Source organism: Lingula anatina, chromosome 9 (genome assembly GCF_051362555.1).
Source record: "Lingula anatina isolate TDL-2025a chromosome 9, LinAna3.0, whole genome shotgun sequence".
NCBI lineage: Eukaryota > Metazoa > Brachiopoda > Lingulata > Lingulida > Lingulidae > Lingula > Lingula anatina.
The window spans coordinates 15,579,401-15,685,571 of NC_141775.1; the positions used below are offsets into that span (position 1 = coordinate 15,579,401).

Consider the following 106,171-nt stretch of genomic DNA (forward strand, 5'->3'; position numbering starts at 1 on the left):
TATACAATCCCCGTATATAATTTGGAACATATAGATGACATTCCGAACGAGTCTATTACCTTCATTATTGATGACTCGCTCTTTTTTTAAACTCTTTTAATGGAAATTAAAGGCGCGACTATATCTCCTACAGAAATAAGCAAGCCTGTAAACTCGAAAATGGTTTGGAAAACTCGATAAATGAACTGGAAACTAATCCTCAATCCCAAGATATTTCAGATCTATTGGAAGCAAAAAAGACAGAATTGAAAAACATCAGACAGAAGAAACTAAAAGGTATCCTTTTGCGAGCAAAAGCAAGGTGGGTGGAAGAAGGCGAGAAGCCGACAAAATACTTCTGTTTTCTAGAATCTAGACATTACGTGAACAAAACTATACAAAATCGAGAACTGCAAGACGGTTCTGTTATTTTTGATCAAAAGGAAATACTTAATGAAGCTAAATTATGTTATGAACGTCTGTATTCCTCAAAAAAAGAATTTGTAGAAAAAACTGATCTTCGAGTCCTTCTTGACCAATTAAACGTGCCTAAATTAAATGATACCGAAAAAGAACTGCTACAGGGAGAAATCTCCAAGACAGAACTTCTTACAGTCCTAAAGAAAATGAAGAATAACAAATCTCCGGGTTCCGACGGTTTTACAACTGAGTTTTACAAATTTTTTTGGTCAGACTTGAAAGAATTTATGATCAGAACGGTAAATGAAGTATTTCGTAAAGAAAGGTTACCAACTAGCCAGAAACTCGGCATTATTACTTGTATCCCGAAAGGGGACAAGAATAGAAAATTTTTACAAAATTGGCGACCTATAACATTATTAAATGTATTTTATAAACTAATATCCGGATGTATAGCTGAACGAATGAAAACTGTATTAGACAAACTAATTTCCCCCTTCTCAATCTGGGTTTTAAGCTGGCCGCTATATAGGAGAAAACACACGGTTGATATATGACCTAATGCACATCACGGAAAAACGAAATATTCCAGGCTTGCTTGTTTTGATTGATTTTGAAAAAGGTTTTCGATTCGGTTGACTGGGATTTTATAATTAATGTACTGGACTTCTTCAATTTTGGTGACGCAATTAAAAAATGGTTCGGAAGACTAAATTTCGACTGCAGCGCCTCCATTAGTCAGTGCGGTCATTTATCTGAATACTTCAGAATCTCAAGAGGATGCCGTCAGGGTGACCCCCTCTCCCCATACATTTTTATTTTATGTGCTGAAATACTTTCGTTACTGATCAAGAATAATAGTGATATTACTGGTATAGAGATAGAGAATACAGAATTTAGAATATCAGGATATGCTGACGACACTACCCTCATTCTCAACGGCAGCAGACTCTCATTTCTTGCAGCATTTAATACACTTGATTTCTTTTCAAAAATGTCAGGTTTGGCGATAAATAAGAGTAAGACTAAACTAATTTGGATTGGCGCAAAAAAGTTTAGCAAGGAGGTTTTTCACCATGTAAGTTGGAAGATGAATTGGGTTTATGACAGTTTTAATTTGTTAGGTATTGAATTTACATTGAATTTGCAGGATATGATAAAAATTAATTTTGAACAATACATCGTAAAAATTAAAAGAATGTTGCAACAATGGGAAAGGAGACCTTTGACGCCCATTGGCAAAATCACTGTACTGAAAACCCTTGTTGTACCCATGTTAAACCACCTATTCATTTCCCTTCCCAATCCAGATGAAACATTCATGAAAATACTAAACACAATGTTCTTTCAATTTATATGGGGCAAAAAGACGGAAAAAGTGAAAAGGAGTGTAATAACTGGTAACTATGATCAAGGTGGTCTTAAGATGTTAGATTTATTTGACTTTATTGCTTCTCTTAAATGTACTTGGATTAGACGAATTTATCAGACAGACAACATATATGCTCCACTTCTCCAAGCTATTTTTGATCGAGATGGAATAAGTTATATATTTGCTTTTGGGAATGCGTATTTAGACAAGCTTATTAAGGATTGTAGTAACTGTTTTTGGAAAGATGTTCTGGTTTCCTGGAAATTAGTGATAACACGCTTACTAGAAAGAAAAAATATAATATCTGTGGAGCCGATTTGGTATAATGATACTTTTAAGATTGGGGGCAAGCCTGTGTTTATAAGAAAATGGTTTAACAAAGGCGTCAAAACTTGTTGGCGATTTTCTTGAAAATAACAGAATTTTTACAAAGGAAGAATTTGAACAAAAAATTAGCCTACAAAACTGTGGTGCGCTTACATTTTATGGTATACGAAATTCTATTAAGCACAGGCTTATGAATAAAACACTTAACGATGTCCTTGAGATCACCTCTCACCCTTTTTTGCCTCAAGCAATAGAGCTTCTTATCAAACATAGTACAGGCTGTAGAGACTTTTACCAAACTCTCTACAAGCCAGCTACACGAATGATAAATGAAAAAAAAAAAAAAAATGGAATGCAAAGTCAAATTTTGATGTACATTGGAAAGATGTCTATAAGAACTGTTTCGAAACAACAAAGAACACTAAACTGCAGTGGTTCCAATACCGCATAATACATAGGCTCCTGCCTGTTAAATCATATCTAAAAACTATAGGGATTGAGAATGATGACGTTTGTTCTCTTTGTGGTGTTGCCATGGAAGATATTCCGCATACTTTCTTCCAATGCGCGTATAGTAAAAAAATTTGGGAAGAACTGAAAGCTTAAATCTTTAACAGTACGAATAAAAACATTACCTTTAATGAAAAATGCATCCTTTTCGGCTATCCAACAAACCCAAACAGCCCAATTAATTTTGTTATTCTATGTACGAAATTTTATATTTACAAAAGTTTCAAAAAGAAAGAATGTATGCGTCTTTCTTCACTCATAAATTACATAAAGGATCAATTTATAATAGAAAGATTCAATGCATTAAAAAAGCTAAATTTAACAAACTTTGAAAAAAAATGGGAAAATTGGTCAGACATGTTTGAATTTAATTAGCTTCAGCAAAGTAATATATTGCACTTTTTTTTCTTGTTTAATAATATATTGTAGTGATGGATGAATACATTGTGGTATCGATCTTTATTATTATTATTATTATTATTATTATTATTATTATTACACCTATTGTTCATGAGATTATAAACCTATATTCGTGTGTGTGAGAGAGAGAGTGTGTGTAAGAGAGAGAGTGAGTGTGCAGTGTGCATTTACCATACTTGGGTATATGTACTTTCTTATACTGAAATTTTCAATTAAAAAAAAAATTAATAAAACTGTTGAGGCTCAAATTTTTTCATGAGTGTTTAACTATACCATGTCTACAAATCATTCACCAAATACCAATTTCTTTCTCTAAACAATATTTTTAAAAAAGATTTTGGTTTTAATTTATAAAAAATCCGTAAAATATGACCTCTTGTGACCTTTGACCTATTATCAATGACCCTTGACTTACTGTCATGCATAAATGATTTATGAAATTAATTGTCCCATCCCTTACCTCCAAAAAGATATATAAGACATTGATATATCTCTAACCATATTGATGTAGCAAGGATTTTCTTTCCCCTACCCCAACTTTCAGAGATGGCATATTTTGGTGATTAGGTTCACATTCTTTTACATAATTTTCTGAAATAAGACAGCTGAGGCTCCAAACTTTGCTCATAAGCATAAGACTATACCATCTTTACAAATCATTCACCAAATACCATATTCTTACTTAAATAATGATTTTAAAAAAACTTTTTTCTTTTAATTTATGAAAAATCCCCAAAAATGATCTCCTGTGACCTTTGACCCATTATCAATGACCCTTGACTAATTGTCATGCATTCAGGACTTTTGAAATAAATTGTCCCATCCCTTGCCTCCATAAGGATATACAATTTATTGATATACCTGTTACCATATAGATAAAGTAAGTACTTTCTCTCCCCTACCCCCATCTTGAAAAAGTCCTTGCTGCTGCAGGGGTGAGGTTATATAAGGTGTAATAGCACACAAAAAGCTACCAGTATGAGAAGGCTATCACACATTTTTGGACACTAAAAATCACTATGAGAATTCGACCCTTTTTTGGTACCAATGGCTGAAAATCAGGGGTCTCGCTCATGGACTAAAAACATCATGTACATAAATCAAATTTTACCCAGAGTGGACCTTTTCCTAGCAAAAGGGGCGGTTCTTTCTAACCCCCCGAACCTCCCCCGGATACGGGCCTGTGAAGTATCTGGATTCAGGTTTGATTATAGTACTCTTGGGTTCTAAATCTCAGTGACTGTAACTGTTTTTGATTTGGAATTGATGCGCCGGTAGCACGTGCTAGATACATGTAGGTAAGAGACGCAGATTTTGGTTTTCTGCTGGGCGCATATTTTGCTCCTACCCAGATTTCTGCCCTGCAGAGATTTGAGTGGTATCTTAATTTCCGTCAATGGGGAACTTGGTGCTTTAGCTTCTGTCGCTACTATATAGGGGGGGGGGGGAACCAAGGTTAATGTTTAGTACTGTAGAGGAGCGGAGTAGAAGAATGGTTGTTTTACAGTTAGTTTTAGATTTATGCAATTAGGGCCTTATATAGTTTAGATTGAAGTTTGGACAAGAACATTTTCAGTCGTTAGAAAAAAATGAAGAAGACTTACAACTGATAGATAGTTGCATCATTCGTTTTATTTCATTTTCCGATTGTGTTCCGAACAATTACATAAAGAAACACAACAATACCTTAGTCGTACTAGAGGCGGAATGAACCAGTATTCTAGCTGAATATTTCAAAAACTCAAACGATGGTATGCTCTGTGCCGTAAGTGAATATCCCATTGTTATATAGGCTTAAACTTTTAAAATAAGCCTTGAATGTGATTCACTTACTAAGAAAATTTAATTAAAACCCATGTATTTATATACTTTGAAGCTGAACTTTTATAACGAGTCTGAGTCACTTACTTATTGACATCCGCTGTCGCTTGCGTGTCAGCCTCCTGGTTGAACTCCTAAACGATGTTAAAAGTTCTTAACGTTAAATACTATAGTGAAAATGAAAACATTTCCTTGTCCTTGAAATATATTAAACATGAAGCAATAAATGCACGCCACCCCCAGTTAGATCCCATTTGTTCTGGTAGTACATAACGGTGGTTGTATTATCAACCAGCCGATGAACTTGTGTGGAATCGAAGCCGTGTAATCCTTTGTCAGTTCCAAATACAGACTTGACATTTAATATGGAATATTTCAGTTTCGAAGGTATACCTAGGTAAAAATACGTTCTTTTTTCAAATAACTCCAATCTCATATAAGATTTGTGAATGTAAAAGTGTGCAGTCAGGTGTGTCACTACCAATTAACTGACTTTCATGCCTGTAGCGCTGCTGCATTATGTAATGTGCAGTGATGTAATTGGGTAGTGTTCCTTTGGGCTGATCAAAGCTTGGCTTAGGCAAAGCTTGGTTCTGTCAAAAAAGTATCCATATTTCGGCAACTACTGCATAGAAGAATTTGAAATTTTGCATGCAAGCGGTCAGTTTTGCAGTGCGTAAGATGAGTCAAGTAGTGCATTACACATTTGTTAATCTAAGGCAGAATGGCGCGAAAAAGCCAGACATAACCAGACAGATCATAGCGCCAAACGGAAAGGTTCCCACAGTTTTATAGAGTAATGCCCAGACTGATGTACCTACACAGAGGTCACCCCCAGTGTATCAAAATTTTACCTACAGGGTACAGGACCCACTGTCTATCGGGATACGCTGCTGCAACTAAACAAAAAACATTTAGTCCGTTCAGAACGAGGGGTAAATTGCCACTAAAATGCGTTTTTCAAAGCCCTTAGCGAACACCAAACTGGTTTTAGCAGGTAAGAACACCAAATGACCTCCGAGGTACCCACTGTATACAGCAAAACATCGTCGTCTGTTTCTCTCATGAATTGGGGGCCATGAACGATTCTGGGTAGAACACTGAAACTGCGTGGCTTTCTTTATTGAGGTCAGATTTCACCTGTACCGCCCAATTAGTCAAAACAGAGTTTACAGATATCCAGAAGAGGCCTACGACGAAGCATATGCCGGGTCTAAAGTGACAAGGGTGATTGACAGCGTCAATATTTGGAGTAGATTCCACATTGGTGCCAAAACACCAATATTAGTCATCGACGAAAACCTGAACCAGATCAAATAAAGGAATAATCTCGGAACCACTTGACTATCATTTGATAGGGGGCACCTTAGGAACAAGTCTAAGTTGCACGATGAGGTTGATGGTTCACACAGAGCACTATTAATAGCAGATAACTTACAGAACCAAGGGAATGAGCAGCTACCCTGGTCATCAAAATCGCCACATTTGAACCACATAGACAATATTTCGGTAGACCATTATTCACCAATCAACTGCCTACATGTCCTACAACAAAACTGGACCAGATTGGACAATTTTAGACCGATGCCTGGAATGCTATTCCAGATTGAACTCTAAAAACCTACCCCCAAGAAATGCCTTGCCGCTTGAGAGCGCTGGCAACAGCCACGAAGAGGCCAGGCGTAACATCGAGCATTACTGTGACTAGCAACTGACATGAGGGTCTTTTGTGGAGCGTATTACCCTTTTACAGACGATAATTTGGAAAATATGGAGATCCAAAATATCTCTTTCAATGGGAGTCGTATGACATAGAACAGGCAATGTGTTTTTGTTTGCTTCTCTGGCGAATTCCATTAATGAACTGATGTCACAATGACATCAAAGAGATAATTTAAAGTTATTAAAACACGATATTAATCCTTATTTTCATTTATCAGTCAGCAAAATAAGAAAAAACTGATAAAAAATTATTTCGAAAAAAATATTCCATATTAAATGTCAAGTCTGTAGTTTGAAATGACAGAAAAAGTGTCTTTTGCATTCATTTCTAACAAAATCATCTAGCATTAGCTAATTATTTTTTCATAGATGCAATATTCCCTATGCATATCAAAGCCGTCGAATAAATGCACCTGCTACCAGCTGTCAGTGTTTTAGAGAAGGTGATCATGTACTGTAACTATCGCTTACGTAATTTATAAAGGAAAATAACTGCTACTTTTGAAATATACTCTTTTCTATTTATTTACTTAACTTATTTGATTTATTGGTTATACTGCATTTTATACTTTTTTGGTACTGCGTCTATGCCATCCCTAATAGTAAATAATTATAATTTTCAATAATTTCAGTCGCTGCAATGTCTTCAAGTTGGAACAATAGCAGCTGTGGATTGACTGGTTCAACAGTACCACTTAGCATGATTGAACTAGAATATTTGACAGCTCTTAGTAGGTTTTGTAAAAATAAAGATAAAAAACGGGTATATCAATTGTTGCCTTAAAAAATTATGAAAATAAACAAAAAAAAATCAATTCTATATTGAAAATGTAATTTGCTGTTTCTAAGATAGTTGTAACGGTAAAATTCATAATACAAAATTATTCAATAAATTAAAAAAAATCATTCGGAGGTGGTGCTGCTGATGAAAATGATATATCAAGTGACAGCCCAGCAGCAAAACAGCAACAACATCACCACCAACAACAACAACAGCTAGTACCAGGGGCCGGTTTCACAAAGCAGTAGTTAGTTAGCGATCGTTAGTTAGCCTCTCGCTAGTTATATTGCCGTTTCACGAAGCAGTCGCTAGTTCTCTCGCTCGTTATTGTCTCGTTGTTGCCTTGGATATTTAACAACTGGTCAGACCAGTCGCTAGCTCTAGAGTTTCATCGTACGCATGCGTAATGAGTGAAATAAAAAGGTTGCTTAGTTACCGTTGTCTGTTGTTTGTCTTTGTAAACAATATGGTGGCTACTTTTCTTGCTGTCCGTACCGCCAAACGGCAACGTAGACTACGACGTTTTCATGAAAGGCAGCATCTATTAGAATATACACACGATGATGCAATTTACGAGAGGTTGCGCCTAGCTGTGACAAAAAGAGCGGCAAAAAGGTGGTGGAGATCCTTTACGACGACCTCAAAGCAGACGTACTTATGCATTTTCAGCCACCAAAAATTGGAGAGTTGGTGCTTTCGTAACACTTTTACGCAAGAGTTCCACTTGCGGCAGACGGTTTCGACACTACGGTGAGTAACGAGAGAACTAACGACCGAACTTTACGACTGAACGTAGCGATGAGTTAACGACTGCTTCGTGAAACACCCCTCGAAAATCGCTAAGTTTGCTCGTTAGCGAGGTAGTTCAGTAGTTAGTTGTTCTAACTAACTACTGCTTTGTGAAACCGGCCCCAGGACTGCTGTTACAAAGCCATCCACAACAACATCATGCACAGTAGTAGCAGAGGCAGTATAAAAAGTACGTGTGCGGAATAAAAACTGAACATTAACATATTAATAGAAAATATCACAGTTTAGCAAATATTGCAAAATTAAATTTGTTTGAAAGGCATATTTTTTCATTCTCATTGTAAATATTTATTCACAAAAAAAAAAAAAAAAAACAACAAAAAAAAAAAAAAAAAAAAACAAAACAAAACAAAAAAAAAACAAAACATTTTCATGAAGCATGCGCAATATGTTCTATTATATATGCAGTGTAGGAAGTAGAAAGAGGACTATGCATAGCAAGTTATTGCATTTCATTATAATTTTTAAGAGCTTTTGGGTATTTTAAGTTATGCATTTATGTTTTCAACATTTGCATTATCGGTAAAGTCACTTTATCATTTTCTTTAGGCATTTTTATATGTGATATTATTTGCTACTATGGAGAAATGAATAACCTTAAGTTTTCTTTCACAGAGTAAAATTTGCGCTCTCTAGACCAGTCCTGTGATTGCGTAACAGAATATTTTAACAAATGTACGTTAACAATAATTTCAGTTTTTGAACATGTTGAAACTTTTATTAACAATAAAAACAAATAATGCCAATCCTTGTCGGAACGCTCAACAACCCAGAAAGATAAATATGCAATGATTGAGGTAAACACAACATCACTTAAAAGGACACAAAAGAGGATTTTCGCGCCAAAATTGATTTATCCTGATTTATCCCGAGGTTAACACTACTTTTCCGCGATTTACCAACCTTTAATCTATCATTCCCGGCACTCGCCATCGCTCTGTAACATTTTTGGAAAATACAATAAAAAGAAAACCTCCGCTTAAGCGGAGGTTTACCAACAACCACCTCCATTTTCATCATTGAGCTCTCTAGACTTCCGGACATCGCGAGATTCTCGTATTGCGACCTAGTTAAAACTAGTTCAAGCTGCCGGGAAAGCACATGGAATGGCTGAATTAGTTGAGACTCCATCGAAGAAGGGAAGAAAGATAACAAAAAGAAAAAGGAAACACCCTTTACAAAAGTCAACACCAGAAAAATAAAATGCGCCTAAAACAGTGTATCAGCAAATGTACGACAGGCAAACAATAAACACCGGCGAGGAAGAAGGCAGATGAAAACCTGCTTGCATGGATGGCCATGGATACGAAGGATCGTCTGGCCGCGAAGTATTTACTGGATTTGTGAGTACCATTTACAATTATGTTTGAGATAAGACACCAGTAAAAATATTTATTAAGCTCAGATATTAATGCTTATTTACGTGTGTTCGTTGTATTTCTTAACGATTGTCAGGCTCGTCTGTCAAAATATGCCATGAAATTGTAACTAATACTGGTATGAGTGGTATCGATGACAGAAATTGCAAGTGTGCTCATATGTCGACTCTGACAGGGTTTGGGTTAGTTTATAGAGCAAAGAAAGTTTAAATAAAAACTGACATGGTGGGAGATACTAGTCTCATTACATGTACATTACAATGACCAGGGCGAATTTTTGACTTACCGAGGGCACATTTCTTGTGCCTCTAACATCTAGGCATACCACAGTAATTAAGACATATGACCAAGATGCTATTTCTTTAGGCATCTAAATCCCAAAATGAATGTGCAGAAGCTGTTATTGTATCTAAGTTTAACTCATTGTTAAATGGCATGTCAACTATAATTGAAAATATCTTTGAGTAGTATTTTGATTTTATATTTTAAAGACAATTTGTCTCCTTTTTACATTAAAAATAAATAAATCAGAAAGGGGATATTGCATGTTTATGTTTGGTACATCTCTCTAATGTATTAAATAGTCCAGAGTAATAATTTAGATCATACAGTTTTAACTTTAGAGTCGAACCAGTATTTCGGAGATTAAACCAATATGAAGTGATCAAAAAACTTCAAAATTAAGTTGTAGTTAATATAGTGCAGTTGAAGATGACAGTCTAGATAATTTAAGGTGATCATATTGAGAAAAATGGCATTTATACTTATTTCAGTTGAGTTTTATACTTATTTCAGTTATGTTTTTACATGAGTTTTCTCAAACTTGATTATCTTATTTTATGTACTGTTGCTTTTTTTTGGTTGCAGTATCAAGGTAACTTTTTCCTATGGGATGCCTGACCTGGAAGAAGTGCAGATGGAAGAGGAGGAAGATGCTGAAGAAGAGGGAATTAAAGGATCCTGATGATCCAACATGGGACTAAAACATGTCTTTAGAGTAAGCAGAATTTTAATAAGCTGATATTCACTCCTCATATATTAGGCATTATAGGTGCATGATTTCTCTTTTATCAATTTTTTTTCCAAATTGGCGACACATAATGTAAACATAATGCAAGACTCTATTTCCTCCGTCAACTGAAACGAGCTAAGCTTTACCAAAGTATTGTGCACTCAATTCTAGAATATGCCTGCCCTGTGTGGCATCCAGGACTAACTATAGAGCAATGCAAACTCTAAGAGACTGACCAAACTCGTGCTTTGAAGATTATTTTCCCTGACCTACACTATGATGAAACCCTGAAACTGGCAAATATGTGTACTTTAGATAAACGAAGAGATCTGTGCAAAACTTTCTTTTACAAAAAAACTGAATCCTCTGACAAACTGAATCACATCTTTATTGATCAATCCAATCGTCTTTTAAGATCAAACAATAGTAACAAAGTGCCACAATTTAAGACCGACATATTCTGATGCTCTTTTATTTTGTATGCACTTTTAAATTTCCAATAGTATTATGTTGTCTTTTATCCTAAGTACAATAATTTTAAAGTTCAATTAGCAGTCTTTTAACTCAGTTTTATTCAAGCAAATATTCACTTTATTTTCATTATAATTTTCTTAACACTATGTACAACTTCAACCCACTGGGTTGCAATCTTAATAAATTATTATTATTATTATTATTTTGATTTGCTTTTTTAGACCTTAAGGTTATGAGCAACTGCCAGTATGATGTCCTGAAGAAGAGTTTTTTACATGGAAGAGGAACTCCATGGCTCTCCACCAAAATACGAGGAACTTTTCTTGAGGGTCCAAAGCGGGGATGAGTTGGATAGTGAGAGACTTTTCCTGACTTTCAAGTGCTGCTTACAGGATATATTAAGTGAACTCATCTTGCCACTGTGACAAAAGCATAATCTGTTGACTTCAAACCATCTAGCACTGGCATTTATGCTATAATGCAGACAGATTGGAAGTCAAGGTGGTCTTTCCTCCCAAACCTAAGTCATATGCCTGATATTGAGAAGAAACCATTTTGGTCCAGCATTTACTTCATAAATCTAAATGGCATCAAATGTATTATGGAATATGGTACTGGTGGCATATTGTGACTTCAACATGATTTTAAACCAGTGTGTGGTCAGATTTTGTAAGATCACCAGTTGCGGAGTTTTGAGACTTTGTTACAGCATAAAATTCTGTATTTGGCAAATGACTGTATGTCATTTCTTTTAAGACCTACAGAATGGATTGAGTGAACACTTGTGCCTGTATTCAATTCTCCACTCAGCCATCATTTAGAATTCATGCAGGGAAGCCATGCCTGTATTTTTAAAAGAAATATTTAAAGCTTTCTATTTATTCCCTGCACATCTTGGAAAAGTATGTGAATATCTTACCGATGAAACAATTTATGTTTGTGTAAGTCGGGTTAGTCCCTTGTTATGACACATCCCTTTGCATTGAGACTTTTGTGTCAGCTCACATGAGTCAACACACTGACAGAGAGGGGGATAATTTGTTGATCTACAATGCTCATGGGTCTGCATGTACATCAGACTCTTAACATGATAGCCCGGCTGTTAATAAGTCTCTCTCTCAAAAATGTTACCATACTAAAATGTGTACTGCACAATGTGAAAGTTTGTGAATGCTTGAATGGAAGGCTTCTTTATAAAGAGAGCATTAATAAGTATGAAAATAATTATGCATTCTAGCTTCCAAAATCTGTATATGTCTTATTCATTACATGTGACAGGTAATAATAAAGATGATTTGGCCAAATTCCAAACTTATGTAGCAAACTTTGTTTATTCTTGTATTTTTTCCAAATATAAATAAAAGATGTTTCAATATTTGAACTTTTATTTCATTCATAATCTCTACCCAGTTAATGCTACATTGTTACTGCAGCTTATGCTTTGTACATAACAATATGTTAATTAATAATAACAGTTGGATAATACATATTGTTAATTTACTAAAGGTCTAGTTCTTATAAAAACATGTTCGACATTAAATTATATTCTAAAAAAGTTTTCAAGAATTGCATTAGAATTGAATCTTTGGATGTATGTGGCAAAATTATAAAACTATTGAAGAGTTGACAATGCCCAGAAAATAAAGTCCTTGAGGCTCTCGCTGATCTCAGTCTTGTCACTTTAAATACATGTACATGGGCATTATAATATAAAACCTTTCACTCGGTTTTGGTAAAAGGTGGTGGATCATGTGGTCATCAATGCAAATTTTTTGTAGCAGTCTTTTACACAACTTGTCCCGCCGACATTGAAGTGATGCAGTATTGTAAGATTGGAGTGCTTCCTGGTATGAGTTTTCCAGATAAAACTTGAGGCACTGTAATAGTAGAATTTCATAAAATGGTTATAAAGAAAAAATGTATTGATATTATCATAATAGCACTATTCTTTAACAAAAATCAACAAATTAGAGGGCATGATCACTACATGATAATCAGCTTTAAATAAAGAAGCAAGTCTGATTATGGCAAAAAAAAAAAAATAATAATAATAATTTAAATATCTGTAGCTGCATTAGATCATGAAGGCCACAAGAAGAAATAACATAATTACACATGGTTTCAAAGAACTGATGTAAAAAAAAATCACACTAATATTTCCAACTTGGGATAAGAATTTTGACTAGCTAATTTACTACAGTATAGTGCTAAACCATACCAAATGGCACTGTTAGCCCTCTAAAATACCAAAAATTTTAAGCGGGCCCAGAGCTCCGCGGCAACTAAAGGGGGGGGGGGGGGCGGCTTTGCATCCGCGAACCCCCCCCCCCCCCCCCTTCAAATAATCCTGGATCCGCCCCTGTTACCTGCTGTACTGCTAAAATTATTAACATACCTGATCTCTCCACTCGTGCTTGAAGGGGTGTATCACCCAATTCCTCCTCTGAAAGGCTAAAAAATTCATTCCTTATAATCATATTCATTGACAATATTATTAAATTTACAAATAAGTTAACGTAGTTACGTGTCGTACAAAGAACACCCCCTAACCCCACTAGTACTCGGGTTACATTGTATATCTCATGGGATTCCCCTGCGAGAATATGGTGTGAGGTTAGTCTGTAAGTACTGGTAGATGACCACGTTGAGCAGAAAAGGGTATTCCTCCTGCTTTACAGAACTATACACCTCAGGGGTAAAGTGCACTATCTCGCTTCATATAACTAGTAGTACGTACCCAGTGCGAGTGATTTGGCTGCGAGTGCGTTACCCGAGGAAACGTTAATTATTAGCAGTTATCTACCGTACGCTTTTTAACTTCCTCTGTCAGATATTTTGATTTCCACTGCCATCTTCCCATTTGAAAGTACTTTTGGTAAATATAACTCGCTTACCTGCAAAGATTCGGTGAGCAATTCCTCTTCTCCTTCACGTCCACGTTCACCTTCGAAACGACATGCTATCTGCATTGTTTACATCTCGTATTTGAGTCGAGAAGCCGCGTTATTTCAAACTGTGTCAAGATGGCTGACGCCCGGGGTTCGAAAGTGGACGGTGAATATGATTCTTTTTTTCGATATTGATTAAGGCCATTTACCTGCCATTTTATGCTTTACCCATAGCAATTGTTCTCAGATAAGTTAAAAAAGAAGCAATCCATGCACTAAAAAGGCGTTTTTAATCCTCTTTTTTGTCCCTTTAACACCAGACAAGATGGCGCTTACTGCATGTAAAAACTAAAATTCCTAAGTACAATGACTTGAAAGTGTTTTCCTTGGTGTGACACCAGCCACTTGGTTAGGAAATAATATAAACACGAATAAATATTCATTTAACACTATATAACGTAAATGACTTAGTTCTTTATAGAGATCATAAATCGTACGTAATTTTGATTAAATTATGTTTGTCATAGCATATTTGGCTAAAGCCCTCTATTTTCCACTTTGTGAAGTCTATGCTTATGAATAATGACTATAAATATTAAGTCGTACTTTACGCAGGAGGAAACAGACTAGTGCATAATTGATATCTATATCTTAGTCATGTATACAATACTTTTACTATCATACTAGCGCACGATCAGTGCTGTGAGCAGTTGACTCGGTAAAAAGATTGTCATTTTTTACTGATTATGAAATTCTGGATATGTATGTGTCATGATGGTGCATATCTGTATATGTGGTTTTATTGCTATTATTATTTTTTATTGCTATTTTTGTTTCTTTTAGTATTATAATATTTTACTATTTATTTGTTTTATAGGGGCAAATGCAGTCTGCAAAATGCTAATTTCCACATACTGGTAAGCTAGTGCACAATATCAGTAAAAAGGTCATACTTATCCTTTTGAATGGCGCAATAATAAATAATTCTAAAACAGAAGTAATGTGTCTTGTATTCTCGCAGCTAACAGCAGAAATAAAAAAAAATAAGTAATAAAAAAACGGTATTATTTTATCAGGCCCTATAGTAAACAATGGCTTTGTACCCCATATGTAAAGGAACTGAAGGAACAGTATAACACTGCATTTGACACTCGTAATGCAACCCAGAAAATGTATCGGAGATGTATTAACAAATACTCAAGTAATTATGTACTTCATGTAATAATTGTGATGTATGTTCCGCAAGTATTATGGCTATTATTTACATTACACTATTTTACATATATCATATTTACCCAATAATATAGGTATAACGGAAGATAAAATATTTAAATCTTTAGAAATCTAGTTTAAATATATGCACCATTTGTTATACATTTGTGTGGTTTGTAACCTGACATGCCTAAAATATATTGCTTATACTGTTGTTAAACACTGGTGTGGGCATAATATCTGGTTGAAATGATGGTACTTGGAACATCAGATGTCTCTAAATCACAATTATGGATAGTAGCACATAGTCTCTGAAGTGTGACGCCATGTCTTCGATTATATCTAGTTCAAGTTAACACCACATGCTTTCTTTGGGTGTATCTGGTCCCTCACCCGACACTTCCTCCGAGTATTTCTGGTCTGTAAAATAAAAAACTCAAAGGCGTTTTAACATATTACAATTTAAGCTTACCCCATAAATATGTGAAAAAATATATGGTTAAATTATCATGTTTATATGTGGAGTTGTCACTTGTCTTGAGATGTAGACAACAATATTCTGAAACAAATTCTAGAAGGTTTTATATTATTCTTCTTAACGCATGACCGTAAAAATAAAATATTGATAATCTGAAAACAAAATTTGACAGCGTAGCGTGGGTATGTATCATAAATGCTTTAAATTTTACGTAATACTTTTTAATACTTAAGATAAAGGACATGTATTGCAGTAGTACTAGCAGTAATGGTTGTTGTAGTGAAAGTTGCGCGCGTTGAAAGGATTATGCGAGCGATAACAGATAATTGCACTACGGATATTTTAGGTTGCTACTCGTTTGAAACATGGTTGCCAAATACAAGACCACTATTGAGGACGCTAGGGGTGTTTGGTGATTTATTTTTTATATTCGTGTCGCCTACTTTAATCAACGATGAATTTACTAACCTTCAGGTGGCTCTTTACTGTTAGAGCTATCCCCTTAAAGAAACGAAATCTAAGTGCATGTATGATAACCCTTCCAAATAAAATGGTTCCAGAATTTGAATTATCTACTAAAGATAATGTCGTGTTTCAAAAAGATAATTGCGCCAGAAATAGTTTGATGAAAAACATTATTTTAATACATCATCCTTTATCTCATATGTTAAATATAACTGGAGAAGAGACATTGTGAACGTAGACATCCATTACATGTCGTGTACAAAACACACACACACTACGCTCTAAACAAATGTCTATTTAATCACAAATATTAAAATGGCCTCCAACTTTTTTCTACATGTCTTTTAAAACAAGGTGAATAATTACCTTTAGCATTTGCAGTCGAAGTGACCCCTTAAAGAAATAAAATAAAGTGCATTGATGATATGTCCATTGATATGTATAGATAAGTATAGTATTTTGGTTCCATAAAGTTAAGTTTGATAAACTCGCCTAGTTTCATATTTCCAAACACCTTACGTTATATTACATACTAACATGCCAACAAGTGGTTCAGAGCTCAAATTGAAATTCAAGCCACACACATTTTTTAAATTATAAAGTCATGTACCCCCCCCCCCCACAAGACCACTGACGATATACAACATAACGCATGCCGTTTATTTTTCTACACACATCTCTTTAACGTTTTTCATTGAACAAAGGGGAGTACGTACCTCGGTCTGGATCATACATATCACCACCTTTAAGAAATAAAAATGTGCTGATATTCAAGTTACGATGATGATATACATATAAAATTGCAATTGATTACAATGTACTGATAAACAGCATTTAAAATTATATATTGCAAAGGCTACACTGCAAGGACCAGTTGTCACAGTTGTAGTCTTAGCACTGAAAGTTCCACGCGCATTGTATCTATATTTCAAATTGTAAACGGTTGTTACGGATGATTTGAATATTTGGTGGGTCTGTTTTTATAATCGTTACCGCCTCGTAAACAAACGCTGGGACTACTCACCTTTAGATGGCTCTCCCCTGGTCGAGTTACCCCCTTAAAGAAAAGAAAAATAAAGTGCATTAATTAAAACCCCATCAAAAAAATCTTTCCACAGTGAGTAAAGTAAAGTTTTTAAACTCTACTAAAGTCCTTTCATATATCCAAATGCCTTAAACTTTCAAAGATTTTTGTTTTTGTGTTATGTTGATTCGTTATGCCGTTCTTGAGAACCATTGAAGTATCAACCGGATCTTTGTCTCACAAAAATCTATTTATCTTAATAATATTTCAGTAAACCTCGGGAAAATTTCACCTTTTGATAACTTTCCATTGGTCCTTTTTCTCTAAATGAAGCGCAAACATCCAAATTAGGATTTTTCTAAATCAATCTACAAACCTTTTCTTTAAACATTAAACATATTTTACAAATCACAGGTAATCAAATACAACTGTATCTCATTTGCCACACCTGTGAGTGTCATAATATACAAATATACAAACATACATGCCATACAAACAAAAATATGATTTTGGTTCCTGGCGATGTGTTAAGTTTATTGTATATTGCAGGTTTAACACTGCCTGTCCAAGATTTGCCACTTAAAGGGGTAGTATGTACTACTGAATTGGCTTTATCAGAAGTGAATTAAATTATTCATAATATAGTATTGCTAGTGCTAGTGATTCCAAACCCTTTTCATTAATCAAAGAGGGATACTTACCTTTGGGTGAAGGAGCACCGTTCGCATTAGCACCTTTAACAAGAGAAAAGTGTTCATATTCATATTAAGATAATGATATAATATAAACTTGTAATTGTTTACAACACTGTAATAGTGAAACAAAGTAAAATCAAGGGCAATAATGATGAACACAAACCATGCTATATGGTTAACATGACGTTGCCACAAATATTAGTCATTGACGGTGCAATTATATGCTACAATTCATTCATGGTTTCACTGTTGACAGAAAAAACCCGAATCATTATAAAAATAATCATATATAAAAGACTCACCACACCTACAACGCCATAAAACATTATTTTTTTAAAACAGGCAAAACATTTTCCCTCAAACAGAGAGGATACCTCAGGTTTCAGTTGTTACTTATCCAAAAAAGAGGATAATATCCATACCGCATGATATTAATTGAGGCAAATTATCCGGCTAGTCCAAAATTGTCTGAGGTTGAGATTAAGACGTTTTGCTTTACCACGTCATTTTAAGAAATAATTGATTCATACTCATGGTTGTTGTTCTTCTTGATAATTAAAACAGTCACTCAAACATATTCTATAATAAAAAATATACTGGTTCCTTAAATGACAGTTTAGCAAGCTGGCCATACTTCATATGTTCAAAATATTATACTGCATGAAAAAAGGGATTGCACTAACCTTTCTTTCTTTCTTTCCACACTAGAACAAAAAAGAAAACATGTACATATGCAATCATAGTGATGAGAGAATAAAGTATTGTAATTGGTTTAAATATTATATAAATAATGAGTAGCACTGATCCAAAGCTGATTATAAACTTAAATGCAAAATATGTCAAGTTGTATGTATCGTTGTATATACCCACTGCCTTGTTCGCCGTATTTGTTTTAAAATAGTGCTGCCTTGATCCTAGAACAATCTTTCCGCAATAAAATTATACATATGTATATATCAATGTCACGTTTTACCTACCAAGACACTTTGATATTAACGATTTCCTTTCCCTACCCCCTGTTTTCGAAAATTAAACAAAATCCCCTACAGTTGGTGTTTATATCACTGAATACTCTCTCAAACGATTAATAAACATTTGTAATGAAGATGAAATTTATCAAAAATATCCAAGACCCCTATTCTCAACTCACATTATGCGAATCTATCCGACTTCATTTTTTTCCTAAAATGGTTTAAATTCGTCTTCATTTGGCCTTTGAGCACAATTTAATAGGGCGTGGGTCAATGATGCGTAACTTCCATTACTTAATATATGTGTAGAAATCCCTTCAACTGTACAATGATGTAATAACCATTAAAACAGGTTATTTAGAATGATTTCCTCACTCTACCCCTTTTTAACATTTTGGTTTATGAAAGTTTAATATGATTGAACAGCATTTGGACGTTGGAAAATTAGTTATGTAACATTTCATATCCTTCCTGCTATGACCAAACAATCAACAAACTGGCTAAACATGGTTTCAAAATGTGGGAAATAAACAGAAATATGTATGAAAGATCAAATTATCTGCAGTTGGGTTAGTCATCAACATTTTTCATAAACTATCCTTTGACATGCTACAGAAGTTTACTTACAGAAATACGATAATATCGCTATGATGATAAGTGCCACGATCGGAATAACTAGAAATAAAGAAACAAAGGAACATTAGGACATTTTACTTTCAAAATCATTCATCTAATGGAACCACATATGTTACAATGAATGGAAGTCAAATATACCCTATGCAGTCAGTTGTACAAATAGGGCCACTATGTAAATGATTTAGAACATCTCATGCACTGTTTATGGAGTTAGAATTGTAACGTGTTTCCTTATTTACTTGAGGACTAAATAGAAACATTTGAATCTCTAAGTTTGCATATCAGATAAAAGGAAAGTTTGGCCTCTTTGCAACCCCACAAGTGATATTTGTGCACAATTGTTGGTAAATAGTAACTTTTGCTGACTCGTCGCATCATAATTTTTAGGATGATGAGTCTCATTGAATATTTGATATATAATTTTTATCCCTAAGGCCATAACATTTAATACAGGCAACAATTTGCTACATTGTTATTATTGTTAAAACGATTAGGATACAGGGGTTATATAATAAAAGCGGCCTGGTTTGGCCAAATCACGAACAAACAATATTCCTTGTTACCTTCTTTCTTGCTATGAATGAGACTATAAAAGTTTGTGGTACACTAAGATGGAGGAGACATAAAGGATTGATATGTCGTCATTTATCGTTATTTATCACTCCAAAAAGAAGCTTTATACCATGGCTGGCACTTAGATATGATTACGCTCTTGTATGACGCATACAGTGGACAACTAGTGGTATTTCTATTACTGATGAGCTTTCTTGCATTGGTAAACATACCCCAAACAGCTGTTTTATAACCATTACCACCGTCGCTGAAAATATAAAAGATATGTTAGTAGACATGAAATCAGGGATATTCCCTACATTGAATTTCCCTCTTTCAAACACACACACACATCTTTGACGTTTTTTCTTTTGCCATATAAGCAGAATGTATAAAGCATACAAAGACATTTTTGAGAGAACAGTTTCATTAGCTCTGTGTGTATCAATTCAAATTATTGTTTTTTCTTTTTATCAAGAGCTTGCAGAATATGTGGGTATTACCTCCAATATTTCTGTGACTGTCAGTCACCATCATCAGTGATTATAGGCAATTGACCTGGATTTTCATTCCAGGTGAAATGACCCTAGTCATTTACTCTCTGATGATGGTGACTGACAGTTAGGTATGCTTTTTACATGGAATTAATACAATACAATTACTTTAAATATATATTTACCTTGATGTTGAGTCGCTTTCTGGCGGTGGTGCACTGAAAAATATATTTTTAAAATCACACACAAAAAGGTAAGTTAAGGAATAAACGGCGTGGATGCTAGATGAACACATATATAAAAACATTAAAGACAATTAACCAATACATGGACAAGACCTCCCACACCTCTTTCAAATGCACACATTTTGATGTTTTTCCCTTTTCCATATAGGAAGAATGTATAAAGTTAGCATAGACATGGATGTCACCAAACAGTGGTTGACAAATGTGGGAGCTACAACTGCATCCTGCCCAAGTGCACCACACACTTTGTTTTTTTTTTTTTTTTTTCAGAATGATCGATAATACAACATGTCGACTCCAGCCAGTAAAATTTCATTTTCTTTTTCACTGGGGATAGCATACCTTACGCTTATATCTTCCAAATGATGCAGTATGTTTGATAACTATGTGTACGCATTCTACTCCACGCTATTTCAAGCTCAATCTAATTACCATTTATATCAACAAAAATATTAAAAAGAAGAGTAAATCTATAAATAAGCATTTTATTGACTGTGTTCCTGGGGTGCTGTTCGAAATGTGCATGCTGAAATAAATCATCAAATTCTAAAAAAATATAAGTGTATAAATATGCACATCTGACTTCTTAAATACCTTTACAATCCATATGGTAAGGACGCCCAACTTTTGAAATAGAATTAATACAATACAATTACTATGAATATATATTTACCTTGATATTGCGTCACTCCCTGGCGGTGGTACACTGAAATATATTTTTTAAATTAGAAATTACATACAGTTAAGCATAATAACAATATTTTACAACAAATAATATCTTGTCATTATTTCTCTTCAAAACTGACATACAGAATGTGATATATATATATATATATATATATATATATATATATATATATATATATATATATATATATATATATATATATATATATATATCATTATGTATGTCATTTTAGAATGTCTTATATATATATATACTGTTTTTTTTGTCTCAAATTACCACTTTGATAATATATTAAGTGCCATTTCACGAGAGAATCAACCAAATAGCGGCAAGGTGGGGGTCAACAGATTCAACCCAAATTTTCTGTGTTTGATAACTGTTACAAAAGATGTTGAAAGCACACTTTAAAAAAATTCTGAAAATTCTGGAAAAAATAGATATTGCCATCTGAAATTTGGGGGTCCTGACCACACAAAATATCGTAACAAAAGTAGTGGAAGTTTGCTTGTAAATTCCATGAAGGATTTGACATTTCAGTCGTAACTATTCCCTTTTTCTAAGGATCCATGCAAAGACCTTTCGGATGATATGTGACTAAATTGTCAATCACGTTGCTATAGTAACGAAATTGGCCCGTGAAAAGAGGGTACAAAATCAAGGTAAAAAATCAGCACTCGCCGATTGGCAAATTTAGCCTAACACGGCGTCAAATTTGAATAAAATAAGGCAATTTTTGAACAGTTAAGGACTTGAGCTTTGTAATTACGCAATAAAAAATACTGCACCTCGTCAGGATACGTTGGGGTGGACGTCTAGAATGAGGGGTGTGAGCGGTGAGTTACGCGGTTGTTCATTTCTATGGTACTGTTGAAATACGCCTGGTTTTTATTAATCGTACTTTTTGCTTATGTTAACACAAATGACAATACTCTAAATAGTTTTCCGAATGATTAGCGTCGTTGTAATTGGTTTCAAGACCAAGAAAATAGTTCGAAACTTACGTCCATAACTCTGCGTGCTTCCTCACAATCAACATGGCGGAAAGATGTGGACGTCGGTGTGAGAAGACAATATTTTTGATGCAGAAAAGGGAGCATGCGGACTTAAACCTGTCTACAAATATCAGACGAGTTGTATCTTGCTTCGGGAGTGAACCAGACATGTTGAGAATCATTTACGAAATCTGAATGTGCTTCGCGTCCAGGGTCAAATCAGGGATGATAGGGAGCACATTCTTCAGACGCTCCGAGTGTGAGCTACTGAGCCTAACGGTATATTTCGACTAGGGACGGAATAGACTCAATCCAGAGAGTGCCAACACCCACTTCACACAAAGAAAGGAAAACCCTTTGCTAACCAAGCGACTGGTGTCTAGATTTCAAAGATTTGTTTGCCCTACTCACTAGGCCTAGGGTATGAGGTAAATAAGATTCTGTGCCATGCCTTAGATTCATCATCCTTTATATGTCTTATTAGTTTTACTGAAAAAAAAAAAAAAACCTTCATTCTGCTTATTATATGCGTTTCTCTTTGAAAAATATTGTTGTTTAGTATTCCAATCAATGTTTGTTTCAATATCATTGATGTTTGTTGTGATAATTCTAGAGCTTGAAATGTGGATTTTATCATAGCTAGATAGGACCCTGCTAATAAAAAGCCTTTCATCTGGGTAAATTTTATAGTTTCCAGAAAATTATAAGCAAGGATATATATATAAAATTATATTTTCATTTTGTTTTTCAGATTAACTGAGTGGAGAAAGCCAGTTAGAACTGGGTTGCAGTTATATTTCTGCTAGATAAATCTGTCTGCCAGCTGAAAACTAACATGGATAGCTTTGGAGAAATATTAGTTTAGATGTTGTTGGGTACTATCACTGTGCTCCAACATTTTGTCCATAATAATACCAGCTTTATCTGAACAGACAGGCTTCTTTGTTCAGCACAAGCAGGAGAGGACAAATGTGAACAAAAATTGCTCCCCATAAGTCTCATAAGAAAGGATGAATAAAAAACAAAGAAGAAACTGTTAAACAAGGATGCATAACTGAGTGTTCAGCAAATCATTGGTTATTTTTCATGTTTTTAAAATCTGTTTATCTGTGGAGTTGGATCGACCTATGTGAGATAATATTTCATTGGGAACAAGCCATATGGCTGATGCAGAATGTTATATAAGCATGCAATGTCAGCATCCCCTTTAAAAATATACATAATGCTCTACAGTGTATCCATTGTAAACTATTACATTTTTATCTTTGGAGCAAGGTGGTACTTTTTATGTTACTTTTCATTTTTAAAAATTATTATTGAAGCACTCATTTCAGGTGCATGATACCTGTTTTTATTCATTTCCATTTCTCATTCAAAGAAAATCAGATTGCTTAAAGATAATGATATATATTTTATTGTAATTTTGAAAATTAAAAAAAAAGCACCAAAAAAATACACTGTACAACCTTTTATTAGACTAAAAACGTCTTGCACAAATATATATAAAGTAGCAGATTTATGTGTTTAGTTGTTCTTGAATCTGCACTTTCATAACAGGCTATCAGTGTGTTAATGGTACTGCTTTCCTCATCTGCTTTCTGAATATCTCTCCATACAGCTTCTTCCTGACCAGGTGACAAACAATTCAGAACCAAGTTGATGCCTTCTCTTGCTTTCTGTTTGTAATACCTTCTCGTTCTTGGGGCAGCAGTGTCATAGCTAGACTTAAGTTGACCTATAGCTGGTTCAAACCCACCACGAACAAGAAAATTATTCAAATTCCCCAGATCCTGGCTTTACAGGTGTAGAGGCCCAAGAAGCTACAAGGTCTGTCCTCCCACTACTTTGTGAGCTGCTGCTGCTGCCTGACACTGGCATGTCTAACCTTGCACGCTGAAAACAGAGGTTCTTTGGTTATTGTAACCTTAATAATGGGAGAGGTGAAAAAAGAATTGGTGTGCCTAAATAAAAGAAGCTTTTCATATCAAATCTTCAATAAACCATCTAATGGTCACAAACCTCAAAGTCCTGATTTACAAATTAACTCGATACTTTAACAATGTAAAAACAGACTGAGTGATTTACAAAATCTCTACTTTAATATGAGAACAGTGGAGGAATTGATATATAGTTATATCAGTAGTGTGCACCTTTATAATTACAGTATTGCTAAAACTTTGCATGGAAATGATATTATAACTTACATCAGTTTCTTCTTGGGCTGAAGAAAGTTTAGACATAGAAGCCACAGTTGTATGTTTAGTTGCTGTATACTTCTCATGGTGACAAGGGGACCTTCAGACTATCGAGACGTACCTGTGACGGGCAGTCTCTTTCTCTTTACACCTTTTACAGAGCTGAAAAAAGAATGGTATCACCTTTCAAATAAGTATAAGTCAAATATACTATTTAAATTTCTACAATATTAATAAAAAGTTGTTTCATAATATACATATATATATGTATGTGCACAAACAATCATTGAATACATGCAAGTGAGTTGCTCTAATAAAAATGTTCCATTTCTCAATAATTTCGTATAAAAAATTAAGCTAAACGATCTCCTATCATTGGAGAGTGTATATATAAACTGGTTATAAAATTTGTTATGGTTTTTCCATTGTTGGAAAACTACAATTACATGTAGCTGACATAGCCATTATACTTACATGACCCTACTGGACCAACACACCAAAATCTAGTTTCAGCTCCTTGGAAATCTCGAAGCCAATTGCTTTGTAAGAAGAGGGTTTCCCTTTCCCTTTGATGTGGGTGCTGGGACTTTTTGGACGTAGTCCAGTTCGTCCCTAAACGAAACCTGTGTGCTGGACATATTGTTAAGTTGAGTAGTTGGGTCAAAGTCGAAATGGCCGAGCCTGAATAAACTCCTTTAGCTTGTTTCTGGACATGAAGCACTTTCAGGTTTTTAAGTGGTTTTTAACGTCTCTGGTACACTCCCTAAGCAAAACACACCTCCTGTGGTATTGTATGGAATGCTGAGTCCGCACGGTATACTTTCTGCACCAGGAATATTCGCTATCTCACATCTAAGTCCGCCTCCTTCCGCCATGTTGTGTACATTTTGGGGTCAATGACGCAGAGTCATAAACGAAAGTTTCGAAATATTTTCTTTATCCTCTAATCGTTACAATAACCTTTATAATTCGGAAAAAACTTTAAGAATATTTTCTATTATGTTCATATAAACAAAAAAGTACGATTTATAAAGATGAGACGCATTTGAACGGCACTATCGACCGGAATCACTGTATAACTCACCCCTCATATCCCTCATTCTAGACGTCCACCCCAACGTATCCTGACGAGGTGCAGTATTTTTTATTGCGTAATTACAAAGCTCAAGTCCTTAACTGTTCAAAAATTGCCTTATTTTATTCAAATTTGACGCCGTGTTAGGCTAAATTTGCCAATCGGCGAGTACTGATTTTTTACCTTGATTTTGTACCCTCTTTTCACGGGCCAATTTCGTTACTATAGCAACGTGATTGACAATTTAGTCACATATCATCCGGAAGGTCTTGGCATGGATCCTTAGAAAAAGGGAATAGTTAAGGCTGGAATATCAAATCCTTCATGGAATTTACAAGCAAACTTCCACTACTTTTGTTACGATATTTTGTGTGGTCAGGACCCCCAAATTTCAGATGGCAATATCTATTTTTTCCAGAATTTTCAGAATTTTTTTAAAGTGTGCTTTCAACATCTTTTGTAACAGTTATCAAACACAGAAAATTTGGGTTGAATCTGTTGACCCCCACCTTGCCGATTTTTGGCTGATTTGGTTGATTCTCTCGTGAAATGGCACTTAAATGTATCTCAGTGTGTGTCTATTTGATCCATTGTGTTGTGACACCTAATAATAGTACACAAGAATGCTCTATCATTCTGAAAAAGGCATATACACATTTTGACTAATGTCAGTAATGTAATGATCTGGTGTAAGTGAAAAAATGGGTTGAGTCACATTCATCGGCTGTGTTTCTATTCTGCTTTTGCGTTTGAACCAACAATGGATGAACATTTCAATTACAATTAGCAATTTGATGCAAATCGTCATAGAAGACTTAATTTTTACAGTTTTCTCAGAAAAATGTACAATACTGAAAACGGTGTATATGTAGCTTCTATATTGAATTATCAAGATGGCCGCCTATCTCACAGCACAAAAACAAAACTTTCCGATTTTTCAGCCTCCTCGGAATGACGTCAGAACAGTGCAAGCTTGCCTTTACAACGCGCGACTGAATAACGTTTTTCCGCGCAGGAGTACCCCTTTCTCTTTTACACGGCCTTTCAACAGGCGTAATCTCGTTCGTCTTTCTTCCCGACTGAACAACGTTTTTCCGCAGGGGTCCTGCCTTGGTATTATGTGACGGTCGTCATTGGATTGTGACTGACATTTAAGAACACGAGATTTCAATGGAACTGAGAGATTTATATTGTTAATTCCTTTCAAAATTTTATTTTATTATCTTAGGTGCGCTACATGTATATACTGTCGAAAGGCGTAATCATCCCGATCATAAAAACATCTCTCCTGAGGAAGCTTCCCCCGAGGGCTTATCATATTTTGTTATTCATCATTTCATTTCTCTTTGCTGATTTATCCCTAAAAGTTTTATTTGATCTATCAAATCCAGTCCAATTCACAGTCGTCTCAAAAAAACATTTAAAATTAATACCGATTGCTTAGAAGCGATATCAAAGTCTATTTTTAAAGCATGATCATTATTTCCATAAAATTGCAATGAATCATAATTAATACGACTTGGTCAAAGGCCATGCTGTTTGATTATTAAAAGTTTGGCCGCGGCCTTGGATATGCAACTCTGGTTGCAGCAACATAACTGACTAGCATTTAGCTTGTCGCTTGTACTATAGAAATTGTTTATCACACTTGCGCTTACAATCTGGATTTTATAGGATACGTTTTAAGGTGTCTCCTGAGTAAAAATCATTTCACTGAAATCATGATACACAGTCAGTGTATTTTTAATTTTTATTTTTTCAAATAATAAGGTGTATTAATGAAGATTCTTTAGTCGTTCGCGATTTAGACTGCGGCAGTATATATAGATCTTAAGTTTATTACACTGATGGACGTGCTTATGCATTGAATCAGCGTGTGCAGTGGTGCAGCCAATCTTTAATTAATAAGGGAGTTGGAAAAACCAGCGGGTGCCCGTTAAACGTTCTAATATTAAATCAACACTGAGCGGAGAACAAACAAAAAAGGATAAAGATGTGTCACTCTATGCGCTGGTGGCCGGGAAAATTTCAACAAAGCCCGACTAACAACGATGCACGTCACGGTTACCTTCAATATTTCATCTAGCTAAAAGACAAAAACAAAAATACTTTAATACCAATGTTGACTGGAGATGCATCAGATTTTTTTTATTTGATGAATAAGTATTGCCCCACAACTGATCGTAGTACATCCCACGATAAAATTTCGCTCGACAGACCATGTCTAGAACCATTAGTAAACCCTTAGTTCTAAACTAGCTGCCATAAAAAAACCTTGCTTGAAAAACTGAATAACTATAAGACCATTGTTATTTTGCAAGGTTAAGCAGCGATAAATATGCTGATATATAGCAAACATTATCAGTATGATATGTGCCGTAATACGTATATAACAGGAGTACTTTTCTATATTGATGATGATATGTTGCTCATAGTGGGTGACGAAGAGAAGGTGGTTAAACCACGTAAGTGAAGAATCACTGCACATTAAACGTGCATCGTGTGTCACTTTTACACGTTTAATGTGCAGTGAAAATGTAGCATATCGCAATATACTGATTTCTTCATATAAATTCATTTTTCACATGAAAAAAAGTAATTCGCCGCGAGTCAAAAACGGATATTTTGTTTATAAGTTCTGGGCTTTGGCAGAGAAGGACAGGCCTGCTTTAGATGACAGCCGGATTCGGTTGTATTTGTATGGGGATTGCTACCAGTAATTAACACAGTTTTCACATGAAGTACCATTGAAACACGATGGTCGAGAGATGACTCATGAGCTGAGGTGGGTATAACAAGCAGCATGGTGGCCAATAAGCTATATAATCTTTTATGTAACCTCTCTCCAGCCGCGGTGATGAAGGCTTAAACCAAGTGTTTTGGTTCCTCACTTCTTTGTTTAAGCACAGCCCCCCTCTTTTTTTCAGGACTCTGCAGCTGATGAAGGTCACTTGTTGACCGAAAAGGGCTTTCTGAAACAAGTCGAATCCCCCTTTTTTCGTTTCCCCAGCCGCACTATGTGTATCTCGTACAGTCGGCCCTTCAGATCAAACACATATAGAGACGAGACACCTCTCTCACATCATACTGAAGTGAAACAACAGTCGATAATATTGAATACGGCAATAAATAGTTATCTAACATAATTCGAATCAGAATTATAAGACGGACACATTCTATCACCGTTGTCATCTCTTCACAAGCACCCGATAACGCATCTAAGGGACTTTTATACTTCAATCTAAACTCTAACGTCCCAAAAACAATCTCAAAGCTTTTAACAAGGGGCGCTGTCAAAGCACACGTCCCCAGGGGCCCATTTCTGGATCGCGTTATTTTGATAAGAGTTAGTTTAACTAAGACATGAGCCGACCACCCCTAAACAACGAATATTAAATTGCAACTATAAAGGGGAGGATGTGGTGTGGTGTGAAGGTATATATAGCCATGCACAGAGACAGAGTACAAAGTATATGTACAGGAAAAACGAGAGGATGAACACAGTACAGGAAAAACGAGAAGATGAAGACAGTACAGGAAAAAAGAGAGGATGAAGACAGTAAGTGGTTTTATTCCTTTTGTTATTTTCATAATATTCATTTATTTTCATTTTTAATAATTGATTATCAATGTGTGTTGATAAATTACCAAGTCTTTGATTTTATTACATTCTCCATGTCTGTTGTAATGGTAGGCTACATGCGTTCTTGTAATTCTCAATCCTGATGCTTTCTCTTAATTTTTTAGTCAGACATGCTGTTCCCTTTACCCAGTTATGTTTAATACATTATTACACATTGTCTTTTGATATCATTCCGTTATATCTTCACAGAAACCGTTAAGAAGGACACCGCACTGGAAAAAGGAAAGGGCGATAGCAGCACTGAACAAGGGGAAGACGTTGAAAGTGGCAACGGCAGAAATATCTGACGCGGGGGTCTGCCAGGCTAAAGAAATGCTCAAATTGATGTGTGGATAATAATTTACACGCATGGATGATTAGAGTCCAAAGTTGTAGATTAGATAATACCACAGTAATCAACATGAAAAATGTTATTATATCTCCTTTACGGTGATTGATTTTTACTTACTGTTTTTATATATATTGTTATTACAATGAGATCAGTACTTCTTATATTTGAACATATTTTGCTGTGATCCCAAGTAAACTGATATGTTTTAATTTAGGCCCAGTCTTGAAAGTCCAATTGGGGAGGGGAATGACCACAGTACGCTGGAAGCTAAATCATCAATACACAAATTATAGTATATTATTATCTCACTGATAGTAGGCATTTTAAGAATATTCTGAAAATCTCGTATCATCGGGTACAGTGTCTTTGTTTAACGAAGGGCGGAGAATAAACAATTGCATTCACAATTCGCGTGAATGGGGTACGTGCTTCACGAATCACGCTAAATAAGATGAACGTTTCACACACCTCGAGAAATAAATAGCTGTATTTTCTACATATTTGTTCTGAAAGTACATTTTTCTCCTAGAATTTGAGCAGCATTTATCTGATTTTGATTAAATACTTTAAGTAAGTCGGATATTTCAGGTACATAATGTGTTGCGTTTCTCTTGTTTTTAATTTTCCCATATTTTTAATGTTATTTTATTTCTTTAGCCTACGCATTTTGTACGGGTTTTGGTGACAATATTTCATCTTTCCCTGGAAGATAGGCTTCATCGCCTTACTCAATGTGACGTTTCCGGTACAGCTTTACACCGTTGAAAAGGCTTGTAAAGAGAATATTCAGACCCATTTCCTGAAGAGTAAAAGAGCTGAAAATTGTCTTTTTGTGCTGTGTCTGTGATACCCTAATACCTCTCTATAGACAAATGCCGAATTTGGCCTATTCTACCAAGAGTCAAGGAGTCAACCTGCGACAAATTGGTATATAAACATATGGAAAAGAGAACGGGAAAGTATGAAAGCATGAAGACAACAGACAATAAAAATATCTGCAGAAAACCAAGGAGACAGTGTACAGACAAAGAAAGAAGCACAAATAGACAATGGTATCAATACATTTACTGGTCAGTCTGACATATAACTTCTGGAAAATACCAGTTTCTGAGGGCCGTTTCAAAAAGAAGTGAAATGTCAACACAACAAAACATGAAATACACTTAGATTCTGCAGAATTGATGGAATCATGACTTAAAGTGTGTAAAGAACATAACACAAGTGCAGAGAAAGCAGATAGAAAGAACACTTTTAATTTAAAACAAATTATGTTTACCCCTCCGATGAATGCCAAACAAAACTGGGGACTATATCCCTCACTTTCTTCTGACCCACAAAGAAAGTTTATGTACAGGGCAGTACCTATTTGAGTTGGACAAAACAACATTTCCTGCTGATCAGTGAGAAAGTTGCAGTAGCTACAAGAAAGCAGAATGAGAATGCTACACCACCAGCAAATGAGAACACTACACCAGCCAATGTGAAAATTGTCAATAATACTGATCAAGAGGAAAACCCAGGTAGAAAGAAAGGGACCTCACTCCCTAATTGATACAACTGGGAAGGGAACATATACCCTAGCCCCAAAAGAGGATTTCTTGCCATTAGAGGAGTCATTCACAGGACAGTATCCAAATTACAGAAAAGAAACAAGCCTACATAGAATAGAAATGGAACACGGTTAGGTGATCTTCTAAGCTTCTCAATTTCCATTTAAAAGAATAGTGATCATTGGCAGCCCTAGAAGAATGTGTGAGGAAAATGGAAAGAAGTGAAAACAGCTCAGAGGATACCAGGGTTAAAACTGTGTAAGAAGCAAAACAGACACTCCAACAACAGCAACATAATATGGAAGTAACAACAGAGAACCTTCAAAGTCAAATCTCAGTAAAGAAAAAGAAGTCAGAAAATATTAGTCACAAGAACTAAGTAGCTCACATCTGGAAATAGAGACAGCCCTGGGGACACCCAGACACAGGACACTCAGACAAAAACCACAACAAAGCTCAGGAGACTACCGCAAGAGGCAAAATGAACCAGCTAATAGCCAAGGCAAAGAATACACGAACAAACATGCTCCACAAGGAACTGGAACTAAACAATTATCCATGAGTTCATCTGCTGTGCATCCTATTCCAGTTGAACAAATGCGGGTGGATTCCAAGACCAAATCCAGCAGGCTAAGCACCCTACCCAAGAAACAAAAATGATAAAACAGACAGATTCCAGCAGGAACAACTACCAAACATAACAGGCAAATGTAGCCTGCCACACAAAAGTCAAATATTGCAGTGAAAACATAAATACAACAAAAAAGGAAGGCACAGGCCCTGGCATTTGCTTTGCTTCTAAATGACACATTTGTGTATGAAGGGAAACATTCATGAATGTAGATTATGCATACCAAACTCTATAAACTAGACAGACACCACGTGAAGGTCAGAATTGGAAAACCTACAATGGAATGTACCTTCATTGGAAAAGCTATTAAAGTAAAGATGAAAGATGATACCAGTTTTAAAGTGACACTGTCTAACTCTGGCAACAAACATCTCATTAACAAATCTACTGGTGAGTTCTGGGGAATTGGAAATGGGAATGGGAGCAATATGATGGGCCAAATACTAGAGAGAATGCGACCCACAGCACAGAAAGAATCCATACCACTGATACAGCAATTTAAAACCCACAAGCCAACTAAACAAGCTGAAGCAACCATCCCAAAGCCACATATAAACAACAATAACGGAGGAACAAAAAACACTGAACGGCTTACATAACACAACGAGGACCCAGTATGAAAACAAGATAACCCCCATAAACTCAGAAATGTGACTATCTTGGACTATGTTGGAAAACTGGGTGAGACATACGTGAAGATACTACCTAGAAAAATACATACGTGAAGATACTACTGAAAAGATTGCATAAAATATAAAAAAGTGCATTTCATCCCTGTAAACCAGCGCTTACCAACGCATGAATGGCATAAATCCGTCACGAGCAGGCACGAGCATGCTAGCCAGATGTCTCAAAGCAGGCTGGAATGATACCCAACTTCCAAATTCTGAGGGGGGAAAACGAATGGATGACAATACAGGCAACACAACACTACTGAACAATGGCTACAAGGATGCAGCTCCACACCAAGAGAACATTAAGCCAAACCCAGATCTCCAGTGACAGCAACAGGGCCTAATACCTCAGAAACCCCGCAAAACATATATATAATGCATAACAACCCAAGTGCGGATACCAACAACTACCTGAAAATAGACAAGGTTGTCATCTCCAGTTCTATAGGGAAAGATCTCCAAGCAGAAATACTCTTCCCAAGGGCAAACAGCCGCTGCTTTATAGTTAATGGAAAGAAAAGTTCAGATGGCAAAAATCTAATGACAGAAAAACATAATGGACAGCCCAGAACTGTCACAGTCATCATGGGCTCTAATAACATCAGTTCAGGCCAACCCCCGCAGCAGGTGGCAAAGGAACTAAGAGGACTAGCCAACAACATAAGACAACATAAGAAACAAAAATTGTCAGTGATATTCTCCCCCGCTTGGGAAATGAAAAAAAAAAAAAAAAAAAAAAAAAACAGCGCGAATGCACTACAGGCAAATGGCATTATTTCGGACTTCTGCTACTTCTTCCCTATTTACTGCAGATGGAATACACCTCACCTTGCCTGGAGTTATCACTCTTGCACGTAATATCAAGATGACTTCAGGCATCATGCCTCCAAGCAGTTTCTACGTCTCCCACTCATACCAGCCCAGAGGAAAACGCATCCTTATCCTCGTGACATCCAGCAGCACTAACACTACATAGGAAATGGGCTGAAAATGCTACATTTGTTCCTTAACAGGCTGGAAAGCCAACTTTGCCATCACCCAGAATTACGATGAAAGCAGCAGTTATATGATACTGACAAAGACTAACTGGACATATCAAAGTGATAAATGAAGTGAGAACTACAAACTTATTAATTACTGTATATTTCTCTATCAATCTCACATCATATCACAAATATATATGAAATTTAATTAAATGGGTCTCAGCAATCAAAGATGCTCAGGTTAACATGAAAGAACGGTTAGCAGATCACCACCCCCTATTCACATTTGCTTAATTATCGCATACATAGAGCATAATAAGTAATCTAAAAGTAATAGTTCTCTGATATTTAGAAAAGTTAGATCATTGTTGCCATGCAACCTTGTAATACCACTCAAATATATTGAAATGCCAAGGCTTTCAACTCATGCTGGCAATGCAAAATTTATATACTCATACATATCTAGATGTATGTATGTATGTATGTATGTATTCTCAGATTAAAAAAATATTAAAAAATAATTAAAAAGTATATTTATATGTATAACTTCAACCCTCGGGTTGCAATATATTAATAAAGATTATTATTATTATTATTATTATTATTATTATTATTATTATTATATCTACATGTATTTAAATACACGTTTTAGTATACATATGTAGTTGGAGTAATTTCAAAGCTAGGCATACCTCAGCCAAACAATAGCTGTAGAGAAGGTAACAGTAGTAGCATTATGCACTGTAACAGTATAAGGATAGGTGTTAGGAATAAACGTGGGCTTAGTGATAAGGTGAAAGATGAGGGTTTTGTAAACAGTCTATGTAAATATGATATTGTAGGATTAGTAGAACTCTGGAGTTCAGAAAGATCAAACGTTGCACTACCAGGCAGCCAACATGCACACTTTCACCAGTTAGAAACCATAAGAGAAGAAAAGGCAGACTCTCTGGGGTATTGTTCTATACTACTGGAAAAATCTAAAATATTGCGTTACCATGTTAAAGAGTAAAGGTGAAGAACTGGGTACGAATGTCAGGCAACTTTTTTATTTGAAAATGATCTATACCTGTGTATAGTCTACATAAAACCATAAAACAGTACTAGTGGTGTAACTGGCATAAATGCATTTGGCATTCTAGAACAAGAAACCACCATTTTCAGTCAGATGGGAAATGTAATGTTGGCAGGTTACTTTAAGAGTCGAACACATAACTTGCATGATTATATTGTAAATGAAGGTAAAGGTGGTATAACCATCCAAGAAAGTTTTGTGTATGACTCTGTAGAAAAACACGCCATAATTTAGGTAACGAATTGAATAGCTATGGTAAATCTCTGATCAATCTTTGTATAGCAGCACAATTGAGGATCCTTAAAAGTAGGATCGGGTGTGATACTTTAGGATACTTCACGTGCTATAATAGTAAGGGAAAAAAGTGGGGTTGACTACATGGTGGCTGGTAAAGAGTTATTGAAACATATCAAGTACTTCTGCATTAAACCCATAGATCACATATCAAACCACTGTCAGCTACAGTGCATACTTGAAAGTCCTGGAGGGCTACACGCATACAAAACACAACAGGAATTAAATATAATGAAGAACACATTTATTTTGAAAAATTAATCTAAGTAAATGTTCCAAAGTGCCCTCAGAAAAATGGAAATACAGAAAAATAATTGCCCTGTATGAGTCCAAATTTCAATGATGAAACTAGCATTAGCAATGCAGTGCATAAATTCACAAACATTATGGACTCAGCTGCCCAACTTTCCTAAATATTAGAAACTCAAAAAGTCAACTGAAGAACAAACGAAAGAACAAAAAGAAAGAATTAAGAAATAATTTAATGTGTAATTTACAAAAATAAATAAATAAATAAATTAATAATAATAATAATAATAATAATAATAATAATAATAATAACTCTGGAGAATTGTCGATCAAATCAAAGACCAAAGCAAAACAGATCCTGCAGAGCTCATAGACCCCAAGAATCAGGTGACGTCATGTCTCCAGGTAACTACAGGGGGATCTGTGTAAATAGTTCCCTGGAAAAACTACACACATCTCCATCAAACCACAGGTTACTATATTTTATAAGCCTTAATGTCATGATACGGTGGCTTAAGTGACACAAAAACTGACTTCTGTGCCAACTTTTATACAATGTTCAGTACGATCCATGTACTTTTGTAGACATGTAAAGTGGTGCAGATGCATAACGTGACTAGGTGCCGGTCGATCTGACCTATCCACAATATAACATTAAAAATCAGCAAAAATAGCAGAATCACTTATCTCTGGAGGGAAAACATGTTTTTCCCAAGTGCAAAAATCCCTAAACAAAGATATCTGTCTATTATAAGACGACAATGTTGACTGAGCTAAACTAAATGCACTCTGCTTAGCCGCTCGCTCAGACGACCCAATGGGCAGTAAGTGTTTCCCCCTGAGATCCTCCAGCCGTATTTCTTCCACTTAACATTGTTCAATGGTTCTGGTAATACTTGCAAACTTATAAATGGACTTTTTTAATATGCGAATAGGTGGAACAACAAACATCTTGATCAAACGTTGATACCATGACTGAGCTACCCACTTTGGATCTATTATTGTTGCTTCGGCCTAGCTACGATGAGGTGTGTCCAGCACCTTTGGTATCAAGTGAAATAAAGCATTTATATTTTTTTTTTCGAATGCCCAGTCCGTCTGGGCGAACGCAACTACCCCTGACGAAAGTTGATCTGAATACAGGCTGTTGCACTTGGGTAACTGATGTGTTAGCAGGGACGCAAAGCGGTCTTTTGTGTGTGGTCCCCAAATTCAGTCCAAGTAATGGAAGAGATCCGGCTTAAGTTTCCACTCGTATTTTGAAGCTGTTCTTTAAAGAATGTATGCTTTTGTATTGAGAACACCAGCTAGATGCTTGGCTGTAATACACATTTAGTACTTTATGGCAATTTTCCATGCTGCAGTTGCTAACTGAGTAAGTTCTACACTTGGTCCACCTTGAAAGTTCAAGTATGCTATGGCAGTTATGTTGTCGGTCAATACAGTTTTGCCCTTGAACTGTCGAGCAAATGCATTTAGTGCCAGCAGTAGAGCTCACAGTTTGCGGTAATTCGATGACTGGTATGCTATCCGAGCATTCCAAAGTCCTTGTGCCTCTTGACCGAGGCACATCGCCCACCATGCGAGGCTGGAGGCATCTGTACTTAACTGGGCCTCGATTATCTGAGGTTGAATTGCCCGACCGTTGATGAAATTGCTGCATTCCACCATCCCTTGTCTAAGGTCAATACATCCTGCCATGATGACCTACTACGCAGTTAACGGTACAGATTCCTAAGTAACAGTTTACCAGGAATAACAGCCTTTGACATAGAAATGCACTGGCCAGCAATACGAACCAACCATCTAGCATTTCCACTACCTTTGTGTAAATATTACGTTTTAGTTTTGCAATCCTTTTTGTTGGAATTTTGTATCCACACATTGTCATCTGAATTATTTGTAGACACAATATATCCTATGCATTCTTTAGTACATTCAGGTAATAAAGACGATTTCTCAAGGCTTATATGAAAACCTAAGTCTTCTAAGGTATCAACCAATAAATCTCTGTGTGACAAAACATGATGACTATCTGCCATCAAAATTAAATTATCAACATATAAAACAGTGCGTACACCTACACTTCGTAAGTACTGCACTACAGGCTGCAATGTCTTGTAAAAAATATGGACTTAAATTCCACCCAAATGGAAATACATTCCATAGATAATACCTACCCTGCCATTCAATACCTTGATATTTCTGAAAGTGCTTTGACACAGGTATGTGGTGAATACCATTCTTAATATCTAAAGTTATTAACCTATCCTTTGGTTTTACCTGGCCAATGACTGTATTGACATCTTCGTACTGAAAGGCAGGCCTAACATAATATTTATTAAGTTCACGCAATTCTATTATGAGTCTATATTTATTGTTGCGTTTAGGTACACACACACACAAAGGTGAAACACAATGTGGTTTAGTCGCACACAATTCAATAGCACCTATCTGAGTTAAATATTCAATTTCTCTAGATATGTCACTCTGGCACCTCGAAAAAGGAACGATTTGGTAACTCAAAGCTAGATGGTTCATTTTGAACGGAAATTGAACTCCATTCTGTATCCAATCACACACACAGTTTTATTGGCACCTTTTTTAATCCAGTTTCAATACTGTTATTGTATAGATGCAGCAAAATGTCTGGATGTAAACATATCCAAGAGAAACAGACAGCCAATCTCCTGGTAATTCTCTTCTTAGTTACTCAATGGGTGACTTTGTGAAGGTTGCAGTGATGTAAAAACTCCTGGCGGAAGTAAATGCATGAAAGGAATATCTATTATCTATGTTGTATTGCCTGAAATTTCTATAGTTCCCACGACCACGGGATCCCCCTGAGTTTGTCTTTAAGACTATAGCAGTTGAAGATATTGCCGAAATTTGAGCTGCACGCCGAATATGTTTTTAATGCAGAAGGGTTAAACTTAAATGCACAGTGTTTTTCTCCAAACACCTGTACAGCTTTGTAATCTCAGAGTTAAAGTTACTTCTCACCATTAATGACGCAAATTCACCATATAGGAAGTTTATTTCTGCATGGAGTATTGTAAACAACTGGTCCAATTCAGATTCAGTCGAAGTAACCCCTCGGTTTGACATAAGTCTGTCAGAGACTGAGGAAAGCCATGTAAGTCCTGTTCCCGTATAAAGTGCACATTTGCTTATAGCCGTTAGTGCTGTTTGACACTCCTTAGCAATGCCTTGCTTTTTATCAAAAACGTTTAAATTATTAGGCAGTTTTAATTTTTGCAAAGCCTCTTTCAGGGACTAGTATTCCATCTGTAACTCGGCTGCGTCAGAATTTAAGTTCGGTCCAACGGGACCGAGTTGACGGCGTCCAACAGTAACTTCAACTTCTTTACCGGAACGATTGGATGCCTCGTGACTGGCCTCGTGGATGGCATTAAAATGATAACCAGTACCAACTTAAAAGTTTTCTTCTCTAGCACTCTTTCTGTGTCTTATCCCTGTTTGTTCCTCTTTCACATCGTGAACCTCCCATTCAATTATTCCCAAAGATTCTATGATCTTTTGCAAATCGCCTTGGTCGTTCTCCAGACTTACGGCCATGCTCTTGAAATATGCAAGAGAAAAAGCCGATAGACTAAGTCGCCACCTGGCGACTTTAACATGAACTAAATACATTCCATGTGACTTCAATCCGCATCAGTTACCTACTATACAATGTACGCAGATGGATTCGAAATTTTATCCAAATCAGTAGGATTGCAAACATGTCTTGACAACCTGGATAGATATTGTAAAAAGTGTAACTGACAAATGTCACCAATGAATACACATACTTAGGAATCAATCTGAAGTCAAGTGGATCATTCAAAAGTGCACTCAATGACCTTTAAGGCAAAGCAATGAAAGCCAACTTCATGATAAAATTAACACCATCCTCCCCAGCAAAAATAACTCTTACTCATTTTACACTGAAACTGTTCGATACATAAATCAAACTCATTCTTCTATATGGCTGTGAAATTTACGGACCTACTCTCATTGCTAAAAACCTGAACTCTATCAAATTTATTAACACGTTCCCTTTTGAACATGTCCACAACAAATTCTGCATATCACTAATGAGAATTCAACATAACAGCAGTAACATAGCAGCCAAAGCAGACTCCCACTTACACAAAGTGTACTTAAACAAACAGCAGCATACCCAAAACGATTTACAGACGTCCCAGATAGACAACTTTAAAAAAGGTATATCAAAGTTAAACCCTTGAGATAAAAACAAACTGAAACTGGAGACAGAATATGGACAAATTCGACCATTTTTTCCCAACAGGCGCAGCCTCCAGATAAATAAAAATGAAATGAGTAAAGCTTTCGGCGACCAATACAAAATGCTATTTTATAATTAATTAGAGTATGGGCAACTGAGAACATAAAAGCTATACAAATTATGGAGCCGAAAAATACTTAAATGCTCCCCTACCAAAACAGGAACACCAGAACCTCGCAAAAATTGAGAATCGGGGCCCACGATCTAGAAATACAGAAAGGCAGATTTCAAAAACCCATCCCTCTACCGCCTGGAAAGAGAATATGTAGGCTTTGCAGACAAGTAGTAGAGACTGAAATGCATTTCCTGTTGCTATGTCCCCAAATATGAAAAACAAAGAAAGAATCTTAACAAACAATTAGTCCGAAAATCAAACCACAATGAACAATTCAAATCATTAATGCAAAACAGAAATCAGGGCTCAATGCAGAATCTAGCTAGATACATAACAATATGTAACTAAAAAAGATCTAGTTTTCTCTACCACCACCACCTTAAAATACAGAATTTATCAAATTGTAAAATTTTCACCTCTGATAATGGATGTATAACATAATTTACATTTAAGTATACACTAAGTATAAACCTATCTCAATGTGGTGCTTATGTAATTGTTTGACCAAAGCCTTTGGAAAATTGTGCTAGAACTAATAAAGATTATTAATATTATTATTATAATTATTATATTCTGTAAAACTCATTACGTTACATATTACCATACCTACTCTGAATTACGATACATAAATACCTACCAATGTTTCGTTATACTGAACTCATCAACAGACTCGGCATTTTCTGTAAAATAAAATATGAAAACATCATAGTGCATTCTGAGGAAACGTTTTACTTATTACTTATGGAATAAACTCTTAGTTTTGCACAACTGTACAGATATGTGTTCATCAAAATAATGGATGATGAAGGCAGAAGAAATATCAAAGAGGCAGGCGCAGTTCTTTATATAATGTTGTATTGACCTACAAACACACTGATTAAGACATAAGGAGAGGAAAGCCCACACTTTTGTGGAAAGGGTCATCTTTAAAAATATTAATTACCTTTGTCCATTTTGAATGTTAAACAATAGATATTTGATACATAAAACTGACATATTAGTAAACACTTAATCTGATCTTAATTTTTTTATACTGTTTTATTTTAAGTCCCCAATATATATGATGTTTTGTCTACCTTTTGTTATGATTGGGACAGTTCCGTACGGACATTTTATGCAGTCGCATGCTAAGGGTGTGCCTTGTTTCCAACATTCCTTAGGTCTGCGGGGGCCGTAACCTTTTTTGTCATCACAAAAGCATTTAGATTCGGAAATCTAAAAAAGAAAACAATAAGAACAACCTGGATTTAATTCTGTTTGCTATTATAGGATATACACTTGCCATGTCATGAAATGATGCGTAATTGCAGTTTAACACGTGAATTATTTTCTCTAAAAGTGTTTGTTAATCCTTACTCTGTTACAATTTTAGCAAAATTTAAGAACTGGATAAAACTGGTTTCGTTTGACCCTATGGAGTCGTTTACAGAAGGTTGCATTAATAATCAGTTTAAAAGCTGGTGTGATATAATTTTTTTCGTTCAGGGCTATTCTTAATCCGTGGGATCATCTTTGAGATCACGTGCAAAGAGGAGCATAATAGGTCAAGCTGTGGGTGTTTTACTGTATAGTAACATAAGGAGTTTTAGGGCTGCTTTTCTCTGAGAGATAATATACTTTCAACGATCTTTTTAATGTGCATTGACGCGTGAATGAGAGACAAGATGGTATTTTTGTAAGCTGCTATATTTAGCTACTCACTCCATTGCACTCCATTGCGTGACAGCTGTGACATCTAGGATCTGGTATGCATTGTTTGTCCGATATAAAAATCCTAAAGATATCTTATGATTTCATATGATGTAACGTGTTGTGGTCCAAAAATTCCCGAGTATACTGTAAAAACGGTGTTTAGCTCCTAAACACATTTCTAAGCGCCTGTTTTGTCTAATTTTTTGGGCGCGTTTAGCTTCTTAATGTATTTTGGCAATTCTCTTAACTCTATTGTTTGAAACTACATGCTGGTGCTTGGTTGGTTTTTGTTGCAAAAATGATTCTGTATACATCTTTATCAGGCCTATTTTAAATAAGGCTGGGCACGAAGCATTCGCGCAGGCTCCTCCACGCTTTCAACAGCTCCACATGTTTACAGGGGGAAGTGTTTAGTCAAACTGTTGAGCTTTGTAATAAACTTGTTATGGGACTTATTATGAAACTGATCACATAGCTTAACCCTCAATCACCTTTCAGGGGCCTCGCAGGCCCGGACCCTTGTATCTTTTGCTCTCTCTTCATTCGCATGAGGTTTTGAGCCTGTTCCTTTCATGTAATCCTCAAGCAACTTATACCACATCAATGGATAAATAATTAGTTTTGAAATAATTTACAACATATGTAGAAATTAACTTTTCCAAAAGTTAGTCCCATTTCCTGGAAACCGGGCCTCTGAGGCCCGGTCGCTTGATAACTTTACTTCCACATGGGATAAATAAGTCCATGTTACCTCAAATAGCTTTGCTATAAAATGTTTTACACAAGCAATATCATGTGTGCTATGACTATCAGTATGGTCAATGAAATCTGCCTGTGAAAGATTCAAGACCTGGAGAAATTATTATTTATGAGTAATCGGTCACCTTGGTCACCTGATATGCAGATATCAGTTTAAATCTATCATTATTACATACCTGATAGACTGCTCTACCTTTGCGAAACTTTCCATTTTGAGAAAAAAAAAAACGTTTTTCATACACAGTGTATACTCATGCACCCAGGTGGAGGTAAAGCGAGCAAGGGACTGGTGTAACATGAAAATCTGACTCCCCCAGTCAGATTTTCATAATGAAAATCTGACTCCCCATGAAAATTTGACTCCCCCTCCACAAATGTTCATAAATCTTATTTTATTTGAGTATATGACTGTGATATTATAGTATGTAAAATGGAGGATACTTTGGCACTTTTTTTTAAGTTTGCAGGTGAATATTTTCATGAAAAAAATATGAAAATTAAAAATGTGCACTTAACCGCCCATTGTCTCCCCTTTGAAAAAGCTATTTATTTGATATTGGATGATCATTTCTACATGTTTCCTTTAAATTTACTTTATGAAGATTATATTGGAAATATTTGAAAGTTTGATGGTAAACTATTGGGTGAAAAAACTAAATAAAAAAAACATGAAAAATAGAAAATTAAAAATGTGCATTTTATCACCCAATAACTCCCCTATGAAAAAGCTATTTATTTGATATTTGATGATCATTCTGACATTTTTTTTAGGATACTTTATGAAAAATATATTGGAAATATTTAAAAGTTTGATGATAAAATAGTGAGTGAAAGAATGAAAAATAAATCATGAAAATCTTCATTTTTATGCCCATGAGATTTGGATTCCCATAAAGAAAAGGACCTATTTTATATTCAGTCACCATACCATAGTCTACATAGTTTGCACAGAGATGTACATTTTGTTATTATTTGAAAGTTTGGTGGTGAAAATTTTGGTGAATATTTTTAAAACAAGTATTCATCTTACTACCTGTAGGTTTTGCACTTCCATGTCAAAATGCTACATTTTTAACTCAAGAAATTGGCCCCATCGCCTTTTTACTTAATTCTTCTTATATAGCATACCCAGTATTTTACCATTCAAACTTTCAAATATTTCCAATATATTCTTCATTAGGTATCCTTAAAGAAAAGATGTCAGAATGATCATCAAATATCAAATAGATAGCCTTTTCATAGGGGAGTCATTGGGTGTTAGAATACATATCTTTAATTTTTCTTATTTTTCATGTGTTTTTTTATTATTTTTTTCACCCAATTTTTTAACCATCAAACTTTCAAGTACTTTCAATATATTCCTCATAAAGTATCCTCTGAGAAAAGATGTCAGAATGATCACCAAATATGAAATAAATAGCTTTTTCATAGGGGGGTCATCGGGTGTTAGAATATAAATCTTTCATTTTTTCTTATTTTTTAATGTGTTTTTTTTTTAATTATCATTTTTTTCACCCAATTTTTTAACCATTAAACTTTCAAGTACTTTCAATATATTCCTCATAAAGTATCCTCAAAGAAAAGATGTTGAAATGGTCATCAAATGTCAAATAAATAGCTTTTTCATAGGGGAGTCCTTGGGTGGTAAAATAAAAATCTTTAATTTTTTTTAAATTTTTCATGAAAATTTTCACCTGCACACTAACAAAAAGTGCCAATGTGTCCTCCATTATGCATACTACAAGATCATAGTCATTTACTCAAATTAAATTAGATTTTTTTATGTTTTTTGGGGGGAGTCAGATTTTCATGGTACACCGGGCCTCTGAGGCCCGGTTTCAGGGTTTACGTAGGGTTCCATTTCCTTGTGGATGAGGGTTAAAGTGCCACACTTCTAAGCATGTTAAACATTTTCGTCTGTTCGTGTTTAGCTTTAACACAGATTTCTTTTAAGCGTTTAAAATGTTAAACACTGTTTTTACAGTGTAATATGGCGGCCTCCATATTACACTGTAATGTTGGGTCACGCATTATAGGTACATAGAAGGTTTAAACGGTTACCACGCTAAAAAAGTACAAGAGATTGTAAGTGCACGGAAAACGTATTTGTCGGCAAGATGGAAAAATGGTAGTGAGGCCAGATGTTTTATCATTTATTTAAGGTAGATCGGTCGTTACATGTTCCAACGTTCGAATTTTTTTAAAGTTTTTTTGTTTGAAGAGACACCCAAGTACATTAAAAATTTGCAAAAAAAATTGGGGGTCACCGACCAAATAAGAGAACTATGCCCAAGTATGTTACACCCTGCATATCGCACTAGTCCCCATTCAAATCAATGGGAAAATGGGTGTTTTTTCACTAAAGCATTATTTTTTTATGATTTCCTAACGTTCGAATTTTTTTTAATTTTTTTTATGTAAAGAGGCATCCAAGTACATTTAAATTTTGCCAAAAAAATTGGGGGTCACCGACCAAATAAGAGAACTACGCCAAGTTGAAGTGCATTACACCCTGCGTGACGCACTAGTCGCCATTCAAATGAATGGGAAAATGGGCGTTTTTTTTCACTAAAAAGTTATTTTTTTTAATGATTTTCTAACGTTTGAATTTTTATGTTTGGTTTGTGTGGAGAGACATCCAAGTACATTTAAAACTTTCATTATGTTTAACAGATGAAGTGAGTATACTAAGTACATGTATTTCCAGATTTGTCATACTGATGCGAAGGTGTAAGCCATTAACTTTACAACAGATTTATTGAAGAGGGAAATATGTCATGCATGTGAAAATAGTTTATTGCCGTTGTTATCTATTTATGTAATGAATATAATATAAATGTAATTTTTGGCTCCCCCCCCCCCCCCCTTAAAAATGGAAATCAGCACACAGAAAAATCTCATTAATATTGTATGTACCAGCACCACTCAAAAAGTCAAAAATCCACCAATAGCTTGAAAATTTTCAACAACACTGCCCTTCAAGAAATCGACGGTAAGACGTTTTTTTTCGCGGTTTTGCCCGTCATGCCCATCGTAAACACTGTGTTGTCAAGTAAAATGAAGCGTCTGATACAAAGTATCAAACGCGGCATTCACATGCTTGCTTGTGATGCTTTCAGTACACTTTGTTTACACTGACAAGTCGAGGTCAGAATTTTTTTCTGTATAATGTTACGCAGTTTAAAATTTGATTAGTGCATTTTCTTCAAGCTGTATGGCCATTTTCTGAACATTTGTATAAGCTACGAAATATTTCTCATCGGAAAATCACCCAACAGCTTTCCAAGTACAAGTGAGTAATGTACAGTTTTCGTCTAGCGTTCTACCTCAAAATATACGCAACCGCTTTGGTTGAAATTTACAAGACTTATTCTTTACATGATATAGTGCGGTGGCCCACAAGTGCACTCCAAATTCCAAACGACACTCCCAATTCTAAACCTCACACCGAATACTTAAACTTCACTCTCAATTCTTAAACCTCACTCCGAATTCGTAAACCTCACTCCGAATTCGTAAACCCCATTCCGAATTCGCAAACCTCACTCCGAATTCGTAAACCTCACTCCAAATTGAAAAAGCTCACTCCGAATTCGCAAACCTCATTCCGAATTCGTAAACCTCACTCCGAATTGAAAAAGCTCACTCCGAATTCGCAAACCTCACTCCGAATTCGTAAACCTCACTCCGAATTCAAAAAGCTCACTCCCAATTCCACTATGCCAATTCTCATCAAAGTTCTCTTCGTAAAGCTCACTCCTAATTCCACTATGCCCATTCTCATCAAAGTTCTCTTCGAGAAATCTTATGAAACAGTAATTCGTCTGGGGCAAATAATTTTTTTTTTTAGCTGGGCGCTTCCAGTGAAAGGTTCGAGAGAGTTTTAGCAAACAGTGCGAATTGTGTTACATTTTGGTTTGCGTGATACATACCTTACGAAAATAAACCAACAGTTTACGTCACAAGGTCAATTGACTTCTCCAGCTATTTTCAGTATTTTTCACAATTACACACACACACATACACACACTCTCTCTCGCCAGGGACACAAATTGGGGGCAAGAAGCAATTTACAGGTTTACCATTATAAATAAAAGGACAAATTAAGTGACACTGCTCCCAATTTTCTCAACATAGGATTGATACTACTAATAATCCATACATGTCAGGGGTGGATCCAGGATTATTTGAAGGGGGATCTTTTTTTTTATTTTTTTTTTTTTTTTGGAATGACAGGCTGCACATGCAGAGCTGCCCCCCCCCCCCCCCCTTATAGGGCGAACAGTGCTATTTGGTACGTTTTAGAACTATTATTCAAAATTCTAATTTTAACATTGGTGTGATTTTTTTTTACAGAATTCAAAAGGGGGGTCAAGACCCCCCTCACACGCCTCCCCCCCCCCCATCCACCACTGCATGTTATTCATTCGAAATCGATTAAAAAAGTGTAATTAATCTGATTAATTTCAATTATTAGATTATCTATGATCTTAGATGAATATTTCAGCTGCAAAAGAGTGAGGGGCTACTAATTACTATTATCAAGTATACTCGGTTATATAACAGGTACATGTGTAGCCCTACAGTATATGATAATACGGATTGTTTTGCCCATTTATAAATAATATAAGCCAATGTCGACACCCTGAAACATGTTATCTGTATTAAACATTCATTTCAAAATAATCATGTGAAAATGCTTGAAGTTGTAAATAATAAATAACGCACGTTTATTTACATACATGTAGTGCATAAATCTGTTCCTTCCAACGCTGTTTCAACTCGTAATTCTGTTCTCATATTCATAATACATGTATAATTCCTTAAAACGACACACACAAGAAAACACGTAAACATAATATATTTTAATTGTGACTTGCTGTTAAGTACATGTATGTTTATCCCTATTTTCTTCATTTCTTCTATTTCCTTGAGCTTAAAAGGGTCATACGTCTACGTCATCATTTTGTGAATGGGAATACAGCGCACCAAGTAGTATGAAAAATAACTAGTTTTCACACAAAGCCCTCTATTGGCAAAATCCCCTAGCCCATCTTAGAATATTACTTCCGACTTTATACGGCAGTGAACGGGGTTAAAATATGAATTCGGAGTGAGGTTTACGAATTCGGAGTGAGCTTTTTCAATTCGGAGTGAGGTTTACGAATTCGGAGTGAGCTTTTTCAATTCGGAGTGGGGTTTACGAATTCGGAGTGGGGTTTACGAATTCGGAGTGAGGTTTGCGAATTCGGAGTGAGCTTTTTCAATTCGGAGTGAGGTTTACGAATTCGGAGTGGGGTTTACGAATTCGGAGTGAGGTTTGCGAATTTGGAGTGAGCTTTTTCAATTTGGAGTGAGGTTTACGAATTCGGAGTGAGGTTTGCGAATTCGGAGTGGGGTTTACGAATTCGGAGTGGGGTTTTAGAATTGAGAGTGAAGTTTAAGTATTCGGTGTGAGGTTTAGAATTGGGAGTGTCGTTTGGAATTTGGAGTGCACTTGTGGGCCACCGCAATATAGAACCTACGTGCATAATTTGTGAGCGTTAGCTGTCATTCTTTTTCTACAGTGCCCATTCAAATTTGAAAAAGCTATTTCCGTCGATTTCTTGAAGGGCAAGTCTATGAACGTTCTACAGTTGTCGTATGGAATCATAGTCGACTCATAGTCGGGGAATGTTGTCGAAAACCTATATCGATCATACCGAGTTAAAGACAAGTTGATAATGTTTGTTTATCTTATAGATAATTGTTTTATTTCCTTAAACTGATAAAACAGACTGAAATGTCGTTAGAGACGATTGACGATGCGCTGAAATTGCGCAAATCGTCAAATTACGTAACGACCGATCTACCTTACAATGACATTTTGCTCCTGGTTTAAAGTGAATGGAAGGTCTTATAGTTTCGAGCCGCAGCCAGAGCTGTTGTTATTAATTTAGATCCACAGATGGCAAATGGAATAAGCTCCCCGAAGCTTTCTCTATTAGGCTGCAGTGGAGTCACAAGCCTCTAGGGGCATACTAAACGCTCTATATAGCGCTGCGGGAGAGGACTGAAGGCCCACTGTTCCAGGTTAATTGATTGGTATGGAGACGACAGTCCTTACCTAACCAGACGATGTTGATGCAGTTCGGAAAGGTATGGTGAAAACGGTCAAGGTTCCGATAACCCATGGCAGTGGGAACAGTGTGACAGGAATAAGAGTCTGGTGTGACTGAAAGTCCGGGACCCTCAGTTTCACAAACCAAGGATCCTCCTCTCTGAAACTGAGGGCCCACATTGAAAAACGGGGTCTTTGCGATAGATTGTGGAACGAAGAGTCCCCCGGACTTTATATCATATCCGGTCTCTACGTTTCGTTACAGTTAGGACACTCCTAAATAACTCCTAAATGACTCTACCGATATTTTAAAGTATTTACCTATTTTTTTCACAAAAACCTTTTATCTGGAAATGTCTATTGCAGCAAAGATGAGGTGCTTTAAACATCAGTTTAAATGTATAACGTAAAACAGCTCCCAGAAAATACCCATCACAAAATGAAATGACCCTTTGATGAACATATGTCTGGAACTAACGTTTTTATAATGCATCATGTAACGTTGAGTTGCACATTTTCACCGTGGATCCATCTTGCATTCGGAGGTACTTGAACGATGGCACGTATGCAGCCGGTACAGCAATTAATAAAAAACGTTGCATACGCAGAAGTGAGTCAAAACACAATCAGGTAGGTGGCTGTGTGGTAATATTTTAACATTTGTGCATTGACCCTTCATTTATTATTAAAGTGTCATTGAAAATATACTTATTTTATGACACGTTTTGAAGAGTTTGGATGGTGATATCATTCCACGCAGTGATATTTGCCTGGCGTAGTTCATCACGCTTTACCATCCGATGGCTATAACTATTAATTATGTGACTAATTTCCGCCCACAGATTTTTAATTGGGTTCATATCCAGGTCAAGGCAGTAGCTGAACCCATTGATTTTGAAGAAAAACACTGATTCTGCGAGCTCGATGTGGGGGTGCGTAGTGGTCCTGGTACACAAAGTTGTTCCTGAAGATGACTCTTACAAAGGGAAGCATTGTTTGCTGTAGAATGTCTCTGTAGGAAGCCTGATTGAGGTTGCATGCCCTCTAGAAAAACCAACTGGTTCTGGGTACAAACCAACTGGTTAATGAACTGCTCCCCAAACACAGACGTTACCACCCCCTGCTTGCATCCTAGGTAGTGCACAACCATCGTTTTATGCCTTTCGTACACGTCGGCGGACACGGATTCGACCGAAAGCCCTAAAAATTCAAAATTTGGCCTCATCACTTAAAACGACGTGATGTCAGTGGTTTCGCTGCAAAAGCATGGGACACCCAGCCAATGCAGACGACGCTGTATATGACTGCTGTTAACAGTGGTTTCCCTACTGGTATTCATGCAAAATAACCGGCTTACAGCTATCTTATGTTCGCGGGGGATCTTGAAACGGGCGTTTGAATGACACACTGTCACTCTTTTCTGAGGACACTGGTTGTGTTTGTACGACCAGAACGGTACATTTGTATTTCAAGTGTAGGACAACATACATCCAACTTTTTATAAACAGGGTCATCCCATGGGGTTAGGAAATATGACCTAGGGGCAGCTTACAATAGCAAGAACACTCCTAAAAATTAGACCCAGTGGGTATTTATGTAAAAAAGCAGCTTACAAAAAGCATCTTGTCCCTTATTTTCGCACCATTTACTCACTATAGAATTACATTGAAAGTATAATTGTTTCTCAGGGAAAAGCAGTTTCAAAACAATTAACTGTAACCCTTTATTTACTACCTGCATTTTACTTAGATTTCCACTGTGGCAATAATCAACTTTACTTTTTTATACTATAATAAAAGTTTTGGAATACAGTGTAATCACACATCTGACACCGATATTTTACAATCTGCTTTTAATGACATGAGGTAATTGACTGGTGTTGCGTTACAAACACAGTGGTCATATTCACTATGAGCTAGGTATAGTGTGGATGTTTATCTGCATCATGTGTTGTTCAAATTAAAAAAAAAAGTTCATGGAGGATATAAAAAAGTATAATGCATATTGTTCGTAAATAAGGCCACGCAACATTCATCATACTGACACACCGCCATTACCTTTTCCGTGTTTATTTCCCTGATAATTTGTCCTTCTCCAGTACACGCTCCAAGACTTCGCAAGTAGGGCTCTAAAATGGGATACATTTATTCTGCAAACATGTTTTGTTTTGATTTCTGATAAGTAAAATGCGGCATTCGCTACATATTGCAACTTTTCGCTTATTATAATTATTCATATTGATAGAGTGAGAGAAAGTTTCATCCACAATTAAAACCTATTTGTGCAAAATATATAAAAATTATAACATGTCGATTTCCATATTTAAACCCTTATTTTAAACGAGATTGGTCATAATTATTTGCTGTTATCAACTGAAAAGCTGGTTATATACAGGGTATATACCAACAAGGATTGGAAACGGTTTACCTGCCCCTAAAGCGTAATTGCTGTCACTCTTCTCCTGCGACATAACTTTAGTAACGTCAGTGGCGATCACCTGTGCATAAGAATTACAATACTTATAAAGATGATAGAGAAGCTTGCGTGCTAATAATGACAACCGGCACATGTGAATAATTACACAAGTTATTGAATAAAAAGCACATTGTTCATTTAATAAAATGGTATTTGCGGAAACACAGCCCATAGGTGTCTGACATACAAATTGTTAGTGTTAAATAAACAGCATATGCTAGGGATGTCATTTATATATACCTGTATGAACAGTAATTTTCGTATTATCCCAAAATCCAGATACTGGTTTCGATACTAAAACCGGCATTAATTAATTCCCATAGTGAATTTTAGTAAAGTAATAATTTGTCACTATTGTCCGAGTGTGTACTAGCTTTATGTCATAAAACAGAGGAAGGGGAGAGAAAATATTAACTTTATAAATATGGTAGCACATATTTTAATGAATAATATATTTTATGAAGGCAAGAGAGATGCCAATTAGTTTCATAAGTCATTTACGCATTTTATATCCCATTATTTGTGTGAAGTTGGTAAAGAATTCAGCAGATTCGAACATAATTGAATAAAAGTTATCTTTAAAATAATCCAATCACACCAGTTAGCCAATTCTTTATTTCACCCTGAAAATTTAACAACCATTCCCCTTAATATTTATTGGCTATCATTCATATTTTCTTTCTAACACATTCATCTTATTAACATTCACTATCAGATTTAACATTAGATCTATCATATAAAAGTTAACTATAATCAAAAGGTATTCTATCTCAATATGATATCATTTTAAGCTAACTAGAAGGTTTTCAAAGTTGTTATATAATAAAACTTACAAGTCACTAAGAAAGAAATGTTTAGTTCATGGTGTGAGAATTGAGAACATTGAGAAATGGATAACAGAGAGCTATCAACCTCGCCAAAATGATACTCTCTACAACTGATATCCTCCCGTATTTTCTCCCACCTTTTATTGATTCATTTAGATAAAAAGTTTTACCATAAAAATAATTTTGTTGAAAATCATTTTTATCATTAACAAATGTCACAGATGACATAATCCAATGGAATGATTACATTGTATTTTTTGTTACTGTTGTTGATTTATTCAAATAAAATGCAGTGTGATCATATGCAGTATTTAAGTGGGACCATGACATTAGAGGGTAGGCATAGTTGTGCATTGACAAAATCGCACCTTATGCATCATACTGCCTCTGACACACAAGTCACTATCCCGCTAGTCAAGAGCTACTTGACACAGTGATTGTCGACAGCCAAGAGCAAGATCGATGCATTAGGATAAAACCTTAAACAATCACCATTTGTTCACTTGCAAAATTAAATGGGTTCTGTGGTTTTAGTAGGTACGATTTCATATCCTTTATTAACTCTGACATATTTAAAGGACTTTGTCCCGACATATTTTTAGGAAAATGACACCTGGGGTACCTGTCATCATATGAGATTCAGACTCCTGTTCCTGCTTTGCATGTATGTATTTTGTTTAAAATAAATATTTAAATGTTCTCAATTGAGATTGTATAAGATGATGCACAGTGCAAGGTGTAAATTTTGTTTAGATGTATCATCAGAATTACGGCTGGAAACAAAGAAAAATATTGTATGTGCTACTCTCTTCAGCTTCCAAAATGCCTCGAATAGAACAGAGTAGTAGTGTTATCCTCTAGCATTGTGTATTATAAAGATTTTCGCTTTACAAAAAAAGCCTCTGTTGTGAAAATACGAAACATACCGATATTTATCAATAAGGCCAAGAGGGAGCATACGAGCCACTCGACAGGAATATACTCAAGATGCACAACGATATTCTTCTGGCTCTTATCAATTGATAAGAAACAAGTGATACATAAGTAGTAGATATCTAAGTACTAGATTTGTCTTCGGTCTTTGGAACAATTGATCAGATATTTTGTTCAACAGACTGAAAAATTGTTTCAGTAATGTATAGATGGCATTGTATTGGCATGGTTTAAATCATACCTGACCGTTTTTACCTTCAATACTTCTATATCTAGCAGAACGTCTTTATCAGAGATTGACGTTATCCATCCATTTTTACTTGTCCAGTGACGACGAGAATAAATTTATTATAATGGACGCGGGATGAAACATTGCTTGGTTTGGACGTCTTTCACTCAATACACCTGTTTATTGAAGTGTTAAGATAGTATCGCATCAATGGTCCCCTCTTGAAATTACATTGTAAAAATTTGAAATTGTAAAATTACAATGTAGACTTTTGACTAGTTGAAACATAGTTCAAACAAGTTTATGGAGCGCCATTCACGCAAAAAATGCAGACGTCAATTCAACAATCTATCGGCACTATTTAACAGCCAAAACCTACTTTAACTATCTAAACTTAATTCTACTAAATTAGTTGTGGTCATTTTAATCATTCATCAAAATCTAACAATCAATAATAACGATTCAAAAGTCAGTTACTGCAACTCAACAATCAGTCACCGCAACTCAACAATCAGTCACCACAACTCAACAATGTATCAATGTATTTTTGCGTGAATGGCGTGAAAGCATGGTGGTTAGTTTAAGAATAATGGTGTGTTTCTCCAAGACATTGTCACACAGCATGTGGGGAATAATATTTATTAGGCAAATAGTACTAAAGAACCTCGGGGCACGAATAGTAGTAAAGGGTCTATAAATGGCCGGTGGTGAATTAGGCTGTTCGGACTTCCTATATCGTAATATCGGCGGATAAGAACAGGCTTGTTTTGTTGTATCAAAGTCGTCAGTAGATGGCGTGTAAAATAATATCGTTTCTGATCAGAATTATAAACCCGTACATGGTGATTGGGGTTCACGTCTTAGATTTTTTTAAGCACGATAAAATTTCCCAGCCTTGGTGACCTTGTGAAAATAATAATAAGAAAAGTGCCCTGGGAAATTCCAAACAGATTTGTACTAGTTACTCTCCAAAAACAAACTGCAACTAGGTTGATCAAAATTAGGCTGATCCATTCCTAATGATGATGAATTTCCATGGTCGTCACTTCCAGCATCGCCCTGTACATGAATATGACGAGCCACCAATGATACCAATACCTTCTTCACTGTACTCGGACCAGTCCTCGACCACTGACGGTCTGTACGCCTCCATCAGACCTTCTAACATCACCACCGTAGGTCCGGCCTCCTTCGACGACTTCAGTGAGGATGATAATAGTCACCAAGAGCAACATACAACTCGTTTTTACGGGAAACTAAAGCGGCTGCGTTTTTACCTCATGGCTATCTTCATTATGTGGTGTTTACAGATGATAGCCATAGTGGTGGTGGGGGCTGTGATTCACCTTCATCGACATGACGGCGACAAAGCGTCTACCGGGGAAGTAAGTGTTATATTAATAAAGGCGCTTGTACTTGAACAGGTTTACTAATATTGTTGTGTTCGTAAAATAATCATGTAGCACTTGTGTGTAATTGGCTGTTTACCTCAGAGCCACTTTAACGTAGAAGGTCAGGAACTGCGCAGCTGGAGATGATCAGCTGGATGTCACATAGTACAAGGCTAGAAATGGCCAGTTACAGGTGGCTGGAAATGACCACCTTCAGGTGGCTGGAAATGACCGCTGGGGGGTGGGGCGCTCAAACAGTGCATGGCTGAAAATAGCCAACTGGAGACGTACAGAGAGTGACCGCAGAGGAGTATAAATTTATAGGGGCGCACTCTCAGACTATGGGGAGAGTAGCAGTCTGTTAGTATAAGACCAGTGTTAGATCACTATTAGCAGAGCACTGACATCCTCAGACTTAGATTTAGAGCACCTACTTACTAGTCATTGACTGTAACTTAGTTTCAATAAACAGGAAGTTAATTTGCGAGAAAAGGGAACGACATCTGCCTTGGTTTCTTCGAGTGAAAAACGTAAATATAGTATAAATACCCATGGCTAAATTCACGCTGGGTAATGCATAGCACTCATTCAGGGTTATTTGTGACCCGATTTAACAGACCCCTTACTTCCCCAGGCTATTTCTGTTAAGAAGAAAGAGGAAGTAATGCATTGCATACATTGATGACGCATGTTTTCACATTCAAACACATTAAGTTCAGTTGTAATGTATTGCATTTAACTTTTGATTCAATGAATTTTAATTAATTTTTTTACAGCTTTTGGGGAATGTCGAGAAGCAAGATCTCACAGGTGGGAAAGAATTAAGCAAAATCATAATTTTCCATTGATCTTTATCATTGGAATTGGAAGTGAAAGGCCTTACACAAGTCGTGTCACAGGATTTGGGCTGAAGCGACAAAATTTGCTTTTGTTAAATCCACGAGTCAACACTTTTCTTGTGTAGACTTACTTAGCCTTTTCAATGTCATTTCCATTGATTTATTTTTATTGGCTAGTTCCATAGTATGTAATGTTAGTCATTAATAGTCAGGAGGTGAGAAAATAAAGTCGTTGTTCTGTTCTTGTCATGTGTGGTGTATATACAGCGGCATGTAACGTAAACGGAGCTAAGATCAATAGACACTGAAAGAGGTAGAGGCATAAATAGAGAGGAGGTGGGGCGGGAACTGAACAGGAGAGTAATGGATATGTGATATAAAATAACATGCTGGTCAGATTTGGAATTATTATAGATTTTGAAAGGAGTTCATGATATAAAATATCATTCACAACATGGCTAAATCGCGGAAAGTATTTTGTTTCTAGTAAGTTAACCTTAAATTAAAATGAACCTGCGAAACTCATCTCCTGAATTATGGCAAAATAACGCATAAAACATTACACCTGTTTTATCTTTATTTGATTAAAAAAAAATGATTGTATGACACATAAAAGGAAACATTGTTAATACTCGTCTTATTAGATGTAATGAGAAATATGTCGAGGTTGGCTACCAGCAGTCCCCTGCAAAAGAGAGGGATCAACAACATCACGCAGAAACTGGATTCCTTGGAAAGTATGTTTTATGGTAAATATGTTTTGTTAATCCAAGCAAACATTTTTCGTTATGGGAACAGGTAGGGTGTTATTTTCGTTTTAATGGGGGTTAAAGTCGGGGGTTTAACCTAATAGTTAATCTTTTAAAGTAATGGATAGTTTTTCCAGTTGTGAACAAATAAATTATTTCTGTTTTACTAAACATGGTATTCGTGGAAAGCATGAGCAGACCCGAATTCCCGTGTCTGGGATCAACTTTATTCATTTATTTATTATTCATCATTTATATATTTAAGTTTCTGAATATATCTCTTATTCCAGGTCTCCAAGCTAATGTCACTGACTTGCTCCAATCATCCAGGAAAGGCTCCGTCCGGTTGACACTTGCCCATCTGATAGGCTGGAAAACCAATTACACTGCTCGTGAGTTCTCTAAACAGTTGTTTTTAATACGTTTAACAAGGCGGTGACTTTGTTTGTAAAATAATTACATATGCCTAATATTTAAATATTGTGAGTGTCCTTATGTTTTAATATTACAAATGATACACGGTCATTGACTTTGGTTGAATCACCTCTTGGAAACTATTAACCGGAAGCTTGGATAAGTGTCCGACGCCAAAACTGGCCTGTTGAACATTATTCTTCTTTCGAAGATCTACAATTATTTCTCTCAAACATTTTGATACACTGAGTGTTATCAAGTATAGATAATTATATAAGCTTATTGTGTATATTTCCAAATATTTTCTACTTGTATCTCTAAAATGTGTATATGCGGAATGTTTCACTGAAAATGTTCCATGTTGTATTAATAATCGTATAAAACAATGTTTCGTCTATGTATCACTTTTCTCCTCTTTGCGCAAGTATGTTATAAAAATAAGTAAATTATTAACCATTTCCCACTGCATGTATGAAAAAACCGACAGCCATTGACATAATGTGAAACATTACTTACTTCTGTTTTATATTTTAGATTTTACTTGGCGAACCGGTCCCCACACAAATAGTTTTCTCACTGGAGACGTCCGATATGACGTCACCAAAGGGTGCTTAACTGTGGGGCGAGAGGGATACTTTCTCGTGTATAGTCAACTGTGTTTGAGAGGTCCAAAAAATGGAACGTTTGACCATCAGATCCAGAGGTACAGTGGAGATGGTTGGAAAAGGGGGCTTTATAAGGCAAGGTATTATACCGGGTCAAGTCGGGTTGATTGCGACACTTTAACAGGAATAATGCATCTTAGAGAAAATGACAGTATCAGAGTTGATCTTTCAAAAGACAATTATATCACTGGGAATAGTGCGTTCAATTCATTTGGTATGTACATGCTGTCATCACTGTAAGTTTAACTATAGACACTAAAGTGACGATATATGACATTTCATACGACGTCATTCTTCCAAACAAATTTGTGATTACTGAGAGCAAAATAATTTTTTTTAAAGCATTAATATAATATACATCGGCCAAAGGAATAATAATAATAATATTTTATTAAATATTTTTTACTGTGCCACAACAGGCATCATACATAGAATTGACTCTTATAGCTGTACACAATATCGTTAATTATATATATATATATATATATATATATATATATATATATATATATATATATATTAAAGCAACCTATCAAAAGCATATGTATATAATGCACTTCGTCTAAAGAAAGAAAACATATAACCATGTTTTTTTTTTTTTTGAAAATATGTTATTTTTGCTGATCCATGTATAGTAAATATACAGCAGACATGATACATATAGTTGAGTCTTACAGATGTACATTTTACCGTTTTGAAATTGTTTAACTTGAAGAACTATTTCGTTTATGTGTTCGTCGTTTTCTTTCTTCTGAATCTTAAAAGATTGTATAATAAACACCTTAAGTCATTTATTGATGAAAACTTAAAATATTAAGTAAAGAATATACAATTTTATTATTGAGAAGGGCAAATGAGTAGATTAAATGAAGAAGGTTAATGCAATGTAGTTAGTGCATTGTTCCAAAAAGCATATGTGCTTTTTACCGTGAGAAAATCATTTTGGCATGAAAACCAAAGCTGTAATGTATATTGAACGTGTAGGAGCTGCTGTATTTAATACTTATTTTTCTTCCAAAATGGGCGTTTCAGCACAGCAGCTTTTTTAGTGTTAAAATACCAAAAAAAAAGGAAAATAAAGCACCGTTATTGAACAATTTGTTTGATAACCATGTTTTTTTAAGACTCATATACATGTCTTGTTTACTTTTATGCTCTCACAATTGTGATATCATTGAATTTTTGTCACCCCTCTTGTTTCTTATAATCTACACTAAAGAAAAGCAGGTGACCTAACTTTTCAGTTTAAACAAGAAAAAAAATCAACTTAAAGGAATGCGCAGCCCAGCTTTCAGATGTGTTCGCGGAAATATTCAACTGGTCAATTGAAATTTGCAGAGTGCCTGAAATATGGAAGACAGCAACCATCATACCTGTGCCAAAAAGTAAAACTGTAGAGAATTTAAATGATCTCCGTCCTGTTGCTTTGACACCGTTGCCTATGAAGATATTCCAAAAAAAAATTATTTTGTCTTTTATTAAAACTTTAGTGCCAAATAGCTTTGATCCACTCCAATTTGCCTACCGCAGTAACAGAAGTGTAGATGATGCTCTTTCTATGTGTTTACACAAAGTTTTGGAACATCTCGATTGTAAAAATGTCTATGTTAGAATTTGTTGACTATAGCTCAGCATTTAATACTATTGTACCAAGCAAATTGCATTTCAAACTTTTGGATGATCTTAATTTTCCACCAGCACTCTGCGATTGGATTTTAGATTTTCTTTCAAACAGAAAACAGTCAGTAAAAGTCGGTAGTAAGCGATTTTTAAATAGCTTTTATCCTTCGGCAGAAACTGTTTTTAACTCTAACATGTAATTTTTATTTTCATTCTTTATATTTCAATGGCTCTACCACAGGGCAAAAGATTCCCGATTTTATACATTTGTATTTTATTGGCTTAATAAATTATTATTATTATTGTTATTATTATTATTATTACGACCGCAGCCATATGGTTTAATGTGCCATCTCTTTATTTTTTATTCGAATTTTCTACCTTGCATGAGTTTGTCAGTCTACTAATCCGGAATTCGGAATTCAATTGTGACTTGGGGTGTGGTCGACCCTGGGGGTGGTCTATTCTAATTTTTACATCGTGTTTTATGCTAGGCGCATGAAACGTGGCTGATTCTAGGACAATTCCCCCCCGGACAATCCCCCCCCGGACTATTCCCCCCGGACAATTCCCCCCGGACAATTCCCCCCCAGGACAATTCCCCCCCCCCCCTGACGATTCCCCCCCCCAAGAAATATGTATTTATATACAAATATAAAGTAGAAAGTGTAAAGTTTAAAACATTTCATCTATTTTATTAACATTTTTAGTGTGATAATATAACTTCATCATGAAACAAATTATTTTATAACAAATTCCCTTTTCATTGAGAACAAGTACAGGAAGATTTATTAAGTATCTAATCGAAGTATAACCACCTATCCTTCAGGTAAAAGTGGGGTAAACAGATGAACAGGTAAACAGATATTTTATAAATATTTTAGTGTGGTGGGTGGTGGTCAAGCAATTAAAAGTGACAAATAGTCACAGGGATACCTGGATAAGCGAGAAAATCTGTTTACCCCACCCCTCCCTAGAGATGAGCCTTGATTCAAGACTTACTGAATCAAGGGGGGGGGAGAAATAAAGCAATTAAAAGTAACAGTTAATTCATCAAAGGGCTACCTGGATGAGTGAGATCATCTGTTTACCCCTCCTTTACCTAGAGATATATATTCTTTGATCAGATTTTTAATAAAATGTTCTGTACTTCTATCTCGAAAATTTCATGTACTTATACTCCATGAAAATAAATTGTTTAATAAAATTAATATTATCTATCCTTGATTTGCATCATCACACTAAGAAATATTCAGAAAAAGGATGAAAAGAACTTTGAACTTTGTATTCTTTATATTTGTATATAAATATATATATTCTTCGGGGGGGAATAGTCCGGGGGGAATTGTCCGGGGGGGAATTGTCCTGATACCAACGTGGCTACATACTATTTTAAATGTGGAAGGGCACTTCGGATTTTTTTTTTTTTTTTTTTTTTTTTTTTTTTTGGGGGGGGGGGGGGGGGGGGTCCTGGGGGCGGTTGAGTCTAATTGACATTGTTATTCCTGCTATATCTATCCTGAGACCAATAAAGCTGGGAACGTAAGGCTATGGGGATTGAAAAATCTGTCTTTGGGGATGTGTATGGGTCCTTCTGGGTTTTTGTGACATTGGGTGTGGCCGTCCCTGGGGAGGTTGATTTTAAATTTTACATCGTTATTCGTGCTTCTACCCCTACGCCATTACAGTTGGGAACATGAAACCTTCCGGGCTGATAAGCTTACCATTGAGGATATGCATAGGTTTCCGGGAATGTTAGTATGATATTTCAGGTGTGGCTATCCCGGGGGGTGGTTGATTCTGTTTTTCACAACTTTATTTCTGCCATCTATACCCTTAAATTTTAAGGAACATGGAACGGAGATTGATGAACCTGTCATTTTAATGAATGTGCATGGGTCCTTGAGAAATGTAGAGAACAGCAGAAGCACATACAGAACTAAATGGACTTCCAGCCATATGCATAAATATAGGTCAGGGAATCCAATTAAAAACTAATTCAAGGCCCCACACACTCGATCAGGAATCCTAGCGTTTAACTGCTGATGTGTCTTAACACAAAACAAAAATGTTTATTTCCCAAGAGCAGTAATTAACATGTGTGTTTTATGTTAAAGAACAATGGGACTTGGACCCTAGGATTCCTGAGAGTATGGGGTCTTGAATGGGTTTTAATTAACTTGACCTATATTCAAGAATACGACTGAAGGTCTGTTATTTAGTACTGTCTGCTGCTTTCTGTACATTTCCCCTTCCTTCCTAACTCGAAGACCGCCACCAGATTCACACATACAGGGTAGGATGTAGTACTAGCTGGGTCGGTCCAACTCTGCAAGGAATCTTAATTGCAATCTATGGAATCAGCTTCATTGCCTGACAAACCACTAATCACTCCACCCCCTAGGGACGGCCACTCCCCAAGTCACACTAATGTAGCCCACCCATGCACCAAAGACTCATGTTCCTAATTCGAATGGTCTAGGGGGAGATGAAATAAATTACGGTAATATATATGTGTACCATCCCCAGGGACAGCCACACCCCAGGTCACAAAAAATAAATAAATAAATAAATAAATAAAATAAAATAAATAAAAAAAACCTGCCTATGCACACCCTGACATTTTAGTTTCCTCAACCTAAAGACCTATGGGTATATAGCAGAAAATACAATTTAAAGATAATAATCAACCACCCCTAGGTCACCAAAGTCACCAAAAATCCAAAGGACACGTGCACATCCCTAATGGCAAGTTTAAATATCCCCAACGTCTCATGTTCCTCACTTTAATGGATAGAGGATACCAGTAACAACGATATAAAAAATATAAATATACCCCCCCCCCAAAGGACTGCAAAGTCCCACTACTAAAGGTCTACAGGTAGATAGCAGAAATTACGATGTAAAAATTACAATCAACCACAATTACAATCAATCACAATTCTGAATAAATATCAATCTACAAGCCTGTTGATGTCGCAGATCAGCTACGTTAATTAGGCTGCTAAACAACAAGTAGGCCTACCCCCCCCCCCCCCCCCCCTCCGAACGCCTTATTAACAGGTTTCCAAATGCAGACTGTGCCGCAGATAATACTTTCGGGTCAAATGAGAGCCAGCCAAGGGCACATTTCGGGGACACCATTGATTACACCATGATGGACATTCACAGGTGTAGGACCAGAACAGAGCATCTCGGAAACCAAGGGACAGACGTAAATCATTACACTTGCGCGTCTTACCTCATGGAAAAATTAGTCTTTTCAGAGTGGGATGCGACTTGATCAAGATAATTGTAGAGCACAATTATATACACGACCTTCTCTGCTTCTTTTTATTATCTATTTATTTATCTTTAATAATTGATTATTATTTGTTTATTTATCCATCTTATAATCCAGTAACCTACGCGTAAATTATGTTTTCATAGCCTGGTTTACCTGATCCAGTAGTTTTATGTATCAAGCGTATCTGGGAGGGGAGGACCCAGGGGGTCTGGACCCCCTATTTCTTCCACGCTGATCATAATCTCCCATAATGTACTGATTTTTAGAAATACTGGATCCTCACCTACATACGCCTGTGTATTTTAAAATTACTCAAAACATGCATCCAATACCACTAAAGAAACCCTATTCAGTCATACAAGTGAATTAAAACGTACAGTTTACCTATTTTGGATAATATTTACAGTACAAAAACATTATATTTCAAAAACGTTCTCTCTCATAACGTTGGGCCAACAACAGGTACTTTTTCACCATTATCCCATGAAGTCGCAGGCAATATCTTATGTGGAGATGAAGTCGCAATTTATCCTATGAAGTCGATTTGACAGTAAAATCAGAGCATTTATCCCATGAAGTGGTAATATACCATGAAGTATCTTAACATACGTCTAAGAATAAGTTTTCCATAACAAACAATTTAATCTCTGACACCACGCTACAAAAAGAACACAATATTTTGTCGGTACACGTGTACAGAAAATATGAATCTGTGTGCCTGACCCGAAGGTTGTTTCTGTGGGAACGGGGTCTGTTGTGGCAGTGTAGGTGACCTGTATTATTCTCCCTCCACGCCTTTGTGCTTTCTTTATGCGCACAAAAGAGACCGTAAGGAGGAAGGAAAATCAATATGTTTGTTTGCTCTGGCTTTATTCATATGAAGAATATAAACTGAGGCATACTCAGACAGCGTCTGCAGTCGACCTCAGCCAAACACAAAACTAGGACGACCGATTTTTTTAATATAGCTCAAATGCAACTCTTCAAAATGAAATTATGGGAAGAGCTCATCTCAAAATTATTTTCTTCAGATTACACCTTAACAGACTGTTTCATTATGTTTTTCGAGCATATGGAACTGACGGAAAAAATACAGCTAATCAACAAGTACACAAGTTACATTTATCATTCATCATCATCTCTTGCAGACAACTGTTTGTAGAGAGCCTCGACATATTTCCTATCACACCTGGGAGAAAAGTATAAATAATAATGAGATATTTAGTTTGGATCGAGCCTGTATATAACATATTTAAATAGTCGAAGCCGTCATGCTTTAAAAAAGAGTAAATATTATATAAGATAAACACCAATGGATCTTTACCGTATAGATTATACTGCCCGTCTGTCAAGTCAATCAGTGAACGATGCGATTGAAAAAAAAGTAAATTCGTTTCTCTGTAGAAGAATCAACTATGGAAAAGGACCTGTTGCATTTTTCCCGCTGAATGTAATTTATTAGGATTCTTTATTTCTACATAGATGCACGGATCAATGTTACTTACTTATCAAGTCAAACACACAAACAAAATAACAGGTGCAAACCACCTGCAAGTAGATATGAAAAATTACGCAACCTTTAGACGCACCGTTCAACACATTTTTACTGGTTTTATCCATCTCTTTCCCCACTGATCTCTTCTTGTGCAAAGAATAATAACAAGAACCGTTTCCATTAGCCAACGAGCTGTGCCTTTAACGTCGCTTTTCAGAGCGCTTTATTGTTCACTTCCCAAAGCCCGAAGAAAGCACACCGCTAAGAAAAACGCCCTAGGTCAATAAAAGAATAACATTTCCTCGGTTAAAACACAAAGCAAAGCTCTTGCTGCATTATTTTCTTAATGAATAAGTTAATTTGCCGGTCACAATGTCTTTTTAGACATGCAAAGCAGACTGGGTTGTGGGATTGTAGGGCCCATTTCCGGATTCTCGAACACTCGACTGTACCAGTTAGTTTAAAAGAACGTCACCGGTTAGACAGTAAGTACAGTTATGATAACCGTAAAATTCATGGGTGTATATTAATTGTCTAAAAGCAGATTTCACGCATCGCAACGGTTGTTCAGGGTATACCTTTACTTAATTGAGGCCTCTTTCTTCGGTAAAATAAGATGCATTTTGGGTTAAATATAAATGTACTTCCGTGTACTTTGCAGAGATTAATGGCTTGTTGAAGTCCATTTTGAATAAGTTAAATGTGTGATGATTGTGACATGGTCATTATGTATACGTGTTTTTCTCTCCAATGTGTTTCAGATCTGTTTAACGTCCCTGAACTATTAAAGTTGGAATCGGAAGGACTCGTAACTTTTACATTTCTACAATGTTCGGTGCTTTGATCTTTTTAGCAGCGCTAAGTTTTATATATGTATTTGTATGACGGTATTGGAATTAGAATTTTGATTAGCTGATCTATATTTCTTGACCCTTCCAAATGGCACAGTTTGTCCACCAAAACGCCAAAATATGTTGGGCATATCAGTGGGCTCGAACCCCACCACAAGGGGGCAGGGTCGGCTTCGAATCTGAGCTCTCCGGGCTCTTGTAGCTCCGGAAAAAAATACTTTTTGCATAAAGATCCGGTATAGTTTAGAATAGTGATCGAATTGACAACAACTTATTGCCAGTCATCATCATTAAGTCTGCGTCGTCAAGTAAATTTGCTTTCTCTCCACTTCTTAAGTCCTTTAAATGATGCTTAGGCGGGGATGGTCATAGTTCTCTATCATTTACCAGCTTCACCACAGATAAACTTGGTATCAGGTCAATCCCCTCCCCGGACAATCCCCCCCGGACTATTCCCCTTCGGACAATTACCCCCAGGACAACCCCCCCGGACGATTCCCCCCTAATGATATATATTTATATACAAATATAAAGTAATGAGTACAAAGTTCAAATCTTTTTATCCATTTTCTGAATATATCTTAGTGTGATGATGCAACTGGAGGATAAATAAAATTAATTTCATTAAACAAATTACTTTAAAGGAGTACAAGTACATAAAATTTTCAAGATAGAAGTACAGAACATTTGATTAAAAATCTGATCAAAGTATATCTCCAGGTAAAGGAGGGGTAAACAGATGTTCTCACTCATCCAGGTAACCCTTTGATGAATTAACTGTTATTTTTAATTGCTTTATTACTCCCCCCCCCCCTTGATTGAGTAAGTCTTGAATCAAGGTGCACCTCTAGATAGAGGTGGGGTAAACAATTTTCTCGCTTACCCAGGTATCCCTTTGACTATTTGTCACTTTTAATTGCTTGACCTTTACCCACCACCCACCACACTAAAATATTCATAAACTATCTGTTTACCTGTTCATCTGTTTACCCCACCTTTACCTGAAGTATAGGTGGTTATACTTTGATTAGATGTTTAGTAAATCTTTCTGATTGTCTACACCGCAAACATGAGTCTCTCAGCACGGAATTCTTCAGTCTTTATTATTGTGAAATGTTTAATACGTATAGTATTAAATCAGTAAAAAAAGAAAAGAAAAGAAAAATAGAAAGAAAAAACTAAGAAGAGGAAATGAAACATACAGTACGAATGAATAAAAAAATAGAAGTAAACGTTAAATAAAAATTAGATAACCCACGCTGTAAAGGCATTAACCTACTTGTATGAGACCGCCGCATTTATAATCAAATAGGGGAGACCGGGGCTAGTTGACCCATGGCCAGTTAGACACTTTTGGCCTTGTTGAGCTAACTAGGAATGATTTTGAGTTACAAAACCGGCTTAAAAGTAAGCCCCATGAACTAAGCTACATATGCAACGTCATTATTTTTGCCATATGGTTCACAAATTAACAAAAAACGCAACTGGGGGGGGGGGGGGGGGGGGGACTTGCCCCGCCACGGGAAATGATACGGCATTAGGCCTTTTTATAGGCGTTCCCTTTGTCAATAAATACATTTACATGTTTTTGTGTTTACTTTGTTGTAAACATACTAGTTTTGTTAATTTCTACGTTTCACCTTCTTTGGTTCCCATCTCTTTATTTGATACTACTGCTTATTGGTCCTAAATTATAGAACAAACTGTCTTTTTAACTGCACGTAGAAGCTGAAAGGTATTTTTGAGGGCGAACTTGTATGGAACGCCATTCACGCAAAAAATGCAGACGTCAATTCAACAATCTATCGGCACTATTTAACAACCAAAACCTACTTTAACTATCTAAACTTAATTCTACTAAATTAGTTTTGGTCATTTTAATCATTCGTCAAAATCTAACAATCAATAAACGATTCAAAAGTCAATTACCGCAACTCAACAATCAGTCACCGCAACTCAACAATCAGTTATCGCAACTCAACAATCAGTTACAGCAACTCAACAATCAGTTACTGCAAACGGTCATTCGCGGACTTAACACCAGATGGCGCGCGCGAACCGTCAGCGATCTGAAACGTCCTTGACCTTTTCCATCGTTTTAACAGTATTAAAATACGTGGAGCCTCGATTTGAAACCATTCAGCTTAAATTGTTTTTAATCTCCAAATACTTAAAAAAATCAATAAAGCTATTCGACAAGAACCTATTATATCGTATCTTTTATATTAATTATTATTACATATCACAATAATAAACGAGTCGCCTTTTGATGTACGCCCGGCTATAACCTCTATTAAAAAATATCAATTTTTATGAGATTCGTATTGTTTGGTTCCATTGCCTCGCTTTCAAAAATTAAAACAGGCGCTCCAAAATCGTAAGTCGAAGAAAATTTTTATATTGGCCGAGTTCGCCCCCGATTAGAATGCCTATACGTCCCCGCATCCGATACTCCCGCGCTTCTTTACATCACCGCACCAATACTCCCCCGCACCGATACTCCCCCGCTTCTTTACATCCCCGCATCGATACCCCCCCCCCCCCCACACACACACACACTGATACTCCCGCGTACCAATACTCCGGAAAAACACTACTCCCCAAAGCAAAGATTCCCTGGGCTTTGTAGACACAATTCGTGATTCAAAACCCTTTCTATTATCCTATTTTTTTTCAAAGTTGCACAACCCTCTTGGGACACATAATTGACACATTTTATTCGAAATATATTGGGGAAAATAAAGGGCGTTACTCGAAGTCGATCTCAGACTTTGCGTGCAGCTTAACAGTCCGTAGGCCTACAGCTATGCCTTGTAAATTTGAGAAATGTTTGTGCAAAATTAATATTGTTCTCCTACTGTAGTTACCGTATTTATATTATACGCCCTTTTATTTATTAACTAAAGGCAAAGTTAGTTTTAATCTAAGATGACGCAGCTATGTCTTTTCCTCAGGCAACGATGATTTTGTTTAATTTTTAAATAATAAAAAAGCAGTGCTGAAGCGCTTCGTTTTCTGTTATCTTCCTCCAACCTTCTTTTCTGCTCTTAAACTTCTTTCCCTTAATTGTCTTTTGGAGGCATATTAGAATCTGAATTGAGCAAAATTCAAAATTTTTGAAAATTGTTGGACAACGAAATTGTAGAGACACGAGCATGCGTCGTGAGCACACCTTTTATTCTTGCAGTAACGCCGTGTTTTCGACTTACTTCGTCATAGATGTGAGGGCGTGCGCCGTACTCAACACATTGCTTGCGACGTGCATCTTGGACCACGCAAGTCTCACTTTCAAACTCCTCGCAAACTCCTTGCGAAGGGAGCAAATTACGCTTGCGGCCTCGCTGTTTAAAGATTATTTAAACAGCGAGGCCGCAAGCGTAACTTGAGATTATTTGTAGAATAAAGCGTAACAAAGATTATTTGTAGAATCTATTGGAAATGTTTAGTATCCTACGTACGTGCTTACATACGTGCGAACTCGAAATTTCGCATAAAGGACTTGCGTGGCACGTGAGATTCTCCGCAAAATTTGGACTCAAACGGGTCTTAAGAGCCCGTGCGGCCGGTTGTGACCGAGACTAATGTGTTGTCACCCAAGATTTTTTAGGAACTTTGCGGCTTCTTTTGTACAATACCGATGCTCAATTGTAAGCAATTAAGATTTGTATGCACTGCGCAATAGCATAAAAACAACATCACCAAGGTTCTCCCTGTGGCCATTTTTTTTCACTTATCTCACCAATATCCAAAGCGTTTTTCCATTTGAAAAAAGTATTTCTTATACAATGTAGGCCGTGCTTCCGAGTCGTTGACCAATTTTTCAAATCTATATGTGAAAAAAATCGATGCAAGGTGACAGACTCTCCCATGATAGACAGTCCGGTTCCCATCAATTTGCATAGGTAATTCAGCCCCGCCCTAGATTTTGACCCACTTACGTCGATTGACCCTAACCTGTATAATTAAATGGAGGGATGACTCTCCGTTACCCAGACCCTCAGTTTCGTGGAAATTGCATAGGGGGAGTAATAATGCGGGGAGTATCGTTGCGGGGGAGTAACGGTGCGCGTATAACGGCAATTCTAGAGGGGATTTATCGATGCGGGGATCTATCGGTGTGAGGTCGTATCGACGTGCATAATGCAAAAATTTACTAAGGGGAAGTATCGGTGCGGGGGAGTATTAGTACGGGGGAGTTACGGTGCGGAGGAGTATCGGCATGACCCCCTAGAATATCCTCACAGCATTATCTGCAATTTTTAATGTATTTTGCAATATAATTTTCATTCCTCCCGATGGATAATTTTATTAATCAAGAGTGGGGGAGGGGTGGGAAATCCCCTTGGTGCCACATATAACACTATAAATGCGAAAGGAATTACCCTATTTGTGAAGAGAAAATAAATGTATTTGTTTATTTCAAACAGCGTACTTTTCGCGCATGCGCAGTAGTTTGAGACCTGTGCTATTCCGCATATTATTCGAGTAGGAACTACATGTGGTTCATTGCCATATCTAATTTCAGTATGATGTGATTGAACGCAATCCTACTATTATATACTTAACTATATCATGACAATACGAACACGATGAACCACATGTACTCCCATAATATGCGGAATTGAAAACATGGAAAAGGTCAAGGACGTTTCAGATCGCTGACGGTGCGCGCGCGCCATCTGGTGTTAAGTCCGCGAATGACCGTTTGCGACAACTGATTGTTGAGTTACGGCAACTGATTGTTGAGTTGACGTCTGCATTTTTTGCGTGAATGGCGCACCATGCTATGTAAAAACGCAGCCGCTTTAGTTTCCCGTAAAAACGAGTTGTATGTTGCTCTTGGTGACTATTATCATCCTCACTGAAGTCGTCGAAGGAGGCCGGACCTACGGTGGTGATGTTAGAAGGTCTGATGGAGGCGTACAGACCGTCAGTGGTCGAGGACTGGTCCGAGTACAGTGAAGAAGGTATTGGTATCATTGGTGGCTCGTCATATTCATGTACAGGGCGATGCTGGAAGTGAAGACCATGGAAATTCATCATCATTAGGAATGGATCAGCCTAATTTTGATCAACCTAGTTGCAGTTTGTTTTTGGAGAGTAACTAGTACAAATCTGTTTGGAATTTCCCAGGGCACTTTTCTTATTATTATTTTCACAAGGTCACCAAGGCTGGGAAATTTTATCGTGCTTAAAAAAAATCTAAGACGTGAACCCCAATCACCATGTACGGGTTTATAATTCTGATCAGAAACGATATTATTTTACACGCCATCTACTGACGACTTTGATACAACAAAACAAGCCTGTTCTTATCCGCCGATATTACGATATAGGAAGTCCGAACAGCCTAATTCACCACCGGCCATTTATAGACCCTTTACTATTCGTGCCCCGAGGTTCTTTAGTACTATTTGCCTAATAAATATTATTCCCCACATGCTGTGTGACAATGTCTTGGAGAAACACACCATTATTCTTCATAAGGCTTTATTAATCTGCTTCGCCATAATATACCTAGCTTATAAACTGTGTTGCCTTTTGACCACAATGATCAGTGAATGGTGAGCTTATACTCATTCTATACCCGATTTAAAATAAACCAAAGTAATAAAAATATAGCTTTGTCTTTCGTGGGTATTTTCTAATATAGGTGATTACAATTATGAAAAGTTATAACTAGAAATTGAATTGATACGTCTCGCTGTAAAATGGCTGTTTGCAGTTGCTGTTTGCAGAGCTACACATAATAGCAGACGATACACTATCCGCCCTATTACATGTGTCAAATGAGAGAGGTGTGTCCGCACTTGTAAAGTTTATAAACAGTGCTATAAGAAAACGGAAGCTATCCAAATTGAGATAAGAGCGCATTCTCAACGAATTAAGTCAGGCTTTACAAAGCCGGTGACCTAAAAATGGCGGACGTACATGAAAGAAAAACCGCCTAATCTTTTAATAGTCTCTCCGCCTTCCCACACGTCGTCCCTGCGGGGTACAGTAATTAAATCGCGTCTCCGTTCGCCATGCGGAAGCTACCTGAGAAATATTAAGTGTGCATGCTCATCAGTTAAACTCGTGGTGAAGAAAGCATGGCGGCTGAAGGCGATCGAAGGAAAAAAGCTCTTCTGTTCTATTATCTTTGAAAGCAGAGACGAAAAAGGAATAATTTGGCCCGTAGAGCAGCAATGAATCGACTATCTACGGAGATAATATCACCAGAGATATTCACGGAAATATTAATGTTCGGAGCCAAGATTTAATTACTGTACCCCGCAGGGACGACGTGTGGGGAGGCGTGTGAGAGGCGGAGAGACTATTAAAAGATTAGGCGGTTTTTCTTTCATGTACGTCCGCCATTTTTAGGTCACCGGCTTTGTAAAGCCTGGCTTAATTCGTTGAGAATGAGCTCATAACGCCTGGTATTATACTTTAACTTTATTATTACTATGTACATGTATTTAAACTTAAGTATATTATAATTAGTAGTGTAGAGAGCCTATAAATGTACACTCATTTCATGTGCTCAATAAATCATTATTATTATTATTATTATTATCAATTTTTTTTTTACTTTACAAACAAAGTCATCAATACCTGGAAAAATCTCACCGCTTAGATTAACTCTCTGGGGCGTGACCTCTTGCTGTCAGCTATTGTGTATACTACCTCGGTATTACAACAAAGCAAATCCAATACCCTGCATGCGATTCTTTTCGAGTGCATGGGGTCGTAGTGGTATTTTATCACAGTTTTGTTTACTCACTCAATACTGTCTTTATGATGAAGTTCAGTTGCCGGTAACAAGGTCTCTAAAGGCATACAAAGTTGACTCCCGTCCCAGCAGGCACACAACGTTGATTCAACGTTGAATCAACGTTGAATTTATGTTGAGACGTTGATAAACGTTGAATCAACGTTGATTCAACGACCATAATTCAACGTTGGCATTTCAACGTTGATTCAACGTTGATTCAACGACAACAAATTCAACGTTGGCATTTCAACGTTGATTCAACGTTGATTCAACGTCAACAAATTCAACGTTGGCATTTCAACGTTGATTCAACGTTGATTCAACGACAACAAATTCAACGTTGGCATTTCAACGTTGATTCAACTTTGATTCAACGACAACAAATTCAACGTTGGCATTTCAACGTTGATTCAACTTTGATTCAACGACAACAAATTCAACGTTGGCATTTCAACGTTGATTCAACTTTGATTCAACGACAACAAATTCAACGTTGACATTTCAACATTGATTCAACGTTGATTCAACGACTACAAATTCAACGTTGGCATATCAACATTGATTCAACTTTGATTCAACGACAACAAATTCAACGTTGGCATTTCAACATTGATTCAACTTTGAAGTAAGATTGAGTTGATAAACCTACATTATTTCAACCTTATTCAACTTGCATTTTTGAATGTTGATGTTTGAGTAAATTTTAAACATTGATTCAACTTTGGCATTTCAAGTTAACATAATGACTATTCAGGAGGTAACTTATAATTAGTTAAAGATGTTAATTCAACATGGATTCAGTTTTTGCATTTCAACTTGAGACAGTATGCACGCCGACCGCGACGACAGACCGCAGGTGACAGTTATTTGAAGCCTATACAGACAAATCTGTGTCTGTAAAAAAAAAAAATAAAAAAAATAAAATAAAAAAAAAAATTATATATATATATATATATATATATATATATATATATATATATATATATATATATATATATATATATATATTGCCATCAAGCCAATATTTGGTGATGTCATTTATGTTATTTTTTATTTATTTTATTATTTTAATTATTTAATTTTTGTCTATTTTTTTTTTATTGACAAGTGAGTTGAATGCATTGAACTAACGTCATTTGATCAATTTTGATTTATCTGTCTCTTTCTCTCTTTTCTTCAAAGTCCCCTCATCATATTTGCACTATTTTATATAAATTGGACTTGACATTTGAATGAACTGTTAACTTTTTAGAGCTAAGTACTCGTTCCGTTATTCTTAAATTCCGCTTTTTATGACAAGCCGGTCAAGTACCCGGATGTAGCGTTTTTAGAGTTGTGGATACGAAGAAGCACAGGCGTATGAAACTGATACAATTCGTTGATTGATTCGATTCGTGATGCGATATAATTCGAAGGTATCAACACTGAAGACGAGGATTAACTTTAGTGCAAAACTACGAGCCAACTTTCTTTGAGAAAATGGAGGAAAAACGTGAAATTACGAAATTCGAAGCGTACAGAAGTCCGGAGAAATACGGGCCACGCTGGCTAGACAGTTTGCAGGATGAGAAAGAGAGAGATAAATCATTTGCTGACGGAAAAGGTTTGATCGTTTCAGAACCAACGGACGAAAAGAAATAATGAACAAAGACAGAAAATTAAAAAATACATGTCAGAAGAGACGCGCGCTGATGTAGCATTCAGGGGGACGTGAACAAGATATTTTCATGACTCTCCCAAACATATTGCAGGTGTGAAACATGGATACACATAGACTGTTAACGCTTTAAATGAAAGTGCAACTCCAGAAACTGTGAGTATGTTAAAAACCGAAGTCATTTGACAAACCAACTCAGTCTAAACACCACGAGTTCAGACATGAAAAAACGAAGTAGAAACCACCCCGACTGAGAAAACATGGAACGTGCAACAAGTCTGCAAAACTGAAACTAATATTCATGTATATGACAGTTATGAACATGATAATCCAGGAGTGCATATACATTTGGTGTGGGGTAACCAATGCAATATACACAGAGACTTGGTGGAAATAGAGATAGGCGGCATTAATCTCAGTGTACTAGCTGTATTACCAGATTCAGGCGCATATTGTAATATCATTGATGAAAATACATGGGGAATGCTGCAATCCAAGAAAAAAAAATGCGTCTCAGGCTCTTGTGGAGGACCACAAAACAAACAGTATTATTCAGACACGTCTGAGAAACCTTTAAAGTGAAGGGAGCATTTGAATGTGACTTAAAGGCAGACAAAGAAAGAGACCATGTGGAATTTGTAGTATTGTAGTGAAAGGGACATGGGGTTTGATTACCCTCTACCAGGGCGACTGATAGATTTTTACGGATATTCACAGATATGTCTCTAGCTAGATAGATTGTCATTTTAAGCTCCAAGTGACTAATCTAGCTAGAGACATATCTGTGAATATCCGTAAAAATCTATCAGTCGCCCTGGTAGAGGGTAGGGTTTGATATGAGTTGATTAGATTTGAGAATTTTCAATGTGGTTAGAATAATTATAGTTGGAGTTCATATGTTATTCTGCAAATGTTTGAAAAGACAATTTAAAGACTGAACTGTCAATTAGCATATATTTGAAAGGACAGTTTAATTCTCTTTAACAAAGGAAGGGATATTGTGTTTTTACCTGACATTTAAATGAGCTGTTGTTAATTTGGTAGATGTACTTGTTACATTGTTAATTCCTTTAATTATTATTAGCTTGTCAAGGAGTCTGATGTATCATTTCTTAGTGATATGGATATGACAAAAGCACAAGTGTTCCAAACTGGTTCAACTCATTGAGTGATTTTATTCATGATGTAATTTCATTCAAAAGCATCAACAATATACTGGGGTTTGTGTTTGTGCTCATGTAATTGTCTTTTTATTGTACATCTATATCTATGGGGTATACATAATTCTTTTTTCAGAGTTTGCATGTATGTAGACAGCATGCAAGTTTAATTGAAACAGTTACTGCATGGTTATTTATAACTTTGTTATAATGAACTCTCTGTCATCTAAAAAACAATGTTTTTTCATTCATTATTCAAGATTTATTTATTACAGAATTAGTGATTATGATTATTAATGATATGTTTGAATTATAATTTACTTTAAAAATCACAATGTATAGTATAATTTAGGTTAAGGTGTGCAAAAATCCCCCCCCCCACTATGTACATGCATAATTAATTACAATTTTTGTGTTAGTTCAGATTCGATGTGCAGCTTTGTTTTGTAAAAAAAAAAGTGTTGTTCTTAGTTTTTATTTATTATTGCTATGTTGTAAACTATGTATATTTTAACTACTTAAATTAGCAGCATTTTTCCTTTTATGCAGTGACAAAATAAAGACATTGAAAATGCTATTTGTCTCAACTTTTATTTAATGTTAAATCAAGATATAATCAATGCTAAATCAACATATAATCAACGTTAATTGAGATTTCTAATGTTGAAACAACGTTGAATTGCCAACGTTGATTCAACGTTGAATTGCCAACGTTGATTCAACGTTGACTTTTCAACGTTGATTCAACGTTGACTTTTCAACGTTGACACAAACTTCCGTTTTCAAACATAAATTCAACGTTGATTCAACGTTGAGAATCAACGTTGATTCAACGTTGAATCAACGTTGTGTGCCTGCTGGGGTGGGATTGTGGGAAGGTCTTTTTCCGGTATAATGGATTCTCGATTATTCATCTGTACCAGCTAGCTTAAAAGTTATCGGTAAGTTTGTAAATACAAGTATGATAAACGTCAAAATCATGGCTATTTCGATCTTGTCTAAAAGCGAACGCCACATATCGCGAAGGATGCTCGGGGTATACCTTTATTTGAGGCCACTTTCTTCTGTAAATTAAGATGCATGTGCGGTTATGCATGTTCTTCCGTGTACTTGACCGAAATTGATGGCTTTGCTGAAGTCAAATGAGTTAAATGTGTGATGATTGTTACATTTCCATTATCGGTGTATATACACGTACCATCCTCTCCTATTTGTTTCAGATCTGTTCAACGTCCCTGAACAAATGTGGAATCTGACAGCACAGCACGTTTCTACAATGGTCGGTCATTTGATCTATTTTGCAGTGGTAAGTTCTTTTTCAATGTATATTTGTAGCAATAATATATTAATGATAATATTTAGTTACAATCTTTATAATCTTTCTCGTTCTCCTCTAGTTTTAAATACTATCTTTTTCTCTTCTGTTCTTCTGTGAAAAAAGGCTTCCTCGTGCAGCATTCATTCTTTGAACTGCCTTTTTTTAACCGGCATGCTCTGCAATATTTTCCTATATGATGGGGTCGTTTGCGAGTCCTTGGTATTTTTGATCAATTACCGGTTTGTTTGGTATTTACACAACTGAATGCTCCAGTAAAAGGACGAAATTTCCCCACTGAAGTTGGAAAAAAGTTAACAAAGGTTTCTCAACTGTTTTGGGCCAATATAACCCAGATAATTCCCCACCGGAATCCACCCATGGAAGTGTGCCAAAAATCCAAATGGCTGACAATGCATAAGGGGGTGTTTAAGTTGGCATGACATGGAAACTGGGTGACTTAGAAACTCTAGAGAGGTATCATTTCTATTGTTAAAATGCATGGACATTCATTTTTTAAAAAGTTTGGAAGTCATCAGAGACCAAAGTCATGGCTAAATGTCAAGGTCAATCTCGAATAAGGACCAAAATAGCTTAAAACACAACATGTTCTTTCTTTATTCCTACTAAAATTAACTTTCTTATGATTTTTTTGCTCTTATTGAGAACTACACACAAGAGGCCACCTTTGGGTACCCTCTACCAGGGCGAGTGATATATATTTTTACAGATATTCTCAGATATGTATCTAGCTAGATAGATAGATGGTCATTTAAAGCTCAACTTGGGGAATTTGGATAACTGTTACACCGGTCAAATCCGTCTCCTCCGGTACCCTTGATTCAAGGCGCCTAGCAGTTTGTGCAAATATCATTTTATTACATAAACAATGTTTTTTAATCATCAACTTATGTAACTATTCCCATGTGTCAGTTATTATCATTAGCACTCAACGTTGTATAATATATGTATAATTGTTATAATTTTATACACAGGTAATCTCCACTGCCGTTACTGAAGCTACGTCACAGGCAAAATGTGAAAACGCCTTTTCTTGTTGGAAAGGTAAACCGTTTTCATTCCTTACCGGTGTAACATGAAAATTTGACTCAAATTTTCATGGGGGGGGGGGGGGGGGGGGGTCAGATTTTCATTATGAAAAGTCAGGTTTTCATTATGAAAATCTGACTGGGGGAGTCAGATTTTCATAATGAAAATCTGACTTTTTATAATGAAAATGTCACTCCCCCTCCTATGAAAATTTGACTCCCCCTCCACAAAACTATATTTTTCTTAATTCATTTGAGTATATGACCGTGTTCTTGTAGTATGTAAAATGGAGGATACATTGGCCCTTTTTTTAGTTTGCAGGTGAACATTTTCATGAAAAAATAAGAAAATTAAAAATGTGCACTTAACCGCCCATTGCCTCCCTTATGAAAAAGCTATCTATTTGATATTGGTTGATCATTTCTTCATCTTTCCTTTTAATTTACTTTATGAAATATTTGAAATATTTGAAAGTTTGATGGTAAACTATTGGATGGAAAAACTAAAAAAAAAAAAAAAAAAAAAAAAACACATGAAAAGTAAGAAAATTAAAGATGTGCATTTTATCACCCAGTGACCCCCCTGTGAAAAAGCTATCTATTTAATATTTGGTGATCATTTCAAAAGTTTTCCTTTACTTTTACTTTATGAAGGTTATATTGGAAATATTTGAATGTTTGATGGTAAAATATTGGCTGAAAATTCTTTTTTTGGAAAAATTTATATTGGAAATATTTGAAAGACTAGGGGAGTCTAAATCCTACAGGTACAAGAATGCAAATTTATTATCCATTTAAAATCATCAATCCCTATTTTCCATTCAGCTTTTGGGAAAATGGGAAAAACAACAGCAAATATAAAATTGGGCCTTTCACTAATGGGAGTCCATAGGAGTCCAAATCCCATGCATATGAAAATGAAGATTTTCATATTTTTTTTTCATTTATTTTCACCCAGTATTTTACCATTCAAACTTTCAAATATTTCCGATATATTCTTCATAAAGTATCCTAAAAGAAAAGATGTCAGAATGATCATCAAATATCAAATAAATAGCTTTTTCATAGGGGAGTCATTGGGTGTTAGAAAATAAATCTTTTTTCTCATTTTTCATGTTTTTTTTCATCCAATTTTTTACCATCAAACATTCAAGTATTTCCAATTTAAACTTCATAAAGTATCCTAAAAAGAAAGATGTTCAAATGGTCATTTAATGTCAAATAAATAGCTTTTTCATAGGGAAGTCCCTGGGTGGTAAAATACAAATATTTTATTTTTTCATTTTTTCGTGAAAAGTTTCACCTGCAAACTAACAAAATGTGTCCTCCATTATGCATACTACAAGTTCATAGTCATTTACTCAAATTAAATGAGATTTATGAATGTTTTTGTCGGGGGGAGTCAACATTTCATAGGGGGAGTCAGATTTTCATCATGGAAATCTGATTGGGGAGTCACATTCTAGGGGAGTCAGATTTTCATGGTACACCGGCATATATCACTGATAAGAAACTGATAAATAATTATGAACATATTCTTTTATTATAAGGGTTTAATTATCGGTATCGACATTATATATTTTGTTACATTTTGCGGAAATAGATTTTTATCAGGGATGATATGTGAAATCTCTACCTCAGTATAAAATAACACTTCTAAGCGTCAAACCGTAGTGTGCTGCAAACGTCGCATATATCAGAAATAAAAGCCAAATATATCTATGAATATGTCTCTTTTTCAGGGGAAAAACGTGGGGTGTGTACTGGTATAGGACAAACTATAAATGCGACAAAGGTAATGGCGGTGTGTCAATATGATGAATGTTGTGTGGCTTTACGAACAAGGCGCGTTATACGTGTTTTTATATCCGCCATGCACTTTTCAATTTGAAAACATGACGTAGATAAACATCCACACTACACTTGAGTATGTGAATTCAGTGAATATGAAGATTGAATTTTTTAACTCGACACCGGTCAAATGCTTAGTGTCATTAAGAGCAGCGTGTGTAATATTGGTGTAAGACGCAAACGTTTCAGAAATGTGTTAACACTATATTCCATTTTTTATTATAGTATTAAACGTTTAGTTGATTACTGGTACATTGGAAATCTGAATAAATTAGTAAATACTCACAACTTGAACTAGAACCACTCACAACTTAACCTATTTTGCTCATCTTGGAACGTGATCTCAAACATAACCCTACTGATTAAGGTTAGTCTACAAATAGAACGAATAAACCATTTGATATCACACTGTCCTTTAATCTGAATATCAGTGCAACCCTCTGTAAACGACCTTATTGTGTCAAACATAACCAATTTAATAGAAAATCTTAAATGTATATAGAAAACGCAGCAATTGGATAAGGATAACAAAGAAAACGAACCATGCCACGTGTTTTAAAACTACAATTATACATCATTTCATGACGTGACAAGCGTATATCCTATGATAGCAAACAAAAGTGAATTTAGGTTGTTCAAATTGGTTTCTTTCTCAGGATAATGAAACGACATGCTGGTGCGAAGAATACAATGGTTACTCCCCTGACAGACCTAAGGAATGTTGGGAACAAGGCACACCCTCAGCATGCGTTTGCACACAATGTCCGAACGGGTCAAGGCCAATCATAAGAAAAGGTAAAAAAAAAAAAAAAAAAAAAAAAAAAAAAAAACAGCAGGGCCCGGTTTCATCAAGGCTGGATATATTATCCTATGGATGACACTATCCATGGTATAAATCTTTTAATCTCTGGACAGTAATCCCCTGTATAAATGTGTGTTTCAAAGGCTGGATAAACAGCATGATAAACAGTAATCCAGTAGTTAAAAAAATATATCCAATACCATATTTGGAAAAAATACATTATCTGGGTTATATTGGCCATAATGCAGTTGGTTGTTAAAAACATTATAAAAGCCATGATAGTTGCGAACAAAAAAGTGGCGTATACCATATTTGGGAAATAAATTACCCATAATAAACAATATTCTAGGTATATTCCAAGATGGTACATTCATTAAAATAATGAAAAAAAATTCCTACACGATATTTTAGTCTCAGTGTAAAAAACACCTCACATTGTATTAGTTGTGCCTTATGCAATGTTTACACAGATTTGTAGTTGAAGGACAAGGTCGTGACATACTTAATTTCTAACAAAATGGTTGACTCGGCACGTTTGGTAGATATGTCAATAGCATTGTAGATTTTTTTTCGTCTATTTAACAGGTATGCTTTAGTAAAATAAAAGATAATTGGCCTGTCACGGAGATGGCATGGGTTCTGTTCGTAGCAGGTGCGATTTCAACTTTGATAAAGTATGTTATGTGATATATTGATTCAGTATCACATAACGCATCAAAAGCATACAGACACCATCTAAAATTCTCTTTCTGATCATTCTACGCCTGTGAAATCTGATAGGATTTACTCCCAAAGCAAGCAGGTTCTCCATTTTTGATAGTTTAATAACATGATAGCAAATTTGCCCCACCTATTTCGAGCGGGCAACTCTATCCTCTGGATAAGCTGATTTATCCCCTGTATAACGCTATCCACTGTTGATGAAACGCACTATCCTCTGAATAGTTCTACGGAGAGGACAGCAGCCAATTTTATCCATGGGATAACGCTATCCAGCCTTGATGAAACCGGATCCAGATTTGCAGGACTTACAATAAAACGATATAAGGTAAAATTATGGCAAAATTAGATGTTTACACACACGTTAGTCTAATGCAAACAAAGATTCATTGTTTAACATTCAAAATGAACCAAGCCAATTGATATTCTTAAAATAACTCATTCCAAAATATGTGGGCCTGCTTATGTCTTTATCAGAGTGTTTCTGTTTACAATTAGGTTGATCCGTTGTCAAGTCAACATAAACAGTCATATGGCAACTGGCTGCGCGTAGGAGAATATTCAGAACGGAGCGCGTGCGCTGAGATGACGTCGCGGTCCAAATTTTGTAAAATGTGTAACCATCGCAGAAATTCATGAATTGCCCTTAATTTCCCTCATACGTGCTTGTGAAAAATTAGGAAGTGGTTGCAGTTTCCTACGCGTCTTTGCGTGTGCGATTTACTTGCAAGGAAGCAGAAATGAATGAGTTAGAACTCGATGAAGTCGGCCAACGGGTCAATTTTGGGCCGTAGCAACACTGTAACAATGTGATATATCTCCTTTATTAGAAATAACGCATCTTAGTAAAGTCCGCAAAATGTGGCTTTTTTAATAAGAAATATTATTGTCAAGTTTCGTCGAAGTTTATTGTAGCAACTTTTTATGAGAGTCGTTGAAGTGCATTTTTTTTACTCTATTCCGCTAAATGTCAGCCATATTCTGACGTCATATTATCCAAAACAGAAGCAAGTGAAAGTCTGAAGATTCCATTAAATTTCGAGAAGTAAAATACTTTTCACTTATTTGCACAATAAAATAGCCTTTTTAGTACAATAAATAATATCTGAGGTGTTTAACTCATTTTACCATTCTAAATCTCTTATTTCAAAAGACGGATGTTTATGATCGGTTTCGCACCTGCACAAACCAAGCCGAGTGATATGCGAATCCTCCTCGAAATTTGCTGCCAGAAGTTTAATCTGCACAATCCTGAGTTACGAGTAGACTGAACACAACATATTCAGGCCTACCCAACTACCAGACTCGGCACCGAGTGATCCTGAATTCACCGGCAAATCGGACCACAGTACCCGTTTTCTAGGTGTGTATCAGTGCGCATTTCACAGTATTAGACGCGACACCGCTCTTGCCTAGTACGCGATGTGATAGTGACGATTCTCAGCGGGGTTGAAAAGCATTGCATCACCACTCAAAATTTGTTCAGGGTATGATACTGTGTACTGGGTACTGACTCACACCTTGAAAACGGGTAGTGTGGTCTGATCTACCGGTGAATTCAGGATCATTCGGTGCCGAGTCTGGTAGTTGGGTATGTTAATTATTCATAGTAAAAATAATGAAAATTAATTAACCGATTTCTTATAATGAGAACGGCTCCGATTGTTTTTTCCGCGGTGTGGAGGAGTTCTATAATCCTCGTCACACTAGAGGCGGAATGAGCAAGAATGCCGTTGGAAAGAGAATTCTTTGTACGTTCCTGGGTATTCCAAGAGCATTCTAAAAATTCCGAGTGCATTCTAAATATATTTACCCATTCTTGTGGCATCCCGAATGTTTTTTGCATGTCAAAAACTTTCAAAGTGCATTCCAAGTGGAAATATATCGAATGGCATTTGAACAGTACTCTAACTACACTATGACTGCATTCTAAATATTCTCACGGCATTCCGACAGCATTCGAAACATTCTGATCACATAAGAGGAATATTCTGACAAGTGACTTAAAGTCCCCGTCAAACTTATTCGATATCAGTAGGGAATCAAGCCGAAATTACTAAATTAAAAAAATCATACCATATTCGGGAGGGAAATTCAAATTATCATAAAATATTACGGCTTTGTAAGAATGCCTCTGGAATACTAAGAATGCACATCGAACCCGCCTGAAATGATTCTTGCACATTCCAGGTATATTACATCTCAAATGCAGCTCGAATGTAGTTGGAATATTGTAGGGATATTGCGATAAATTTCCCCTTGGAATACACTTCGACAGTTTTTGACATGACAAAAACATTCGAGCCGGCCACAAGAATGGGTAAAAATATTTGGAATGCACTCAGAATTTTAGAATGTTTTTAGAATGCTCTTCGAATATCCTGGAATGCACAAAGAATTGTATTTCAGACGCCATTCTTAATCATTCCGCCTCTAGTGTGACGGGGATTTTATATCCCGCCAGAATGTTTCGAATGTGCCTCGTATAAGCAGAAATATTAATGTTGCCAGCAATCGAACTACACTAGTGATCCGTTCAAAGCATATTCTACATATTCTTACTGCCTTCTTAGAGCATTATAAATATTCCTAGTTTTCCAACTACATTCGAACTGCTTTTGACAGATAATACAGTCGAAAGTGCACTCATCATTCAAGCGCATTCTGAGTATTCCAGCGGTACTCTTACAATAATTAAGGTCAATTTGAAATTTTTCCCCGAATGTGGAACGAATTTTAAAAATTCTTCGTTCAGGCTCATTCTTCTTTATTCCTGCTGATTCCGAATAAGTGTGACGGGGGTATTAGTAGGATACAAGAACAAGAAAAAAATTGGCTTTTAAGGAAAAGAAGCACTATATTTGTAATGGAATTCCTAAATTTTCCAGCTTAAGATATTCTTCAAAAACTCATAATATGTCAAGTCAAATTTTAAATAATTTATCCTAAAATCTTGGTTCTTCTATTATTCTCGCACTTCCTTTATTTTGCATAATGGACTAAGCTACCGAGCTATCTGAGATGCGGCATTTGAATCTTTTATACTTTTTGGGTACATTCTTTCACTTGTCAAAATTGTTTACGATTTTTAAATAAAAAGGTCAACATATAACCTCCTGCATAAATGATATCATGATACATAAACCCAGATCCCTGTCTTAGGATCAATTTTTGTATAAATGATAAAATCCCATTGATAAAATCTTACAGAATAGGAGCAATTTTCAAAATGCACATACAAAGGCACAGGGATGCCTTTCGCATGCCACGCATCAAGGATAGGTGAAGGTCGTTCAGAAAAATACTCACTGGCACTAGTTTAAATCGGTCAGACTCAGCATTGTTCTCAGGTTAGTTTTCATTACATTTGAATAAAATTTTCAACTTTCAGCAGTATCAAGGTCGAGAAATTTCACTGTTTGACAGAGGTATCGAGAAACGTCATTTTTTTCGTTTTTTTTTTTCGTTGACTGTTGAATTCGTGAGTAGTGTGACTATTCTAGAGATAACACATTCTTGAAACTTTGAAATTTTAAACCTAAGATGATATTTTAACTCATATCTGAAAATGATAAAAATTTAGGCTGGCAACTTTTTTCCTCGCAGTATAGTCCCACCCCCTACAAGATGCATTTTTTGGTTCATTTTTTTCCCGAAGTCCAAAAATAGTGTCCGTATTTCATTAATAATAAATGGCCATTTGGGTAATCCTTTGAAACCACTGGTAAGAGCGCATGCTTATCTACGTGGTTTTAAAAAATGGCTGCACATTGAGACCGTTTTTGATTTTAATAGAGCTTTATTTGTAAGGTATGTTTTTCAGGTCGGCCATCGCAAATGCTGCGAAACGGCGCTACTTCGTGACGCGGACTCACTGAAAAGTTTCAGATAACCGCCATGACATAACGTTTTTCAGCCAGTTGCCATCTGACTGAAAAAGGGGCTATGGTTATCTCTTTCATATTTCTCCCTCCATCATTATCCATAATTTTCCATATTACCGACCGGATGGCTTTGTGGTTAGAGTGTACGCCTCCGGAGCGGGAGGACGTGAGTTCAGACCCGTCCGGGGACCTACCAGTTCTTTGTAAACGGTACCTGCTGTCTCCCCGCTTGGCACTCACCACTGAGGAGTTGAAGCAGGGGCCTAGTCTGGCAGAGGAGAAATGTTATGTTTGCTAGCTTTGAGCGCCTAATGCGGCCGGGCTGTATCCTCAGCAGGGAGGCGATTACTTAAAACAGATTTTGATTCAAATGATAATAATAAAAAAAACAAATGAATACATAAAGTTTATTTATATGTATAACGTCAACCTTGGGGTTGCAGTATTTCAATGAAGATTATTATACAGATTAATTTTGACAAACTTCTACATCAGTTGTGTCAAACAAAGTAAATTCTTCAGAATACACTAGGATGTTTTCATGTTTTTTATTACAGAGAATTGCGAGTTTATTGCTGAGTTCAATAAAGAAGAACATTGGTAGGTACTTATGTATGTTAAGTGAGTTAAGTAAATGGTAATTTGTAGAGCTTTATAGAAAATAAAAGATAGAGATACACTGTTTTCAATATCGTGCAGTTTTCTGAGACAATGTGGTAAAATGAAATATTAATTGGCGATTTGCTAACTGCTTCAAATTGCGATTTGTATTTAAAACTCTTGTCCACTGTTGGTCTAAAAATGATGCATTGAAACAAGTGTATTTTTAATATATATGCTCCTTAAATTGCTCTCTTTTTCAATGCCCCTGCTTAACTATATTTGAACACCACAATTAGTTTTCGTGAGTGAAATGTAATTTTCCAAATTCTTTTTAATTGAAGTCAGTCTGGATCCAAAAAAGATAAAAATAAGATAGAATCACGACCCATGAATGTGTCTTAACCAAATATATTACATACCGGTACACAAGTTCATTTCACTACTTACTTTAGTCAAAACTCAACACTGCCCGCTCGACCATGATGAAGTATCCTTCTGTACTAATGCTGGATGTCTCTTGACGGCACAACACAATGTCTCCCATTTTAGAAGAGAAAATAATGACAAAATATTATAGGCCTACATCGTAAAATATTGTCATAGTTAAGACTGCATTTAGGTGTTGCGTTGTTCTGATATTACTGAAACGATTCACTACTTCCATTTATGTTATTAGTCTTAGCTGTGGTATGGCATATGTAAAGCTTGAAGAGGATGAACACTTTTGTCATGTCAGTCTTAGGGCTAGGATTTCTATCGACCGTTACGGGTCGAAAATAACAAAGTTTGTTGTATATGTATGCTATGGAAACCAGGTTACTAAAGTTTTCAAAAAAAAAAAAGGAAGATTATTTTAAGTGTTTAAAAATAGAACGGATAAGAGCTGCGTTTGATAGCTGGCAGGTATAGCAAGGGGTATAGTTTTAGCATCAATCAGTACATGATCCCATCCCTGTGAATCCGGCAAAATGGGACGTTTTTACAAGCTTAACTAAAACCAGCTCCATTCATGCTTGGAAAAAGGAAAAAAAAAGATGTCTAAGATTTATGTATTTGAAAGATGTGTGAGAGGTCTTGTCCATGGATTGGTTAATTATAATTATTGTTTAGATAGACACGTTCATTTGGCACCCACGCCCGTTTATCCCTTCAATTTTCTCCCAAACTACAAATATTTTTTGACAACTGACATGCCTTAGCAATACCTTAGTGCAGTGGGATAGTGGCAGTAGTTTGATTTTGGCTATTACTGTTAAAATTATATTTTGAAGTTATTTTCTAGCCTTCGGCAATTTTCGTAAAACTTGAGCATATAAGAAAAGTATTGTTATTAACAGTACGTAAGGTAGCAGGATTTGGTGGCCCAGTGGTCCAGTTATTTATGTAATGAGTGTCAGCAAATGTGTTTGTAATTTAACAGAAATATGTTTATGTTTCTGTGCAACACCAGGAAGCACCATAACAACAAGGTGAATATATATTCAAAGTAGTTGCATTTATTGATTTCATTTGAAATGTTGGACGTTCTTCCCAAACAGGTTGTGCAAATTTAACTTAAAAGTGTTTAGTAAGCCAGATATACATATTCATTCACTTACATATCTTGTTTTTAAATCTTGAAATTATACAACTATTTATTTTTATTTCAGCATACCTATATCGGACAATGCCCAAGGATCATGGTAAATAAAACTTTTATTAATATACTAACCCTTCTTTTTAGGAGTTTGTTGATATCAGTGGTAGTTACATTGAGCACGCGATAATAAGGCAAAATAGAGTGCCTAAATAGTTCACCAAATGTAATGGAAGATTTTAAGGCTTAAGGCGTGTCATCATTAGTGAACATAAATATGCAGAATCAATTTAACATTATGTCATGAATCATTCTGTGAAGAACAACTCAGTTAGCTGGTGCACTTGGGCAGGATGCTACTGCATCTACAATTTCTTCCTTTTTGAAATTTATAAAACATGTGTTTATATTCCAGTGCTCCACCTGCAAAATGCACCATAACAACAAGGTAAATATGTATTCATAGTAGTTGCATGTATTGATTTCATTTGAAAGGTTAGGCGTCCTTAAGGGTAGTTTTTGCATATATAAGTATGTGAGCCCAACTCTGTGGAAATCTGTGAAAAGGGAATCGTTTTACAATCCTTATTTAAAACGCGTTTATGTAAGCTTAATACTTTCTTCCTATATGGAAAATGAAAAAACGATCTATGTATTTAAAAGGGGTAAAACAGGTCTTGTCCATGGGTTGGTTAAGTGTCTCTCGTGTTTTTATTATATATAGATGTGTTCACTTGGCACCCACGCCTGTTTATTCTTAAACTTTCTTCCTTTTTGTAATTTATAAAACCTGTATTTATATTCCAGTGCTCCACCTGCAAAAAGCAACATAACAACAAGGTAAATATATATTCATATTAGTTTATTGATTTCATTTGAAAGGTAAGGCGTCCTTCCCATAAAAGTTTTAAAATTAAGTGTTTAGCCAGATGTACGTATTCATTCACAAACATATTTTTAAGAATTTATGCAAAAAGTGTTTTTATTTCAGCAAGCATGTATCAGACAACACCCCAGGAGTATTGTAAATAAAACTTTTATTAATATACTCCCCTTTTTTAAGTTTGTTGATATAGATGGTAGTTACATTAAACATGCGATAATAAGGCAAAATAGACTGCATATAAATAGTTCCCCAAATGTTATGCATCGTTTGGAAAAAATAAGGCTTAGCATGCCATCATCTGTGAACATAAATATGCAGAATCTAACTGAAATTTTATCTTGGGTCATACAGCGAAGAACATATTACATATTCAGTTAATTGGTACACTTGAGCAGGATACTATTTTAGCTTCCGCACTTATCAAGCACTGTTTGGTCACAGCCATACGTAAGTTCTGTCAGGGAGGATCGGCACTTTTTCTGATTATATCTGAGGGCAAGATGAAATCGCAGTTGCCTCAAATGATGTTTATTGTATAAAAACTGAGCCACATTCGTTCACTTATTTTGTAACCTTCTTTCAGTGATTTCCATGTTTCGAACGCTGTGTGGGGTAAGTTCACCATCAAGACAAAATATTTGAAGCTCTTTAATGAAAACGTGTACGTAATGATAAATAAATTAGAACAGAATGCAATTGAAACTTCCATCTGTTATTTCAAACCTGAACTACATTCATAATATCGAAATGAATAAAGTAAAACAGTGCAATTCCTAAATAGTTTGTGCAATTGTTGCTTTTTTTCTTTTTACCAGCTATCCTTGTGTTAGAAATTATTATTTGTATTGGTGTGGGGGTGATTATATACAAATGTAAGTAGACATTATTATCCTAACCAACGTTAATACAACACTGTTTGATCCAACATATCTTAATTAATTTAATATTCCTTTGTGACTAAACTATGATTCACCACTGAAGATTTATAATCCGTTTTAAAACACTTAACTGCTGTTACTTTTTCTTATAAGTTCAAAGTGTAAGTTCATATTTTATTCATTGTAAAATATGCATCCACTTTTAGTGAGTATGCTTAACCTTATATGCCATCATCACCACAATTGATATTATTGCTGTTTATATTTCTATTACAATGTAGACCCAAAAAAGATATTATTTTTCATCGCCGCGCGCTTCCCTTGGACCTTGCGCACCACACTCTTTTCTTTTACAATCTTTTTGTCGGAGATGGTGGGTGGGTCCCAAAGCAGTGTCAGTGCAGTGCGGCACTGGCGGTATGAACCGATGGAAAATAACCTGTTTGTCATCGGGAAACATTTCTGAACTCATATAGTAAATGAAATTTAAATTTAAATTTAAATTTCATATTGACATCCGCACTATCCTGCTATGGTACATATACGTCACCAGCATGTAGTTGACAAACTTGCCCGAGGCCAGGTTTTATGACACGATTATATAAATACATGCACAGCTTTCAAAATTGATATACATTACATGTACATATTTAGAGTATACACAGCTGCACGGATTGCTTTATTTAGTTATCAGTACAGGTTTAGCATCCTCTACACCTTGCCGGCGTAGTAAAAACGGGGTAAATCATTCAAAACATTAGTATTGCCAGGTTAGGAGTGTAGATAAGGCATTTGTATCTGAAATTCACTGTATTCAGCTATTTGAAATTTATCTGTCCTTCGGGGAGACCCGGCAGCTTTGAGGCGTCACTTTTGCTGAAAGGATGAGTGCGAATAACCATTGGCAAAGTGCCCATCGTCAAAATTTAAAGATAATTTGCTATTATAAAGTTTATGCATATATTTGTTGCATGGGAAAAATATTATTTGGTTTGAGGTATCTTAACTTAGTTTTTTTAATAAGTTATATGTGGGGGGAGGGGGGGTAGCCGGATTTACCTGTTGTATGCAGTCAGAGCAACTTGTTTCAGCATTTATATTACATAAACGATTTTTTTCTAATGAAACTTGTTTTGTGGTGTAAAAAAGAGTTATATGTTAAATAATTGTGGTGTGGCACAAGTAAATGGGAAAGTAATTATTGTTTCTTTAATCCTAGAGAAGAGAGGGAGGGGTGGTATATTACGGTATTTTCTCACAGAAGCCATCACTGATTTCACTTAACTGTATAAAAGTCTAGTTACTAGAAAAACTTGTTTCAGCGTATTTATTAATTTAATATAACTTTTCTCACAGACCAGCATTTGTTGGTTTAAATAATTGTATTTGATTCTAGGACAATTCCCCCCGGACAATTCCCCCCGGACTATTCTCCCCGGACAACTCCCCCCCGGACAATTCCCCCCCAGGACAATTCCCCCCGGACGATTCCCCCCCAAGAAATATCTATTTATACACAAATATACTGTAAAAAGTGTAAAGTTTAAAACATTTCATCCATTTTATTAATATTTTTAGTGTGATAATACAACTTTATCATAAAACAAATTATTTTATAGCAAATTCCTTTTTCATTTCGTACTAGTACAGAAAGTTTTATTACACATCTAATCTAAGTATAACCACCTATCCTTCAGGTAAAGGTTGGGTAAAAAGATAAACAGGTAAACAGATATTTTTATGAATATTTTATTGTGGTGGGTAGTGAGTAGGTGGGTAGTGGTCAAGCAATTAAAAGTGACAAATAATCAAAGGGATATCTGGATAAGTGAGAAAATCTGTTTAACCCACCTCTACCTAGAGATGCACCTTGATTCAAGACTTAATCAAGGGGTGGGGGGAGAGTAATTAAGCAATTTTAATTTAACTTTTAAAAAAGTAACAGTTAATTTATAAAAGGGTTACCTGGATGAGTGAGATCATCTGTTTACCCCACTTTAACTAGAGATGTACTTTGATCAGATTTTTGATAAAATTTTCTGTACTTGTACTACATGAAAATAACTTGTTTAATTTAATGAATATTATCTACCCTCGAGCTGCATTATCAAACTGAGAAATATTCATGAAATGGATGAAAAGATTTGAACTTTGTACTCTTTACTTTATATTTTGTATATAAATATATATACTTTCGGGGAGAATCGTCCGGGGGGGAATTGTCCTGGGGGGGAATTGTCCGGGGGGGAATTGTCCGGGGGGAATAGTCCGGGGGGGGATTGTCCGGGGGGAATTGTCCTGATACCTTGTATTTTAACCAATACACATTTTGTACAAGGCTCTAAGGAATAGTAAAACATGCTGAAAGCAAAAGGCTGTTACAGTACGTAACAACAACAAAATAAATCATGTGTAAAAGCACTCTAAACAGATATTTGGAATGTTTCCATAAACCATAAAATAAACAAGGAATAAATTGTATCAAAATAATGATAAGGTATAACTAAAAACTAAATAAAAATATAGTACACACCAGTACACATAATTACAGTTATGGCCAATAATCTGTATGACAATGAAATTAAGTCACATAAAAAGTACTTCATATTTGATTATGTATGTGATAAAGACCTTGTATAGAATGCAATGCAAGAGTTATTTTATACAAAATACAGTATATAAATATGAGTATAAAAATGTATAATGAAACAATGGATATTTAATCAGATGTGCTGTCCGAAACACTTTTTGTCTCGCTTATACTGTCACCACTTGATTTTGGTAAATGTGAGGTATCCAAACAGCCTTCTCCACAACATAATTTTCGATTGTATCCCTGCCTCACACATCTAGCCACCAGTACACATTATGGATTCAGACCTCCCATAGAAAAACTAGACCCATCAGTGGCTGGTACTGGCAGTGTAAAGCTCGTTCCAAGACAGTTGGAAGTTGTGCACATATCACTTCAGTCCTGTGGTATATGGGGTTTGCCATGAGGCAGGGATACAATCGAAAATTATGTTGTGGAGAAGGCTGTTTGGATACCTCACATTTACCACTGATTTCAAACTGGCCATCTAGCAGATGCTCATCAGTATATTGGCTAGCTTGCTTTATCTGGTAAACTTCTGGTATTGATTATAGGCTGGTGGTCTCTTGTATGGACTGTTTACCAAGTCAATAGGGTTTCACTGATTTCCTTGACAAATAAAGTCATTCATAGCATTTTGGTGAAAAAAAAGAAGAAAAAAACTCTGCAAAGCTACTATGAATAGTGCTGGTGTGGAAGATTAGGTAATAAGTAACAAAACTAGGGTGTGTGTGATGGAGCCTATTATTTTACTTTTTATGCAAAATAGACATAAAAGGGGACATTTACACAACAATTTTGGTTGTACAAAATGTACTTTTATGCCCATTAGAGGGGGTTGGGTCAAGCCACCCTTGTGTGTAGAGATCTATTACAGCATATGGGTCTCTATGTAAAGTAGGAGCCACCATAATGTACACACACTGGACAAAAGAAGTGTCACCCCCTAACTCAGAGTAACAAAAGTAGGCAGATCTTGGGTACTTATAATGCCTGGTCTACTTTTAATGTGACTAATGAGTATAAAACCGCTGTACCATGGGATTGTATTGTTGGTCTTGTACATGTACAGCAAATGTTATTCCTGTCTTCCTCCAATATGGCAAGATACAGGCAATTATCTAACGGTTATAGGTGCAAGTTATTAACCTGAAGAGGCGGAATATAAGCAATGTCAGTATATCGATACAATTGAAATGTTTAGTCAGAAGCGTGCAGAGGGTCTGGTCTCGGTATAGAAACACTGGATCAAGAGACAAATTGCCTCTGATGGGTCGTCCAAGAAAAACTACTGGCCGTGAAGACCGACGACTGATTTTGATGTCCAAGTTGTCAAAGTTCGACACTGCTTGTCAGTTGACAACACAGTGGAAAAAATTTCACACATAAGAATCTGTCTGTGAAAATTGCTAGGCGTCGGTTACATGCTCATAGAGTGTACAGCAGGGTAGCAAGACTGAAACCTCTTATATCGTTACAAAACAGGCAACGTAGAGTGAACTAGGGTCAATAGAATCTAGAACTGGACAGTCTATGACAATTGGTCCTATATATTTTTTTTCTGATGAGTGTCGCTTTGGTCTGACCTCTGATGACAGACGGGTACGATGCTGGCGAACTGCTGGTAAAGCATTTGAACCACATGTACTTAATTTTCGAGCCCGGAGCAGCATATTCATCATGGTGTGGGACTGCATCAGCATCCATGGCGTGGGCGAATTGATAGTGGTTGATGAAACATAAATCACTAGAAACATATCGATGTTTTGGAGTCAGGCTTGCTACCATCTATTACTAACATTTTGGACAAATGCCCGTCTAACCAGCAGAGAAACTCTGTTATATTCAGTGTTTCATGCTTGGGCCAGCATAAGCCCTGAATGCATCAGACAATTATATGAATCCTTGCTTCGTATACTGGCACCTATTATTAGGTCACGTGGCAATGCCACTAAGTACTAATTTTGGACATGAAACTGCATATTTTGGTAGAATGTATATTTTGTTCTGATTTTGTTATTTTTTTGGAAATTAGATGTTCATAAAATGATACCAGGAGCATATTATTCGACAGTCATTTATCTCCCCCATAGTATTGGCTCAGTAGGGGTGACACTTCTTTTGTCCAGTGTGTGTACATCTGCTATTATGATAATTAATATAACTTCGAATACCTAAAGCACATTTTACATTTAATCTTTCTTAATCCTAAGAAATAAGAATGAAAGTAAGATGTACTTTCTGTATTTGGACTCTATTTCCTATCCATATTTCCCCTTTTATTTATTTATTTATTTATTTATTTTATTATTATTATTATTTTTTTTTTTTGATAGCATGCATTACATGATAACTACTTTTCTTTTTTTGGTTGTAATTGAAAAAAAATATTGACTCTAACCCCTATTTTCCATTCAAAGACCTACATTTTATTTTGAGTTGTTCTTTTTGTACATAAGTTTCATTGTATCTGCCTAGCCATCCTATGTAAGCATGTAGCAGCTACCTCACATGGCCGCCTGCTAGCATATGGACTGAAAATGACCCTATTTAGTTTGAGCCCAACCCTCAGACGAGCTGATTTTCACGTATATCTCTCCTCATATTCATGTCTTTTCAACCGTGAATAATTAGCTTTTCTGAAGTCATTAGCTTGTCTTGTCTCAAGTCATTGTAAGATTCTTCTTTCAATCAGCACTACATGTACAAATAAAGCAATCAAAATATTGATCGCAAACAATGATTGGCCACATATTGCCTTACCTTTTTACATGGGCACCTTCTGTACCCAATTACAAAATTTCACAGTTGTCACACTACTATAACTAAAGATATGTAGCATTGCAACTCAGACCCCCCCTAAAACACACATTTTCATGAATTTTTGACAAGGTCATTTTGACATTATTTTTTTATATTTCAAATTCAATAAAAATATTTTTTTAAGTGGATCATAAAAGTGTAAGACCCCAACTTTAATTTGGCAACAATTTTTTTCCATTCATTCACAATTTATTTTTTATGTACAAAAGTGGGCACTTTTACCCCCTTATTCGCACTCATCCTTTGCAGCACTAAATCTGGGACTCTCTTTTAGGCACGCACTGCCGTATTTATTCAGTAAACACTGGTACTCGGCCTCACTTTGCTTAAGTTCTTTGCGGAAAGCATAGCATTCAAGATCGATTATACAAGTTGCGCCTCGCTGGAAATGTTTTTCGTTCCCGCCACCTTCCCTGTCTCCTCCTTCATGCAGTTATTCACAAATGATAATTATGGATTTAGCACATGTCTGCCGTTATTTCTTTTGTATTTTTCAGTGTCCCTCAAACGCCCAAGCCCAGCACCTTCACCACCACCACCAGCTTCGGTGACTCTTTCTTCGGCGGATATTCAGCAGGTCCTTCACGCGGTCACTAGTTTAAACAATAGGATGGATGGAATGGAGGCTTCTCTGACTTGGCTACGCACTACTTTTTCGGCATTCCGGCCATCTTCTTCTGCGGACTCAGGTAGGGTGTCCCCACTTCCCTCAACTTCTAGACACCAGACTAAATCTATCCCTTTGCACGCCCAGGTAGACACTAAACTTAAAGATAAGATTTGGGGGAATCAGTTTATTGAGTTGGCGCTTGTTTTACAAAACCAATCGACTTTGTTGCCCCAACCCGGTGATCCCCTCTCCTTAGCCATGGAGACACATAATGGCCTGTTAACCCTGGTAGTTTCTCAGGGTAGAAAACCTCAGATCTCTTACCTGAGTCAGTTTACTACGGTTTTTTATTCTTTTACGTCTGTATACACATTGAAGTAGTCTCATGAGTTTAACTTGTTAAAATATGTGCAGAGGACATTAACATTTTGGCAGGTCTTAGGGGGAACTGGCTTGCGTACGGCTGCACCTTTAGGGGTAACAAGGAGAGGTCAGATGACCCCTGGCAAGATATTAATTGGGACTTGTGAAATAGGACACTTCTGAACTCTTGCCTTCATTTTAGCCCTCAGTACCACCCCAGAGCTTTGCCTAGAAACACGAAGCACAGGCAGCCCTTTCGTCAGTACTTCCCAGCAAGAGTCAGCTTCTTAGTTTCATTCAGGGGGGGGGGGGGGGGGGGCTTACTCACTGACTACTTGACAGTTTAGCAACCAGGAACCTCTTATGATTGGCATATTACCCAAGAAAACCAAATACTGTAGTTCCCCATAGCATAACTATGAGAAATAACAAAGGACGCCGTTTTATTTACCCAGAAAATGATATTTTTATGGACATTTTAAATATTCGATTTGCTGCAGCTCAAGCTTTTGCCTCACAAAAAGACGGGTACGGGTCCATATTCTTTTAATGTTTCGATTCACATATTGTTTTGAAAAGTGCATTATGTTATTTTAAATGGTATTGTATTTTGATATACATTTTCTTTTCATGTCTTTAAATAGACTGCCACTTGAAATGTCTGGCATCAGTGCGCTGTGTGAGTACCATTCACATTTCCCTGATACATTGTGTATAAAGTAATTATAATAACTTTTTCAGATCGGGAAGTAGATTTACACCCAACACTCAGGGACACCCAAGTATGAAGATACAGACACACGGCACTGGTAAAAATGAGACATTCTCAGCAAAATAAATCAAGTTTAAAAGACAAAATGTCCAATAAACATTAAGGTAGCTTATGGCATGAGAAAAAGTGTCTGGTACAAATACATTGTTGCTAAAAACGCTAAAAGCAGCATTTTTAAAAACTGAGATAGGTCTTTATTTCTCTTTTGATAATTTCTGCCGGGTATGAGACAACCTGCAACCGGTGAATATGTAACCCAATATAGTTATTTAAGAGCATATCCAAATAGTTAATTATATTATAGTTTTAACATGGAACTTTAATAATGTTTTCCCATGCATATACTGCTATCAAAATACATACCTAGGGATGTTATATGACCATGGCGATATGATGATCACTGAAGCCTGTCCATTTAGCCAAGCTTCAGTGAAGATCGAGGGTAACCTCGAGCCGCTACCCAAAAATGTCTCGCTTCACTCGACATTTCTGCGTAGCGTCTCTCGGAGAACTCGGATTTAACCTCGATGTAGTCTAGAATTTCACGACTACATCTTGGTTAAATCAGTCGCGGTCTCTTAAATGCTGAAAGCCAAAGACAGTGATTATGTGACCTTCTTGGCATCAAGAGAATAGTGACGTTGCTTACGTTATATACCTACCAGTAGACAAATTTAAAATCTCTCACACTCTTAAAAAATTAGCATAAACTTTTCACGTTTAACAATTATTATTTATCATTTTATTACACTAAGTCATGTCACATGGGTATGGTTTGAAAACGGGAATTAGTTTACATTTAAGCCACACGTGTATACAAATTATCTGTAAATCCATAACTTTTTAACGAGGGTTGTATTATTATTTACCTTTTGTTTTTACGCTGTTCATTCTTCCTCTTTATCAGATATATCAGTAAAAATCAAATGTATTCCCCCTTTGAATTTGTAATTACATACAGCACATGAATGCTCTGAATACCAGCACATGTATATTCCGAAACTGCCTCGTAGTAAAAAATGTCACCAAAACGTAGAATTATTACACCTGTGGACTTGAAATAAACATCCGTTTGATTTTGACTATATTCCGTAACCGCCTCGTCGTCAGAAATAATAATTAAAAAATAGAATTTATACTCCCCTGAACTTATAATAAACATCCGTCGCTTTTGACTATATTCCAAAATTGCCTCGTTGTCAGAAATATCACCAACAAGTACATTTCTTTCTCCTTTGCACTTGTGAAAAATAAGTTTGACTATATTCCGGTCCGACGCTCCTTTTTTATCAGAAATGTCACTAAAAAGTAGAGGTTTTGCCTTGGGACCTTTTTTCCGCAGCAGTCCCAGCTAGGTGTGGCTCAGCTGAGACGCGCATGGTCAGTGTCAACGGTTGATTAAATACTTTTCAAGTAAATGAACGTCCACGACAAGTATTTAACCAAAATTGACCAAATTGGTCAGACATTACGTAAGAATTTGGCGGGAGGTGACCAGCGCACGTGGACGAGTTTATTTCATATAACATCTCTAGAGCATGATATAGGGTCACTTTATTCGGTTTTAGGGGTGTTTTAGGATGAAATGATTGTATTTTTTCTCGGTATGTATGTCAAATAATACACTGTCACCCTCTCGCGATATATGCCATGAACACCTCTCGCTGACGCTCGAGGTGTTATGGCATATATCGCTCGGGTGACAGTGTATTATCTCACACATAATATCTTTTCAAATTCTGAATTGTCACAAATTATCTCAAATGTACTTCAAACAAAAAAAAAATGAGAAAGAATCACACAGAGGTATATATTCTACTTGCCTTTAAGCCGGGGTCACACTGCGCTTGCAACCTTTTGGCAACCTCTTTGCAACCTCAGTCGCAAGGAGGTTGCCCTAGGTTTTAAAGTGGTCGCATAAGGTTGCTAACAGGTCGCCTGCGATCGTTGATACATGAAGGCCATATTTTGTGAACCGACAACCAGTGCGACTAAAGATGAAAAATATCGGTATCCTACAGGTTACCTGTCGGTCTCCACTTGGTTGCCTTACTATTTGTAACTGCACGGTCGATTGACAGTATTTAGTCGACTGGTCGTTTACAAGTTTTTTACCAGTCGCAAGTAGTCTGAAGCAGGTCGCTAGAAAGTTGCAGTTGTAACTACGCGGTCGATTGACAGTCTTTAGTCTCTTGGTCGCTAACAGGTATTCTACCGATTGCAGGCATTCGGTGGTGGTCTATTTGGACAAAGACGTTTTTCATAATTTGTCATGTATGCCTCCTAAATATCAACATCATAAATTATAATATTTTAGAAAAAGAAAAGATAAATTGCATTTGTTGGCAAATATTTATTCTAATTGCCAGGGCTTTCATATACCACGTATTTCAAACTTAGGCCACACTTTTTTATTTTTATGGATGACATCCTCTGGGTACCCCAAAATCGGTGCGCGAGGGCGAAAAATAAAACCGTCCAAAAAAAAAAAATACTGCTTAAGTAAAGGAATGCTGTCAGTACACAGCTGGAAACACAAATTTTACCACAGTAACACGTATCAAACGAACAATATGTCTTTATCCATGCTCTAAAAATATTAAAGCATTGTGAATACTTCGTAGAAATGTAAAAAAGTCATGAATAGATATACTTCATATTACCAAATCTATTTAAGGTTATTTCATGAATTCAGTTGGTATAGCAATCAATAAAACAAATATGATGGCTGACGGGGAGGAGTACGTGGTTTGCTGAGCTGCGGGAATTTGCCATCGGATCAAGGGATGCACGAACCAGAAAAAAGTACGGGGTGAGTGACAGTATCGTGAAGACACCGTGCATCGATGGAAATATTTGATTCAAACTATACTTTGTGAAAAGACCGTTTTTTCGGGCTTTTTAGAATTGATGATATTCGATGACCTTAGTTGCATACGCTGAGAACTGCTTACAAACTCATGCGAACACTTCGCAATACCGAGATATTTGATGACCTTAGTTGCATACGCTGAGAACTGCTTACAAACTCATGCGAACACTTCGCAATACCGAGAAAGCCCAATAGCCCTGTTAACCACAATTACAATAGCCATCTTACAAGTAGTCATTACGATCGTGATCCAACTATTCAAATATGAGTGTAACCAGCAAGGCGAAAGGCCGTGACGCGACGCACTCGGAATCAAGAACAAAACGCCTCTTTTCTGAACTTTCCAACTCTAGTGGGGAAGAGTCGCCTCTCATCATGAAAGAATTAACGGACATCAGAACTGAATTAAAGAAAACAATAAAAAGTGAAGTGGGAGAAGTAAAATGTATGGTAGAAGAATTGATGAAAAATATGACGGAAATGATAGAGTCGAGGCTACTAGAGTTGGAGAAGAAATTTGATGAAAAGTATGGGATTTTGAAAGATGGATATGACCATTTAACCGTTGAAAATGAACTACTGAAAAAAAAAATACACGAAAATAAAAAGGAAATTGCAAAGTTAACAAAAATGGCGGAAGAGGCGTGCCAAATGTCGAAAGCAGCACAAATCAAAGCGAACTATAATGAACAGTACTCGCGTAAAAACAATATTAAAATTTATGGAGTTAAGAGATGAAAACACGACCAATACAGTGGCAAAACTACTCCAACAAGAAGTGGATGTCAAGGTGAACATGGATGAGCTTTTAGCAGTCCACAGAATACCAGGCAAACAGGGCCAAGAGAGACCGATTCTAGTGAAGGTGAAAAATAACGACGTGAAGGCGCGTATTATGAAAAAACGATCAGCTGTGAAGAAGTCCGGAAAAGGAATCAAATTTGCAGACGATGTGACGAAATTAAATATCGAACTTCTACACAGGCTGAATGAAAATGAGTCAATTGAACAAGCCTGGTTTTTCAACGGGAACGTTTATGGAAAAGCAAAGAATAGCGAGACCAAGATTAAATTTGATATATTTGACATAATAGACGAAAAGATAAAGAAAAGAAAATAAACAAGATGTCATTTATTCGGTGTATTGAACTTACTATAAATATATGCTAATGCATCGTATTGACCGATGGACACTGGTTTTTCTAGCTGGTAATTGAGTCAGTCATGAAGAATATTGTGTGTAAGTGTAACCTCTATGTGGCGTGTAATGTTGTATGTATGTTTAAGTGTATGGATGTGGGAGCATACTGGACTCGAATACAAGAGACGATAATTTATTGCAGTAAAACTTGTTTCATAAGAAATCACTATTTACACCAGATAAGGTACTACCAGTATAATAACCATTACCTATTGCTAATTATTGAACATGGCGAGTATTAAAATAGGGTGCATGAACTGCAGGGGGTTGAGCTCAGATCAAGTAAAAAGGAGAGACTTTTTTGACAAGTGTAGGAAAAAATATGACGTAGCCCTGCTAATAGATACACACAGTGAGAAAAATGCCGAAGATATGTGGAGAAATGAATGGGGTGGAAATGTAATTTTTAGTTCATTCTCTTCAAAAAGCAGGGGAGTAATGGTGCTTCTCCGAAATTTGTTTCAATATAAAATACACAGTAAGATATTAGACCCTGAGGGGAACTTTGTCATCATGGACATAACTGTACAAGAAACGCGCCTTTCGCTCGCGGCAATTTATGGACCTAACAGTGATTCACCGGAATTTTTCAAAAACATCGAACGGAAACTAAGCACACTTGGAAATACTACGATTATTATCGCCGGTGACTGGAATGTTCCGCTTGATTACGTAAGGGACACGCGAAATTACATGAATAAAAATAATGAAAAGTCTAATAAAACTGTCCAATCACTAATGAATACTTTTGATTTGATTGATGCATGGAGAGAGCAACACCCTTACGAAAACAAATATACGTGGCATGGCCCTCATCACAAACAAAGTCGCCTAGACTATTTTCTTATCTTGGCCGACTTACAGCAATACTTAGTTGATTCTGACATTGATTTAGCATACCGCTCTGACCATTCACCAATATCAATAGAATTTAGATTTATTAATCAGAAAAGAGGCAAAGGGACGTGGAAATTAAATAATAGTCTATTGGGAGACCCAAACTACATCTTGCTAGTAAAAGAAACGATTACACAAGTCTTAAATGACTATAGAACAGAAAACACTGCTGAATATCCAGAAACTTTGTATAGTATAAATGATCACTTGCTTTGGGAGATGTTGAAACTCAAAATAAGAGGCAACTCGATTCGATATTCCACACAGAAAAAGAAAGAGAGAGAAAAAGCTGAAAAAGACCTAGAAGAAAGACTAAAAATCTTATATGCTACAACTGGAACAAATTTGGATAAGGGTGAAATATTTAAGGTGGAATCAGAACTTAAAGAGTTAAGAGAATACAGAATAAAGGGTATAATAATGAGAACAAAAGCGAAGTGGAAAGTAGAGGGTGAAAAAAGTACGAAGTATTTCTGTAATTTGGAAAAACGAAACTATGTTGATAAAAGCATTCCTAAACTAATACTTAAAAATGGAACCGAAATTAAAGCAATTGAGGATATTGTCAATGAACAGAAAAGATACTATGCAGATTTATACTCCTCAAAAGGTACTAAAATCATTAAAAAACATTCTGACTTTAACGATAAAAATCCCTATATCACTAAACTCCCGCGAGAAAATGAAAATATAGACGCGAACATTACAGAACAAGAATGCCTAGCCGCTTTGAAACAAATGCCAAACGGTAAATCTCCAGGAATTGACGGTTTCACCGCTGAATTTTATAAGATGTTTTGGCCTGACATAAAACACTATTTATTACGATCGTTTCGATACTCATACGAAATACAAAGCATGTCCATATCTCAAAGACAAGGTCTGATAACATGTCTACCGAAGGGGGAGAAAAAGAAAGAATATTTAAATAATTGGAGACCTATAAGTTTATTAAACGTCGACTATAAAATTGCGTCCGCGTGTATCGCAAACAAAATAAAACCTTTTCTCAGTCGAATTATAAGTGAAACGCAGTTGGGATTTCTAAAAGGCTGATATATTGGGGAGTGCACTCGGTTAGTGAACGATTTGATAGAAAAAACTGAAAAAGAAAACATATCCGGAGTTTTACTACTACTTGACATGGAAAAAGCTTTCGATTCTTTGGAATGGGTTTTCATTGAAAAAACGCTTCACTTTTATAATTTTGGGGAAAAAATAGTTAGATGGTTTAGAACACTATATAAGGATATTTCAAGTTCAATACAAAATAACGGACATTTGTCCAATTTCTTTGATATCAAAAGAGGAGTAAGACAAGGTGACCCTCTGTCCCCATATCTATTTATCTTATCATTGGAATTACTCAGTTCGGCACTAAAGCATGAGCAAGAAATAAAAGGAATTACTATCGAGGGAAATGAATATCTACTAAGTCAGTACGCAGACGACACTACGGTTATATTAAGTGATGACAGAGTTTCGCTGGAAAAAACTATGGAGATCATAACCTTATTTGCAGAATGTTCTGGACTACGCACCAATTTTAATAAAACTGAGGCAGTTTGGATTGGATCAAAAAGGGGGGAAAGGGAAACAATAAAAACCAAACTAGAACTAAAATGGAATCTTGAAGGAAAATTCAAGCTCCTAGGTATAAAATACGACTTGTCCAAAGAAGATATATACCATGAAAACTTCTCTGAAAAACTTCATAAATACAAAAAAGTACTCGATGATTGGTCCTTTAGAACTTTATCCTTGATAGGTAAAATAGTAGTAGTACGAACGATTGCTATGGCACTGCTAATACAAATGCTCACAGTGTTACCAACTCCCGAGGAAATCTTCTTCAAGGAATTAGAAAAAATAACTTTTGCTTTTATTTGGGGAAGCGCAATTGATAAAGTAAAAAGATCAACCATGAAAAGAAATTACGAAGAGGGAGGACTGCGCGCTCCTGACTTTAGGCTTTTAGCAAAATCCCTAAAAATTACGTGGGTAAAAAAGTATCTAAATGATAATCATAGCAGCGCATGGAAAGTACTTTTGAAGAAAAACCTAGAAAAAATTGGGGGACGTAATTTTTGGTATCTCACGAAAAATGGCCTTTCACAAACAAAATTTATTTTCAATCCATTTTGGAAAAACGTTATTTCTGCATGGGCAGAATTACAAGATAGCCCCGCAGAGTCGACAAGCGACATTTTATCACAACCTATTTGGTATAACGAAAACGTGAGAATTAATGATGTCCCCTGTTATTGGAAAAGGTGGTGTGATAAAGGTGTCTTTTTTATATGCGATTTGATTAATGTCTCAGGCGAGTTTTACACTATAGATGAGATCAATGCAAAATATCAATCTAACTTTAACTTTCTCGAACACTTAAGTATAAGAAACTCCGTACCACAAAATTGGAGAAAACTAATTAAGGCATATGGTCATAACATAACAGAAGCTAGAAACGAAAACATTTCACTGATTCAGATGAATGAAAAAGTATCACAGGTATTTTATAAATTGTTCCTTAAAAGGACGTGCCCCAGATATCAGAATCGCTGGGAGTACACTCTGCATTACCATAGCGACGATGATATATGGGGGGCGATTTTTGGGGCACCGTTTGAACAAACCGACGATACTCGACTACAAGCCCTCCAGTTTAAAATTAACCACAAGATTTTTTGTACAAATTCTTTTCTATACAAAAGCAAACGAAGGGAGTCAGCAGAATGTACCTTTTGTCATTTGTTAAAAGAAACACTGAAACACTTATTTTGGGACTGTGTCCATGTGCAAAATATTTGGACATGTTTGATCAGAAGTTTGAAAAAACATTGCGGACTCACGATAGAAAGAAAACTAGAATATTTTGTACTGGGTACTCTGAATAAGCAATTGCCCGGTATATATCTTGTCATCCTTCTAATCAAAAAATATATTACTCTCTGTAGGACAAAATTGGAAATCCCAAACTGGAAAAGCACAAAAACATTTATAAAATCATATAGAGATATAGACACGTATTCCAATTATTTACGGACTGAGAAAAAAAGATTAGAAATCACACAGAAATGGGAGAACGTGAAGCTAATTTTCGAAAATTAAAACATGTGGGGTTTCCCATTCTGTCCATTAAAAATGTAATTTATATTAAGTCTACACTTTGTTTCTTTTTTCTTCGCACTAGTATTTTTATATATCCATATATTTATTTTATTACGGCTAAAAAGAAAAAAAAAAAAAAAGCCTTGTATCTTAGACTTATTAGCCTATTGTCTACCTTTCTGTAAATAGTAGTTGTAAAAAGTGATAGTATACTACATTTTTATTTTTTTATACCTTGATAGAAATGGCAAAGTCACAATGATAATACTATGTAGTTGCTCCAAATGTGAGAGGCATGTGTGCGTGTATGGGAGTGAGAGGTTTAGTTAATTATCCTAGTTATTATTTAGTGTATTTTTGGTATATTCTGGAAAAAAAAAAAAAAAAAAAAAAAAACAAATATCAATCAAACAGTGTGTCTTTATTTGTATTCTCAGAATATTACAGCATTTTGAACACTTCACAGAAATGTTTAAAAATGATGCAAAGATATGCTTAATACTGCCAAATCTATTAAAGGTCAATTCGGACGATGCCATTTTGTCTACTTCAACTCACACGAAGCAGCCAAACTGTCAGGTGGCCTGTCCGACCTTCAGCCCACCAAATACCTCGACGCCCTTGTCGTCCCTTTTTTCGCTACAGAAAACCTGGTATTAATGTGCTGCTTTGTACAGAATGTCACAGAAATTTTTCGGCCGCCGCCAGCCTTTCGCACAATTGTAAAAAGGTGATATCTCCATGCCAAATATCAATGGCATACCAATCCAAAACGATGGCGCCCGTTCTCTTTATGACTTTTATTGTTGTGTTATTTGAAAGTAATCCTAGAGATGAATTTGACGGCAAAGTGGATGCATTTCCATGTAGCGAAAATACGCATGCGCAGAAAGCTCATTTCCTGGCAAATTCAATAACGACATTTGCCACAACCGACTTTGTTGGGGGCTGGAGGGGGGGGCTTTTTTTTTTTTTTTTTTTTTTGGAGAACGGGCAAAAATCGGTGCGTGCGCAGGATGTCATCCATAAAATAAAAAAAGTGTGGCCTTACGAAATCAAAAAAATAATGTGAAGCTAAAAGCAATGTACGATTTTTGACACTACGTTTATTTATTTAATCATTTTGAGAGAATCATAGGTAAAATGCCGAAAACCTTATTTATATATTGCTGTATGGCATTTAAAATTTGCAAAACCACATTAACAGAGTAAACAATGAAACAAATACACAAATGCAGAGGAAACGGAAAATAAAAAACAATTTAATCAGCACTGTATAATTGATATTAGATATCAACATTTCAACCATCAACATTATCCACATATAAATCAACAGATCGTTAAATTATCTTAAGGCTGGGTCACACTGCGCTTGCAACCTTTTGGCAACCTCTTTGCAACCTCAGGAGGTTGCCATAGGTTTTAAAGTGGTCGCATTAGGTTGCAAACAGGTCGCCTGCGATCGTTGACACACGAAGGCCATTTTTTTGCACCGACAACCAGTGCGACTGATAATGAAAACGATTGGTAACTGAGAGGTTGCCTATAGGTCTCCTCTTGGTTGCCAGTAGGTCGCTGTAACCAGACTAAAACCAGTCGCATACCACCTGTAACTGCACGGTCGATTGACGGTCTTTAGTCGCTTAGTTGCAAACAGGTTACTAACCGGTTGCAAGCGGTGGGCAGCAGGTCGCAAGGAGGTTGCAGTTGAAACTTCATGGTCGATTAACGGTCTTTAGTCGCTTGGTCTCTAACAGGTTTCTTACAGCTCGCATGCACTCGAAAACATGTCGCGAGAAGGTCGCAAGCAACCGTGATAAAATAAGCGTAGGATGGTGGCCACTAAATATATGAATATATTTTTCATTTATATCATGCCATTAAGGCTTTCTAAATACCTTGACAAAAATCGTTATTTCTCAATTAAAACGTAGATTGTATTTGTTGTCATCCTTTTAAATTTATTTACAAGGTTTTCATAAGTATTTTTTTTTTCAATAAAATAAATAAATGTATGAGTCCCTATCAGCCACCATACTTGACTAAAAGTGTTATGAATAGAAGCCGCTGAGCCCGTGTCTTCAGTCCCCAGTATGTCATCCAACAGCGTGGGAAGGGTGGCCAGAATGTATTTTGAGAAAGCAAATGCCCGTGAAGAAAGTTCTTCACAAAGTTCCAACACAGACTCTGCTTCCCACGAAGAGGATCAACCGAAAGATGATGAACGCGGAGGAGACAGGGAGGCTAAATTTACTATTAAAGAGGAAGAAGAATTAGTTGAGTTTTTTTAAGGAAAACGAGTTTTTCTATAACCAACAATTGAAAGACTTTAAAAACAAATCAAAGAAAGTGCCAAAACAATCAATAATGATTATCACAATGTAAACGATAAACTGTTATCTTTTTATCCATTCCTATATCATGGCTAATTTTTGACAACTATTGTTGTCAAATTTACTGGAAACATTTTTAATGACTAAAGCAGTCGGAAATATCTTACTTTTTAATTTGCCAAGTCATAATTTGCCAAGTCACAATGGAAGAAAAATTAAGCAAATAGGCGGGCGCAGAGAAAAAAGTAATTAGCAAAGTTTGATTCATACTTTTTACAATAAATTTAATTGTCAGGCATTTTAATAACAGTAAAACAGTGTCACCAATATAAAGAAGGTCAAATAAATACAAATTAACTTCCTACCAGTACTTAGAATTCGTACCACAAGGACGGAAACAAATTGATGACGCGCAGGATCCTTCACTATTTAATGATGTTGTATTGTAAGTGTAACGCTTGGAGCTACAAAGACAAAGGGAAAACCACACAATCGGTCGCAAATCAGTTGCTAAGCAGTCGGCGACCTTTTAGCAACCGGTTGGATACCACAAATAGGCTTTTCGGTCGCCATGAGGTTTTCGGTGCTGCACCGAAAACCGGCGCGACCGGATAGTAACCCAGCGTTCATTTGGAGACCACTTTGCGAGTTGTTGCAACTTGTCGCCCACTTTTCTGCAACCGGTGACAGTTGCAAGTCGCAAGGAGGTTTTTTGTTCAGTGTGACCGTAACTGCACAGGCCTTGCGACCTCAAAGAGACCAAGTATTGAAAAAAGAAACTATGCATGCCTATTATTACATTAATAAGGCTGAAAAAACATCCAAATATGTGTTTTATTACACCACTGGTTTGATATAAATGCCAATATATAGTACAAATATATTTCTTATTCATTATTATAAGTTTGACAATATTGGTAGTACAGAAATCGACTGTGACGTTATAACAGAATCTCATAGCAGAATCATACTTTAATATTCAAAATATTAAATCATTTGAAGCTGCTACGGAACGGATCCAGTCGTTGTATAATAATGTTTAAAATATTCCCTCTGTTGTCATCCGAGAGGGAAATTTACGAGAAGGTAGCTATCGTCACAACTTATAAAATATATATAGTCTGTGCAACCTTGCTGCTACCAGTTGGCAAGCGATCGCTACAGTCCTGCAACCGGTTTTCAGTCTCCAAGTGGTTGCTGACAGGTTCTTTATCGCTCGCCTAACGGTGTGCGACTGGTAACCTCTGACTTGAAGATTGTCTGTAAGAGGTTGCAGGTACCATACTGTAACCTTGTTGCAACCGGTTAGCAACTGCTTGCCGATCAAAATATGCAAATTAGGTCGCAAAGTGATCGCAAGCGACCACCAGATTTTGTGGTTGCAAAGAGGTTGCCAAAAGGTTGCAAGCGCAGTGTGACCCAGCCTTTAGATAAATATAGTTTCAACACAAACAATTAAGCATCTTTCCAGTGCCTGGCATCCGCACTACAAGAATGACACTGTAAAAAGTAAAGCCCCCTTTACACTGGATGGCGTCCTTTCTGCGTCCAACAGTACGGCCCCATTTAAGAGTTCAGGAATTATAATATTTTACGTGCCGACAACTGGCCGATCATTGAACATTCATTCTAATACAAAATA

The 106,171-nt window shown here is 36.1% G+C and overlaps 3 protein-coding genes and 4 long non-coding RNA genes across 10 annotated transcripts; 4 read left to right on the top strand and 3 right to left on the bottom strand.

Annotated features, from left to right (window-relative positions):
- Positions 1-9,252: 9,252 nt before the first annotated feature.
- Positions 9,253-12,394, top strand: LOC147759970 (uncharacterized). The gene is made up of 3 exons (XR_015331166.1): positions 9,253-9,505; positions 10,409-10,538; positions 11,249-12,394. It is a non-coding gene; the product is annotated as an uncharacterized LOC147759970 (long non-coding RNA).
- LOC147759971 (uncharacterized) lies at positions 12,395-15,369 on the bottom strand. Its single transcript, XR_015331167.1, has 3 exons — positions 13,922-15,369; positions 13,423-13,478; positions 12,395-12,904 (listed from the first exon to the last, which is right to left on the bottom strand). It is a non-coding gene; the product is annotated as an uncharacterized LOC147759971 (long non-coding RNA).
- A 110-nt stretch (positions 15,370-15,479) lies between these two features.
- LOC147759972 (uncharacterized) lies at positions 15,480-50,539 on the bottom strand. The gene is made up of 13 exons (XM_086995634.1): positions 50,470-50,539; positions 50,100-50,170; positions 40,568-40,706; positions 40,129-40,171; positions 21,361-21,393; positions 20,628-20,660; positions 20,182-20,216; positions 19,388-19,435; positions 18,473-18,493; positions 17,796-17,828; positions 17,095-17,127; positions 16,437-16,463; positions 15,480-15,547 (listed from the first exon to the last, which is right to left on the bottom strand). The coding sequence occupies exons 1-13, from the start codon at positions 50,510-50,512 to the stop codon at positions 15,480-15,482; spliced, it is 627 nt and encodes a 208-aa protein (XP_086851760.1). The 5' UTR covers positions 50,513-50,539.
- Positions 21,955-23,997, top strand: LOC147759973 (uncharacterized). Its single transcript, XR_015331178.1, has 2 exons — positions 21,955-22,795; positions 23,119-23,997. It is a non-coding gene; the product is annotated as an uncharacterized LOC147759973 (long non-coding RNA).
- On the bottom strand, positions 24,009-25,639 carry LOC147759974 (uncharacterized). Its single transcript, XR_015331177.1, has 3 exons — positions 25,037-25,639; positions 24,572-24,724; positions 24,009-24,260 (listed from the first exon to the last, which is right to left on the bottom strand). It is a non-coding gene; the product is annotated as an uncharacterized LOC147759974 (long non-coding RNA).
- Positions 50,540-53,201: 2,662 nt separating the features above from the next.
- Positions 53,202-57,661, top strand: LOC147759975 (uncharacterized). 3 transcript variants are annotated; one of them, XM_086996338.1, is made up of 5 exons: positions 53,202-53,891; positions 54,674-54,707; positions 55,381-55,473; positions 55,776-55,877; positions 56,434-57,661. In XM_086996338.1, exons 1-5 carry the CDS (start codon positions 53,526-53,528, stop codon positions 56,802-56,804), a joined length of 966 nt encoding a protein of 321 aa, XP_086852464.1. In that variant the 5' UTR covers positions 53,202-53,525; the 3' UTR covers positions 56,805-57,661. The 3 variants fall into 3 exon arrangements, with proteins under 3 accessions (XP_086852464.1, XP_086852465.1, XP_086852462.1); XM_086996336.1 differs by having other exon boundaries at positions 53,204-53,891; positions 55,381-55,485; XM_086996339.1 differs by lacking the exon at positions 55,381-55,473.
- A 5,645-nt stretch (positions 57,662-63,306) lies between these two features.
- Positions 63,307-99,015, top strand: LOC106165076 (uncharacterized). Of its 2 annotated transcripts, XM_086995029.1 has the most exons (13): positions 63,307-63,450; positions 74,611-74,696; positions 75,701-75,770; positions 77,497-77,549; positions 78,262-78,400; positions 83,569-83,611; positions 85,264-85,296; positions 85,606-85,638; positions 85,998-86,030; positions 86,660-86,688; positions 86,892-86,948; positions 92,868-93,059; positions 94,085-99,015. In XM_086995029.1, exons 1-13 carry the CDS (start codon positions 63,312-63,314, stop codon positions 94,129-94,131), a joined length of 954 nt encoding a protein of 317 aa, XP_086851155.1. In that variant the 5' UTR covers positions 63,307-63,311; the 3' UTR covers positions 94,132-99,015. The 2 variants fall into 2 exon arrangements, with proteins under 2 accessions (XP_086851155.1, XP_086851156.1); XM_086995030.1 differs by lacking the exon at positions 86,892-86,948.
- The last annotated feature ends 7,156 nt before the right edge of the window (positions 99,016-106,171 follow it).

What these genes read in the sequence shown, in the direction of transcription:
- LOC147759972 (XM_086995634.1), bottom strand. Translation starts at nt 50,512, where the DNA reads ATGTCGCAGGAGAAGAGTGACAGCAATTACGCTTTAGGGGCAG. An exon ending in AGCGATATTATCGTATTTCT is followed by an intron (nt 18,494 to 19,387) that starts GTAAGTAAACTT and finishes TTTTTGTTCTAG; the next exon opens with TGTGGAAAGAAAGAAAGAAA. An exon ending in CGGTGCTCCTTCACCCAAAG is followed by an intron (nt 17,128 to 17,795) that starts GTAAGTATCCCT and finishes CTTTTCTTTAAG; the next exon opens with GGGGTAACTCGACCAGGGGA.
- LOC147759975 (XM_086996336.1), top strand. Translation starts at nt 53,526, where the DNA reads ATGATGATGAATTTCCATGGTCGTCACTTCCAGCATCGCCCTGTACAT. An exon ending in ACAAAGCGTCTACCGGGGAA is followed by an intron (nt 53,892 to 54,673) that starts GTAAGTGTTATA and finishes ATTTTTTTACAG; the next exon opens with CTTTTGGGGAATGTCGAGAA. An exon ending in CGAGAAGCAAGATCTCACAG is followed by an intron (nt 54,708 to 55,380) that starts GTGGGAAAGAAT and finishes TCGTCTTATTAG; the next exon opens with ATGTAATGAGAAATATGTCG.
- LOC106165076 (XM_086995029.1), top strand. Translation starts at nt 63,312, where the DNA reads ATGAATAAGTTAATTTGCCGGTCACAATGTCTTTTTAGACATGCAAAG. An exon ending in AGAACGTCACCGGTTAGACA is followed by an intron (nt 63,451 to 74,610) that starts GTAAGTACAGTT and finishes TATTTGTTTCAG; the next exon opens with ATCTGTTCAACGTCCCTGAA. An exon ending in GACAATGCCCAAGGATCATG is followed by an intron (nt 85,297 to 85,605) that starts GTAAATAAAACT and finishes TTTATATTCCAG; the next exon opens with TGCTCCACCTGCAAAATGCA.